General features: G+C 39.7%; 4 protein-coding genes and 1 pseudogene across 12 annotated transcripts; 2 read left to right on the plus strand and 3 right to left on the minus strand.

Annotated features, from left to right (window-relative positions):
* Positions 1-5,655: 5,655 nt before the first annotated feature.
* Positions 5,656-26,280, plus strand: LOC139462077 (glutamate receptor ionotropic, kainate 2-like). Its single transcript, XM_071243578.1, has 17 exons — positions 5,656-5,743; positions 6,357-6,509; positions 7,210-7,446; positions 10,010-10,200; positions 10,820-10,873; positions 12,299-12,395; positions 12,684-12,841; positions 14,185-14,286; positions 15,137-15,256; positions 15,634-15,801; positions 16,463-16,619; positions 19,546-19,691; positions 20,200-20,336; positions 21,282-21,365; positions 21,982-22,281; positions 23,819-24,011; positions 25,992-26,280. The coding sequence occupies exons 1-17, from the start codon at positions 5,656-5,658 to the stop codon at positions 26,094-26,096; spliced, it is 2,490 nt and encodes an 829-aa protein (XP_071099679.1). The 3' UTR covers positions 26,097-26,280.
* Positions 26,281-30,667: 4,387 nt separating this feature from the next.
* Positions 30,668-76,312, minus strand: LOC139462539 (serine/arginine-rich splicing factor 7-like). Of its 5 annotated transcripts, none has more exons than XM_071244337.1 (6): positions 76,284-76,312; positions 67,776-67,860; positions 45,088-45,384; positions 42,882-43,049; positions 37,215-37,316; positions 30,668-35,699 (listed from the first exon to the last, which is right to left on the minus strand). In XM_071244337.1, exons 3-6 carry the CDS (start codon positions 45,354-45,356, stop codon positions 35,120-35,122), a joined length of 1,119 nt encoding a protein of 372 aa, XP_071100438.1. In that variant the 5' UTR covers positions 45,357-45,384; positions 67,776-67,860; positions 76,284-76,312; the 3' UTR covers positions 30,668-35,119. The 5 variants fall into 5 exon arrangements, with proteins under 5 accessions (XP_071100438.1, XP_071100439.1, XP_071100441.1 ...); XM_071244338.1 differs by lacking the exon at positions 76,284-76,312 and adding an exon at positions 71,434-71,509; XM_071244340.1 differs by lacking the exon at positions 76,284-76,312 and adding an exon at positions 71,290-71,337.
* On the plus strand, positions 47,394-84,117 carry LOC139462540 (probable splicing factor, arginine/serine-rich 6). 5 transcript variants are annotated; one of them, XR_011653034.1, is made up of 5 exons: positions 47,394-47,526; positions 80,224-80,438; positions 80,619-80,873; positions 81,732-82,121; positions 82,615-82,701. XR_011653034.1 is itself a non-coding variant. In XM_071244342.1 (5 exons), the coding sequence occupies exons 1-5, from the start codon at positions 47,410-47,412 to the stop codon at positions 83,640-83,642; spliced, it is 765 nt and encodes a 254-aa protein (XP_071100443.1). In that variant the 5' UTR covers positions 47,394-47,409; the 3' UTR covers positions 83,643-84,117. The 5 variants fall into 5 exon arrangements, 4 of the variants coding, with proteins under 4 accessions (XP_071100443.1, XP_071100444.1, XP_071100445.1 ...); XM_071244342.1 differs by lacking the exon at positions 81,732-82,121 and adding an exon at positions 83,579-84,117 and having other exon boundaries at positions 82,615-82,728; XM_071244344.1 differs by lacking the exons at positions 47,394-47,526; positions 81,732-82,121 and adding exons at positions 78,142-78,239; positions 83,579-84,117 and having other exon boundaries at positions 82,615-82,728.
* A 2,380-nt stretch (positions 84,118-86,497) lies between these two features.
* Positions 86,498-105,569, minus strand: LOC139462070 (uncharacterized; annotated as a pseudogene).
* An 8,455-nt stretch (positions 105,570-114,024) lies between these two features.
* Positions 114,025-117,911, minus strand: LOC139462071 (galactose-specific lectin nattectin-like). The gene is made up of 4 exons (XM_071243571.1): positions 117,677-117,911; positions 116,993-117,072; positions 115,703-115,775; positions 114,025-114,244 (listed from the first exon to the last, which is right to left on the minus strand). The coding sequence occupies exons 1-4, from the start codon at positions 117,909-117,911 to the stop codon at positions 114,033-114,035; spliced, it is 600 nt and encodes a 199-aa protein (XP_071099672.1). The 3' UTR covers positions 114,025-114,032.
* Positions 117,912-121,180: the final 3,269 nt, after the last annotated feature.

Raw genomic sequence — 121,180 nt, forward strand, 5'->3', positions numbered from 1 at the left:
AGCACTAAATTGACCGATACCCCAAGAATGGGCTTCTCAAACTCTCAAAACCGTAAAGATTAGGCTACCCCACTTCCCCGCAACGTTTAGGGTTTCTGGGCTGTAATTATTCACTATGTATAAAATGTATAATGTATAAAACTTAGATGAATCAGCGTAAACAAATAACAAAAAACTTTTTCCATAAAGTGCGCCATCGACTCCCAATGTCCTGGATCATTACTCACACTGTAACTTCCGGTTAGAGTTCTCCAGACCTGCTTACTCGTCGTAAATCTCTTTGGTCTGATTGTTTCCATTTCTTGCTAGTTTTCATAGAGACTAGTTGTTGCCTTTTCTTCACTATTATGTAAATTATATCGAAAGCTGGACCGTCTCCGTGGTCTTGTGGTAGAGCGTCCGCCCGGTGAGCTGAAGTTCCGGGGTTCAATCCCCGGCCGCGTCATACCAAAAGACATTAAAAGATTGTACGTGTTGTTGTCCTGTCTGGCGCTTGGCATTAAGGCTAAAACAAGGACTGGTCGGCTCGGAGTCAGTATACTGTGTCTGAGTGGGGTATTCATGTTAAACTGCGGCATGGTATCTCAGTGAGCTAGCACTATAAATCGGCATCAGTCTGGACTAGTACAAGCAGCCACACACACACACACACACACGCACACACACACACACACACACACACACACACACACACACACGTACATGCACGTCGCTCTATAAGTGCAATAATCTTGGACTCGACGTTAAAGCCCAGTTCACCTCACCTCGAAAGCTGATATTTTTTCTTACCTTTTATCTGCAGAAAATTAATTACCTCTCACACTAATTGTTGTACCGGTAGAATGCGCCAATGGAAATAGCTCATATCAGTCTAAACATAAAGACATTATATTCCTTGGAGTAAACAGATGAACTGTGCATGGTTATTTGCTGTGAGTTTCAATAGAACATGTCTCAGTCCATTAACACGTGCTAAAATAAAGGAGACCATTAAGTTTCCTTATGGCTTCCTTACGGTTTCCTTACGACTCAAACGTTGTTTGATCACGGTTACAACATTCAAGTCCTCATTAAATGTTTCAAAAGGTTTCATGGTAGACATGTGGAGGACATTACCAAATGTCATGCATCAGTGACCAAAATGATGTCCAATGCAATTCCCTATTTTGACTTCTTGTCGTGTTTCTTTTCCTTTGCATGTGTTTATGACGGGTGTCTACGGTTTGGGCAGGATCCCGTCACCTTTTCGCGAACACCTTATGTCATCACTATTTGAAAAGGATTCCTTAACATATAAGGATATAGTCGGAATAATACCATGAACGTTTAGCAGAAATTGCTCATGATTATGAAATGGTTTTGTCGCTTTTATTTTCACACGACTACATTACCATCAAGGCTTGTTTTTGTCAGACATTAAATATTTGTTTGTAACCGTTGAACATTAACCCCTAGGGGATGTTTTGCCCCCTGACAAGTAAAATATATAACGGTCAATCCAGGTCAGGATGACTGGGTCACATCCCATGGCATGACGTCAACACAGATGCCCTTTAGAGAAGATCCCAAAGTCCCCAACCCAAACAACCAACCATGAACTCATCTTTTAATGCTGAATAAGGTACTGGTATAGTCGTACAGTTAACATGATCTGCTGTCATGGTGTACGATCTTGGAAGGATTATATATATCAGAAAACAAACATAAAAAAGTATATCAAGTTTGAGATTCAATACAAGGAGGCTGCACAGGATAGTATTATCCTCCCCACACCCGAGATGCGGTAAACAAAAGATTTATTTCAAGTGATTATTATCGACCAAATTCCTCCTCTATTTGATTTGCGTGTAGGATGGAGTGATGTGTAAAGAGAGGAATATAACGCTGTACATGTTCTGGAGCGGCATTACCAACCCCAGGGCCACAGGGATTGTGTTCCATCAGTCATCATAAAGTAGAACCCTATGTTGCAACAGGTGCTTATATCGTATTCTAAATAGTTTTCGTCAGTTTTTTCAAATTGTATATTCATGGCAACCTGAAAGACCATAGACCCAACGTATTTACAGGTATGCGTGTTTCTTTTAACTAACAATGCATGATGTATGTACAATGCAACATTTTGTAATAAAATAATATTTGAGGTTGACATGGTTATGTAAAACAAATTGACATTTGGGTAAAATAACTTCTTTGGAATATAATTGTTTCTTTATTGAAGACAGAGTTTACACACAAGCAAAAATGATACTCGTTTTCTACATCATTAAGGTTAAAAGATGTACAGATATTGTTAGACTTTAAAAATATACCTTTATAGACAAGCATAAAATGATACTCATTTTCTACACCATTAAGGTTATAAGATTTACAGATATTGTTAGACTTTTGAAATATATCTTTATAGACAAGCATAAAATGGTACTCATTTTCTACATCATTAAGGTTAAAAGATGTACAGATATTGTTAGACTTTATAGACAAGCATAAAATGATACTCATTTTCCACATCATTAAGGTTACACGATTTACAGATATTGTTAGACTTTTGAAATATATCTTTATAGACAAGCATAAAATGGTACTCATTTTCTAAATCATTAAGGTTAAAAGATGTACAGATATTGTTAGACTTTAAAAATATACCTTTATAGACAAGCATAAAATGATACTCATTTTCTACACCATTAAGGTTATAAGATTTACAGATATTGTTAGACTTTTGAAATATATCTTTATAGACAAGCATAAAATGGTACTCATTTTCTACATCATTAAGGTTAAAAGATGTACAGATATTGTTAGACTTTTGAAATATATCTTTATAGACAAGCATAAAATGGTACTCATTTTCTACATCATTAAGGTTAAAAGATGTACAGATATTGTTAGACTTTTGAAATATATCTTTATAGACAAGCATAAAATGGTACTCATTTTCTACATTATTAAGGTTAAAAGATGTACAGATATTGTTAGACTTTATAGACAAGCATAAAATGATACTCATTTTCCACATCATTAAGGTTACACGATTTACAGATATTGTTAGACTTTTGAAATATGTCTTTATAGACAAGCATAAAATGGTACTCATTTTCTAAATCATTAAGGTTAAAAGATGTACAGATATTGTTAGACTTTAAAAATATACCTTTATAGACAAGCATAAAATGATACTCATTTTCTACACCATTAAGGTTATAAGATTTACAGATATTGTTAGACTTTTGAAATATATCTTTATAGACAAGCATAAAATGGTACTCATTTTCTACATCATTAAGGTTAAAAGATGTACAGATATTGTTAGACTTTATAGACAAGCATAAAATGATACTCATTTTCCACATCATTAAGGTTACACGATTTACAGATATTGTTAGACTTTTGAAATATATCTTTATAGACAAGCATAAAATGGTACTCATTTTCTACATCATTAAGGTTAAAAGATGTACAGATATTGTTAGACTTTATAGACAAGCATAAAATGATACTCATTTTCCACATCATTAAGGTTACACGATTTACAGATATTGTTAGACTTTTGAAATATATCTTTATAGACAAGCATAAAATGGTACTCATTTTCTAAATCATTAAGGTTAAAAGATGTACAGATATTGTTAGACTTCCAAAATATACCTTTATAGACAAGCATAAAATGATACTCATTTTCCACATCATTAAAGTTATACGATTTACAGATATTGTTAGACTTTTGAAAAATATCTTTATAGACAAGCATAAAATGGTACTCATTTTCTAAATCATTAAGGTTAAAAGATGTACAGATATTGTTAGACTTTAAAAATATACCTTTATAGACAAACATAAAATGATACTCATTTTCTACACCATTAAGGTTATAAGATTTACAGATATTGTTAGACTTTTGAAATATATCTTTATAGACAAGCATAATATGGTACTCATTTTCTAAATCATTAAGGTTAAAAGATGTACAGATATTGTTAGACTTCCAAAATATACCTTTATAGACAAGCATAAAATGATACTCATTTTCCACATCATTAAGGTTACACGATTTACAGATATTGTTAGACTTTTGAAATATATCTTTATAGACAAGCATAAAATGGTACTCATTTTCTACATCATTAAGGTTAAAAGATGTACAGATATTGTTAGACTTCCAAAATATACCTTTATAGACAAGCATAAAATGATACTCATTTTCTAAATCATTAAGGTTACACGATTTACAGATATTGTTAGACTTTTGAAATATACCTTTATAGACAAACATAAAATGATATTCATTTTCTAAATCATTAAGGTTACAAGATTTACAGATATTGTTAGACTTTTGAAATATACCTTTATAGACAAACATAAAATGATAATCATTTTTTTTTACATCACTAAAGTTACACGATTTACAGATATTGTTAGACTTTTGAAATATACCTTTATAGACAAACATAAAATGATAATCATTTTTTTTACATCACTAAAGTTACAAGATTTACAGATATTGTTAATAGATATACCTTTATAGATATTTAAAATATAATACCCTGTTCTGAACTGCGCTATTTCTCAGTTTTTCTATCCACAATTGCTGAAACCAATCTTTATCTCTTTAGAGTAATAATCACATAAACATCTTGACATCCCCCCCCCCACCCCCGATCCATCGATTGTATCCAAGGCCTAAACTGAAAAGGGTGATTTTGATATTTGTTGCCCAATTATTTGATTGTGTGTTGAGATTGTATGTTTTCAAATTGATTTCAGTTTGAAGTTTGAAGTAATTATTGATCATCAGCGGAACAAAAACATTGCAAAGGTGTGAGCTGTAGTCCATCTGACCATTCTCGTCTTTATCTTATAAATAAAAGCGACAAAACCATTTCGTAACCATAAGAAATATCTCATATCTCCATTGTGCGTTTCCGACCAAACTGATTGGCCAAAGAAAGTATACCGAGTTTGTTGCTTATGTAATTGAAAATTGAAGTTGTAATGTTGTAAAATTTGATCATTTCTATTTAAGCATCACTCGTTCCTGCAATAGATTGTAAAATTTATGCTGTGGCTGGGTAATTTTGTTTTGTGTAAAATAAATTGGTTCAATGAAGACTGGGATAAGAAATGAATTTGCAACCATATGGCCCCAAACTTGTTTGAAAAAAGCAAATTTATTGATTTTCAAAGATAAGATGTCTAAGATACACATGTGCAGTTGGGCTTTACGAGAAATATCATTCTTTAATATGTAAAAGTCTTAAACCAAAATATATGTCGAAAAGTAAAAACATGTAGAAGTCTTCTTTGACTAAGCGCCAGTATAGTTCAAGTTTTTGGTATAATATCGCTCACTTAGGATATATTCAATTGAAAATCAAACACGTGATAAAATCCATTGAGGGGTATCCTTTGCTCCACAGTTTTCAGCATAAGGATGTGTTTATGAATCACTATAGGGTTTTAAGATCTTTACCAAAACCTCCGGTGCAATAATTGTATAACTACGCACGTATGTTAGTTCTATGAAATGAAACCGACTCAGCGACTTATCACCTATAACTTACGAAGAATAGGTTTCATAAAAACTATGTCCTGCTTAATGTGAAACGAAATTTCATTAAAACCGTTGATTTCCCAGGCTCTATCTAGGGAGTAAACATGGAGCTTCAAACATGGATTCCTGTTGCAATGACGCTTGGTGTGTTGATACAGGAGGTGTCTGGACTCAAGTACATGATCAATGCAAGTATGTATCATGGTTTAATGATTGAAATGACTCACGACATTTTATCATGTGAAGTTGTACACATTAATATATTTACTGTAAACTTCGTCTATAACGAACACGCTTATAAGGAACTGTTTTTGTACAGACCATTTGCTGTATATATGCTTATTACGAACTCCGGTCTTAACGAACTGATATTAGTGGTACCTTTGAGTTCGTTATAACCGTAGTTAACTGTATATTGTTCGTTATGCAGTAGGAAATGACAGGTTTAATTATAATTGCGATTTACCCGTAGCCAAGTTTGAAACAAGTTAACCTTCTGATCGTGGATAACAGTTACCCAATCAATGATGGTATTTACCATTCCCATCGTAGACGACAAATGTCCGTAAAATACAATGTCCATTGGAACATGTAGTCCTTCTCGTGGATATTTCCAAAATTAAATTAATTGTTTCTATCATAAATTTCTAGTCTTAAAGTTTGACACTTCTGGTACATACTAGTATTACTAACCTCACATAAAAAAACAATGAAATAAACCGTGTTAGTGTGGTAAACCTCAATGGATGTTTCTGATATATGCATTTGTCCAGAGACAAGTAAAGCACCATTAGTGTCTGTGTAGGTGTAATGGGGTACCCTGACTCCGAGGACGCCGATATGTACAGAGAGATCGCTGACATGCTACTTGACGGGGATGACTTCTGCACCATCAACTTCAAGAAGCTGTCGTACGACACCACCAACGGTAGCACGATCTACAACAGTCTGACAGCAGGTAGGATGAAGAGCTGACTTTTGGCTGTTACATGTATTCCATCTGATAGTTGCTTTTAACTCCGAGGGAGTGTTCTATGGTTTATATGTGTCTCCGGTAGTACACGAACTTTTAGCTTTCAAAATCACGCTCACCTCGCAAATGAGAATATAACGAATTTATCAACTCCGATTCAAGCCGAAAACATATTCCATGAAATAGTAACTTGTGACCATAATCATGTTTACCATCCTCTATTGCCGGATAGTTCACAATGAGGCCACAGTTCGAAAAAGATGACTTCCCTTTATGTATCTACGAATATATAATATTTTATCAACATTGATAAACGTGATGAAGTTTAAGCAGATGCTCATGCACTTATGGAGGCAATGTGAAAACTATTCAACAAGTGATGTTTTTTATGAAAACGTTATAACAGGGGTGGGGGTGGGATTTGTCCCCGAATATTCTTGAAAAAATAATTCACGGCAAAAATATTTTGGCACATGGTTTTTATTCAATAAAATAGATGGTTTTGCAGCAGTTGCTGAAAAATATCTGGTCTCAATATAAAATGCCAGGAGCCCCCTTATATGACACCTGCAACTTCTAACCATAGGTCATAAACTCAGCTTGCCTTTTGGGGAATCATTTTCCGACAATTTTTTGAGAACTTGACTCTCTAGTTTCACTATTGCTCTTGCTGTTATGTTTTCAGCCAGAAGGAATTCTGACAACCAATTCACAACCGTGACAATTGGCCCTTATATAGACATGTTTACCTCAAAGTACGTCATCATAAATCAACGTCACATACTGACGTCATCAGTCGGGCAGAGAGCGAAAGATTCTGACAGCGTTGTTTCTATACTTCCGGAACAACATAGTCTATCCGTGGCTGTGGCGACCATTGCGAAAAGGTTGAAATGGAATAACGTCGCCCTTCTGTCTCAAGGTTAGTGCTTGCTGACACAATTGTGACATGTCCTTGTGACACCTGGTGTCATTGCAATTTCAGTGCCTATTTTTTTTATAAAACGTTTGTTTCCAGCTATATTTACATTTTTTTGCTTCCCAATGTACAGTCATTTTAACTTCGATGTTCTTACGTAATTCTTTTTCAAATTCTTGGCCACACATCTTTGAACGATCAACACAATCAATCATTAATAAAACCAGCAAAATGGATTATAAGAAGTATTGACATCTACTCCTTCTGTGCGAAGTTATCAATTCACACAGTAATTGGCATTGATCGTTAAGTTCATGTTACGCTATTGCTATTGTCAAAATCAACCTCTGTAGATTTCTGTGTGGTGTTGCCCTTCAAACCACCCTCATGGGGAATACTTGTGCAATTATGACTGTTATGTGAGTTGTAACAAACAAACAACCATAAAAATTCATATCAAACGCCAACGACAACAGAAGAAATGGAAATGCTGATTTAGAAGCACCAAAGGTAAGCGGATATTTGTGAAAAGAACAATCATAATAATACATCAGAAAGGTTGAGGTTTACTGAATCATATGTGACAATGGAACCATGACTTAATGTTCCTCGCGATGACGCCTCGGTATTGGTTTAGTTAGCACAGATTGACAATACACATATCTCTAGAGAGAGGGTTGATATTTGCCAAGCAGAATAACATTATGGTAAGCGTCCCTGTGTCTATTAGCAGTATTTGATTAGATGATGAAGCAGACATTTTAGTAGTAAATTAACACAAATAAAATCTAGTGTTGGTCTCATTCCTGCATTCAACGCGTATTAAAAGTACATTTACTATTGTGACGTGCAATATGAATTCAATTCTTTTATTTCAGTACCCAATAGGCTTTAGGCATATAGCACATTTCTTGATGGCCGCTCGTGGGTACAACTCTATGTGAACATGCAGAATATTTTTCAACATTATTAACATCTTTCAGCAGGGGCGGATCAAGAATTTTAAAAAAGGGAGGAGAAGGGAGAGGGGTGTAGGAGGGGTAGACTTAACGCTTAATTTACTGTTACAACCAAATAAACAGGTTATCATGTAAGGTAATATTTTGGGTTTATTATTTACATTTAAAAAGTTGCCTCGCCCTCTGGATCCGCCACTGATGTCTTCTTAATACAAGTACATGATGTTTACGCATATTATTGTTTTATATTTTCTAAGTATCTAAAAGCAATCCAAACTAATAGGTCAGATAGTTCAAATGAATTCACGTACAGCGCCACAGTTTACCCTATTGCTCCTCAGCAGCTCGTCCAATAAGTGTCAAACTTGGCATGACTATGCAGCATCAGATGCCGGAAACATTATGTCGTTAGAGGTAATACGTATTGTTCTTTGGCAGTTATATTTGATTGAAAGATTTATTATATGAAAGATATTTAGGGTGCATGTCTTCTTTGTGAAAATACTTCCTAACTCTCTACAAATGGTCTCGGTACATCTCACTTTAAAAATATCGTTTAACATGTCTTTTTAGGGCGGCCATATCAGATTCGGTTTCTCATCTCTCGTTCTAAGATTTCTTTCGTTCGATTGCCGCGAAAACGAAACTTGACTTTGAAAGGAGTTGATTTTAACCCCATGTGTAGACAATATCAGTGGGATGATCAGCAGATTCAACATTACACAGCAATGTACGTGTGGGTGTCGAAGGATTAACCGTTCTCATTTAACATGCCAGTGAACAGTGTTCCTTTGGTCTGAAATTATTCTTCAGATTATCCTTGCTCCGGTTCAGTATGGCGGTCATGAAAAACGACGGCCTCACTGGACTTCTGAGAGGCACCCTATCTGAAACTAAACTGAATACCATAATCTCCTTATTTTTAAAGTGTGATGCTTTGAAACCGAGTGCCAAAGTTAGAAAAGGAACAATTGAGTTATATCACACCAAGGTTTTCCATGAAGCCTAAAAGAAACAACAATTTTGTTCAGAACAGTTGTTGAAACTTGACTTGTGCTACGTTAAGGAGAACACAGAAGTAACTTTGGAGTCTTATCCGGGATTCGAACCCACACTGCCAGACTGAGGCACCCAATCGCCAGCACACAAAGCATGGTGTGTTCATAGCTTTCACTGTCTGGACTGATATCCTTCGCAATTTTGGTATTGCCGTAGTTGTACAGGTGGTTGTAGTGGTTCTGTCACGTATGTGCCCAAGTAGTGATACGTGGTCGGCCGGATCTGGGAAGGTCCCGTGTTGTCCCGTGTGTCTGACAACGGTTCCACAGTCTTGTAATGGTGCTTGGTGCTACGTGGAAAAACCGGACTGCAGCCGAGGATGGTTCTCCTGTTTGCAGTCGGCCGACGGCGTTGTTGCGTTTGGCTTCCGTCAATCATGGCATGTTTCCGCTGTTTACTTGCTATAAGATAGTGATATCATGCAAATAAAACACAACATTTTTATAGCCAACGAGTGATGTTGCACCGATTGCCAGTGACAGTCAGTTCCAGATCGCAAAGTGTATGCCACTTGCAATGGGCACTTTGAACAATGCTGCGTCTTTCAGATGACTTTTCAACAGTGTTGACTTTGGGGATTTACGGCATTGATGTGTCCCCGATCCGGCTTCCTTCTCGGATCACGTCGGATGAGGATGCGGAGCTCGTGCACAACCTGATGGGTCTCCGGGCTTCCCAGAAAGAACGCATCATCCTCCATTCGGCGAAGCGAGACACCGTCACACATGTCATGAGAGCCGTGAGTAGACAGCTGTCAAGGTGTGTGTGTGTGTGTGTGTGTGTGTGTGTGTGTGTGTGTGTTTGTGCTTAGGTGTGTGTTTGGTGGTATGTGTGTTTTTGTTTAGGTGTGTGTTTGCGTGTATGTGTTTTTGTCTTTAGGTTTTCTTGTGTTTGTGTTTTTGTGTTTGTTTGTGTGTGTTTTGTGTGTGTTTGTGTGTGTGTTTTAGGTGTGTTTGTGTTTAGGTGTGTGTTTTCTTGTTTAGGTGTGTGTGTTTGCGTGTGTATGTGTGTTTAGGTGTGTGTGTGTTTTAGGTATGTTTGTGTGTGTCGGCGTGTATGTGTGTGTGTGTGTGTGTTGATGTCTGCGTCTGTGTGTGTGTGTGTGTGTCGGCGTGTATGTGTGTGTTGATGTCTGCGTCTGTGTGTGTGTATGTGCATTAACGAAGTGGAGATAACGCTAATGAGTATCAGCAGTTCACAGATAACGGTTGTGTGTGAGTGTAAACATGTGTGTGTATGTGTGTGTGTGTGCGTGTGTGTGAGTAGGCGGTGTGTATCACGGCGAATGAGCACCAATCTCAAACACATTGATTCCGTGTTTCAAGTGACAAGAATACTGAACTACTTTGATGTTTCAGGCCAAACGACTGCACCTTCTGCACCACTCAATTGAATGGCTGGTCGACTACCCGGTGAGAATAGTTGTCTCTTAATGGACACAAACTATACTTTAGACAGCTTTATTAGCGCTGATATACTAATCCTCAAATACCTTTCTAACTAAACGCTACCTTTTCCATAATCATAAGACACCTCTGCTGAAATCAGAGTCCGTTGTACTATTCCGACTATATCATGAGCATGTGTTTATGAATCACTACCAAATAGTGATGACACCAGGTGTTAGCGAAAAGTGACCGTATCCCTTCACACCGGTTGCACCTGTTATAAACACATACTGAGGCAAGTCAATTATACGCCTGAAAAAAAACCCCGGGAAAATATGGTACACGTCAAAATAGGGAATGATATTAGATATATTGTGTGTCACTGATGTGTCAAATTTGAAAATGTCCTCCCAACAAATTATTTTGAAACCATTCTAAATTACTCATTGCTCTCTTAGGATTTTAAAATAGGGACATTGCAGATGGTGTTAATATCAACATTCGTTTGTTACAGAAAAGGGGTATCGGCTTACATTTACATACAAACCCTTAAGATAAAGAGCTACTATTCCAAACAGTAGCTTACTGAACACCACCCCGTACATGGCCATGGGTGGGTCAATGTTCTTAGGCGCCGTAATGCGATGTGAATATTGATGTCCACTGTGTGTGCCAGGATCCGCTGATCGATGATTCGAATTCAATTACTCTTCGATTTGCGTCGGTTGAGCTCACTCTACACCCCAGATGATACATCATGACATCGCTGCATGCAGTAAAATCGGCACTGACGCATCTCGCATCTCAATAAATATTAAATAAAAGCGACAAAACTCCCCCAATATTCATAAGAATCTCTGCCAAAAGGAGGATCGAATGTACGATTCCGACTATATCATGAGCATGTGTTTTTGAATTACTATCAAATAGTGATGACACCAGGTGTTCGCGAAAAGATGAGGGAAAAGGTGCCCTTTCGGTGGCACCCGTCACAAACGCATGCAAAGGCAAGTCAAGTTTTCACCTGAAAAAGCACGGATTATGGTACAAGTCAAAATATGGAATTGCATATGACATCATTTTTGTCACTGATGCTTCAAATTTTGAAATGTCCTCTGCGTGTCTACCATAAAAAAATTCAAAGCTGTAGTGAGGCCTGGAATGTTGTTACTTGACCAAACAACCTCTGAGCAAGAATCGTATGACGCTCTTGGTAGAAAGAGCACGCTCCCTCAAAAGTTGTTGAATTTAGACACCAAGGGCTTGGGTTGCAGGAATCTTGCCAAGGGCTGGGGCTGCAGGAATCTTGCTGGACATGAGGGAATGGTGACTATTGGAAGTTAAAGTCGTCTCTTTTCCATAGAGTCTTGTGAGGAGTGTTTTGCCACTTTGATCTTGATATAAAACAGACCACGGTCAGTGTTACTTACATCACTGTTCATCTTTCAGGATTTTGAAGACATTATCAATGACGAGAAATCATGGCCCGGCACCATATTTGGACTGCAACTACTACGGGAGAAGAAGGTCCCAGCAAATGTGTCACGTGAGCGACCTTTGGGATTTAATAAACATATTGCAGTTTAAAACTAAAAATAGTGAAATCAATGAGAGTACGTGTGACTAAAGCGATATATCGGACTCACGATACGAAACTTTGTTCTAATACAGTATTCGTCGATAAAAACTGCGTAAATATATTTCAATTCTCATAACTCATGCATAATAATATCAGTCTTATTCAAAATTAAAATAATCATTCGAAGCTACATCGATGCACTACCAACTGTATTTCAATATCTGTACCCAATGATTTCACTTCCCTTGGGGACAGAGGTCGCCAGGAGGAGGCGCAAGACGAGGCTTGAGATGGGTCTGGCAGTGGATGTCGTCGGCCTTCTACGCCATGTCCTTCACACAAAGGACTGTAGCCAGCAACCTCCAGCTGACGATGTCATGATCGCAAGAGAATTCAATCATACTTTGTCAAAGGTTGGTATAAGACACTTCGTATCTTCCAATTTCATTGACTTAAGCGGTCTCACATTGTATTTTAAAGTCAACTCTGGTTGTGACCTTGACATTGACTCACAACGAGTACCCTCGAATTTCAATGACATAGATCGTAGATTGTTTTCGAAGGTTAACTCTGCGACCTTGACATTGACCCACAACGATTCTGGCAGTGCATGACTTGCTCCAATTTCCCGAGGCAAGGGAGTTTACTGACTATAAAAAGTCCAGTTTCCAGCCTTGCCGAACTAGGCTGCTATTTCTGGGCTCGATCGTAGCGCCAACAGTGGCTATTACGATTTATGTCCCTTCTATGCTCCAACTGATCAATCAGATTCCCCCTCTCACATCAGTTGCATTTGCTTCAGACAAAATGGCCTCACTCAGTCAAGGCGATCTGGTCTATAACCAATATCTATATTGTGATAAAACGTCTCTTATTCGTGTATCAAATCAGGTGAGCATCTTCTTAAAAACATGAAAAGATTTGGGAAATATCTGTTGATGCCGAGTTGGCGGTACACGTGCCTTGCAAATCCTGCAATCGATCACAATCTGCACGGCAGTATACGAACCAGGTGACGATTTCGTTCCGCGATTTTGATTGGACTCGTTAGTTCCATAATTCCAGCCTAGTTCGGCAAGGGTGGAAACTGGACTTGTACAGTCAGTTAACTCCCTTGCCTCGGGAAGATGGACGTGATCAACCTTTTCACACATGGATGTCCAAATTGTACAATGACTCGTGGTTTATGAGTAAAATGTTGAATGTGTCGATTGCATTGTTAGGGCTGCTCTGCATACTAATAAGTTCTTGGTGCTTTTACTTAAGGTACGTACTGTACATCGTTATGTGAGGTTTGTTAGCCGAGTGGTTAAAGCGTTCGTCGTCAGGATGCTGATCCGATTTCGATCCGTAAAAGGCTATATCGTGTGAAACCATTTCTTTGTGTCTCTTGACACTTGCAATGTTGTCCAATGTAATCTTTCCCCTCAAATCAGCGCCTCTAACATGTAACTCCGTGGTCTAGTGGATAGAGGGTGTGCCTAGAGATGATACTTGTTGTTGCCCTGCCGCTCAGCATTAACGGAATAAAACAAAGACTGGTCGGCTCAGATATGATGTGAGTGGGGTATCAAGGTTTAATTGCAGCATGGTACCTCAGTGTGGAAGCACTAACAGACCGGTCTAGCCCAAGCAGCTACATACACACGTGCGTGCACGTATGCGTCAAATAACGTTGAACGCGACGTTAAACCCCATTTCAGCTGATCTCACCTCCAACGCTTGATAATATAAGCCTTCGATTGTTTTTCAACAGGTCTCGCCTTACCAAGGGGCACTGGGGCAGTACATGTGGCACAACCGTGACCGCAGCAACTACTCCGTCGACATCCTCTGCTACAGACAGAGCCTGAAAACGGTATCTGGTAAACGTTGTACATTAACATTATATGTACTACTACTACTACTACTACTACTACTACTACTACTACTACTACTACTACTACTACTACTTCTACTACTACTATTACTACTACTACGACTACTATTACTAATTGTCGTAAGAGGCGACTAGCGGGAACGGGCATGTCATCGTATCTCAATTGCGTAGATCGATGCTCATTATGTCAATCACTGGATTGTCTGGTCCAGATTCGATTATATACAGACCACCGTCATAGAACTGGAATATTGCTGGATGCGGCGTTAAACAACAAACAAACAAACAAACAAACTAACAAACGAAACTACTACTACTACTACTACTACTACTACTACTACTACTACTACTATCAATAAGTACATTATCATGCTCTATCTTCCACAAACCAGGGGGCAGTCGGGTAGCCTAGTGGTTAAAGCGTTTGCTCGTCACGACAAAGACCCGGGTTAGATTCCCGACGTTGGTACAATGCGTGAAGCTCATTTCTGGTGTCCCCCGCCGTGATATCACTGGAATATTGCTAAAAGCGGCGTAAAACTATACTCACTCACACACTCCACACTCCAGTGTATACTCAAAGCGCTACACCTTATTGCCCCGGTCAATGCCATTCTCGACTCCATTGGGAGTATACACCCTAAACTGATTAGGCACAAGAAGGAAACGAAGTTATCATACTTGTGGCCAGTGGGTCCGACGTGTGTATCGTAATGGGAGGATGGTGGATATTTGAACTCGAAGATGCATGAACTCTTTTCCTGAGCGACACGTCATGCTGACAATAACGATAAATTCAACTTACTCATTAATGTGGTTGGCATTGCAGGTCGGTAAGTGCACTTTCATGAATGGCACGGCGAAGATTCGGATGAAGAACGTGGCCGTATATGACAGCGCCAGAGGGGGCAGTCAGTGGGTGGAGAAGCTGAGGGTCGTGGCACGCTTAGTAAGCAGTTTCAGATCATCTGAGTGAGTGAGTGAGTGAGTGAGTGACAAGGAATTATCTGCGGAGTAACAGTTGAAGACATGGTTCGAAATTATTTGATAAAAGGGACACAACTCCGTAGAGCCACATAAAACATGGTTCGTTCTGATTGTTTAAAATTCTGTGATAACCTGATAATGATTGTGTATGAAATTAGATACATCCGACATTATTTGATAAAAGGCTTGGATTGAAACATTAAAAGAAGGAAGGTAACATATCATCTGCAATATGTTCACCTTTATGTAACACATTAAAAATATTGTTGTCGTGTTGCTGGGCATGGACCAGATCGGTGTTGTTTTCATGTGTAGACAATGTAACTGTTGTGTCTGCAGCGCGAGCCCTTTGTGATGAGGAACTTCGAGGGGAAGTACGAAGGTTTCAACGTCGACCTTCTGGAGATGATCTCGAGGAAGGTGAACTTCACCTATGAGATATACGACGTGGAAGAAAGCGCCCACTTTAACAAGTCTGACGCTATGGTTGTGGAGCTTCTCACGGGGGTACGTCAGCCACGCCATAACGCTACCAGTACCTTCGTAAACAGCCATATTCGGGAATAATGATATTCATATGATTTAGTTCATTGTAGATGAGAACAGTAAGCCTACATGTACGCGAGTTTACTTGCGTTATGATAATGTAGAATGCACTCTTATCATTTGGAAACAGCATGGCCGTTTGCCACAACTAAATACAAACAAAATATCAATGACAGTCACAACGCTATGTCATTTAATTTGATTACAAACAGGTACATAGGTACACAGCAACATAGGAACATGTTTGTAAGAAGCGACAATATGGATCGGGTGGTCAGTGACTTGGTTGATTGCATGTCATCGTATCCCAATTGTGTGAATCGATTTTCATGTCAATCACTGGATTGCCTGGTCCAAACTCCTATACTTACAGACCATCTTCATATAGCTGAAATATTGCTGAGTGCGGCGTTAAAATAGGAACAAAAAAAGGAAACAAATATTGATCCGTTTACTGCATGTCCTAAAAAATGTGGTGTGAAAACCATATTGTTCAGCTCCTCCTTACATAGGTAAAGAATAAAGCAGTTACCCAAAACATATTCTGTTTCCACCAAAAACATCAGCCCCCTCGCCCAGATTATTGAATGGTCGTTCCTAACTGACCGTGATCCATTTTCAGAATGCTTCCATGGCTATTGGGGACCTGGAGGTGACGGCGGAGACTGAGGAGGTCATCGCCTTCTCCCACACAATCCTCTCCACCACCGCCAGCATCCTGTCAAGGAGGGCCACCAACTCCAAGACCTACTTTCTCTTCCTCGGACCCTTCTCCATGGGTACAACCCCTTTTACTTTCTGTATTGGTGAAGTAGAGGTCTTTACTTTCTGTATTGGTGAAGTAGAGGTCCCTACTTTCTGTATTGGTGAAGTAGAGAGCCTTTAACTTTCTGTATTGGTGAAGTAGAGGTCCTTACTTTCTGTATTGGTGAAGTAGAGGTCCTTTAACTTTCTGTATTGGTGAAGTAGAGGTCCTTACTTTCTGTATTGGTGAAGTAGAGGTCCTTACTTTCTGTATTGGTGAAGTAGAGGTCCTTACTTTCTGTATTGGTGAAGTAGAGGTCCTTACATTCTGTATTGGTGAAGTAGAGGTCCTTACATTCTGTATTGGTGAAGTAGAGGTCCTTTAATTTTCTGTATTTGTGAAGTAGAGAGCCTTTAATTTTCTGCATTTGTGAAGTGGAGGTCCTTTAACTTTCTGTATTGGTGAAGTAGAGAGCCTTTAATTTTCTGCATTTGTGAAGTGGAAGTCCTTTAACTATCTGCATTTCTGAAGTAGAGGTCCTTTAACTTTCTGTATTGGTGCAGTAGAGAACCTTCAACCTCTGTATTGTGAAGTAGAGGTCCTTTAATTTTCTGCATTTGTGAAGTAGAGGTCCTTTAACTTTTTTGTATTGGTGCGGTAGAGAGCCTTTAACTTTCTGTAATGGTGAAGTAAAGGTCCTTTAACTTTCTGTATTAGTGAAGTAGAGGTCATTTAACTTTCTGTATTGGTGAAGTAGAGGTCATTTAACTTTCTGTTATGTGCAGTAGAGGTCCTTTAACTTTCTGTAATGTGAAGTAGAGGTCCTTTAACTTTCTGTAATGGTGAAGAAGAGGTCCTTTAACTATTTGCATTTCTGAAGTAGAGGTCCTTTAACTTTCTGTATTGGTGAAGTAGAGAACCTTCAACCTCTGTATTGTGAAGTAGAGGTCCTTTAATTTTCTCCATTTGTGAAGTAGAGGTCCTTTAACTTTTTTGTATTGGTGCGGTAGAGAGCCTTTAACTTTCTGTAATGGTGAAGTAAAGGTCCTTTAACTTTCTGCATTGGTGAAGTAGAGGTCCTTTAACCTTCTGTAATGTGCAGTAGAGGTCTTTTAACTTTCTGTAATGTGCAGTAGAGGTCATTTAACTTTCTGTAATGTGCAGTAGAGGTCCTTTAACTTTCTGTAATGTGCAGTAGAGGTCCTTTAACTTTCTGTAATGTGAAGTAGAGGTCCTTTAACTTTCTGTAATGTGCAGTAGAGGTCTTTTAACTTTCTGTAATGTGCAGTAGAGGTCATTTAACTTTCTGTAATGTGCAGTAGAGGTCCTTTAACTTTCTGTAATGTGCAGTAGAGGTCCTTTAACTTTCTGTAATGGTGAAGTAGAGGTCCTTTAACTTTCTGTAATGTGCAGTAGAGGTCCTTTAACTTTCTGTAATGTGCAGTAGAGGTCCTTTAACTTTCTGTAATGTGCAGTAGAGGCCCTTTAACTTTCTGTAATGGTGAAGTAGAGGTCCTTTAACTTTCTGTAATGTGCAGTAGAGGTCTTTTAACTTTCTGTAATGTGCAGTAGAGGTCCTTTAACTTTCTGTAATGGTGAAGTAGAGGTCCTTTAACTTTCTGTAATGTGCAGTAGAGGTCCTTTAACTTTCTGTAATGTGAAGTAGAGGTCCTTTAACTTTCCGTAATGTGAAGTAGAGGTCCTTTAACTTTCTGTTATGTGAAGTAGAGGTCCTTTAACCTTCTGTAATGGTGAAGTAGAGGTCCTTTAACTTTCTGTAATGGTGAAGTAGAGGTCCTTTAACTTTCTGTAATGTGAAGTAGTGAGTGAGTGAGTGAGTTGGGTTTAACGCCGCTTTTAACAGTATTCCAGTTTTTTCACGGCGTGTCAGCTTAATGTGGGAGGAAAGCCCGAAGTGATGCAGGTCTCAGACGTTTACCATTTCGTTGAAACCCACGAGCACGGGTATGGTGCTGACAAACCTAGAAACATAATTGGGGCGAACCAGGATTCGAACCCACAATCAAAGGTTTCTGGCATGCCCAAGGGACGCAACTCTGCACAGCGAATCGCGGCACCTTAGACGACTGGGCCACCCGTGCCCCCTAATGTGAAGTAGAGGTCCTTTAACTTTCTGTAATGGTGAAGTAGAGGTCCTTTAACTTTCTGTAATGTGAAGTACAGGTCCTTTAACTTTCTGTAATGGTGAAGTATAGGTCCTTTAACTTTCTGCAATGGTGAAGTTAGGTCTCTTGGACATTCTTTATTGGTGAAGCATAAGTCCTTTACTTTTCTTATTGGTGAGAGATCCTTCAACAGTTTCATTTCAGTTTGGCTCCTTTGGCCTTATTGAGACCCTGTTACCTCCTTCGCCGTCCTCGGTTTATTAACAGTTGGCTCTAACAATAATGTGCACCTAACAGTCTACATTTTAGTCCCAGCTCCCTTCGGAGTATACAAGCTGTCACAAGCTGAGCACATTAATCTTCTTCATTGCTTTGTGCTTTCTGATTTATTTCAAACAGTGTACACTACATGACTGCTTACATGTATTTCCTGACGCACGCACGCACGCACGCACGCACGCACACACACACACACGCACACCAGGTTAGGTTTAGGGCACATCTCTGATAGGAAAAAACTGGACATTCGTTATGCCTTGTGTGGAGGACATACAACGTGATCAACATATTTCGATTTTCAATTTACGAATTTGTTTGAATTAAACTATGTTTTCTTCAGTTTTAACTAAAACCACTTAGGTCAAATTAAATATCATTGCACATTAAGTCTTCAAAAGATCAAGAATATTTTGGTATTTGTAAAAATACATACATGATCGCAGACAATTTGTCCTTGAAGAAAATAATACGGAAAAGATCAGCCACAACTCATATGCATCTTCACTCGTTGTCTGTGTCGCCACTATTCTATACTATCATTTCGTGTTGGTCCAGGTTTATGGTTCATGATCCTGGGGTTTATACTAGTAGCAGGGACTGCCCTGTACACCATGAGCCGGTTCGACTACACCCAGGAGAACAGCGAGCAGAGGTTCGACCTTAAGGAGAGTCTGTGGTATTCCGTTAATGTCCTACTGCAGGTACGTATTGGTGGTTATTTGATGACATAACTCAACGATGCTATTCCCTATTTTGTCCACATACCATTAAAGATCAGAATTGGTCTTAAAAAACCCCCTAGCATCCCATGCAGAGTGGCGTCTGACAGGGGATCGGGTGGTCAGGCGCGTTGACTTTGTTGATGCATGTCATCGTATCCCAATTACATAGATTGATGCTCATGATGTTAAGCATTGTATTGTCTGGTCCAGACTCGTCTATTTGTAGACCAGTGTTAAACAACAAACAGACCCGTGAAGATCCGGGGTCTTCAGTAACCCATGCTTGCCGTAGGAGGCGACTATGCTTGTCGTAAGAGGCGACTAACGGGTCAGGCTCACTGACTTGGTTGATGCATGTCATTGTATCCCAATTACGTGGATCGATGCTCATGATTGTCAGATCACTAAATTGTATAGCTGTGTGTAGCTCTGTCTGTAACAGGTTTTTGTGTAGGTCACACAAATCACAGAATTTCCATAATTCCAGGGCACCACCGAGTATTCCCCCCAGACGACGTCCATGAGGACCATCATCGCCTTCTTCTGGTTCTGCGTCCTCATCATCGACGCAGCCTACACCGCCAACCTGGCCGCCTACCTCACTCTACAACAGATAGATAACAGGTAGAGGTCTGCTTCCACAAATCTTAAACATACAAATTCCCCATTTACTTGGCATCAGCTTACACGGATCCCATTCATAATACATCTTGTATGCTCGGGATCAGACATCGCTTCTCAGGTCCAGACAGAAAGTGAAAACGATATGGAACATGACAGGGCTGCGTTTCAGAAGGCGACCATATCGCTAAGACAATTGCAAATCTATGTCAGAGGAAGGGAGTTACGACAGCCATCGTAGATCTACGATGGCTTTGAGAAATCAGTTGCAGACTTACCACTGACTAAAACGGTAAACAAGGTTCTACAACCAGAAGTTGAAGATGTGTGTTGCTCTGTCATCTGCCTCAGATAGTGGCTTTGTTTCCATAAACGTCTACTGAAGCCATTATATATCATTGTCAGTTCCTCCAAGCTTTCCCGTGTTTTGGGAACAATATATACACGTATAGATGCAGGACAAGAGCATTTCCGTCATCTTCTTTAGTGTGTAGCATTTGAGGTTATAAATAAAGGAAATCTGGTACAGGTGCTCTACTGCCCATCCATTTCAGACAATGCAGCAGTACCACCTTCCCACACCCGTCATGAAAAGGCATGCAATGTCCATAAAACTAAATGGAATCAACGGATTGATCTTTGGCATTTTATGAATTTCGGTAAAAATTCTGAATGGATTGGTGTGTTGGCGTAATGACATGGAACACCCTCAGGCCGACCATGAGATATGCTACATATATTCCTACTCGACAAAAACATATGGATCATGTCAACAACTGAGAATTCTACTGTTAAAAAACTATCAAAGTTCATTTTCATGCTATATTAATTAAAATATGAACTGTTAAACGTATTTGCAACCACTCCCGAAAATAGAATTGTACAATGGCCCTGTGGCCTTTCAGTGTGGAACTAAACTGATCCTTCACAATACATGTATTATTCCAGAATCCGAACAGTGTACGACCTAGCCGGCCAGACGGAGTTGTTGTATGGCGTGAGGATGAACAGCAATCTGATGACCTTCTTCGAGTAGGTAACCAGATGTCATTGAGACCATTGTAGTTAAGGGGTAGCTGTGGTTACACCAGGGAGGGGGCTCGGAATTGAGCAGAGTTGCATCCCTTAGCCATGCCAGTATCCACTGGTATGAATTTAGAAATGGTGTTTTCCTGCCTCAGGTTATTTTTAGACACAATTAAAGAATATTAGTTAATTGCTACATTGGAAAGTAACTGTGTCTGTAATGTAAACGCCAAAACTTTAAGAGTTTTTTTTCCGGTTAAAAAAAGGATAAATCGCTGGATGGAAAAGAAACCTTTTCCTTTTGGATGCTTAATCGTAAGACTTAAACATTCCGGCATTTTCCCCACCTTTTGATTATGTTATTTTGCAAAATAAATGAATAAGTTGTCAGTTTGAGAAAACATCACTTTGTGCCTTATTCTACATAAAAAATAATAATGAAGGAATGGTATTGATTGTTTGTCACGCCGGAGACCTGGGTTCGATTCTCACATTGGTACAATGTGTGAAGCCCATCTGTGGTGTTCCCCGCCGTGATAACGCTGGAATATTGCCGAAAGTGGCGTATAACCCTACTCACTCACTATAGGACATGGTCTAACTTAACTACCTTTGGTTGCAGAAATGCCAAGGAGGACCCGTATGAGCGTATGTGGGCATTTATGAAAGTGGAAGGTACGTTGTGGTCTGACACCAACATGATAATTGAGTCGGTGAAGGAAGGGACATACGTGTTCATAGCTGAAAAAGTCGTCAACGACTACTACGCATTGCGGCATTGCGAACTGGAGTCCATTGAGCAGAACTTTGGTCAGAAGGATTTCAGCCTGGGCTTCCCACGCGGGGCTCCTTACAAGGACGATGTCAACAGAGCGCTGCTCTCTCTGAAGGAAGAAGGGAAGCTGGATACTCTCATTAAAAGGTAAGTCTACTATGGCGTTATGGTGGGAGACACATGCCAACTATTTAATTCAGGCCCGTGGTTGCCCCGCCCGGCGCCCTACTTTTTCCCACCGATTTTATTTAAAACAAAAAAAAATCACAAGGAGAATTTTTGCTCAACTCCTCCACCCACTGTCCCCCATCTACATACATGTTGCTGACATGGGCCATGAGCGTGGACATATTTTTTCTGAGAAACGCTCCTACGGGTCTGTGATTGAAGGTTGTTTCATTGTCAACAGCCAGTCGAAAATATTGCAGCTGTATCAAAATGGCCCGTGTAAAAGTGATAGAGGTTTCTTAAGAATATGGAAAGGTCTTTGAAAGGCATTTAGAAGTGATACACATAAGGAAGAGAATTTATGGATGTCAACTTCTTTATTATGAAACGTTGTGTTTCTAATTAAAAAGAAGTTAAAATCCATAAATTATCTACCTTAATAAGGAAAGGGTTTGTAGCTTTTATTATATTCACAGCGTTGGGGAGTGGTCTACATGAAAACTACAGTTCAGTAGACTGAGGCTGTTATTACAGTTGTGAATGGTGGTTTCTCTGAAGTAGTTGTGATGTGATTTCATATACGATTCCAGAAAAAATGTTGGATTTGCCAATATCGAGGTATTGTAAAAGTTGTTCTGCAACAAGTTTGTTTCCTCTTAGATGGGAAATGCTGGGACTACATAGGTTTTGTGCTCAGACAAACAAAGTCAAGCCAAAGTGAAGTCAAACCAATCATGTTTCACCCACAATCATCCTCGATTGTCCAGGGTATATATTCTCCTTTCAAATATGACAAATACACTGGACCAAAGCACACCCTACATATTTTTTCCCATGAATGTGTAAATTGATTGGATGGCTATTTTAGTGACGTGCGATTCAAATTTGACTCAACGCGCAAATATGGTTACGTGAGGGTCCAGGGTACTTATGACAATACATGGGGGATATAACATACTGGATAACGGGATGGATAACCCGCATACAATATCCGAGAATTTTTGCCAATAATATTATTGAAGGTGGGATGAGGTAAAATTGGGTTTAAGGTAGCGTTCAAGATCTTTGCACTGATAAAGCAACGCGCGCGCGCGCGCGTGTGTGTGTGTGTGTATGTGTGTGTTTGTTTGTTTGTTTGTTTGTTCTGAGTGTGTGTTTGTATGTATGTGTTTGTTTGTTTGTTTGTGTTTGTTTGTTCGTTCGTTGGGACTAATTGCCGGTTTTAGCCCTCTGAGATCTCAGGACGCAGTTTCACATAGATACCCCATTCAGACACATTACACTCACTCCGAGCCGACCAGTCCTGGTTTTATCCCCTGAATGCCGAGAGCCAGGCAGGTAAACAACAAGTACCATCTTTTAGTATGACATGGCTGGGGATCGAATCACCGACCTACCACTCCCCGGGCAGACACGCTATACACTAACCCTGGGAGGAGCGTATTGTCAAAGTGTATGTTTGAAGTGTATGCATGTGTTTGTACATGAGTATTACTCTAAGACCATCTGTGTTCAGGTGGTGGACGTCCCGTACCAATTGTACGACAGACACGGACACACGGTCAGTCACCAACAAGGCCACTAAGGAGCTGGAGGTCACCCACATGTACGGCGTCTTCATGGTCCTCGGGGCCTTCGTCGTCCTCGCCGTCGTCGTGGAGGTCATTGAGAGGATTAACACATGTGTCGAGGACAGGAAAAGAAAAAAGGTGAAGAAATAGCTGGTCTGCGTTATATGGGAAATACCCTTTGTCGGTGTTTCGTGGGGAAAGATTCATAGTCGGTGTCATATGGGGAAAGATCCACGGTCGATGTTATGTTGGCAAGTAACTAATCGGTTCGATGCTCAGTTCTAGGGATGCGTTGCATTAAAATCACGTGTTCGTGTGTTTATTCGTGTAAACACGGGTAAGGGTAGGCAATGGAAATATAGGGTGATTACAATACGGGTATTCGGGACTTGGAGTCTAGGTGCAGTCCACGTTGTACGACGTGCCACGTGTGAGTTCTCACTATTTCTTTATCAGGATAATCATCGGCAGACAAACAAAGTTGTTTTTTTTAACAACTTGATCTAAAATGCTAGGACTGCAAAAAAAGCTTGAGTCCAATTAGGAGTAAGTGAGTGAGAGTGTGCGCCGCTTTTAGCAATATTCCAGCAATATCACGGCGACACCAGAAATGTATAATCGTATAATGTACCCATGTGGGGAATCGAACCCGGATCTTCGGCGTGACGAGCGAACGCTTAACCACTAGGCTACCCCATCGCCCCCCAATTAGGAGATAAGCAAATATTGTGTATTGGAGGTAGGCATATCTAAACAATTGAATTAAATTTATCATTTGGAATCTCACATCTTTATCACAATTCTGCAAATATACTCAACGCCAAAAGAAACGCGAATACCATACATGTTGGTTAAAATAGGAAGACGTACTCATGCTCAAGAGATATTAGATTGGTTCGATGCACATACGAACATAGTGGTATGTTGTGTGAACCGACGCTCATGAACGCATCATATGTGACGTCATAGATCCATTACTCGAGATGCACCATTTGTCTCGTGCAGGATTAGCGTGTAAAGTTTGGAAATCACGTGCAGTATATCGTGATAAGAATAAAAATTTAAGTTACTCTGTGGTAACACTTGACTGATCATGATTGTTAGTTTTGTCATTAATTGGTACACATTGGAAATAAATCTCTTCTTAACGTACATACTTCTCTACATGTTTCTATGGTTCGTTTTTTTGGGCGGTGAGTATATAAAACACGAACTCTGTGGTGTTGGCAGTGATAGTGGGAACAGTAGCGTGGATTACATCAAATGTTTTGAGTAGATTTGTCACAATATCAGCTTTTGTACAAAATAGATATAACATTGTTTTATTAAATCAATATGTTTGACGCGCATGTGAGATAGGCATTAAATGTGTGTAGTAGAACAGCTTCGTATCATTAAGCGGGCACTCCTACCTGTCTGTCTGTCTGTCTGTCTATATAGCTAAACAAAGATCTGAGAACACCCCATTACGGGTCACGTCAGACCTACCTTTGAACTTTGATCGACCAATGGAATGACTGACAAGAAGTCGACATTAGCCAATCAGAAGGCAGCTTTCTCGTGCTTTACGGCACTAATTTCAAATTGGCGAGTACGCTCCGAAACATATTTTGACAAATTCTCGATTACAAATTTGAAACCTAACAAAAGAACATTCTAGAATGGCTAACAGATGGTCTAGATTGTATGGATTCGGTCGTTAAGCCCGTAACTATCGTTCGAAATACCACATGTTAAGATTTTCGTGGTTGCATGATTAGAAATCACATTCCAACTGTCACTTTCATAATTTGGTAAGCGACGCTCTGATTGGTCGGATGAAAGGTCCTTCTGACGTGACCCCTTATTGGATGTCCTCAGATCTTTGTTTAGCAGCAGCGAGAACTAAGATATGATTTTAAAAGGTTGGCTATATTTGTCAATGCCATTATTTGAATAGCTCTCCGGTCATGACAGAGTAAGAAGTTACATTCCTACAAGTAATAACTTCCATGGTTATGCGGTCGCCATCAGTGGTTGTTATTGAAATTTTAACATTTTGACTGACCAACCGGAATCGTGTTTTTTTTCAAATTCATGGCAGAATTATACTTCCTTTTTTCCAACTTTGACTTCCAGGAAAAAGACGTGAAGGAGGACCTCCAGAGGCCCACGACGTTGAGCGAGGGGTTCCTCCCGCAGGCTGTGGAGGCCGCCGCCGATATAGACAAGAAGCAATATTGATTAATTTTGATGTATTGATCACTCCACAAATGACACATGCTAACATTTTCTTTAATATAATATTTTACGGATAGTAGATATTAGTTTTTCACAAGTCTTTACAGAGTGTATGGTTTGTAACTGCAAGAGTCATTTCTCGATGCAGTCAAATATACTGAACAACAAAAGTTCCTGTGACATTGAATAAGATTTAATGCAAAGTTATGTTTTTTACCAAATCTGAAACAATTCCGGTTTGCAACAGATAAAATACTCTTGTAAGTGTTCAAATGGTTTGATTTGCCATACTGACTTCAGAAAATGCGTGATTTCATAAAAAAAAAACATGAACATGCCAAAATGTCAATTTACAAATCAATACCTTGTGTGTCCACCTCTGGTTGCGATGCAAGCAACACATCTTCGTCTCATGGAATGGACCAGGCGTCGCACAAAGTCCTGTGGGATATCTGTCCATATCTGCTGTAGCATGTTTCAGACAGACAGACAGACAAACAGACAGACAAATGTATTCGGTACTCCAGGCCACCGGCCCATACTACAATGGAAATATACTGTATATATATTGGCATGCTGAGTAGATTTAATAATGATTCGCCGTTCAACACTGTGTTTTCGTTTGAATGTTCATGACTTGGAGTGTCCCCCGCCGTGATATTGCTGGAATATTGCTAAAAGCGGCGTAAAACCATACTCACTCACTCACTCATGACTTGGAAGAGAAATTTACCTAAGCTTTTAATAATTTGTTCATTTTCAGCTGACATAAGTCTTATAAAATTCTTAATAGCGGGAGGGGTAACGAGACGCTTGGGAAAAGAGTTCTTCTTGCTCTAGAATACTGGTCACAAATCATAAGAACATGGAATTCATCTTCAACGTGGTTATGTCCCTTCGAAAAACAGAGAGTGAAGACACGTTCATCATATGGGATGTTGTTGTGACGCCCCAATTCAACAGCAAGTCTGAAATTATTACACCGGAACATGGCTATAAGTCTACGTTGGTAAGAAGACATATCACAAGTAATATTTGATTCCACATTTAGTAATGACTTGAACTGTGAGTATAATTGCATTTCGTTGATGATGTCAGGGAAAAAGTGCCAATATTGAGTGAGTCAGTCGTAAAATCTTCGTTTAAAATCTGTCATGAAATGTTGAATATTACCAATGTCTTGGCTTAGCCAAACAAAACCAAATCCAGACTGGAATAAAATCATTATAATATGTGATGCCCATGTAATTTTACCATTATCATCAAGAGATTTTAGTACATAATAAGCTTGGATGGGTAGTCTGTGTAGCATGTTTGGAAGTTCCTGGAGTGTCTGTGGAACACGTGGTTGACGTCGAAGGCGCCGATCCCACATGTGCTCGATTGTTGAGAGATCAGGGGAGCAAGCCGGCCAGGGGATGACATTCACGTTGTTTTGTTGAAGAGAATCCTGAACAAGTCGAGCAAAAACGGTAGAACAACAGGGCCGACGATCTCGTCGCGGTAGTGCTGTCCATTGAGATTTCCCTCTTCTTCAATGACACAATGGTCGACGTAACGTTCACCTCGACGTCGGTACACTCGAATCCGTCCATCGCTGTGGCTCATGTGAAAACGAGACTCGTCAGTGAAAAGAACTTGTCCCCACTGCATGGCCGTCCAGTGTAGACATTGTCTGCACCACTGTAGATGTGCTTGACGGTGGTTTCCTGTCAAAATGGGACGTCTGGTGGGTCTTCTGACGACAATCCCTGTACATCTGAGGCGACGACGTACGGTTTGTGAAGATATTCGTCAAAGGCCAGGAATGCTTCTTGCAGTCACTGTTGCTGTCTGGAATCGATTTCGTAGGTGTGTTGTCTTGTCGATTATTGGTTACGCGTGGCCTGCCACTCCGAGGATGGTCTCTGACTGCATTCGTCTGTTGCCAACGTTGCCATAAACACCAAATGGTGTTTCTGTGGACGTTAAATTGTCTTGCAACATCACTCGATCCTGCTTCAAGCATACCAATGGATCGCAGACGCTCATTTTCGGCATTTCGTAATGTTGAATAATTGCGTAATTTTGTTGTTTTTCTGAGTGGTTGTTAAACAATGCATGTGGAATCCGGTTAATGCACGTTTTTATACCCATTCTTGGGTTGTGAAATGCATGGGGCTTGCATAAAAGTCAACTTTTGCATGGAATGCATGCTTTTCTGTAGCAGTTGCATTTTTGTGACTTGATTCCATACATGTACATTATTGAAAACCAACTTTACTTGTTTGCAAAATACACTAAAATATTGGTGTCACGGGAACTTTTGTTGTTGAGTATACATGCTAAATATGCGATGTTGTGATATTTGTAATTTTATTACAAGTAGCTGTTGCGGTCAATATAAACTGAAGCGGAGGACATTCTGACGTAATAACTGAAAAAGATCCTCAAAACTCATCCCTGAAGTAATTTATCTAATTATCCCACAAATATATAGTACTGATTGACCATTCACTTTTATAATTAATTAGAATTTATTATAATCAGTTTATAGTATAAAAACGTCTCGAAATAGACGAAGGTAGATGTTTGAGTATATGATTAGTGTAGATTGTAGTATATATGATTAGTCAAGTCTTTGAAAGGCATTTAGAAGTGATACACAAAAGGAAGAGAATTTATGGATCTACATTCTTTATTATGAGGAACACGAAGTTTCGGAGTATATACTTACTCCTTCATTCACCTGATGAAGGAGTAAGTATATACTCCGAAACTTTGTGTTTCTGGTATGTCCAGCCAACAATTTCTTGTTTGAAGCAAAACCAGAAGACAAAAAAAAATTCAGGTGAGGAATCGAAACCAGGCCTTTAGTGTGACAAAAGAAACGCTTTAACAACTTAGCTACCCCACAATAATGTTTAACAAGGCTGCCAAAGAGTTTGACAAACTGCAACAAATGAATGGTTTTGGAGGACAGGTATAATATACTACCATTAATACTGGGCAGTTTTGATTGTATACTCCCCTGGGAGCTGAGAATAAAAATTCAGTGCACACTGATCCATTGACCAGGGTAATAATGAGTTATGATTGTTATTAACAATGCACAATTGACCAAGCCACTTTAATCCCATGTCATCAATGAGTCAAAAAGTAAACGAAAATAACACTGTAATTTTGATTTCAAATATGCTGATATTAAACCCCTCCATTCTTTATTGAAGATTTTATTCTTCCAGCACATATTGATTTCAATTCCATGAATAAAAAAAAGGAAAAGTGAGTTAGTGAGTGAGTTGGGTTTATGCCGCTTTTAACAGTATTCCAGTTATATCCCGGGGTGTCAGCTTGATGTGGGAGGAAAGCCCGAAGTGATGCAGGCCTCAGACGTTTACCACTTTGGTGAAACCCAGGAGCATGGGTATGGTGGTGACAAACCTAGAAACATAATCAGGGCGAACCAGGATTTGAACCTACGATCATAGGTTTATGACGTGCCCAGGGGACGCAACTCTGCACAGCTAATCGCGGCGCCTAAGACGACTGGGCCACCCGTGCTCACCCCAAAAAAGAAAACGTATGGCCCCCACATTTCACAGGATGCCAGCTGGAGGTAATACCTCAGTCATGTGTACCCAAGTCAAGCTTTGATTGTGTGAGCATGTATTGTCTGACGTCCAAGAATTTCACATTTGTAGAATAATACTTTTGCTGATTTCAAAAAGACTTACAGAGCCTAGTGACTGAGTAAGTAAATGTTGAAAACCTGTCATCAATATTTCTGCTGCTTCTCATGCCCTTTACATAAATGTTTAGAATAGGCTCTTTACATAAGTGTTTAGAATAGGCTCTTTACATGTGTTTAGAATAGGCTCTTTACATAAGTGTTTAGAATAGGCTCTTTACATAAGTGTTTAGAATAGGCTCTTTACATAAGTGTTTAGAATAGGCTCTTTACATGTGTTTAGAATAGGCTACTGTACATAACTGTTTAGAATAGGCTCTTTACATGTGTTTAGAATAGGCTATTTACATGAGTGTTTAGAATAGGCCCTTTACATAAGTGTTTAGAATAGGCTCTTCACGTAAGTGTTAAGAATAGGCTACTGTACATAACTGGTTAGAATAGGCTCTTAAAATGTGTTTAGAATAGGCTCTTTACATGAGTGTTTAGAATAGGCCCTTTACATAGAATAGGCTATTGTACATAACTGTTTAGATCAGTTTCTTTACACAACTGTTTAGGATAGGCTCTTTACATAACTGTTTAGAATAGTCTCTTTACATAAGTGTTTAGAATAGGCTACTTTACATAACTGTTTAGAATAGGCTCTTTACATGTGTTTAGAATAGGCTACTTTACATAAAAAAATATATATGATAAAATAAAATATGATTTCTGCCGGATTTCATCCTTTTACAAAATAGCTGTTGTTTAGGAAAAGTGTTTTTTTCAAACATGTATGTGTATTTTGTAAAGAAAATCCTTTAGAAACGAGAATAACTATCAGTTGTTGTTCAGCAATTTATATGAGGTTTATAGGGTTGGAACAAAATAACTAGATTCAGTCAGTTATACTATACCACAGTTTTTATTCAAGTATCATAGAAAAATCACAATCATACCAGGGACTAGGGCTCCCACACTGAGCCCAATGGGAAGTGAACCCACATCCATCTGCATGGCAAGCTAACACTTGCCATTCACCCTATTCAACAACAACTTAACAAATACAAATAATCTTGTAAGGATAAGGTTACAGTTACAGACTAGAAAGCAATTATGTCAATGAGTTGAAGCTGCAGATATAAAGACATATGGTTCTCCGCACCACCTTAAATAGAATCACATGACACTGTAGCTCACACTTTTACTGGCAGGGCTTGATTTAAGGAACTTTATTTAACCTGCACCAGGTGCATGATGACATGAAAACCAAGTAGCACCAAACAAAACCAGGTTGCACACTGGTCCAATACAGATATCAAAGTTGAAACAGCCCGGTCTGCTGCCAGTGTCCCATAAATTAGTGATGCATTGCTGTAAAATGTAATAGGAACATGTGCACATAATCTTGATTTACCCACAATTTCAAGACATCAAGCACAAGAAAGTATGACAAATTACACGTAACACAGGGATTAGTTACGTAGTGTAGCAAATAAACTTAAGTGGTTTTGAGTGTGTCTTGAGACCGATGTGTGTGGTCCAGTAGGAGTTAGACACAAATGTTTGACATGCACTTGGGGCATGTAAACATAAATATTAGGTTGCGTTTTTCAAAAATAGGTTGCAAATAGGTTGGTGTATGTTTTATATAGCTAAACCAAGCCCTCACTGGAATAAGGCAAATAAGTAACAGGACCTTTGAACGACCAAAACAATATGAATATTTCATAACGATACATGCAGAAACGGCTCAGTAAACTTCGATGTGGGCAACATGATATTTATGTCTTGAATTGGATGTGAATTATGTGAGCACCTTTGATGCATCATTGATGGGATATATATACACCAAACTTCAGCCCTAAATATAGAGGTTTCAGGGAAAATAAAAAAATGGGTTAATCCGGATACTAATGTGTATCACATCTCACAATTATACATGAAATGATGAAGTAAATGACCAAAATGATATTCCTCCATGAAAACAAGGACTATTCAGCACTTCATTGACACCGATCTTGTAAAGATCTGGGTAAGAATTTGTCTTCAGCTACAGTTATAACCCATGCTTGTTGTAAGTGGGCGACTAAGGAGATCAGACTAAGGTCAGACTCACTGAGTTGGTTGATGCATGTCAATGAAACCCAGTTGTGTAGATCAATGCTCAAGATGTTAATCACTGGATTGTCTGGTCCAGACTCCATTATTTACAGGCTGCCATCATTTTGCTGGAATATTGCCAAATGTGGCGTTAAACAACAAACACATCATAGACGCCATTGGTTGGGTCATCCTTGAAAAGTTTCAGTTTCAAGGCGATGGTTTCAGGAGTCATTAAAGATCTAAAACATTATAAGGGAGGGATGTGCGATAAGTACAGTTGAACTGACAGATAAGATAAGCTAAAAAGGGGGGAAATGTATGCAAGCTTTTGGTGCAAGAAGGTTCATTTCTTGTCATGAAGCAGAACAGCCTGCATCATATAATCCTGGAGAAAGAGGTGCAAGAGAACCATATGTCCTATTAGAAGCCCAATACAAATAAATAATCTGAATTCCATTTGTACATTTTATAAGTTTGAACACAATAAATGAGAAATACATGAACACAACCATAACAAACGGTTCTTTTCATAAAATGACCATGATCTATAAAAATTCCATACTTTCATCACGCAGAAAATTTGTACAGAATATTACAAATTTACAATGACAAAACAATAAGGCTCTCAAACATCGTCCAGAATAACATCAGGGATAAAGGTTAGGGAGCAGTTCAAAAGTTGAGAGAAAGGCTGGACTTACTTTTATAAAAGCTCTCACCATCATAAAACCATTGCAAAGTTGGTTCAATTGACAACAGAACATATTTGAGGAGGTCAACAATTTCACCATTCAGATCCTTAGGGTAATACTCAAAAATTGAGTAATTGTTTTAAAAAATCCTTTTATCAACTTTTGAAGTGCTCCCTGAAACGGTTCTCTTAACAATCTGAGTAACATGATTTGGTAAAGTAAACCAGTACACAGTTCTGGACACTACACATGGGCAGACAGTGCGAACAGACAACTGTGGAACTGACCTACAGGAACAAGTGGAAACACACATTGGCACAAGTCTGTAACAGGAATACTCTGGTGCTCTCATACACGTACTATGCGGTTCATTAGGGGTGAAACGATACAGCGAGGTCACGATACGATACGCATCACGATACATGGGTCAGGATATGATACGCATTGCGATATGTATATTTACGTAAAACCTCTTGATAAATAAATATTTCAGAGCAGGTTCAAACAGGAGAGATAGTTGTAGACACGTTTGTAGCGCCTATTTTTAGTAGTGAACTTAAAATGCTAATTTCAACATGATGCAATATTAGAGTGAGAAAAACACTGAGGGTCTTTAAGAGAGTAGTGATTTATTTAAGCAAGTGTATCGTCTTGTATCGATACAGAAAAAACAGTATCGCATATCGTATCGTCACATAAAAACTCACAATGCACCGATGTACTGTTGCACCCCTAGGTACAATGTGTGTCAAGATACTTGCATCGCTCTGTGCTACATACTATGATGTAGAAATCCTGGGTAAATTTCTGTGATCAAACTATTAGGCAAGAAAAACTCTAAAATGGCACAAAAAGAACTATTTTCTCTACTCTGCCAATTTCAAACTTTTTCACCATGAAACAAGATCGAGCATTCAATAGATTAAACTTACAACAGGTTAACTGATGAAGTAAACATACCAAACACTGCACATACGGCAACATATACTACTCAAAAGAAGTTAAAGACCACATGATTACCCATGGCCAATGAAAATATTGGGTGTTCTTTAACTTCTTTTGAGTATTATTTCAAGAAAATGTTTGCAGAAAAAAACGAATTTTTCATAAAAAAATCTGGTAACTGAGAACTAAAACAAAATCTGGCCTGAAGCTCTGGTTATTTATGCAATGAAAGGGCATGGAGTGTAATGAAAAAAAGGGTGCAGGGTCGGAAGATGTTTTGACGGGTTGTTCCGTTGTAAATGAAGGGAAACCCACTAAGATGGTTATAGTATTGCCAGATCAAGGATTATAATCAGCGCAAAACTGTGACTTGAACCACTGAATATCGGATCCTGGTTTGACTAAGGGACACAACTCTGCACATCACATTGCAGCTACCAGGTACTTAGACCATTGGACCAAATGTGAGCTTGTATTAACAAGCAAAACATTCTAAAACTATACAAGGAAACAATGTGTAATCATAACACGGATGCAAGTACCTTGATGCATCCATCCATTGCACAATAGGTGACGCCGACAACCAACCACATTTGACATTCTTCAACTTTTACAGTAAATGTACTAATTATAAACAAGAAATTGATCTTGACTCCAAATGATTTTACCTTGATGGTTAGGGATTGGTATTGCAATTTGTGTTGAAAATTATGCATTGAGAGTTACCTCCCTTCCTTAATATTCCATGATATGATAAAAGAATGATATTCAATCATAGAAACCAAAAATACTTCATAATACTGCAATATTAAATGACCATTGAACAAAACATTACATCTGTTGGTCTAAGAAACGGTGTTTTGGGGAAAATACCAGCATTAGAAACTAACAGTTTTAGTCCACTAGTCCTAATAATGATAACACATAGCAAAACCCTTAAAAAGGGCAAATGTCTTCTAGTCCTTGAGATACCTTAACTATTGGGAAGTTTGGCAAGGACTATATGACTAGTGCCAATTTCTATCACTGAATACTTAGTTGATTTACAGTATACAATTGTCTTGAGGCATTTCTTTCACTAAATACTGGATGCGTAATGTGGTGTGAGTAATGATATCCTTTGATATATCCCACGTCCCCTTTCAAGAAAACAATGCACTCCGGTTTTGTCTTAGTTAAAATACTGTGTCATTTACAAGCAAATCACGATGAGAGCATAAAGTATTTGTTAAAAGATGGACTCATATCCACTGATTTGAGTACAAAATAAAATTCAATCAGTTCAACCCATTGTACCATGCGGCAGCTATAGTCACTAGTCAAAAGTCTAGCTTAACGCAGGGAAAATATAGCCATTGATAGTTCATAGTCTAAAATGTACTGACAATGTATGGGCTGGTACACCTTGACCCGACTGAGCACCATACCTTGGAGATGAGGCCATCATCTTCGAACAACCAATTCTTCATTCTCTTAATGTGGCTTCTGATGTAGGCAACATCACCAAATGACAGTCTGGAGTATATGATAAAATTATATTTTTGAATCTCTTTCAAATGGAATGATATCATTAGTATAAAATAGCCACCATTTTTCACTAACTATTATGCCCACTCGCGTATTGCCAACTCTCACTCACCCCCATCAGAACTGTCCCCACCACCCCTGTCCCTCCTGTTGTCCTCAGAAGGGGAGGGGGTGTCAGCCCATCGACCCTCAATAGGGTTAGTGCATTTCCGTGGGGGAGAGTTGGCCAGTCGATCTTCAACTTGAGTGGTTTCATTCGGGGAATTATCAGCCCATCGGCCTTCCATATTCTCCTTAACTGGAGGACTAGTATCTGCCCATCGACCCTCAATAGGATCGGGTAATTTAGTGGGTAGAGTTGCCTCCCTTTTATCTACAACTGAATTCACTTCTCCATTCGTTTCTCTCACTGGTGATAGTTCTTGCGAAATAGGCCTTTTCATAGGCGATTTTGATTTCTCTTTTCTATCACCATTGTCTCTAGTTTTCTTTTCCTTCTCAGTTTTACGGTCTTCATGATCAGAAAGGTGGTTCTTTGAGCTTTTTCTGTCACCTTTTCCATCTTTGGATTTTGATTTTTTGGGGGACTTTGAGCGTGGCGATGGAGACGATCGGGAGTGTTTGCGATTGCGTTTGCTGTCTGAGGAACTCTTCTTCTTTGAAGACTTGGATCTAGAGTTACTCCTGCGAAAGGTTGAAATACATGGATTAAAACAAAATGGAAAATCTTTGGGTAAAGGCTTGGTTTTAGAATCAGCAATATTAAGTTGTTGTTTTCTGTGACAAAGATCTTTGGGATATAAAATTAAAAAGTGTTTAACGTCGCATTCAAAATTATTGCCCTAATATAGCGACTTGCATGCGTGTGTCTGTCTGCTTGTGCTAGTCTGGACAAATGCTGGTTCTATATTGCTAGCCCACTAAGATACCATGCAGCTGCTTAACATGAATATCCCACTCAGACACAGCATACTGACTCCGAGCTGACCAGTCCTTGTTTTATCTCCTTAATATTGGGCAGGGTAACAGCAAGTACCCATCTATTAACATCTTTTGATACGACGCGGCGGATCAAACTGCCGACCTGCAGCTCTCTGGGCAGGAGCTCTATCCACTAAAACATGGATGCCATCTTTGGTCTCCTGCTAAATGTAACGCAGAATTTGAGTGAGCAGTATTTCAGTGATAGAAGTGGCAGCACAACAACTGATTGTTGGGGGAAATGCCCAAAGTGATACAGGGTCCCATTCCACAAAGTGATCTTAGCGTTATAATGATTGTAACTCCCCTCTGTTAGCAGAGTCTTATAACAGTCATAGTTCTTTGATGAACTGGGCCCAATCAACAACTGCGACAAGCATGAATATGGTCATGACAGACCAACGGTTGATCTGATTGTCTGACAAACAGAAGAAGCACTAATCCCTCACATTGTAACCTGCAGCATGTGTGATGGACTGACACCTGCAGAGTTTTGTTTGCTCGTTTGCGGTTTAACACGACTCTCAGCAATATTCCAGCTATATGACGGAGGTTTGCAAATAATCTGGACCAGAAAATCCAGCAATTGACATCATGAGCATCGATACATGCATTTGAGATATGATGACATACATCAACCAAGTCAGCGAGCCTGACCACCAGATCCAATTAGTCACCTCTTACGACAAGCATAGTGTTTCCTATGGCAAGCATGGGTTGCTGAAGACCTATTCTAACCCAGATTCTTCATGGGTTGACACTTGCAACGGCCACAGGGTACAGTTTTTGTCCCGGGCAAAACTGCATGGACGAATGTACTTTCTTTCTTTTGCACATCACCACCAAGCCACAACACAAGGGCAGGTAGGTTACATGTAATGACATTGGATTGGACACTCACAAATGAGGCCCAGTCAACTGATCAGTAATGACATTCACCAATAGTGCGCACCACCCTGCCAAGCCCCACTCCTTCTATTTCTTCAGTGAGTGAGTGAGTTGGGTTTCATGCCAGTTATATCACGGCATGCCATTCCTTCAGATAATAGGGAGTGAGTGAGTATGGTTTTACGTCGCTTTCAGAAATATCATGGCTGGCGACGCCAGAAATGGTCTTCACACATCGTATCCATGCATGGAATCTAACCAGGGTCTTCGGCATGACACCTACAGATAATAACCGTATGAGGATGTCGCAAAAATACAATATTTGCCTACCGACTACGACTCTTGGAACGGCTTTCGCTGCGACTGTAGGATCGACGGCTGCGTCGTTGATCACGTCTGCTGCGGGATCGGGAGCGTGACCTCGACCTAGTCCTGAAACGGTTTTAAAACCCATAAAACAATTCTTACATAAACATGAGTTGTGATGGAGTGAAGATATGTTTGGCATGCTCTGCAATGATAATACACAAACAATTCCTTACATTTAATTATTAATTATCTTGTTACATAATTGTGTATCATTGTAAGCAGCATTGCCATGACAACCTTGGTAATGACCTTATTTATTATAAAGAAGGAAACTAGTACATCTTGTCAAAAATCTAAAAATTAGAAAATATAATTAAGTAGAAGGTTGCATCATTTACTGAAATGGTACTATGATTATTAACATCATTCAAAACTAAACAATTGATCTTAAGGTAATGAATCTGATAATATCAGATAATATAATCATTATCTTGTACACAGTGTTGTTACCATAGTTACAGACAATACAGTACTCAGTTGATCTACATTCACACAATTTTAGTATTCAACTTGTAGTGATATAAATGTTATATAATTGTGCAGTTTACTGCCCAAAATATGTCTGTGGTGCAAATTTTCTCATCTTGGATGGTTAATCTCTTGTAAACAATTGAGGACCAAACATTGTTATTTTCTAGCTACTTTTAATGTATGCATGCAGTCAGAGTGAGAACAGAGTTGTCAGATTATCATTCATGATAAGGGCCTTTATTTTTGTCAATGGGGGCCCTGAGTGTGAGATGGCATCATAAATGCTTTTCTATACAATATCAACAGCACTCACATACATATATGTGCCATCCTCTTTATGTCTATTTATCGAAGTGAAAGCACACACAAAATTCATGTAATAATAAAAACAACTGAACTGGGACTCTCTTTGACTCAGTAAACCGCCACAACACAAAGCAGAATAGGTCTCACTGAATGATAAGGTGCCTTGTGAATGGATGTGAGAAGGATTTTATTCAATGATGGAAATGTCCAGTGATGTGGGGATGGATTTTATAGAATGGAACAGTGATGTGCGAATAGATTTTATGTGGGGATGGATTTTATAGAATGGGATAGTGATGTTGGAATGAATTTTATAGAATGGGATAGTGATGTTGGAATGGATTTTATAGAATGGGATAGTGATGTAGGAATGGATTTTATAGAATTGTACAGTGATGTTGGAATGGATTATTAGAATGGTCCGATGATGTGGGGAAGGATTCTAAAGAAAGAAACAGTGATGTGGGAATGTATTTAATCAAATGGTACAGTGACGGGGAACGGATTTTGTAGAATGGTCCGGTGATGAGGAAATGAGTTTCACAGAATGGTCCGGTGACCATGGAAATGAGTGAGTGAGCGAAAGTATGGTTTTACGCCACTTTTAGCAATATTCCAGCAAAATCATGGCGGGGGACACCAGAAATGGGCTTCACACACTGTACCCATGTCGGGTATTGAACCCGGGTCTTCCGTATGACACGTGAACGCTTTAACCACTAGGCTACCCGACCGCCCTGAGTTTTACAGAATGATCAGGTACCATGTGAATGTCTTACTTGATAAAAGTACCTTTGAGATAGATTTCACTGAAGGATTTGTTTTGTTGCTTAATGCTGGGAGCAATATTCCTATAAAATGGCAACCTGCAAATAATTGAATCAGGACCAGACAAGCAAGCCAGTGATTGATACTATGAGTAATGTCCCACGCTGTCAGGATACCATGACAAGCAATCAACCAAGTCACAGAGCCTGGCTCACTCACCCAGACCCAGAATCAAACAGGGACACTGAATGACCTGGAATCAAACAGGGTCACTGAATGACCTGGAATCAAACAGGGACACTGAATGACCTGGAATCAAACAGGGTCACTGAATGACCTGGAATCAAACAGGGTCACTGAATGACCTGGAATCAAACAGGGTCACTGAATGACCTGGAATTAAACAGGGTCACTGAATGACCTGGAATCAAACAGGGTCACTGAATGACCTGGAATCAAACAGGGTCACTGAATGACCTGGAATCAAACAGGGTCACTGAATGACCTGGAATCAAACAGGGTCACTGAATGACCTGGAATCAAACAGGGACACTGAATGACCTGGAATCAAACAGGGTCACTGAATGACCTGGAATCAAACAGGGTCACTGAATGACCTGGAATCAAAGAGGGTCACTGAATGACCTGGAATTAAAGAGGGTCACTGAATGACCTGGAATCAAACAGGGTCACTGAATGACCTGGAATCAAACAGGGTCACTGAATGACCTGGAATTAAAGAGGGTCACTGAATGACCTGGAATCAAACAGGGTCACTGAATGACCTGGAATCAGACAGGGTCACTGAATGACCTGGAATCAAACAGGGTCAATGAATGACCTGGAATCAGACAGCGACACTGAAAGAAAAGGCACCGTGGGAATGGATTTCTTGAATGACAAGCACCTTTGAGAATGGCTTTCACAAAAATCTTCTGAAGTAAATGAATACATAATGCATTATGCCATTTCTGTTGGACTCTTGGATAGAAAGCAGGTGGATGGTTGTCAAACGAAGCTCTCCATTATAAGGCTTCAAAGGGCTTTGCAAGAAGCAATTTGAAAACTCCCATCATAACAAAATAATACATGTCGCATGAATTTTGTGTGTGCTTTTTCTGCTTTCAAATGCGTGCTTGTTTCAAGATCAGTATTCAGTGAGAATAAAGTCATCTATGTAATGCACAGAGACAAGTCTGTCACTCATGTAAGTCTTAAATTATACATGTATTAAAATGGTTACAACGGCAGCCATGGCAACAAGCTGTTACCATGGCAGCAAATGATACGTACCTTTCAAACCTCAAAATCATGCTGAGCCAGACCAACCAAATTACACTGATGAATTTCACAACCTGCCAAGGTCAGTCACCTTGACTCTTAAGGTCATCAAAGGTCACAACCAAGGTCATCACCATCTCTCTACTGTCCACCATTACATGATTTCCATGGGGTTCACCCACACACACCAAGGAAGTCCACCATTGATTGATGAACAATCAATCACGAGGCCCCATCTTACACACGATTGCCACAACACCCATCACCTTTACATTGCCGACCTCAAACCATAACCATTCTACCTGACCAAGGAAAATGGTGGAACAAATCAACCACTAGGTAATAACCAGCATGTGATGCTTGGACATAATTATATGATAGGTAACATATCATAGTTATCACACAAATAATAACATCATTACAAGGTACAAGTGTTCTCCCTGTGCAATATCCGACCCTCTAACCACTAGGCACCCACATCCCTCCCAGGGTGACAGGAAACCAGTGCTATTGTCTCTCTTAGTATTTTATCACAGACAGTATATATCTAATATCCGGCCCTCTAACCACGAGGGACCCTCTAACCACTAGGCACCCACTTCCCTCCCAGGGTGACAGGAAACCAGTGCTATTGTCTCTCTTAGTATTTTATCACAGACAGTATATATCTAATATCCGGCCCTCTAACCACGAGGGACCCTCTAACCACTAGGCACCCACTTCCCTCCCAGGGTGACAGGAAACCAGTGCTATTGTCTCTCTTAGTATTTTATCACAGACAGTATATAACATGTATAATATCCGATCCTCTAACCACGAGGCACCCACATCCCTCCCAGGGTGACAGGAAACCAGTGCTATTGTCTCTCTTAGTATTTTGTCACAGACAGTATATAACATGTATAATATCCGACCCTCTAACCACGAGGGACCCTCTAGCCACGAGGCACCCACATCCCTCCCAGGGTGACAGGAAACCAGTGCTATTGTCTCTCTTAGTATTTTATCACAGACAGTATATAACATGTATAATATCCGATCCTCTAACCACGAGGCACCCACATCCCTCCCAGGGTGACAGGAAACCAGTGCTATTGTCTCTCTTAGTATTTTATCACAGACAGTATATAACATGTATAATATCCGGCCCTCTAACCACGAGGCACCCACATCCCTCCCAGGGTGACAGGAAACCAGTGCTATTGTCTCCCTTAGTATTTTATCACAGAGAGTATATAACATGTTTAATATCCGGCCCTCTAACCACGAGGGATCCTCTAACCAATAGGCACCCACTTCCCTCCCAGGGTGACAGGAAACCAGTGCTATTGTCTCCCTTAGTATTTTATCACAGAGAGTATATAACATGTATAATATCCGGCCCTCTAACCACGAGGCACCCACATCCCTCCCAGGTTGACAGGAAACCAGTGCTATTGTCTCTCTTAGTATTTTATCACAGACTGTATATAACATATAAAATCCTTTGCATATTTCTGTATGAGAATTCAGTTGCACTTACAGACAGAATGCTAAGTATTATTTCTTGTTATAATCTTATTTTGCTCAGGACTTCATGGTTCCTGCTGTCCTAGAATGCAAGTAACACAAAGCACATATTTCATACTTGACATTTGTCTTCGACCATAATCCTATCCTTTTGGACTGTGTTATCAATGTAAACAGAAAAATATAATCTCAACAAATATTCAGAACTACTTTAAATGAATAGCTGCCAGTCGTAGGTTGATCCTATTATTGATAATGCGATAACATCTCATTTCCTGACAACATTTATGGCATAGTTCAAGGAAAAACATCTGAGCGTTTACAAAAAATAAATCTGAGGTAAAATATTTCAGTTAACTTCAAATTCAAACAATATGTGAGATTATTTATAAATGGCAGGAAAAGAGTTATTTACATAATACCGGCAATAATGGATGATACATAGCAACCAAAATATTTCCTCATAATTACACTGGTTATACGAACACTACACAAATACAACAGATTGTACAACACACCAGGGAAAACACTTGTACAGCAACACAGAGTGCAGATATTATCATCTGAACTGGTTGCTTGGCAATAAGATAATTCAATTGAATAATCACGATAAATTGTTACATATATTAACTTATTAGTCAGAAAAATATTCTAATCTGTGCATATATATTTCAAGCCTCAATTACAAAATATATATTCCCTTATAGACATAATGATCTGTTATAAAAACTTAATTACTGAGATAGCTTTTTTCAAGCTACAATGTTACTGGATTTAGTGCATAAAGGTATCCTTAAATGCATTCATGGAACTTAATGCTTTAAGTGCAGTAAAGCAAAAAGCAGAAACTATTACAGATACAAATGTAAATAGTTGAAAATAGTTCTACACCAGAACATATGTATAGGCATATCAAAAGGTAGAGAATTCCCCCAAAATGGAAAAATAAAGAAAGGAGTATAAATACATGGTAAGTACAGTTCATTAAATTGTCTTTACACTGATGAGCAAATTCAGCATAAATATTTGCACAATCAGCAGGAACAGCCATGCAAAGAAATGTTTTACTTAGAAGTGCTGAAAAATTGCAGTGTCAGCAATCTTTTGTATGATGTCCAACCCGACATTACACAATACAAATTGTTAAAAATTTGCAATGGAAGTTATTTTGGGAGGGGTATTTCTTGCAACTTATATTCCTTTCTTTACAAATCATCCAGAAATGTACATACCATACTACGTCTGAAAAACACTAATGTCATCAAATGATGACAAGGGTGTATGAAATCCTACCTGCTACGATCACGTCTGCGATTGCGCCAAACTTCCGCACAGTCTCGTGAGAAGTGGCCCTTCTCTCCACACTGGTAGCATCTCAGGTTGGGGTCAAAACCCCGCCGCCTCCTCCCTCGCGTCCTGGGACGCGCCATTGACACTCTCACCCTCCCTCCACACAAACCCCTGCAGGCAGAGATAGGATCATAAGCAGAGCTTGATTTAGCTATATAGAACATGCCCAAGTACAACTGACATGAATTATTGAAAAATGCAATCTCATATTTATGTCTACATGCACTAAATGCAACCTATTATTGAAAAATGCAACCTCATATTTATGTCTACATGCACTAAATTCAACCTATTATTGAAAAATGCAACCTCATATTTATGTCTACATGCACTAAATGCAACCTATTATTGAAAAATGCAACCTCATATTTATGTCTACATGCACTAAATTCAACCTATTATTGAAAAATGCAACCTCATATTTATGTCTACATGCACTAAATGCAACCTATTATTGAAAAATGCAACCTCATATTTATGTCTACATGCACTAAATTCAACCTATTATTGAAAAATGCAACCTCATATTTATGTCTACATGCACTAAATTCAACCTATTATTGAAAAATGCCACCTCATATTTATGTCTACATGCAATTTTTTAAAATTTGTCTCTAACCCTTCCTTGCCCTACAACATTTTAACACACTCAGTACTTTACCATACTACATCACTAATTCCTGGGTTACGTGTAACTTAGGTTTGATGTCTTTCTAACTTCAAGGTTATGTGTACATATTCCTATTATGTTCTACACCGCCTCCGTGGTCTAGTGGTAGAGCATCCGCCCGGGGAGGGCCGAAGGTCCGGGGTTCGATCCCCGGCCGCGTCGTACCAAAAGACATTAAAAATTGGTACTTATTGTTACCCTGTCTGGCGATCGGCATTAAGGGGCTAAAACAAGGACTAGTCGGCTCGGAGTCAGTATACTGTGTCTGAGTGGGGTATTCATGTTAAACTGCGGCATGGCATCTCAGTGATACATTGATCAGTCCGGACTGGTACAAGCAGCCACACAAACACACACACGTACATGCACGTTGTTATAGGAGTGCAATAATCTTGGACGCAACGTTAAGCCCCATTTCACCTATTATGTTTTACAGCAATGTGCCATTAATTTCTGTGACACTGGCAGCAGACTGATAAATGTATGGGACAAGTGTGCAACCTGCTTTTGTCTGGCGCAACAAGGTTTACAAGTCAACATACACCTGGTGGAAGTTAAATCAAGAACCTGGAATCGAGTCCTGATAATGATTGTTAGTGGGTCATGTTGCATCTGTTTAAAAGGGACAGAATATTTGTGTATGTCACTCAGTAGACAGACAGTCACCACCTGCTGCAGGTGTTTATTGTTCCAAACACCAGGCTAATGCTACTTGTTAAAAGCTGAACTCAGCAATATTCCAGCTATATGATGGCGCCCTATAAATAATCGAAAATCCAGGGTCAGGTTTGGGGATCGGTAAACCCAGTTTGCATGTTCCCAATGAATTCAGTCTTTCAACTATTCAAATTCTTTGTTTGTTGTTTAAGACCACACTCAGTAATATTCCAGCCATATGACAGCCTAAAATTAAAAACATTCTTGACCAGACAACCCAGTAATTGATGTGAACAATGATCCATACCATCCATGAGGTATGATGACATGTATTCGGCGTGACGAGCGAACGCTTTAACCACTAGGCTATCCCACTACTCCTCAACATTAAGAGTGAGTGAGTGAGGGAGTATGGTTTTACGCCGCTTTTAGCAATATTCCAGCAATATCACGGCGGGGGACACCAGAAATGGGCTTCACACATTGTACCCATGTCGGGAATCGAACCCGGGTCTTCGGCGTGACGAGCGAACGCTTTAACCACTAGGATATCCCACTACTCCTCAACATTAAGAAAAGCAAGGCCTTATTCCAAAATAGTCCTTAAGACACACAACAAACTCAACATGCTCATGTTTATATCTACTTGACGTGGGACGTTTATGTCTCTCTGCCCGGACACAAGGCCTGTGACAACCTATACCAATGTAACTATTAGCTTGTTGAACATTATAGGGGTTCTACAATTTTACAGGTAACACACATATGAACTATAATCAATAATACCGTGCTTCTGTAATATAGATACCATGGTCTACTTACTTCCCGTCCATTTCTTTGATGGCCTTCTCGGCCTCGTCACGATACCTGTACACAATGAATGCAAAGCAGGGAGGGTTGCGAGCCAACCACATGTCGACAATCCGCCCATACTTCTCGAAAGACCTTACAATTTCATTCTTGGAAGGATCAATGCCAAGGTCAGCTACGTGTATGCGTGACCCATCCTCGGGGCTAGGACTTCGACTGTAACTTCGACTGTAGCTCCGTCGTCTGTCACGACTACGTGAACGGCTCCTCGAACGCCCCATGGTGTGGCTTTGCCTTCCTCTCTCAAACCTGTAATACAAGAACAATTGTTACAGTGCTGGACGCTCATTGTATTTGTCACTGCATCCTGCCTGTTATTTGAGGTGATTCTTTCACCAACTTCCTTATTGTGTGTCATTGTACAGCTAGTATTACACGCAGCACAAATCAGTGAAACAAAGATAGGCGTACATGTTTGTGCACAAGCCATGTCATCTTCAGTTTGACCTCTGATTAATTAATTCATTTTCCTTTCATACATTAACACGATTAGAATTTCCTTTTCATGTAGCCATTAACTATAATTGGGACCTTTTTGGAATTGTATCTCAACAAGAAAACCAGTGATTGACATGAACAACAATGACTTTATGCTTCCATGACAACCAAGTCACCGAGCCAGACACCTGATCCATTGAGCTGCTTCAAAGGGCAAATATACGTTTCTGGGGACCCTGATCCTAGATAGGGGGGGATGAAGGAAGAGGGGGAGGAGGAAAGAGAAGGGGGAGGGGTGGGGGGAAAGTATAAAACTTGCAAGGACAGATAATTTATTTTCCCTGAGTCTAGTGCTCCAAAAGGCATGTTTGTGTGGCATGGCAAACCGAATAATGATTTAATTGAGACAGTCACCCTTTTACAATTTCAACAGCGATGATGTGAAGCATATTCACAAATCACAAAATTTACATAATAACAGCAGCAAGCTTGTGTACTTGCCGCACAGACAAACAGTTGCAACGTTTCAGGAAGTAGACCAATGTGAATCAGACCCCGATCATACTGAGCAGGTGATATGTTCTCACAACATATTATGTCAGAGTACCACAACTAAACCATAGAAATATTTTCCTTTGTGAAATGAGACCCTTCAAAATACCATTAGCATTGTGGTACAAGCTGCCTGTGCTGAATAGTTTGACATTAGTCTCACAGGCCTATCCTGTACAACTTAGACTGGCAATTATCATACATGTCAGCCGGAATGGAAGTGCAGATTTTCATTTGGCAACATTTTCTTTCGATGGCCATTCTGTTTGTTTTTGAATACCGCATTCAGCAATATTCCAGCTATAAGAACATGACCCATTGATGGCTCTCAAGACAAGCAAATTTTGTTTGTTTATTGTTTAACGCCGCACTCAGCAATATTCCAGCTATATGACGGCGGTCTGTAAATAGTCGAGAATGGACAAGACAATGCAGTGATTGACATCATAAGCATCGATCCACACAATTGGGATATGATGATATGCATCAAACCAAGTCAGCGAGCCTGACCACCCGAAGTGAGTGAGTGAGTGAGCAAGAACATGACCCATCGATGGCTCTCAAGACAAGCAAATTTTGTTTGTTTGTTGTTTAACGCCGCACTCAGCAATATTCCAGCCACATAATAGTGACTTGTAAAGAATCAAATCTGGACCTGACAATCCAGTGAACAATCCAGTGAACAATATTGTGAACAACAATCTACACGGTCAGGGTATGATAAGACGCCATCAACCAAGTCACCGAGTCTGACCACCCGATTCATTATGTCACGTCTCATGACCAATGTGGGTTGCAGGGGACCTATTCTAACCCAGAATCCCCAAGGGGGCGAGAAGCAAGTGGTACTTGGGACCTACTCTGGCCCTGAATTCACGAAGGGGAGAAGTATCAGCTCTAGAGCTGAAACATGTTGCATACCTTTAGAAAGTGAACTCTATTCACGTGTACCATATGCACACGGCATGAACTGACAATACTGTAAACTTAACAAAAGAAAAGAAATGATGAAATACCCATATTCTCAAATTGTGCTATGGAACTAATCAACTCCACCACATGGTGCTATTGTTCAGCAGAATCAATATCTATCTTCATCCAGTTACAAATGTTTAGGGCTTTCAAAGAAATAATTTCAGCATTCTGCAGATGCAAAGACCTGTGATAAAGTTTCCCCACCTGATACCTGTCAACATGTGACCATTATAATATAAAGCAACTTTTATTTTCAAAGGTTTTGACCATTTCCATTTGATCTCGGTATCTGACTACAGCGATACAGAGATGTCATGTTTAAGATTTCAGCCCTATCGTAAGTTGTCCGTGACTTCTTGTGACATTGACCTACGAGGAGGATCTTCTCGCCACAGTAACATTCTCGATGAAAGGCCATGTACTAAGGTAAGTGCTACTTTCTGCACCACTACATTCAAGATGTGCACTGAGAAGAATACTCGTTTCTACAACCATGCAGGTTAGAACAGATCTCTTTATGTTTGTTTGTTGTTTAATGCCACATGCAGCAACATTTCAACTATATGATGGCAGTCTGTAAATAATCAAGTGTGGATCAGACTATCTCAATAACAAATTGTATACTGAGAGAAGCACTAGTTCCCATAACTCCATCTTGATGTCAGATAATTTAATTAGAAAAGTGTTAGTTACCATGCCACAATATTGATCCCAGATCATTTAATGAGAAAAAGTGTTAGTTTCCACACAACTATCTTGATGACATAGGGTGTACTCATCGAAGTGCTAGTTTCCACACAACTATCTTTATAACAGATCACGTACTAAGCATGCTATGAGAAGAGTTGTTTCCATACAACTGTGTTCATAGCAGACAACAAAAAGAAAGAATTGCTAGTTTCCCCACAACTTTCTCCAGAACAGCTCAAGAAAAGAATGAACAAATGAATGAATGTATGTATGTACAGTCCTCACTATTCCAACCCACTGTCAAGGCAAAGTACCAAGAGAAATGCTATTTTCAACACAACAATTTTCATGAAAAACCATGCAATTTAGTTAAGCAGTATTTTCTACTGACAGACATAAGATTACAAAGATGAACTAATTTCTACACGACTATTTTCACAACGTGGCAATCTGGAATTATTATTTTACCATGAAAGTTCTTTTTTGATACACTAGTAATCAACTTAGTAACAAGCAAGTATTTCAGATTATAATTATTGAGAGCTTGGATCAAGCAAACCAGTGCTTGATAGTGAAAACATCAATAACAAATGATTATTCAGGTCAGGTGCTGTTGTGATCTAACATCACAAATGAGTCCATGAGTTGGGCATAATGTTTGGAAAAGCTCTAAGCATGCTAACTGGATCAGGTTTAGTGGTGTAAAGCCACGGGTCTTAATCAGGACAAACTCCTGAACAGCACATCCTAGCACAACTGGAGAGTGAGTTTGATTTCATGCCAATTTTAGCAATATTCAAAACCAGGAATACCAGTATGGGTTTCACATGTTGTTACGCATGAAGGGATTCGAACTCATATCTGCGGCATGACGGGAGAGCGCCTCACCAGGCTACCCCCCCACCCCCCCTCTTATTTTCCACAACAAACTGCAATGACTTTGACCACTTCGCCATATGCCCTCCCCACAACAACTGCATGTTGTGCAAACTCGTATCTCCTTGATAATTACTTCTCAACACATTTGCTACATGATACTGACCCCATTATCTCTTAACTTAAGGGTTATACACTGACACCTTCCAGATAGCCGACAATCCTTGAACCTATATGTATAACTTATAAGCAAGTGGCTATAGAAGTACCTTATCCTGAAAACAAGTGGACAATTTTAGAATTTCCTATTGGTATCTTCCTTCCTTATATTAAAACATCACATGTATCTCACTGCATAGGACAACAATGACATCTAAGGCTTGTTCACAATCTAATAGATGCAAAACAAAATTGTTCAGGCAGCACTGTTTTGACGATGATAATTATTATTATTTGTTCTCAATAATTCAATTAACAAAATTGCAGTGTTCATTCGAGTGAGTGAGTGAGTGAGTGAGTGAGTGAGTGAGTGAGTGAGTGAGTGAGTGAGTGTGAGTGAGTGAGTGAGTGAGTGAGAGCGAGTGGGCAAGTGAGCAATATCATGATGGAGGGCAGCAGACATGGGCTTCACACATTGTATACATGGGGAAAGCATCTTCCTGAGGCAAGGGAGTTAACTGACATAAAAATCCAGTTTCCGTCCTTGCCGAACAAGACTGTAATTTCTAGGCTCGATCGTAGCGCCACCAGTGGTTATACGAGTTATGTCCCTTCTATGTCCCTCTTATTGACCAATCAGATTCCACCTCTCATATCACTTGCATTTGCTTCAAACAAAATGGTGGCACCCAGTCAAGACGATATGATCAAGATCGATATTATAATAAAACGGGTCCTTTTTCGCGAAGTGCGTCAGATCACGTGGGCATCTTGATTAAAAACAGGAACAGACTTGGAAAACATCTGTTGACCCTAAGGTACACATGCTTTGTAAATCCTGCAATCGACCGAAAACAACACGGCAGTTTACGAACCTGATGTCGATTTCGTAGCACGATTATGATTGGACTATGCCTAGACTCGTTAGTCCAGCCAAATTGTAACTCCATAATTCCGGCTGAGTTCGGCAAGGGGGGAAACTGGACTTTTATAGTCAGTCAACGCCTTGAGAAGATGTGGGAATAGAGCACAAGGCACTCAGCATAACTTGCAAATGCTTGGACTACAAGGCTACACCGCCAACCTCTAGTTGCAGAAAATGTTGTGACAGTGGCGTGGAGTCAATGAAACAAAGACAACAAATTTTCTTGAATTAGAGTCACTCTGTCCTCAACTGCTACCTCTTGTTTACCTTGATCGATTCCACGGATGCATCATCGATCTCATACTTTTTACTCAACAGTGCTGTCAACCTTTTGCCACGACCAATTAACAGGCATGAGGATAGGGAACTTTACCCATGTTACCATAAGAGCCAATCAGAGAGCCTGTACCACATGATACTGCAATAGGCACATCCACTTCAAAGCTTTGCAACAAAAACATTACTTAGTTCCTTATCTTATCTGGTATGGTGATAAAGGTGTCATGCATTAGGATGGAGCTTGCTTCGTAACATGTTGGATACACACTGTTCCTCTCTGATGCAAGTGTTCACGCAGGTTGAGCAGGCCATGTGTGCAACTGCTCCACTTATCTGATAATTCTTGTATCATTATTGAAAGAGTGAGTGAGTGAGTGAGTGAGTGAGTGAGTGAGTGAGTGAGTATTTAAAATCGGCTATAGTTCAGCCATATCGTGACTTTATCAAATTATACAATACATAAACTTTGAATAAAAAATATGTTGACAAAGTACAATAAAAGAACTAGATTATCACAGACATAGGTTTAAAACTTGTAAATAACCATAAACTTTGACCATTCATAACAATACAAAATAAAATTGGGCTATATGTCACCAGGAACCAAAGTTAGGCCACCATACTGGGGACCATGGGGACTTACAGTACCTCTGCTACCTGCATGGGCCCCAGTAGGATTTACACTTTCCCTTTAGTCACTAGTCATTATGGAGAAGGTTAGCCAAAGATTAAAACAAACAAATATTCTTCAATTAAAACACATGAAATACTTTGAATGACGTGGGCTTACATACCCTCTCAGGGTTATTGAAACAGACACGTGCTAGAATGAACACTGAACTTGAACCATATTTGAACATGCCACTTGAACTGATCCTGATAAATCTCACAGGCAGAAATGAAACATGGCCCTCACAATGATATTGAAACAATTAAATTGACTGGCAGATGTTGCCGGAGCACTATCTAGATCAGCCCAGAAACTTAACTCCAGTCTTCTCAAGCATATGTAGATACATTCATTCAGGGGACAGTGTTCTAATCACTGGAACATATTCTAGTCACATACACAGGTGAGGTCAGGTGAAATTGGGTTCAACGTCGCGTCAAAGATTATTGCACTTGCGTGCATGTATGTGTGTGTGTGTTTGTGAGGCTGCTTGTACTAGTCCAGACTGATGCTGATTTATAGTGCTAGCTCACTGAGATACCATGCCGCAGTTTTACATGAATGAGCCGACCAGTCCTTGTTTTAGCCCCTCAATGCCGAGTGCCAGACAGGGTAACAACAAGTACCATCTTTTAACATCTTTTGGTATGACACGGTTGGGGATTGAACCCCGGACCTTCCGCTCTCCGGGTGGACGCCCTACCACTAGACCATGGAGGTGGTCCGTCACATACACAGAGATCTGATAGGCCACACTTTCTTAATTTTATTGTTCATGAATTTATTCCAGCTTTTCCATACATGGTCGGTCGAAATAAATATAAAAATAAATGGCTATGTCAATCATTTATTTATTGATATGAAAGTCAATGTGCTCTTGAGTCAAAACTGCAGCTGGACTCCTGAATCACTGATTGTGATGTAGACATGAAACATATACATAACATTTAATATTGTATAAGAGGGTCTATATTAATAGGAGGAGGCATAATAAAAATAAATATTTTAAAGTCTAATTTATTAGTTAACCAGTTGCTTTTCAGCATGTTCAGTAGGGAGGTGGGCCCGTAAAGTGAAAAAAAAAGAAATTTGTGGCCTTAATGTCAATTGAATTTGAATTTGTGGATTGAGGTGAAATGAGGTCACTTTTAAGATTATTTCACTCAAATGTTTGTTTGTTCTTTAACAAAGCACTTAGCAATATTCAAGCTATAGGATGGCAACATTTCCCTCAAACCTGACCACCACATCCATTTAGTCACCTAACCTGACCACCACATCCATTAAGTCACCTAACCTGACCACCACATCCATTTAGTCACCTAACCTGACCATAACATCCATTTAGTCACCTAACCTGACCACCACATCCATTTAGTCATCCAACCTGACTACCACGTCCATTTAGTCACCTAACCTGACCACCACATCCATTTAGTCACCTAACCTGACCACCACATCCATTTAGTCACCTAACCTGACCACCACATCCATTTAGTCACCTAACCTGACCACCACATCCATTTAGTCACCTAACCTGACCACCACATCCATTTAGTCACCTAACCTGACCACCACATCCATTTAGTCACCTAACTGACCACCACATCCATTTAGTCACCTAACCTGACCACCACATCCATTTAGTCACCTAACCTGACCACCACATCCATTTAGTCACCTAACCTGACCACCACATCCATTTAGTCACCTAACCTGACCACCACATCCATTTAGTCGCCTAACTGACCACCACATCCACTTAGTCACCTAACCTGACTACCACATCCATTTAGTCACCTAACTGACCACCACATCCATTTAGTCACCTAACTGACCACCACATCCATTTAGTCACCTAACCTGACCACCACATCCATTTAGTCACCTAACCTGACCACCACATCTATTTAGTCACCTAACTGACCACCACATCCACTTAGTCACCTAACCTGACCACCACATCCATTTAGTCACCTAACTGACCACCACATCCATTTAGTCACCTAACTGACCACCACATCCATTTAGTCACCTAACCTGACCACCACATCCATTTAGTCACCTAACCTGACCACCACATCTATTTAGTCACCTAACTGACCACCACATCCATAAAGTCACCTAACCTGACTACCACATCCATTTAGTCACCTAACCTGACCACCACATCCATTTACTCACCTAACCTGACTACCATATCCATTTAGTCACCTGACTACCACATCCATTTAGTCACCTAACCTGACTACCACATTCATTTAGTCACCTAACCTGACTACCACATCCATTTAGTCACCTAACATGACCACCACATCCATTTAGTCACCTAACCTGACCACCACATCCATTTAGTCACCTAACCTGACTACCCAAACCATTTAGTCACCTGACCTGACCACCACATCCATTAAGTCACCTAACCTGACCACCACATCCATTTAGTCACCTAACCTGACCACCACATTCATTTAGTCACCTAACCTGACTACCACATCCATTTAGTCACCTAACCTGACCAGCACATCCATTTAGTCACCTAACCTGACCACCACATCCATTTAGTCACCTAACCTGACTACCACATCCATTTAGTCACCTAACCTGACCACCACATCCATTTAGTCACCTAACCTGACCACCACATCCATTTAGTCACCTAACTGACCACCATCACCAATTTAGTCACCTAACTGACCACCACATCCATTTAGTCACCTGACATGACCACCACATCCATTTAGTCACCTAACTGACCACCATCATCAATTTAGTCACCTAACTGACCACCACAGGGGTCCGGAAACCGTCATATGCGCCGGACATGTCCGATTGGGAATCTCAAATGTCCGGTCTAAAATATTGCTTACCGGACATTTAAAGTTTTCTGTCCGGACATTTTAAAAAGTATTGTCCGGACATTCTTAAATTTTGACCGGACATGATCAACCGTTAGGACTGAGCAATTTCTGTCTGCAGTTGTAACACAATGAAGATTATCTACACTGACAAGCTTTGTTTGTTTTGATTGCTGTAAATACATCGTACCTAGAATGATAGTCCAATCGGTCAATCACTGTAATAGGCAATAAACTGAGTTGACACTGATTAATCGAGGATTTATTACTGAGAACATCTTGTTAATTTGAGTAAAACGTATTTACAACTGTACATAAATACCTTGCATCATCGATGTACCTCATTATCCTCACAATGCTACGATACTTAACCTCAGTCAAGAAGCGAAAGCTTGACGACAGCCAGTCGACCGATGCAGATCAGTCGAGCGGATCTGCCAAACCCTCAAAGTCTGAATGATCATTTTGTAAGTCGTGGCTAACGACTTTCACTTGGTTGACATACAACGAGGATTTGCAGATTTTATTTGTTTTCAGTAGCTAGTCGTATATTGAATCTTGATTGACCGCCATTTTGCTTTCTGTGACGATCGATAACAAAAAATTTTATGGTCAATAATTAAGTACAGATGAAAAAGTATTCAAATAACTACTGCTATCAACGATAGTTTAGGATTTATGATTATATTATCTGTCTTGTTTTAAATAATCTTTAGTTTAAAAAAAAAACTTTTCCCGTGAGGTCACGTGATAACCAAATATGGGATAATAGTCTCGATCCAAATGTTACAACGCGTACACTCTAGCAGACTCATGAATATTAATTAGACCGTTCACAACGTTGACAGATCGTTATTATAACAGAAACAAACGAATGTTTTCCATATATATCTAAAATGATATTATTTGTTATTAATTGTCCGGTGAATTAAACAATTTAAATTGAAACAATTCGTAATTCATCATATTATGAATACGTAACAACATGTAATTTGTGTGTAAAAAGTCGTACTAAAACACGCTGTTTGAAGGGGGCGTGGCATAAATGTAAATGTCCGATTGGGATTTTAAATTTTCCGGACCCCTGGACCACCATCATCAATTTAGTCACCTAACTGACCACCATCATCAATTTAGTCACCTAACTGACCACCACATCCATTTAGTCACCTAACCTGACCACCACATCCATTTAGTCACCTAACCTGACCACCACATCCATTTAGTCACCTAACCTGACCACCACATCCATTTAGTCACCTAACCTGACCACCACATCCATTTAGTCACCTAGCCTGACTACCACATCCATTTAGTCACCTAACCTGACCACCACATCCATTTAGTCACCTAACCTGACCACCACATCCATTTAGTCACCTAACTGACCACCATCATCAATTTAGTCACCTAACTGACCACCACATCCATTTAGTCACCTGACATGGCCACCACATCCATTTAGTCACCTAACTGACCACCATCATCAATTTAGTCACCTAACTGACCACCATCATCAATTTAGTCACCTAACTGACCACCATCATCAATTTAGTCACCTAACTGACCACCACATCCATTTAGTCACCTAACCTGACCACCACATCCATTTAGTCACCTAACCTGACCACCACATCCATTTAGTCGCCTAACTGACCACCACATCCATTTAGTCACCTAACTGACTACCCAAACCATTTAGTAACATCTTACAACCAGCATAGGTTGCTGTGCACCAAATCTAACCTGTAACCCCAATGGGAAGGTTCCCATGCTCAATGAACACCTTGATAATACCTGTGCAAAATGCAAAATATAACAAAACAACTATCAGACAAGAATCTAACTCTATAAGTTATTACGTAAATAAATTTTGATGCACATACAAAATGTTTTAATATTTGTTCCTTCTAAATAAGAGATAAATCACCAGGCAACTGAGAATTCTGTTCGATCACTGATGTAAGTGTACACCTTGAACATGAGGAAAAATCCATAAACGGGCATGATAACACGAACCAATTACAAGGTTCTACACCAAATGTTGCAAGCAGATCAATATTATCATATTGACAAAAGAGTCATATATTTTTCAAGTGAGTGAATGAGTGAGTGAGTGAGTAAGTTGTGTTAAACGCTCCTTTAAACAGTACTCAAGGCTTATCATGGCATGTCAGTGGAAAGAAAGCCCCAAGTGAAGGCAGGTCTTAGACATTTACCACTTCGGTGAAACCCACAAGCATGGGTATGGTGCTGACAAACCTAGAAGAACTTTGGTTAGTACCAGAACATATTTGGGTTGTTTTATTCATATCGAATGGCAACAAATTGCAACTATAACTATTGTTTTGCATACTATCAACAATCCAACTGGCATTTTAAAATGTCTGTCTAATACTATTAACAAACTATGATACACCTTAGGTGTTTAATGCGGCACTCATCAATATTTCAGCTATATCATAAAGACCTGTAAATTATCGTGTCTGGATCAGAAAATCCAGTGATTCACATCAAATAGAGTACCTATCTATGGAATTAGATACAATGGCATGCATCAACTACGTCAATCACTTCTAGTGAGTGAGTGAGTGAGTGAGAATCTAACACTGTTGTTGGTGGCCCCAGGGGGCTACGTCTTCCGTTTAGTCTGCTATACAATTTCAAGAATAAATTCTGGGGATTCTGGGTAAGAACTGGTTTTGTTTGTTTCTTGTTAAATGCCGCACTCAGCAACATTCCAGCTATATCATAATATATGACAGCGGTCTGTAAATAATCAAGTCTGGACCAAACAATCCAGTGATTGACATCATGTGCATCAATCCCGTTAGTTGCCTCTTACGACAAGCATAGTTGCCTCTTATGGTAAGCATGGGTTGCTGAAGACCTATTCTACCCGGGATCTTCACGGGTTGGGTAAGAATTGGTTCTCAGCAACCTTTGCTGGTCATTAGAGGTGAGTTAATGGATCAGATGGTCAGGCTCGGAGACTTTATTGATCACATGTCATTGTACACATATAGTGTGGATTGTGGCCTTTTGCCAGACATTCTGTAATATAGCTGGAATATTGCTGAGCGCAGCTGTCAACAACAAACAAAATTTCTAATTGAAAAGACAAATTCACTGAGAACATCTCATTCTCCCAGTTTTTGTTTCATTACTTGTTACAGATCCTCAAACCAAACATTTCACAAAGTGGAATAAATGTATAATTTGTCTTTCTTGATGCTGGGTCTGTTAACATGGCTAACTAATTACTGTCATTGAAAGTTACCTATTACTTCAGTTCTCTAAAAACACAATATCTAAACTCGTATTACTTCCTTCACCCGATTTAACATTACTTTCTAAACACAGCTTCCAAAGAAAGCTACTGAAACACCCTTATTTCAAACCTTACAATTTTGAAAAATAGAGCCCCAAACCAAATATTCAAAAGAGGCCAAATGTTCCTCGTCCCATATCTGAGAAGCATTGTACCTGATTATCGTCATACACAGTCAGTGACGTCTGTTCACTTTGCGTTGGCCTAGGGAAACAACATCTGCTTCATAACCGAAGAATACCTAAAGACTATTGCTAAATACTTCACCAATTCTTCTCAAGCTGTTACTCTGGAAATGCATCTAAAGTCCACCTTGAGAAGCAACAGCTTGTGGCTTAAGTACAATGAATGGACACAACAATAGACATGCAGGAATATGTGTAGGGTCACACATAAGAATTGAAGTTATGCTCTGATGAATACGTATAGCTAGTTCATACAAGTGCATGACAATTGTATGGGGTGGTTTCATTGTATGTTCGGCTTTGTTGTCTTTAAATACATGCCTGGAATTGCCTGAAATCACATCAACGAAGTATCTTGGCAATTGTATTGTACATTGCATAGTCAAGAAATGTCAACCATTCTTTAGGAATGTTATCTTTTTACACCTGACTTCGAAATAAATTCAAAATCAATTGATTATAGGGCAAGCTGTTTCAAAAACTGGTGGGTTCAAGCTGTTTCAAAAACTGGTGGGTTCAAGCTGTCTCCTTGTTTTAAGTGTGAAATCAAGGTTTAAGAATCTATATTTTGAATCTTGATATTGTAAGGTATGTCTGGGTGATCCAGCAGAATGCCTGTGATACATATAGCCATTTTGACTTTGTTCTCTGTGTTATTTGAGTGGCATGACATTGAATATCAATATATTCGAACAAGGAATTATCCCCAAATCATCGAGTCCTTTCATTACAATCAGGATATAATTGTATTACATGACCGAAATTACAAACTCCCATTGAATCGAGACTTCAACCGTACTCCAATCACACTTCTACATGAATCTCCCTGTTCCATGTTTGACATGTACACTAGTGGTGCAACTATATGGCGATACAGTATTATATCCCGATACAAGGCCCACGCTACAATACATCTATTTACAACCCCTGTATCGTGAAACATTACAAGTTATATTGGTGTAAAAATGTGAAGAATAACAGAAATGGTTCAACAACCAGCCATATTCAGTTTCTCTGGCATTTCCCTGTTGGTTATGTAGAGCATAACATTCACAGTACCAGCTAGCCTACAATTCCTGTCCTACAATATCCCATCATCGATCTCTGAAATTTAAAAACAAACGACTCAGTGTTGTGATTCACGAAGAAGGAATATAAATTTATGAAATAAAACTCCTGTGTCTTGATATCACACCGATAGTATGAGAATAAGTATGGCACTGCGACCCCAGCATATTTTTACACCTCTTCTGTAGACACTATTCTGCACTACTCCACATCAATCCAAACTGATAGTTCATAGGACTTGTGATAATAGCAGTCTCAGCCATACAATGAAGCCATATAATATACCAAAATATCAACATGGCATCCAACCAATCACAAAGACAATGACTTACCCATATAATGAAAACATGCTGCTTCAAAGACACCCCCTTTAAACACAGACGAAGTCCCGACCTAGACTAGATCAGCTACTATCCTAATTACTTGTCCTGATGTCGCCGAACCTGCTGTCTCATTTGAATATTTTCTGTAATATATGCTACTAAATTCTAAACGCTATTAATGATTGTGTTCAGCTCTACATCCTCCATACACTAAATCCAGATTGTGCTTTATGTTTCTGTTAATAACAGTACAAACTGAATTCCACAGCCGATCTCAATAGCCTGAGCAGAACACAGAGACGGTCGCATCGAGCCAAACATTTCAGTCTACTTATCAATGTCGTTTTAACTGGTAGAGACACATGAATAATTAAAAACTACAGCATGAAATATTCAACATTTGAAATACCATCAGGGGTATCATTACTCAAGTCTATGGAATATTTCTAAATCACCATGGGGCTGAGAGAGAATTATGCACACATACATCACAAGTTTGTTTCAACATATATCAAGATCTCTGGTTCAAAGGTTAACACTGACGCTATCCTTGATCAACATTAATCAACAAAAATGTTTTGTCGATCAACATTAATCAACACAATTATTCGTTCATCAACATTAATCAACAGAAAATGCCATCACAACAATTAGTGTCTGTTTTCCACATAATATATGCCAGGTGACACATTCACAAATAAGGTCATGAATGACATCAGATATTAACAGACTGCTGTGACATGGATAGCAAATTGCTGACTGCGGCATTAAACAACAAGAACACCAGATGCATCAGAAAATCTACAACGTTCAAAAACCTTTTGCTGACACATACTGTAAGGTAGAATACTGTTCATTTCTGCATTACTCTAAACTCTCGCCCACCTTATGAATGTTAATACTGTATTCGATGTAATAAGCGCCCACAGCGATATTTGCTTATATATTGGCTAGTGAACAATCCCAATTAGCACCCCTTCCGATTGATCAATGTACACAAGACTTATTTATTTGTGTATAATACACACTCGTGTTTTATAATATGCACCCTTAATTATGGGCAATTAAATTCTGGAAAAATATATGTCGTATGTAAACATTTCAGGCTGTCAGTATAAACCACGAAATTTACGATCTTTCAACTCTGTTTTTTTTCACCAAAATAATATTCTAATATGAGCCCCTTATTTCTAATTTTGAGAGCGCCCTAGGCGCTTATTAGGTTGACTACGGTAGTAGATTTCAATCCATGAAGTTCAGGTTGCCATTGTACGAAACAACCATAGCCCTACGACTGCCGTAATTCTATGTTGAGGTAAGGGAGTAAAGATCCCCTTTGCGCTAAGATCGCCTTGTACAACGACACCCTGAAGATCAAAACAAGCTTAAAATATTTTGGAAACAATGCCCATAGTTTGATCACAAAATGCCTATACTGAGTCTTCCCACTGGAGTCCACAACTTAACTTAGCACCATTTTCAATAGATTTAAGTGTTATGACATGAACTACTATTAGCTGAGCTCACTAGACCATGTAGACAGAACAGAATTTTACTAGGACAAGTGGCTGAAGTCACAGACTGATATCATTACATTTGAGTCTTACAAAACACTGATTTGAATCGTAGAGACTTGTTTAAAAATAATCAGCTCTGATAACCATTTGCCACATTCCGCGCAAACAGCATTTCAACAATGGTAATTTGATACTAATTTGTTCAAATAGTCGAAAATATATATTTATCTGAAACAACATTTTTACCTGACAGACTTCAAAAATTCTGCTCTCATCGCTAACAGTTGAGCTTGCTCGTACTAACACCAAACTATCTCAGGCAAGGCTGGCAGCATAATGATATTGAAAGACAAAATCATAATGTGCCAATATCCGATAACAGACTGCATAATCACAAAGCCAATTCAAGTCATTCACACGTTCATTTTAGCTGGAGATCAATACAATCATATACCATAGATCATGATACATTCTGGGCAACATGTGTAATGTAGGACTTATCAAATATTATTCTGAATCGGGAACAGAGCAAATTAAACAGAAATTGCAGATAAAAAGCCTTGATAGTCCTGCCACTAATTACGTATCAACAAAACCTTCCTGTCCCATCCAATCCAATATTTGTAGGGAATCAGTAGGTCTCTGCACGCTAATTGCCAAGGTTATATTGAAATGATATATTGTCCTGAGTCGGCCTGGAAGAAATTTGATACGGATAGTATAGAGAAAGTACAGCTGCTTCGGATTACAAATTTAGGTGGGTCCATGATCAGTAGAAATGGTTTGGTATGTCAGGGGTTTAGATTGGTCTGTCGTGGGGACTCTATGGGACTCTAGAAACTATCACTGATGAATTTGGGGGTCAAAACCATGAACAAAAGGGTCTGAGGCTGGGGTCATGTTCCACACCTCACCTGATTTCCTAGAATTTGACATCCTGACGTATGCTCAGAAGCCTAACCCTATTGTAGCTGGGTTCAATGTTGGATTGAAGAAAATCAACTGCTGCCACTATGAACTTTGATTTCATAATTCTTACAGAATAGAAATGTCAGTTATATGCAACATGCAATCAATAGTGTGGCTATAATTCACAATTCAGACAGAAAAATGTATCAATCAACAAGAAGCATTTGAAAACACGCTTTTTTGAACACCCTTTTCTTGGTCTTATTGTGAGAAGTTAACCACAAGGGAACATGATCTTCCATGGCATGCTCCTGTTGACCAATGCATAGCTTCAGGAATATACAACATTGTTTAAACCTGACAATATATTTTTGCTATTGATATATCAGCGCCGTAGCCAGCCGGGTTTTTTTTATTATAGAAAACAGTTTTAATTGAATCAAGTTGGGGACAAATGATACTTGTACAAATATTTGCCCCCTCTGTCATAAAAAGTTAACTACGTCCTTGTATATTGTTCATTTTGCCTACATATGCTCATATTGACCTTGGAAATCCATACAAATAGTATATAAAAAAATTGATCTGACCTTGAGGAAAACAATGGAGTACTTTGGTCATCGGTGAAGTCCTGAGCTGATATCCTGAATACTCTATCAAATTGTGCCATGCAAAATAAGTATCCGACAATACACATACCGTATTTGACGTAATAAGCACCCACGGCAATATTTGGTGATATATTGGCTTGTGAACAATCCCAATTAGCACCCTTCCGATTGATCCATGTACACAAGACTTATTTATTTGTGTATAATACGCACTCGTGTGTTATATGCAACCTTAATTACGGGCAGTTAAATTCTTGAAAAATATATGTTGTGTACAATACGCACATACTTTTCTTTTGTATCATTTCTGGCTGTCAGCATAAACCACAAACATTTTCAACTCTTTCACCAAAATTCTATTCTAATAAGAGCCCCCTATTTCTAATTTTGAGAGAGCCCTGGGCGCTTATTACGTCGAATACGGTAAGTGCTACCTGGTTATGGGAATCATTACTTTGAAAATATAGAGAGTAAAACCTGCAATCAAAATAACTTCATATCAAAATATATTATTCAGGGTAAAAAGTAGTATTTTTTTATTGGGTATGTTTTAACGTAATCAGTGGTAGATTGAATGAAAACGTGTGTACAGCTATATCCGGCTTGGATTACGAGACAATACACAGGGTAATCTTTATCCCTCATATAAAACAATGCCCAGCATAACAAGAAATACAATCAAAATGGTAAATCATCATGTCTAGTGATGTTTTCATTTTCATTGAAAAGTTTGTTAAAGCTTGATTCATTCACCTGAAGCGATACAATGTCATTTTTGTTTTGGCTAAAGAAAAGAGTTTGATGAAAGTGTAACCCATACATAAGTCAAACCCTTCTTACAGAATCTTTCTTCTGGTCCTCAAAATTTGGCTTATCTACAGTCATATACGGTACCATGTGTATAATTTTGACTGTCAACCATAAATCTTTTGTATTGCCTGGGTTTTATCGGATGCAAACTATTGATCCTATGTTAAAATAAATTGAGATTGTATGCAAATAATATCCACTGTAAGTCCCAAAACACATGACCGATGCAAGAGCATGGATGCTGAAACGGTTACCACACTGAGTGCCCTACATTGATCATCTTCCCAAGGCAAGAGAGTTAACTGACTCTAAAAGTCCAGTTTCCATCCTTGCCGAACTAGGCTGGAATTACTGGGCTCGATCGAAGCGCCACCAGTGGCTATTACCAGTTATGTCCCTTCTCAGCCTCTCCTATGGACCAATCAGATTCCACCTCTCGTATCACCTGCGTTTGCTTCACACAAAATGGTTGCGCCCGGTCAGGACGATCTGATCAATAATCAAGATCAATATTGTGATAAACGGGTCTTACATTGCGAAATGCATCAAATCATGTGAGCGCCTTGATTAAAAACATGAAAAGATTTGGAAAACGAGTTGGCGGTGCACATGCTTTGCAAATCCTGCAATCGACTGAAATGTGCACGACAGTTAACGAACCGGATTTCGATTTCGGTGTGCGATTTTGATTGGACTATGCATTGACTCGTTAGTCCAGCCAAAATGTAACTCCATAATACCAGCCTAGTTCTGCAAGGGTGGAAACTAGACTTTTATAGTCAGTTCACTCTCTTGCCTCGGGAAGATGTACATTGATAAAATAACAGGCAGAAGACTGAAGAACAATAGTTGGTTTCCTTATAGTCAGTTTCTGGTGAGCGGTACTCAACCTATGTCGCATGCGCTAATTAGTGACTTGAAATCAAAATCCTGTGAAAATTGTACATGTAAAAATTGCAGGACATTTAATAAATAGGCTTTACATAGGTAGGCATATAAGAGTTTGTCACAGATGAACCGTTACCATGTTACCATGGCTGGCGAACAGGTTAATATCTTGTACATCGCTAAAGCATAAAGTAGGCAAAAATAAAGTCCTATTTTAGTTTCTATTTTACTGTATGCTTAAGTATGTTTTATTAATGTACATTTTTACACTATTTGTGTTTGTTTTCTGTGTCAATCCACAACATTTTAATGTTTTAAATATGTTTTAGTAGAAGTATGTCAGTTAGTATGCTTACTGTATGCTCCTGTGACAATCCATCCAGCTAAGGTTAATACAGACAATACCCTAATCTGTTAATCCTCTATATCCAAAGTTGGGAAGTGGGGGTGGATTGTTGGAACGATTGAAGCTTCTCAATTTGAAACAAGCTTTATCTCATATTTCTGTTTCGATACAAACAATGTTTGGTGAGGTGAGGTGAGGTGAGGTGAAATTTGGTTTAACGTCGCGTCCAAGATTATTGCACTGACATCGCGATGTGCGTGCGTGCATGCGCTTGTACTAGTCTGGACTGATGCCGATTTATAGTGCTAGCTCACTGAGATACCATGCCCCAATTTAACAGAATATCCCACTCAGACACAGTATACTGACTCTGGGCCGACCAGTCCTTGTTTAGCCCCTTAAGGCCGAGCGCCAGACAGGGTAACAACAAGTACCATCTTTTAATGTATTTTGGTATGAGGCGGCCGAGGATCGAACCCCGGACCTTCCGCTCTCCGGGCGGATGCTCTACCACTAGACCACAGAGGCGGTCTAAACAATGTTTGGACAGTCCATGTCAAATGTTTTCACTCATTCACAAAGTTTCGATTTAAAGAAGGACATCCCCATCAATAATACACAGCAGACATCACATGTATCTTATTTCTTGTTGGTACAGGGGTTACCCTAGACCCACATTTTAACACTTAGGACCCCAAAGTTCCTGGAGTTTGCACATATACCAGAGATCTTCATAGCACTTGAAACTAAGTGCCCATTGGCATGCAAATTGGGAATCGTTATTTTGTTCAAAATTGGGATTTTTATAAGTCGTTGTTTTCTTTAATTCCTTGAAATTAACATTCTATATTGACATTAAATTTGATGCAGAAATGTGAACCTAAACATTGAAACCTCTTTTTCATTATTGAACTGTTATTAGTGAAATACAAGTCAACTGTACAAAGCCATCAGATCAGTTGTAACTATACTGTATACAGTGTGCATAAACAGGAAATTGGAACTTCATAGATCTTAATAGGGGAACTTCTAATGACATTTGCTGCAGACTAGGGGAAGAATGTTATCATCGAAGCATGTCACATTCTACAAAGCAGTCATAGCACTGTGGGGATCCTAACGGACCCATGCTTTAAAATAGACTTACGACTATTGTGGCCCTACAATCGCTTTGTGGAATGGGAAAATCTCAAGGCTAGTCTAACAGTCCCTGAACCATATCATTTTCTCTTCCCAGCTCTAACTGTAATGCTGTAACACTAAATGAAGCAAATCTAGATTTTCCACATCTCACTTGGGCTCCTCTTAATTATTTTTGTTTCTATCAGATTATATATTTTCAGAGATGATATATTACCATATTCGATGTAATAAGCGCCCTGCTCTAATAAGCGTCCACGGTGATATTTGCTAATATATTGGGTCCCCTTCCGATTGATCAAGGTACACAAGACTTATTTATTTGGGTATAAGACGCACTTGTGTGTTATATGCACCCTTAATAATAGGCAATTACATTCTTATACACACATACTTTTCTTTTATATCATTTCAGGCTGTCAGCATTAACCACAAAATTAGATCTTTCAACTTGGTTCTTTTTCTCACCAAAATTATATTCTATAAAGAGCCCCCTATTTCTAATTTTTAGAGCGCCCCAGACGCTTATTACATCTAAAACGGTAGTCTAAGACAGAGGTAAATCCTAGTTTTGCCCCAGTGTAACATGGTCTGAAACTGATAAACAGGAACTAAAACAGCCTGGATTAAGTATGCGAACATGCATATATACACAGGCTATATATATATATATAAGGGATTTACCTTGGATTCCAAATGAAGTGCCCTAAAGCAAATTGGGAAAGAATTGTGATATTGTTCATAATTGGATTTTGTTTTACTGTTCTTATTTTCGTAAATTCTGAGGTATTAGGGCATTTTTAATTCAAATTGGGAATTTTGACTGAAATAAGCTGCCGACTTGGGGGCAAATATTGGCCTCTCAGCAGGTCCCTGTATATATGCTTTGCGTGGAGTAAGAGGTTAGATTGCTTGTTGGCTGGTGACATGATATATTGGCCCTGATAAGCTTCAGCACAGATTAAGTGTATGTCAAACATCATTAATTATTAACTTTATTGATAAAGGTAGTCATGGCTTTGGACAGTACAGTCAGGCTGGGTTTATTTCTGGCTTAAAATATATATATCGCTTCTTCATTACTCACAGAAATGATCATGGAGTGAAACCTCGTAAGTCAGGAACCTGATAATCTAAAAAATCCCACCTTCTGGACAATTATTGCTTTGAACATGTACATAATCAGAAAGCGAAATACTCTGTAACCATAGTAACTATCATTTGTTGATCCTGAAATCTGTAAAAGATGACCAACAGGAAACGCTATCTTCCAGATTCACAGGGTTGCACTGTCTATATGGTCCCACAGTGAGTGAGTGAGTTGTGTTTAACACCGCTTTTAACAGTCATAATTATCACGGTGTGTCAGCTTAATGTGGGAAGAAAGCCGCAATTGAGGCAGGTCTTAGGCGTTTACCACTTCGGTGAAACCCACGAGCACGGGTATGGTGCAGACAAACCTAGAAACATAATCGGGGTGAAACTGGGATTCGAACCCACAATCATAGGTTTCTGGCATGCCTAAGGGACGCAACTCTGCACAGTGAATTGTGGCGCAAAAGACTGGGCCACCCGTGCCCCATGAGTGAGTGAGTGAGTGAGTGAGTGAGTGAGTGAGTGAGGGTGTGGTTGGTAGGGTGAGTGAAAGAGTGAGTGAGTGAGTGAGTGAGTGAGTGAGGGTGTGGTTGGTAGCGTGAGTGAAAGAGAGAGTGAGAGTGGGTGAGGAAGTGAGTGAACTAGTGTGTGGTTGGTAGGGTGAGTGAGTGAGTGTGGGTGTGGTTGGTAGGGTGAGTGAGTGAGTGAGTGAGTGAGTGAGTGAGTGAGTGAGTGAGTGAGCGTGGGTGTGGTTGGTAGGGTGAGTGAGTGAATGATCAAATAAATCAAATAAACCAAAATGTCCAAAATGAACCCTGCTAAACTGGATTTGACTTCTCATGCTACAGTGTTCAAATCTGAAGTCATGGGGTCCTTGTATAAATTATAATGTTAAAACAAAAAATGTAAGGAGTCCTAAGATCTCAAGATATATTTTTTAAATCATAAAATAGTGACTTCTGGTCCTTCAGGGAGGTATTTTAACAGTTCTTTGACTCCACGACCAACAGTACTCTGTACAAGACTGACACAGTTTCAAAACAATATGTTTTTCACAATGTTTTAATATGTATATTATACTCTAAGTAAGTACATTAAATGTAATCTCAGGGGAAGACACCCTGACTAGTCCCCAGCTCAAGAAGGGTTAGGTAGAGAGTAACCAGTCCAGCAACCACATTTTTTATTAGTCAGGTTTTCAATAGACTAACCAACTACAGGGATGTATCTTAAATTACAATTTCCCAATTCTTGTTAAAATGTTATGGTTGGTTGGTTTGTTGTTTTACGCCACACTCAGCAATATTCCAGCTATATGGCAGCGGTCTGTAAATAATCGGGTCTGGACCAGACAATCCAGTGTGTAATATCATGAGCATCGATCCATGCAATTGTGATCGATGACATGTATCAACCAAGTCAGCGAGCCGGACAACCTGATCCCGTCAGTTGCCTTTTATGACAAGCATAGTCAGCTTTTACGGCCAGCTCTGGGTTGCTGAAGACCTATTCTACCCCAGAATCTTCATGGGTCTAAAATGTTATGGCTTAGTAGGGTTAACTTGAACATCAGTGACAACGGGGCCAATTTAGTCGAAGAGGCATTATTGCCTAGTTTTAAATTACTGCAATGAATGCAATGTTAAAATATCTCTGAATTTAAGAAAATATGTGGTTATTTTAAATCCCAATTTTGAACAAAATAATGATTTCCCCCCCATGATAAGTAACATTTTTCCTTGCCATGAGCACTAACTTTAGAATCGCAGTTGAACCTGCTGCGCCTTATGAAAAAATAATGTCAATGTGTGCAGTGGTGTGAGGGAACGTAGGGAAACAGATGGGGTTTGCACAAAACATCAATGATATTCACGGTATGGATAAAGACAACAGCTTGTCTTACAGGGCAGAAATAATGTGGTTTAAAAAAGCCAAAATATCATGAACAATGTACAACATCTAAACCATGTTAAACCAAGATAAAGTTATACTCACAAGTCTTGATCACTATTTATCAGATGTTACGATATGAATACCCATCAGATCATAAGCATGTGGCTTGAAAGCACATTGTGTTTGGCTGAAAAGTAGAATCAATTGGTTTTCAGGCCACTGCTTTGGAAACATGGAGACGAGTGATGGAATGATGGAACAAAGAAACAACGTAACAACCTCTCTACCTGTCCAGGCATCGCAACTGGACACAGCTAGGTTTAACACCACTCTGAACTGTATTCCATTTACATCACAAGGTGTCATCTTAATGTGAGAGAAAAGATCTCGGATCTTTACCCTTCAGTGAAACCCACGAGTCTATTTCGCAGTTTAGCAAGGACTATCTGACTAGTGCCGATATAATATCGCAGCCATCATGTCTAACCTAGGACGAAGACCTAAGAGTAACATGCAGAGCTCCAGATAAGCTGCGTATCTGCGTAAAATACGCATTAGAAATGCAGAAATATGCAGTAAAATAAAATCAAAGCGTATCAAATACGCAACGAACATTACAGATACGCTACAAAAATAAAACTTGTGCGTATCATCAAAATATTGTGAAGTAACCCTGCATATTCGATTAGCAAATCAGCAACTTATTTTGAAATTATAAACGGGCATTCTGACAACCTTGCCAAACTCCACGATGACAGTTACATCATGATCATTTGCCATCACACTTTCTTGTGGAAGTATCGTGGTACTTTTGAGTCCTACAAAGCTCTCGAACCCACACGACACGAGTTTGCAGGGTCTAGATGAATAGTGTTTGTTGTTGCATTAGGTGTTTAAGAGGTCGCCTTCTGCCTAGGCAATTTCGGCTGACCTGTCCCTCTTTGGGACTCCTGTGTGTCAGAAGGGTACACATATCTATTGTGATTTCGGTGTTCACATAATTTCTGTTTTTGCATTGATATGATTTCTATCTTCTTATATTGATATGATTTCATTTTTATCCTTGGCTGCTCTGTTTATATACGTTCGAGCAGCTGTCCATCTCTCAGAAATAGAGTTAGTTTGGGCTTCGCTATTGCATCTCTTGGCTTTAGGAGATCTATGACAGATAGCGGATCTAACTGCAATTCTTGTTTTAACCTAGCCCGGGCTGGGGCATGGTCGAATAGTGTTTTTAAATATTTAACTTAAATACCCACATGTGTAAAAACTAGTGGGTAACAGAAATTTGAATACCCACATAGAATTACTGATACCCAATGATTTTTAAATGCATGGGTAAAATACCCACAACACCAAAAGCTTATCTGGAGCTCTGAACATGTGGATCATATATGACACAGGGGAAAAATGGAATTCTCTTCCTGCAATGTCAACAGCATATCTTGCAGAATAACCATGAACTGAGTAAACACATTGTACTACTATCAGAGCCCTGTTTCAGATACACAAAGCATATATATAACACTGAAGCCATTTGTCAACTGGCTGCCCCTAATAGCTGCCCAACCTTTTTCAGTGTTAGAGATTGGCACTAGTCCGGTAGTCCTTGCCAACCTGCCCACTAGTTAAGGTATCATAAAGACTAGTAGAAATTTCCCATTCCTAAGGGTTTTGATATATGTTATCATTATAAAGACTAGAGGACTAAAAATGTTAGTTTCTACCCCTGAATCATTTTACATCAATTTACTCTACTCATTGTACCAAATGATGTAATAAAGTTTGAATAAGAACATGCACATAATTTTAATTCAGTCTGAATTGATCCAAAACATACCTCGCTGTAACATCTGGAAGAGACAGATGGAAAGCCATTCAGATAGTATTGATAAGAAATATAAATATCAGTATATATAACTCTGATGAACATAGGATTTGGCGAAAGTGTTAGGTTATTCACATTGAATAATGCAAGGTGGTCAGGCGTGAAATGGGGTTGTAATGTCGCGTTCAGGAGTATTGTACAGTAGAACACGGATATAACGAACATGGATAGAGCGAACAAACGGATACAACGAACTGTGACGAAATCCCGGATTTATCTCCTTTGTATTATCATATAAATTTACGATTATAAGAAAATCTCCACAGCAAACTAATGTATATAGCGAACTGGTATCTGATCCCCGACACGCCCAAATACCACTAATTAGTGACGTATATAGCGAACTGAGAAATCTCACTTAGTGTCAAGTGTCACTGACAACTGGCAATATGCAATCATCAGCGAATCAACACAATAGCGACACAGTTACATGTGTTTTGTCATAACGCATATTACGAACAACATATATAACCAAACAAACTTGTGTGTGTGTGTGTGCGTGTGGTGTGTGAGACTGTGTTGTGTGTTGAACAAAGCGATCTTAGTGTTAAGTTGGTCGTAACTCCCATACTTTATCAAAGGCTTACGATCAACATTGCACTAAGATCGCTTTGTGGAACGGGGCCCTGATTATCAGGATGTTAAGTCTGAAGTTTTGATGGCTTATGAATTGGTTCCTGAAGCTGAAGCAGGCAAACGTTTAGGTCTGCTAAGAAAAAGGGATGGTTCTTACTTTTGTTGAGTTTACAAGGGACAAGGAAACTGTTGGATAGGTGGTGTACTTCAAAGGAGGTCAGTGGTGATTTTGATAGTTTGAGGCAGTTATTTATGCTGGAGAACTTTAAGCATAAAGTGTCAAAGGACCTTCAGACATATCTTGATGAGCAGAAAGCAGATCAGTTACACAAGGCTGCTACTTTGGCTGATGATTATTGGCTAACTCAGTGTTAGTTATAAGCAGTCAGGGTTTACAGGCAGGAGCTCGCAGGGTTACATATCAGGAAAGGGTAGTTCATCCCCTCCTAGATCTGGTTCTAACAAGTCTGGTTCTGAGTTTTGTTGACAAAAAGTCAAGTTCTACTCAAGTTGGCTCTAAAGATACTCCTGGATTTTCGTCAGAGCCTACTTGTAGATATTGCTGTAAGCCAGGGCATATCATTTCTGAGTGTAGAAAGCTAACTTCAAGAGCAGTCATTCTTCCCCGAATGCTTTTGTGAACGTCAGGTCACAGCCTTTTTTGTGGTTCGGCTAATTGGGAGTTAGCTGTTGTAGACCAGTCATCAAAGTCTGGGGTTGTGAGAGAGGTTGTGTCAGCTTAAGGTGACAGTGCCAATGTTAAGCCCATTACCATTTTTAGGGATACTGGTGCTCTCAAACTCTGATTTTGGATGATATTTTCACTATTTTGCCACTTTCTGAAGAGTCATCAGCGAACTCTTAGGTTAATGTGGTTTACCAGTGCACCTCTCCATGTTATGAATTTGAAGACAGATTTTGTGTCTGGGTTGGTCAAGGTGGGGGTTGTAGAAACGTTTTAATGGTGCAGACTTGCTCATTGGGAATGATTTCGCAGGGGGAACATGTTTGGCTGATCCTGTTGTTTGTCTTGAGCCTAACACTTTGGAAAGTACTAAAAATCTTGAAAAAGAAATTTGAGGTGTTTTTCTTTCATGTGTTGTTAATCGTGCTATGGCTAAGCAAAGTTCTTCAGAGAATGATTCCACTTACAATTTCGCTGGCTCTTTTATGGATCATTCTCTTGACACGTCTAAATTTTCAACGGAGAGAACTCAAAATTTGGCTGTTGAGAAACCAGTTCTGGGTAGGGAGCAGCAGTTAGTTAAGTTACAGGGGGTAAGACCCAGAACTCACAGCTCTTGCCAACAGGGCACTCTCTTTAGAAGAAGCTGACAAGGTTCCAGTTTTGTTGAGGAAACAGAGGCCACAGATGTACTGCAATGAATGCAAAGTTTTCTATCAATTTCTTCTCCCAAATTCATATTGAAAGCATGTTTTGAGTTTGGCACATGAAGCTCCTTTGACAGGTCATTTGGAAAAAACAGACTATAGTGACACAAAAGGTGCAGATATGCCATTTCTCATCAGTTCTGAAATTATCCATTAATCATTCAAACATGCAATAAGAGCCTGGCATATATAGAATACAGTGTAATATTAACTGATATTGCAAGGTTACAATGGCAACACTATCTCCTTCTATTGGGAAGAGCTCGAGATAAGCTTTTGGTTATTTGGGTATTTTACCAAGGGGTTTGATTTTGATTTGGGTATCCCCAACTTCTGGAGGGTATTCAAATTTGTTTCATGCAGCTGTTTCTTGACATTTAGGTATTTTAACTTGAAAACTTGTTTCGTAACAATCCCTGTAAATCATTTAGAACTATATGAAGAAGAGATAATTCCGTCTGCACGCGGCTCCCTCTCAGGGAAACTGTTTTTGTTTGCAAAACCTAGCCTTGTTAGAAAGGTGTTATTTTTTTTTATCACCAATCAGCAACTGTTTAAGATACAACATGTACACTGACTAGGCACAATGTGCTTTTCAATTGGCATCTATCAGTATGTTCGTTGCACAAGCTTTTCCGACTAACTGTCGGTAAGTAAATTTCGTGATCAGTTGACACACAATAATTTTATCTAACAGTTGTAGTATACGCAATCGTTCTATCAAATAGCTGTAATATTTGCACAAATTTTATTTCAATAGCATATTTATAGTTTTTCTTGCGTATTTGATACTCTAGGACTTGATTTGTCTGCCTATTTCAGTTTATTTAATGCGTATTTTATGCAAATACGAAGCTTATCTCGAGGACTGATTGAGTGCCAGTTAACCTTACCAGCAGGATCTTAATAATAACTATACGTTATTATCGTGATTGTTATTAAAGAAAATCAAGATGCTTTTTTTCAGTAGTTTATCAGTGTTTGAGAAAACCTTTGATCCTTCAGAAGCTTACCTTTATCAATTTGTTTATTTGTTTATTAGTGAAAATTTGATGGGTGAGTATGTGCCAAACTAGTCATTTTGTGTAAAATACATACTAGTCAACACTGCTTAGTGTAAGTTCTCTGAAGTTTTCTTATCATATTTTGATGCCTATGCTGACAAAAGAATAACAATGACTAAAGGGTACCCCATACATGTGTTGTATTGATGCCTGAATAGGACATGGTTCGGCTAGGTTCAAGATGTTTCTGCTTCAAGTGCCTTATCATTTTTTACCCCCTTGGAGACCCGAGGTAAAAAGCGTCCCGAGGACCCAAATTGCATGTATAAGAGATGGGCTGAATTGGGCAGCCTGTGAAGAACTAGATTAGGCTTGATCTTCAGCAACTCATGCTTGTAACAGATGATGAGATTGGGTGGTCAGGCACGCTGACGTGGATGATGCATGTTATCATCCCAATTGCATAGATCTATGCTCATTATGTCAATCACTGTCTTGTCCAGACTCAATTATTTACAGACTGCTGTCAAATAGCTGGGACATTGTTGAGTGTGGCATTAAATAACAAACAAAAATCCTTTTTACAATCAAAACATGAAAATAAACCAATTTTGTTTTGAAAATGGTCTAAAATATGAGCAATAAGGCCAGGGTTCCATCAGGCATTTAAAGCAACTGTTGCATGCCTTACTTAATCTATATAGATTCTACGTCGTAACAATCATTTTGACCACATAGCAAACGTTTTGCAGCAAAACCAAAAAACTAAAAATAATTCTGTCTGTAATGAATTTTCCTTGTGACTTCAGATGTGAATCTGTTCATGTGCCTCCCCAAGTGTGTTACAGGTCACAAATCTCATAAGGTTCTAGGGCTGTTACGATTCACTCGTGTATTTGGTGAATCGAACCTATCCATTCATGAATTGAATTTGTTATTTGTGGCTACTAGAATCAAATATTTATGAATATGCAAGCATGTGCATTTACATAAAAATACCCATAAGAACATATTATATGCATAGATTTCTTCAAAAGACAACACTCTTATACTACTTAATTTGACAATATAGTGGTCACTGGTCATTGTCGCATTTGAGCAGATACTAGTACCTGGATAAGTGCAGTATATAAATGTATAATACATTAATAATTAACAAACTATGTCAAATAATTTATGTTGTTATTGCTTCACTGAATATAACAAATAAAACATCAGCTGCTGACTTGTTATTGTATTCCCGAATTAATATTCGTATTCATTACCCTATATTCATGATATGGATCATAATCGCCTCATCAGCTCATAGTGTATTCGTTGCAGCCCTACAATGTTCAGCTATACTATTTAAGTTACAATAGTAGGTGTGACCTTGTATCTTTGTGAATTATTCACTGATGTAGAGTCCATGCACATGTGGTGCCTGCAATTGACCTAAGCAAGCTGAAAGGCTACATTGGGTAATTATGCTGTGTTTTTATACCATTGTGTTCTTAAATTTTTTCATGCATATTTGCAGTAGTGGGATGATACACTGATGCATCGCGATTTTTAACTTCTTGATACGCGTATTAATCACAGTCTCAAACTAAGTAAAAAATATTGATTTTTATCTTAAATGTTTGCTTTAATGCCTGTTACACACAAAAATGAAAACAAAATGTAATTCGTAGTCAAAACGAAAATATTTTAATCCATTGTGCCTCACTTCACATTGCCAACTGTAAATTGCCAGAGTGCCAAATATTTGGCCATTCTGTCTTTGAAAAAGATGGCTTAAGCACTACAGGTAAAAGCACATGCAAGTCTCGTGAGCATGATATCACGATATGTATCAGATCGCACAGTTGGTGCATCGCCCCAGCCCTATTTATTTGTGTGCAAGCAACTCAAAGGTAATCGGGTTATGGTGATCTATTTTGAGTGTTTTAAGCAAATACTCAACTAATATGCTCATCTTGAGTTCTGTAATACCTATGTTAACATGAACTGGCAAATCAGAAAATCCCATTTGGGAATACAGCATTAGAAACTAACTGTTTTCGTCAACTAGTCCTTATAAAGATAACATATAGCAAAACCCTTAAAAAAGGCAATTTTCTACTAGTCCTTATGATACCTTTACCATTGGGCAGTTTGGCAAGGACTATAGGACTAGTGCCAATTTCTAACCATGAAATATTTACTGACATTTGCAGCAGACACGGAACCAAATATCTGACCCTGAGCAGGTCCTGTCTGTGAGTTAGTGCTTTTGTTAATAAGTTATTTACTACAGAAGAGTTGTGTACTTCATGAACATGCAATGCCTCAATTTGATCTGAAATAAAGGTGAAGATTTAGTGACTTGTGGTGAAACCATAGGGTTTTATTGTTATTGTCATTAAACAAAATATCACAGGACTAACCATGGGTCCCGTCTGTCCTACGTGCGACCCACTTGCTATTCTAGGAAGTAACTTGATCTGTGGCCTTGTGATACAGATCTCAATGGACCTAACCAATATTCAAATCAAAGTATTCAAAGTACCATTATATGGGAACTAGGCTTTGTCCATAACAATTGGCAGTTCTATTTTATTCAAGTAATTAATTACCAAAGTTATGTGAAATTAAGGGGGTTCCTTGCATGACCTTAATGTTTGCTGCTATATTTTAACATATGCATGGCCCATAAAAACCTTTAACTTTTAAAACTGGGGTCATAACAATGGCACCTTGACATTCAAGCTTAATTTCTGACAATGATGACTGTAAGCTCAAAGTTTATTGTGCATATCAACCTCTCAGTATGCTCAGCCTCATTACACAGAAAGAATGTCTCAGTTTGACATTAGTCACCAATTACAACACCCAGACCTAAACTTTACATATACTCCAAACTGTTGAGTATGATGCTGCCTCTCTTAAAGATATCACAACAATGTCCAAAGATTGTATTGTTTCATTGATGTATTATTAATTTCTTCATTACAATTTGGAACACAATCTGTCAACAAAAGACAATTACCAAAAATATTAATCATTCTGAAACCAATGGGGTAAACGTCCGCTCATATCCCCCCTTAAAAATATATATGATTAAAAGGATTGAGCAGCAATATGTACATATATAACATTTAGATGGGGATATGGGTGGCACCAATGCCAATTCCACCAATGGTCCCATAATCTTCTATTTGGCTGGCTACGCTTCAAGGTTTGATGAATTAATTTGTGACAGAACAGTAACTCATCCTAAATCATTGGACAAAGTTCTCATCTACAAGAGCAAATACTACATGTGCTGGTGTCACAAATAATTTCTTGAATTATCAATTTTTATTTTTACTAACTTTTGGCACTTCTAAGTCCTTTTCCAAATAATATTTGCATCCTCGTGTCATTGCAAAAAAAATCAAAGCGAAAGGAGGCATAGCATGCTCACAAACATACATATTGCCAACAATGCAGGATGTCATTTAAGCATGACCTATTTAAAAGATAATATAAGCTTATCAGAATTAGACACGGTTTCCGACTCCAACGAATCACAAACTTGAAACTTGCTTTTCAGATCATGCGTCTGCTTTTTTGCATGGGACATTAAATATACCATAGATCTAAAGACTGACAACTTCAAATGTTCATTGCAAAATGAAATAAAATCAATAGTGGTATCATGGCACATCCTATGTATGCATGAACATTACAAACATATAATTAATCGGTAAACATCCTTTTCACATGTACGTATACATCACATCTCACCACAACAGCTTGTGCCCGTCCCACTATAAATAGCGACATCTGGCGTCAGTCGAATCAAGGAAGATAACTTTGCTTGACAAACTTCGAGGCTATATTCTAGATAACTTATAATTGTGTGATATGATTTTTTTTACCGTGCGTATAATGATTCAAGCCGTAGTAAGAGGCATATTACCTGAAATATATCCTATAAAACGAATAATTTCCAGAAAATTAGCAGCACATGTGTTTACACATATTTCATGAAGGCACACTTCGTTTACATTTTGGCATTACCATAAGAAAACATAAAAAGAATGGGTGAAGGGACAAACAGTTCAGTTATTGATCATCGTCCCAGCACTAAACATTTCAATAAAATTATTTTTTCAAACTGGGAACCGATAATTCATCATATGACTGATGGCTTGCTTATTTTTTTTTTATCTATGAGTGGACATATTTATAAACTCTTCGATTTTTAACGCTATATCACAAAATACTTGCCCACTTTAGCTATTCCTGCCTTGGCGCCGGGTGAATGTTAAATCCTTACAGATCCACTGAAAACAAAACACCTAATTAATGCCAGTTATCTTGCACCAATAAATACACATTGTCACTCACCCAATTACGACACAGTCCAATTAAGTACATTGAAGTGTTATTGCGCGTTCAATCAAAGGTCGTGTCATTAATTTGGTATTGTTTGCATATTTGAGTTAGAGCTGTGTATAAAACGTACTTCGTATGTTGGTCTGTTTGTCAAAGTGTGAGTACCTAACTTCGGTGTTTGGCTGTTTGCAGTCAGACTTGATGCACACGTAAGTCTCTCTACTCTGCTCGTGAATTTCTCAGTTAGCTGTTATTTGTGCCAACCAGGACAGTACAGCCCCGAACGATAGTGAGCCCCCAACAAACACAAGGTAGTGCTACAGACGAGGGTAGAGTTTAATAACTATCAAAATAGTTGGACATTAGCTGCCTGCGGTAACCGTATCTTTGTGCTGCAAACGATTGACTTGTCTCCACACGTAGCGTTGTGCTGCTCCCTATAAACGATTTTGATATTGACGTGGCAATATAAAAATCGTTTATAAAGGAGCGGCAGGGAAACGATTACCGAAGATATTTGCATACACGAAATTGATTGAATCCAGATGTCACCATGCCGTCATATATTGCTGTCAGTGACGTTCCGAAAACAAACTAGCAATGTTATTTTTTAACATTTGTTTGCATTTTCATGTTTTAAATGTCGATTGGTAAAATGCAGAATAAGCTAGTCGACTCTCCAGCTCAAGAATATCCATCACACTAGCATAGACGCTTTTTCGTCTCGCGCAAATAGGGTGGACTCGGCGAGAAATACAAGGTGTTCGTAGCTGCTTAGTTATTCTCCAATACTCGCAAAAATCTGCCACAGTGGAGTGAATCTGTTCATGTCGATAATATATTATCTAAAACACTGAGTAAAAGTAATTAATGTTAATCAATCCAGTAAAACACACGATTATACAATCACAAATAATGCCGAATCGTTGAAGTATTGTTATGGATTAAAATATTGGGTATTAATATTTCGGTGTTTAGGATTAAAATATTATTTGATATTAAGATTTAGGAGTTTTCGATCAACTTGCTTCATGTGCTTTAAACGTCAATAATTCATCTTATATCTAGATAATTGTGAAAAATAACAAGCAGTTGAAAATGAATCAAGAAACAGACTGATGTGAAATGTTATTAGTTGAAGGGGAATGTTACATTGATATTTTCCTTGCTTGCGAAAGAAGTCATTTTTTTGTTATGTTTTTCTCTTTTTCAGTTGTAAATTAGCGCAACATATATTAAATTTAGGATTTGCAACGTTGATTCTGTCAAAATATGTGATTGACATGTTTCATTGAATTGTGGTGCACTGTGGGTAACACGCGTGTAGTCGCCATTTTCTTCTTATTCAAGTTCGAACAGGAGGTGAGAGAGAATGTTTCAGTGTTATTAGAGCTCGGTTTAAGTGATAAGTTGCCACATTACTATATTGTAAGGCCTTAATTTAAGTGGAAGTCTAATTTCCCTTGCTGCAAATAGCGTAATAATTTTCTGGCATTAGTTAAAAAGAAGTCTTGTTTTCGATAATTTTGAGTGGTAGGCCCAGGTAAGGCGATCATCTGAACGTTTCATCAACGTTGCGATTATTTTGTTTACTTTGTATGCATCCTAAAACCTAAAGAGCAATCGATCGAAATGTATGTATTATTATTCCGACATTTGTATCTTTTAAGAGGAAGCGCATGATTATGCGATTCACCAATGGGCGTAATGCCACCGAAGCTGTAAACCCTTCGTTGTTTCTAGATTACTCTTATTAAAATGGGGGCGATGGGGGTAGCCTAGTAGTTAAAAAGCATTCGCTCGTCACGCCGAAGACCCGTTCGATTCCCCGCATGAGTACAATATGTGTTATGCCCATTTCTGGTGTTGTATTGGCTTCAATAATAAGAGTTAATTGAATAAGAATAATCGGACCAGATCACAGACCCCTGAAGCAAGATAGTGATATTACTGAACCACTGGACCCATATATATATAAATAGACAAGGTACGTCACTCGCCATCTTGGCCGAAATTAAAATCGGCGGTATTGTTAAAATTAAATTGAAATGTATGCATGTCATGTTAACAGTATCTCCCTCTACATACAACCTGCATGCCACAAACCTTAATTTTTTGGCAATTTATTACCTATATCGGGTGATTTATCGAAATATTGGTTCAGTCACAGCTATGGGCTGCGGAAGTAAACCAAAAATCTCTGCGCTCAATGGCGTCTAGTGCTGTGATTGCTCCAACCATAACAAACGCACATGGGGATATTTACCATTCGGAGTGCTCGAGGCCATTGAGTGAAGAGATTTTTGTATACTTCCGTGACCCACAGCTGCCAACTGAGCCAATATTTCGATAACATCACCTGATATAGGTAATGAATTGCAAAAAATGAAGGATTGTGGCATGCAGGTTGTATGTGGAGGGAGTTGTGAACATGACATGCATACATTTCCATGTAATGTAAACGATACAGCCGATTTCAACTTTAGCCAAGATGGCGAGTGACATACCTAGTCTATTTACATATATGGGTCCAGTGTTTCAATAATATCACTATCCTGCTTCGGGGGCCTGTGGACCAGATTTGCTTCGGTCATTTGATGTAAGTTACACAACGATTATTTATATTTGCCTCATGTACCAGGATCATGCATTGTTCTTGTTCATGTCATAAGGATTGTTTTGCTCCATGCTTGTTACACATTTAAAGAGTTATAGTTAGTATGACTATATTATCGTGGTATATAGGCAGTAGCATGTTGAATGCAGGTTGTCCAAGTCAAAATAAACATTCTTACCAATTTGTTCTGAACTTATGTTTTAGTTTGTGTATCTTCAACATGTTCAATATTGTTTGCTTATTTATGTTATCAGGACCAGCGTCAGAAATTGGCACTAGTCCTGTAGTCCTTGCCAAACTTCTCAATGGTAAAGGTATCATAAGGACCAGTAGAAATTGGTCATTTTTAGGGGTTTAGGGGCTATATGTTATCTTTATAAGGATGAGTGGACTGAAACTGTTAGTTTCTACCGGGGAAGACCTGTGAAGATTCGGGATAGAATATGTCTTTAGCAACCCATGCTTGTCGTAAAAGGCGACTAACGGGATCGGGTGGTCAGACTCGCTGACTTGGTTGATGCATGTCCCTGTTGCGTGGATTGATGCACATGTCAATCACTGGATTGTCTGGTCCAGGCTTGATTATTTACAGACCGTCATCATATCGCTGGAATATTGCTGAGTGTGGCTAACAAACAAAACTTTTAATGCTGCATACTTTGCAAGTCATTCAGAATGAGAATATTAGTCTGGTGGTAAATATTGAACATGGTAAATTTACTATTTCAGCATATCATGTCAAGATACAGGGATCAAGGCACAGACACAAAGATTTATGTGGGAGACCTACCCAAAGATGCATCTGAGAAAGAAATAGATCGCCACTTCAGTTATTACGGTCGTTTACGAAATGTGTGGGTTGCAAGAAATCCCCCAGGTTTTGCTTTTGTTGAGTTTGAAGATCCACGGGATGCTGAGGATGCAGTGAGAGCACTTGATGGAACGTGAGTAGTTAACTGTTGAAATATTGTTCTTTAATGCTTGTGTGACTGTGATACACTATCAATTAGCATGTCTAGTAGCAACATGTCTGTATGCTATATAATAATGGACTTTGTCAATTTGTCATTGCCATTGATTGCTGCATACCATCCCTGCTAACCAGTGAGGTGATTTGGTTACAGAACTGTCTGTGGCGCAAGAGTTCGTGTCGAACACTCCACTGGAAAAGTGCGCCCCAAACCATGGCTGAGGGGCAGTGGAGGTAGCGGAGGTGGTGGGGGCGGCGGAGGCGGGGGCGGCGGTGGTGGTGGTGGTAGAGGCCCTCCACGTCCCCGGAAACAGTTCCACCCTGAAGACCGATGCTATGAGTGTGGAGACCGAGGACACTATGCCTATGACTGCTACAAGTATAGCCGCAGAAGGTCAAAGAGATCAAGGTGGGTTTTGTGCAGTCTTAAACACCTGCTTATAACTTTGGTTAGAAATTGGGTACATTTTGAATCTTGACTCACCACAGTGCTTGCTTGTTATTTATCTGTCCATATACATGTGTTGTCGATCATGATGTTAAAGAGTTGCTTTGAAGTGTGTTTTGATGGGCTGTCAATTCAGATTTCCTACCTAAAAATTAATGTTGATGGATCAACCTTGTTTTGAGGAAAACATTTTCAACTTTTAATATTATTGTATTGGCAATAAAACTGTCACACGTTTCTATTGTTGACGCCTTCAAAGGTATTGGTGTTTGACAGAAAGGTCCTTGAGTTTTGTGTTCAAGTTCGTAAGCTGCTGATGCATGGATTTTCTAAAATAGTGACAGCTTGGTACTGTCATGGTGGCAAATGGAGACACATGCTTATTGGTTCATCTCTTTTGTGTACTTAATTGCTTGTCAGATTTCTTTTGTCATATGTGGGATCGCTATGTGTGTTTACATGCTTATTTCTCATTTCAGCAAAAATATTCTGAAGGCTAAGATATGTTAGGTTGAGGTACTGAGGTACAAAAGAAAAGAAAATTCTATTATGCTTGAAACACTTTTAGACTTCACGACTCTGAATATCACAATTTCCGTTTTCCTGAGAAAAAGATATTTGAAAATGCTTTTTATGTTTAAATGGTCTATTTTTAAGATATATTCTACTAATTACTGTTACATGTTATGGTATTCTTTAGTGTTGCAGAACTTTTGAACATGTTGTTAAACATTGGTGAATGGGATATGAAATATAGGATTAATTTTAAGTCCTGATATATGATGTTATAGTGAACTTATTTCTGTCACTGCATTGCAGACTTTCCCTTCTTCCACTTACGATTCTGATGAGAATCATCGCTCATTCCACCAGACTAAGATATCAACCTTCATCCCCGACTTCTAGACTTCACATATCTCTCACGTGATCAGCCATCGCTGAAATTACGACCCCATCCCCCCGTGGTGACTTCACTCAGAGAGAAACTCGATCTGCAACAATTTCAGCCCAAAATTCGACCATCTCCTTCAGTTCACCTGAGACAAGCGTCAAATAGATCTCGAAACAACAAGCACAATCGATGATCATCCTTCTATCATACACAGTAGAATGGGTCAACACATCATTTCTGCTGCGTTCCAATGATTGAATGAGATGATCGATTGAACATACACGACCATTATCTAGAAATTCATGACTGCTGTAAGCGTAAGTCTAAAACTGCCGAGAATGAATCTGATATTAAGACAAAATATGGTTGCTTTCCATACTGGCAAAGACTTTCAATCACCCAATGTTTTTGTTATCATGAAATTGTATTCAAAGTTTCACCTTTTGGCTATTTTCCATCAAAGAATTAGTTAAAGTAAAACATTTTAAAATTATTTTTTTTCTTATTTTTGTCAGTTAAATCTGGTGCTACATGTATTTTTGTATTTCAGCTTACTTGTTTCTATAAAAAGTACCTAAAATATTACAAAGTCCCATATATTATTTTTGGTAGAATTATTTTCAGGCAACCTTTGGTCTGTGGTAAGTGAAGGTAGGAGTAAACTTTTGAAGTAAATTGCTTCCCCAGTTTTGTTTTTACACATTACTAATGTTCCATTCAGATATTCTAATATGTAATGTATCCCAACAGGCCATTTAGGTGTGTTTACTCTATTACAATGTGTAAAGTGAGAGGCTGATATACTTTCAGGTCTAGATCGCATTCTAGATCAAGGAGTATGTCTCGCAGCCGGAGCCGTAGCAGGAGCCGCAGCCGCAGTCGTGGTGGGAGATATTCCCGCAGTCGGAGCCACAGTCGGAGCAGGTACCTATTCAAACATGCTTGACACCGTCTTTTACTTTGACATCATGCTGATGTAGACACCATTAGTCATGCAACTAGTCTGCAACTCGGATAAGTGGTGATTTAAAATAACTCGATTTTAGGATAAAATAACTTATCGCTCTCATTTCTCGGAAAAAGAAACTAGTGTCTGTGTATCCATCAATGGCGAACAAGGTGTGAGGCAGGGATTAAGTGAGGTGTATTATTTGGTGATAGTGCATGAGGTTCCTCACCTATGGGAGATACCTGTGTAGATCATGGGTAGAATAGGTCTCCTGCAATCCATGCTTGCCGTAAAAGGCGGCTAAATTGATCGTGTGGTCATGCTTGCTGACATGATTGATGCATGTAGCTGGAATATTGCGGAGTGAGGTTTTAAACAAACAAACTTAAGGGATAGGGAGAATGTGAAGCCTGTACATGCGGTCCCCAGCCGTTTAAGTACTGGAATATCACTAACAGTGGTAAAAAACTGAACCCAATCATTCACCCACAAACCTGCTGGGTTTCTGTAAATGTATAGTGAATTGGGTTTAAGGTCACTTTGAACAGTGTTCCTGTTATTTCACATCATGCCAGCTTTATCTGGGAGGAGTGACCAAAGTGATGCAGGTCTCGGATATGATGTGTGTGAACAGTGATTTGAACCCACATATTTTGGTTTCTGATGTGCCCAAGGGGCACAACTCTGCTCAGCAAATTGTAGTGGCTTAGACAACTTGGCCTCCTGTGCCCCTGTGTAAATGCATTAGAGGTTTCATGAACAGTATGACCAAGTAGTGCATTTACCCTTGAATGAACTGATCAGCTTCTGTCTTTTCTTACACAGGTCCCCACGCGACCGCTCCCGATCTCGATCACGCTCCCGTGACCATGAAGATGACCGAGAATAAGAAGGATATACCGAGTGCTACAAAATTGTCCTTCAATGAGAACAACTACGTTGACTCTGTTCCATCATGTATGTCATTGCTACTGTCCTGTAACGGAAACTAGGTGTAAGTAATCAACATGTAGATATTGGAACAGCCTGTTGGTCAATGCCAGAAAAGGTATGGAAAAACAGTTCGATCAGGATTGCTGCAAAGGTGGACAACTTGTAGGATGCTGAACAGTTTCTTGGTATATATGACTCCTGTTACCGGAACAAATGCTGAACAGAACATTACACGTTCTGTTGAATTCCAACAGTTTGGATTGATGATACTCCTGTAATTGAAAAGTGTATGTTGAACAGTTTGACTTACTTTTTAATGTCTCATCCCTGTCATTGTCTTAAGTTCATTGTCATTTCTTTTGTCATTTTATGAGAGTTTCATACAGTGTACCATCTGATGTATTGAATTCCATTTAATAAAGGTTCCTCTGTGTACTTACATAATTGTTTTGTCATATTTTCATGATGCAAACATGGTGGGAGATTTTGTGGCTGAAACCTGATGCTAGGTATACTGTCATATTGACCAAGGGCACAGATGGTTTAGTGGCCTTTGCCCCAGCCACAGGCATTTATGGCTGTTATCTCCTGGCCTTGTGAATTCCTGGTCTCCAGCTGTGCTGGTTGTAAGAGGTGACTTTTGGGGTTTTGTCGTAGGACTGTGTTCATTATGTCTCCCCCAGAATGGAGGGAGACATATTGTTTTTGGCACGGTTCCCGTCGGCGTCAGCGTTCCCACCGTTTCCGGACCATAACTCAGAAACCGTTTAATATTTTTTTGCGAAACTTTGTATACACATTAACCCAGCACTGAAGTGATGCCTTTTGGTATTTAGAGATTTTTGACATTTTTATTTTTTCTCGTTTCCATGGAGATAAGTTGAACATAGACTCTGAATGGGGGTAAGCTTGGTTTCCGGACCATAACTCGGAAACCGTTTACTATTTTTTGCGAAACTTTGTATACACATTAACCCAGCACTGAAGTGGTGCCTTTTGCTATTTAGAGATTTTTGACATTTTTATTTTTTCTTGTTTCCATGGAGATAAGTTGAACATAGGCTCTGAATGGGGGTAAGCTTTGTTTCCTGACCATAACTCAGAAACCGTTTAATATTTTTTCGCGAAACTTTGTATACACATTAACCCAGCACTGAAGTGGTGCCCATTAGTTGTTTGAAATTTCTAGGAGTTCTATTTTTTTCTCTGTTATTTAGTAATGGAGGGTGGGAATGAAGAGATGGGGTTTAACGTGAAGTAAACGAATGAATGGGGGTGGGGGGAGACCTATGTTTTTACGAGTAAAAACACTTTCTAGTTGTGTGTTGTCATAAGCTGACTGCCTGGATCCTTGCTGATATAATAACAGTCACTTGATTTCTGGTCGAGGCTCAGTTTCAGGGCAGTCTTCATATGGCTGGAATTTTGCCATGCTATGCAAATTTTGGCTCTCTTCACAACCAAACCTTGATTGGAAATTAGAAGTTTCCACCTTACAAGAGGTTGGCTGTGGGCTGAAACACTTCACTTTCTTGCAACCAAGATGCACAATGAGAGGATAAGGTGATGCTCACAGGGGGGAACCAACTAACAGTTATCACCTGAAATGATTCTCATCGGAAGCATGAGGTTCCTGGGTATGGCTTTCAAAAAGTAACTATAAAACATTCACACTTTCCAGAGGATGCCTTATGTCCTGTTGATATTTGGTAGGGCTTTGTCATAAGGAACCAAAAACTAGTTCAGAGAGCAGTTTCCATTACACATCTCCATACTCTTGAAATGGAATGTCAGTTGGATATTATGAATGAAATTTTATTACAGCACCACCACCACCACCACTAACTGAATTTCATACAAATGGTGCATATATTATCACTGTCAAAGTGTAACGAACAAAATGGAGTATATAGGAACTCTGCTTTTCAATGAGGAGTAGGAAGTGAAATTTTGCACTCTGATGCATATACTGGTCATGTTCCTAAATGAGCTCGAAAACAGGTGCCTTAAATTCATTTTTTGGCCCAGGATTCATGCTTTTCAACTTACTGCATACTGCGTGAAATAGAGTTAACTCAGAAACTGCTGAAGTTACATGAATGAAAGCTTGCATGCTTATCTTAGAGATACCAGACTGAGTTAGATAAAATAGATGCCATAAATTATGTTTCTTTTCCAGAGTTACATCCCTTGCTTCACGTTTAAGATTTTGTGCTGACACAATTACGGCCCTTGATCCATGTTATTTTATTTTATTTAGTGCACAGTGTCTACAATGGGGAAATTGTACATGACATAAAGCCATCCCAGTGCCCCTCTTTTCTTAAGGACATATAGGCAATAGGACTCTCTTTTTTTATCGATGACATTAATTTCCATATTCACTACTATATGAATAAACAAAATTCTATAGTGTCCCATGGCGGGGGTAGTGATAACACCGTTTTTAAGTTGGTTATTACAAGATCACTATGCTTGCATTGAATTATATCTGAGTCAATTGATGCATCTATCATCAATACTGTCGTCGACGAACCTGGGGGATGTTGCAGTCGTTGCCCATGGGATACTGCTAGATCATAGATTCTGCGAGCCAATGGGACACTACAGTCAAACTGCCGCATGAGCTTGCGATTAGCTGTGTAATCGGTACAACTACAAAAGACGATCAAGGATAAAACCCGAAAGTTCAGATTTGTAATTGCATTAATGGACGATACGAATCTTCATTTCGATATGTTTAATGTGTAATATGTTGTTACATAATGTAATCTAATGTATTCAAATGTAATTGTAACAGAAAGAGTGTTGTCTCACTATTTTGGAGCTCGTTGGACACCTTTGCTCCAGTGAAAGTTTATGATGTGCTTATAGTTGATACCACGGTTGGGTAGCCCATTAGTTAAAGGTACAATGTGTGAAGCCCATTTCTGGTGTCCCCCGCCTTGACTTTGCTGGAATATTGCTAAAATGCGGCGTGAAAGCATGCCAATCGACTTATTGATACCACTGATGCTTGTCGTAGTGAGTTAAAATTTAACGTCGCATCAGCATTATTTCAGCCCTTAAAACAACGATGATGCTGGTCGTAAGAGGCGACTATACTTGTCGTAAGAGGTGACTAACGGGATTGGTGGTTAGGCTTGCTTACTGGGTTGATGCATGTCATCGTATCCAAATTGCGTAGATCGATGCTCATGATGTCGATCACTGGATTGTCTGGTCCGGACATCTTGCCATCCAGCTTGAATATTGCTGACTGTGGCGTTAAAGAACAAACAAAGAATTAATCATTGATACCACTGGCCATCCCTTCTGGAAGTATCCGAGGCCATGACATGGTGGTATTTTCACAAGCAAATGCACACATTTGGTGTGCCTCAAATGTCAGATATGTTCACTCATCCCCGAAACCGTAAATGCCATTTCCCAGTTTCTTGACTTCTTTTCCACATTCAGTACCAAGTGTACTGAATCCATGGATGTTGCCATGTTCCCCCCAAGGTTTAGCTTTGGGTTTGATTTGGGTTTTCTTTGTGGTCTTCGTTTCTTTAGCGTCTCCTGTATGTCCTCCACCAGCTTCTGCACCTGTACCCAATTCCTCGTGACCCTCCTTCAACAAGATCCTCTTCAGCTCTTCTTTACTGTATTTCTTTGGCTTTTCATCTGCCTTATTTTCTTTCCTTTGCTCCTGTTTGGGCTCCTTTCCGGACTTATGGTGAACTTCCCTCCTGACAATTGAAGCTACTGTACTTTGATAATCGTCTTCTGGATTCTTCCCAATTCCATCCCCTCTTTTATACACCCCTGATCCAAGAGCATTACCATCTCCTTTCACTCCATCTATTTTACTCAAAGGTTTGTAATTGCTGTCCTTATTTTGGGAAAAGGGGTTGTCAGCTGATTCGTCCAGCAAGGAGTTTGAAGAGGACATTGAAACGGATGTTTTTCCAGGTTGTCCACGTCTATGTGTCTGCGAATCATTTCCAATTCCATTGCCAGAGCTGTACATATTTGAAGCTGTGCTTTTACTTGGATTTGATTCTTGCGTGTTGCTATTGCCAAACCATTTCCTGGTACCTCCACCACTGGCTCCAGTGGTGCCCTCCCCTCTGCCTTCAGAGCCAGGTCCAGGCCCTCTCTTCTTGCTAGAACCTGAACATTCAACGCCTTCCCCGCTGACTTTAGAACCAGGCCCAGGCCCAGATCCTGACCCTTCCTCCTTGTTAGAACCTGAATGTTCAACGCCTTCCCCGCTGACTTTAGAGCCAGGCCCACGCTCAGATCCAGACCCTTCCTCCTTGTTTGAACCTGAACGTTCAACGCCTTCCCTGCTGACTTTAGAGTCAGGCCCAAGCTCAGATCCAGACCCTTTCTCCTTGTTAGAACCTGAACGTTCAACGCCTTCCCTGCTGACTTTAGAGCCAGTCCCAGGCTCAGATCCAGACCCTTCCTCCTTGTTAGAACCTGAACGTTCAACGCCTTCCCCTCTGAATTTAGAGCAAGTACCAGGACCTTGTCCAGACCCACCCTCCTTGTTAGAACCTGAACGTTCAACACCTGTTCCAACGACCTTATGTTGAGGAAGCCTGTCACCGAACTCTACTGTATCCCTTGCTAATCCATAGGTAGATTCTCCAGCGGTTTCCATTGACATCCCACTTCCCTTCTCACCATCAGATTTCCCACCTGCCTCCCCTGCTCCTCCACCCAGGAATGGTATTGTGATGTTTGCAATTCCGTGTCCAGGCCTTAACTGGTTCAGAAAATTGGACACAGAAGGTTTCCCAATAGTTAAATCAATGTTACCAGCAGAAAACTGCGGACCAGCTTTAATATTGGTACCTGTGCTTCTTCTCACACCAATAGCTACGTTGCCTGCACTGAAACTTGGTTGAGCTGTTGTATGCCTGTGAGTCCCTTTTCGTCCAAGTCCAAAGGCCTCAACATTGCCAAGATTGACTTCAGCTGCAGAAGCTCCAACAACAACAGAATCAACTTCTCTGTCATCCACCAATGTTGCTCGTATATTACATACATTTGTGTTTGCACCTTTCAGATAAGCTAAATTCCTTTTGATCTTCCCCTCTCGCATCACAGCTACGTCAACATTAGCAGCCTTCACGTCAACAGCAGTCGCTTCAATGTGTCCGCTTCTTGAATTATCGGTAACCTTGCCAGCTGCAGAGAAATTGCCTGCTGTCACTTTGGCTCCTGAGACGACCGTTGAGGACTTTGTCTTCACTTCAGAACTCATAGCAAAGTTTACATTCCCAACTTTGACATCAGCAGCTCGAATAGTTCCATTCTTTAGGGCTTCTTTCATTAACTCCATGTCAAGACCAAGAACACCTTCTATCACTGATACAATTTTGCCCAGGAAAGCAAATACTTTGTTAAACAGACCATTGAAGTTTTGGAGAAATTTGGTAATCTTTTCTTTTATGAAGGCAATTATCGTCAGAACCCTCTTCAAAAGTTTGCAAATTTCATTTCCCGCCTCTTTGATGAAACTGAATAGCCCACTGTCTTCTCCTGCTTTGATAATCATGTCAGAGAAACTTGTGATACTCTTCTGTAACTCAGTTGTCTTATCATCAACAAGAGTGTTGAATGTAGTGCTGAGGTGTTCGGCCGTTCCTGACATGTCCCTTATCATGACAGACACTTCAGAGATGTCAGCCACGCGGTTCAACGTTGGGTTCTCGACCACCGAAGTTGCAGATTTTGCTAGTTCCTGTGCTTGATCATTGAGATTTCGAGAGAATCCAGTTACTTCTCCAGTTTTGTCCTTGATCACATTGTTGAGAGCTTCCGTTGCTCCTTTGATATTTTGAGTCATATCACTCCACGTCTCAATGGTGTCCAATCCTGTCTGCACCATGCTGTTGCCAGCATCGATGTAGGACAGAGTCTTCTTGGTAACTTCATTGATTTTCCTCTGTACGAGTAATAAAGGTTCTGATATGCTCTTCCAAAGGCTGTCAACATCCAAACTGAAACGATACACGCCATCCTCCACGTCTTTGGAGAATTTCCAAATTTGATGCGCATCTTCCTTCATCTGCGGACTAACACCCGCAATCTTCTTGTTCAATTCTGTTTCTTCTGCCTCATCCCTTATAGAAGATCGACGTCTTCTAGCTGCTTGTTTGCTACTGCAGGCTGGTGTTGGTTTGTTTGATTGGTTGCTTCGGGTGTATCACGTCCAGAACTGTCATCTGGGCGTGGAGATGTCGGCGTTCTTGATTCAAAGGCAGATTTCAGCTTTCGTCCCAATCCTTTGAATGTGTCACCCTTTGTAGAATTTGTCTCTCTTGCATCGGAATCTGGAAACACCAATACAGTGCGTTAACCTGTATATTTATCTATATTAATGAAACAAACTTATGGTAAATATATATTTTGACCAATATGTCCACTTTCTTTCGTAAATGGTCACAATGGACATTATTGGCATACGTTGGGTTCAGCATTTATGTTAAACCTTCTGTACGAGCTGAGTCACGAGTTGTGGCAACATCTTACTTGTAACCTTTACACTATGAAGTGAATGAAATAACACAGCCAAAAGCAGAACATCATCATTTTCATTTAACAGTATACCCGCAGTTCCTTCCTTCAGACCCAGCTCCTTGAGGATACTCTTTGCATCATATTTAGCCAGTTCCTGTTCGGCCTCTTTTCCATCAAGCAAAGTGCCGTCTGCTTTCACAAATCGTGTTTTGTCTGAAAATATTCATTTCTCGTCAACATATGTCAGTGAGTGAGTGGTGTGTTCCGCCTGAACGGTTACCTGAAATGTACATACACCGGTAACGAATAAGGGAACAGTGATGAATATAGGGAAAATAACGTTTACTGTCAGTACATTTGAAATCGCCCATACAAATTCAACACGTCAGAATCAAATGTTGAGGTGTGTTTGTGTGCATTGTTTCCAACGCGTTCTGGATTAATGCTGGGAACCCATGACAACATATAATATGACTGTGTCTAAAACTAAGTGTCCCCTTATTCGTTTCCATCAGTACATTAACGACCTGTGGTACGGGGTAATTTCTCTTTCGGTATACATGTGAAGAGCTTAGAGCTAAAAGGGGCCAAAATGCACTTTGGCCCTTTTTGCATATTATTGCATAAATAACATCTATGAGTTCTTGTCAACCTGTAGAAAGAATATTGTATGTTTTCATTGATGCTTTTTTAAATATAGCAACTTAAAATTCTATAAAAGGGCCAAAGTTAAGTTTCAAAAAGGGCCAAAGTCACTTTGTTAGATTTTGGGCGTTTTAGCTCTCATTTCCGTGTGTGGTTGAGACTGGTTGTCTGAGAGAGATTTTGAAAGTTTGGAACCTTATTATCATATTTCAACTATTTCAACAAAGTTGGCTTTAGTTTTAAATCATTTAAAAGTACTTCAATAGCATGTGTTTGTACTTTTAGTAGTAGACTATCAATCTCACGTGTTAAATCTCATGCAAATGCCTGAGGGTCAAAAAGAGCCAAAATACAGACACTGGCCCTTTCCACCCTCACACAAATTAAAAACATAAGTTTATTTCCTTTTTTGAATGTTTTTTATAACAACATTTATATCTCTGCTGTCAGAATGCGTTAATGTCTAGGAATTTATCGGTAAAAAAAAGTTAATTAACATGCATAATATTATGTGTTTTCATCACTTTTCTCAAAACTCCACATGACATTGGCCCTTATGGCTCTAAGCTCTTCATGTATACAATGTATTAGTGTTTTAACAAGATCGTCCGGACTAAGGGTGTCCGGAGTAACGAGGTGTCACTGTACATGTGCCTATAAATGTATAACTAGTTGTTTGGGCATTATTTATGATGCAATTCGTTGTTCATGCACGTAACACGAGTAGATATTCTTGATGTTCTGCGTTTAGAGAGGTGTTAAACACCTGATACCATCAGACAGTTCAATTTGAACTTAAAAGAACCCCAAAGTCACTCATTGAAACATTTTAATAAACGTTTTTAAATTAATGTGTAATTTGCAGGTATTTCAGCATGCATGAATTAACGTTTTAAAAATCTGACATCTGATAGAAAGCGTTCCGTGAAATTTGACACGATGAATCCGAAATACGTGAATGAAAACCGTTCCTTGTGGCAATAGGCAGTTTGTGTTTGTTTGTTGTTTAAAGCCGCACTGTGCATATATGCGAGCTGTGTAAGGGCGGCTAATAAATAATTGTACACTAGACATACGATTAAGTCATTTTCAAGTAGTATTAAACGGTAGTAACTCCTTAACTATTAGATATCCAAACACACTTGAACGTACAGAGGAACACGTAGAACTCTCTCTCTCTCTCTCTCTCTCTCTCTCACACACACAAATCACAAACACAAAAACAAACACAAACTCAAAACACGCACACACAAACAAGCAAACAAACACACACACACATACATCACTAACACAAAAACAAACACAAACTCAAAACACACACACAAACACACACACAGACAAAAAAACAAGCAAACACACACACATAAATCACTAACACAAAAACAACCACAAACTCAAAACACACACACACACATAGGTCACTAGCACAAAAACAAACAGAAACTCAAAACACGCACACACAAAAACACACGCAGACAAGCAAACAAACAAACAAACACACACACACACACAAACAAATAAATCACTAACACAAAAACAAACACAAACTCAAAACACGCACACACAAACACACACACAAACAAGCAAACACACACACACACACACACACACACACACACACACACACACACACACACACACACACTTAAATCACTAACACAAAAACAAACACAAACTCAAAACACACACACTCAGACACAAACAAGCAAACACGCACACACTAACACAAAAACAAACACAAACTCAAAACACACACACACACACAAACACACACATAAATCACTAACACAAAAACACAAACTCAAAACACGCACACACAAAAACACACGCAAAAAAGCAAACACACACACACAAAAAAAACAACCCCAACAACAAACAAACAACAACAAACAAACAAAACAAACAAACACACACACAAAAACAAACACAAACTCAAAACACACCCACACAAAGACCCACCCACACACAAACAAGTAAACACACGTATACCTTGCCCGTGGTACGCGACACTTTATATCCCTCTTCAGACTGCTTCACAACACACCTACTCGGGAACATCGCCAGTCGTTGGAAGAATATGGTATTGTAACGACCATTGCAATGATATGAATAAATACTGCGTAGGTTCAAATATGATGCAATATATTTAAAAAACTAATCACTTAAAGTGTTTTGTACGACCTTACATCAATACTAATCTCTGTTTTATAAGTTATCATTTGTTTTATAATATATATGAAGTCAAACATTGTACATACGCAAACTTGGCAAGTCTCCAAACACTTGGCCGATTGCCGGTTGAACTAATCTGCCTTAACTGACAGCGACATAAAAAAGTTGTGGTGTCATGTGACCTGCTATATCAACTGAATATGGTTGCATAAAGCCACCATTTACAACTGACTGACTGAGTGACACACACACACAAACACTCACACAGGCAAACACACAAACAGACATACCCAGACAAGCAGACAGGCAGAACGGCAGGCACACACAAAGACAGACACACACACATGCACGCACGCACGCACACATTACGTCCATCTTTCCTTCATTAGAAAAAAACAACCTTATCACAGGAAAATCATCCAAACTATCAAGTACTGAATACTGAAGTGATTTATTTCGTTTGTTAATTGTTTCCTTATTTTGATGGTACAAAGTTAATGCGCATAAAATTAATACGACCTCCCGTCACTCGCATTTTTCGCATTAATATTCTGCTCCCATTAATTTCCTGTTTTACAGTATCTTACACAATATGCTCTCATCAACTACTATTGATCAATCTACACAAAAAGCAGTTGTGTCATGTGACCTGTTACATCTACCAACATAGCCTACATCTACAAGTGACGTTTGAGGAATGAAAACAACAACTGTTCGAGACATACAGCATTAGCAATACTTCGCCATTTTTGTTTATATGAAAGACACGGTACCAATACTTTAAACTGGAAATATGATGTTGATATTGTTCGGAACTGAGGCTCTCTGGTACGAACCAATTTCTTTAAATGCCTACCTGACATTTTGAAACAGTGGTGCACATCACAAATTGACCATTGGCGATATCATCAACTTTGTGATACAAGGATCACACTTTCGTCCATTTGGGAAGATACACCCAACCTATTCTTAGACCTGAGGTAACAAACTATCACGTGACTGGGGTCGATCTGACTACGCTGGCCGCAATGGAAAACGAAAGTAGATCTTGAATTAAGCCGCTCGGATACTTCCTCATTCTGTGTGCGTGACACGGAACCATTTATAGGATTGAAGAGATTTAAACTTCAATTTTTAAACTGACAGGACAGACAGACAGACAGACAGACTAAGACACACGCCAATCTTTCCTTCATTAAAAACAAACTTCTCTCGAGACATCTTCATTAAAAGAGGAAATAAAGTGAGTGAGTGAGTGCGTGATTAGGGTTTTACGCTTCTTTTAGCAGAAAATCTGAAAAAACGGTGACATCATCGTACATTTAATCAAATGTCTACGCTGCACCCCCTAATATACTTTGGCTTATATCATTAAGGATTTAAATGTCTTTAGGTTGCTGTAGAAAGAAAAATAAACATTCTGATAACGCACATGGGAATTGTTTTATGACTAAAACTACAGACATATTGTGTGTTCAATAAATAGATAAGGTACCTGCAGATTTAACCGCACTAAATTGAAATTGGAACCGAACGCGCAGTCATGAGATTTTGAAATCCTTAAACGTACATTTTTTTAGTGAAGCGGCATGGGTTGAGTCCACTGTTTTGAGTGGGTTGTCGGCCTGAATTAGACAGGGTGCTTTGTATATATGATGTTGTTCACACTTTATTAGCATATATGACAGAAATTTAGTATTTCGCACAGCCCTTCCTCAACTAACATACGAAAACCCCCAAACCAATTCCACCATGGATTTGGGAAATACTCGATTCTGATTGGTTAATCAGATGATTCAATTAAGAATAGTGAGTATGGTTTTACGCCGCTTTTAGCAATATTCCGGCAATATCACGGCAGGGGACACCAGAAATGGGCTTCACACGTTGTACCCATGTCGGGAATCGAACCCGGGTATTCGGCGAGACGAGCGAACGCTTTAACCACTAGGCTACCCGACCGCGCCTCACTTAAAAATAACCACCTCTAATTGAAACAGCTGATTTGACGGTTGAATCACCGCGGAAGCTAATGGTTATGGAAAAACACTTCTTTCTCAATGATTGTCGGTAAGCAATTCTAAATAATGATTTGTACACTAATAGGTCTCAAAAATAATTGAAGTGTTGACAAAATAGATCCACAGCTCAAGTACATTTCATGCTGTTGAATAATGCAACGACAGGGTGTAAAATACCGATAACATTGACGAGTCAATGCATGTCTATTATTCTTAGTTCTTAATGGTCCTCCTGAATTTTTCATGAACCATAAGATCCTAGAAGATCAATGTAATTACCCCGTGACAGAGTGGTAATGTTTTGAAAACATGGCTCTTTGAAATCTACACCGACTAAAGAGCAACGCTTTGATGCTTCCAGTAACAGTGAGTGAGTGAGTGGGTTATAACGCCGCTTTTAACAGTATTCCAGTTATATCGCGGCGTGTCAGCTTAATGTGGGAGGAAAGTCCGAAGGGAGGCAGGTCACAGGCGTTTACCACTTCGGTGAAACCCACGAGCACGGGTATGGTGCTGACAAACCTAGAAACAATCGGGGCGAACCGGGATTCGAACCCACAATTATAGGTTTCTGGCGTGCCCAAGGCCACGCAACTCTGCAGGGCGAATCGCGGCGCCTCAGACGACTGGGCCACCCGTGCCCCCGCTTCCAATGATAAAGAAGTGGAGGTAACAAGTGCTTTACACTATGCTAGACACAAACGTCTTTCCAACAATCAATTGAACATGTGTTGTGTAATTTTCCTATAATTACAATATAAGTACGTGAGGTAGGCTTAAAGTTTTGATGAAATGCAACGGATTTCATGACCAGCGTCTTCTTTTCACAACACATACACCCACTCGCAGGAATGAGTGAGTGAGTATGGTTTTACGCCGCTTTTGGCAATATTCCAGCAATATCACGGCGGGGGACACCAGAAATTGGCTTCACACATTGGACCTATGTGGGGAATCGAACTCGGGTCTTCAGCGTGACGAGCGAACGCTTCCACCACTGAACAACCCCACCGCCAGGAAGATCGATAATGGTGTAGAGTATCTGAAGTCGATAATGCTGCCTGACAATGAAACAGTTGGGCGAGTTTTAGAATATTTACTCTAAAAGATCGGGTGGTCCTGATAGGCAGGGTGTGTGACGCAGGGTTCGATAGTATTGGCATCCAACCTTTTGTGTCAAAAGCACAAGTTATGAACTGGTAAACATGGTCCACGACAATAAGCTTTTATTTAGTATTCAATAGAACCAATTCCCAGTGCGAATCCAAACTATTGATAATTATTGAATATGATCGTATTTCATAAACTAAAGCATAAAACAACGCGAAAGTCAAATAGTTTCTTAGAATCGTATTTATTTAAAATTCGAGTGCATATCGTAAATGGGTTAGAATATTCAAATTACACACGAAAGAAATAATAACTGTATGAACATTAGAGGTTGAATCACACATGAATAGCAAAATACGTTTAGTGTTAATTTAACCCAGAAACTAAGTCTAGGAAATGATAAAACGTCTGTATTGATAAAAAAAACACACAATCATACTGACAAAGAAACCTATGCCTGTCGGACAACAAGCAAATACACTGGTCAAGAACTCCATAACGCCGCTTTAGTAGGTGCACGAAACAGTACAAACGTCGCTCTGAATGTCTACAAGACTTTGCCATCCGCAAGTCAACCCTGTCTTCATTGATACCACGGCATTGTCACTTCAATCAATCAATATTTGGCTTTCTGTACTGAGGAGGCCACAGACCTATACATTATGCATTAATTGTTTGTGAGTAGATGAAGGCATTGTTTCTCATATAATGAAACTGCTTTTGGTGTTTCGGCAATTTATGTCGGAGTTAACACAAATTGAAAACGAACCATTAGATCCAAAATAACGATGGAAAAACGAACATCGTGCCACAGGTACAGAAGCTCACCTTTACTCAAAGTTTAAAAGTAGGGTTGTGAGGATGTGCAAAATGGCCGTGCTGTGTTGAAAACAAAATGAAATGTTTTTTTGCAGCACCATGGTACAATATGTTTTTGTTATGTAGTAGGTTAAACGATATTTTGATTTTCAGTACTTACGTTCACACAGCAAGACATATGGACGACAGAGAATGAGGTGGGTTGAAATGGGGTTTAACGTCGCGTCCAAGATTATTGCACTTATATTGCGAAGTACATGTACGTGTGTGTGTTTGTGTGACTGCTTGTACTAGTCCGGACTGATGCCGATTTATAGTGCTAGCTCACTGAGATACCATGCCGCAGTTTAACACGAATACACCACTCAGACACAGTATACTGACTCCGAGCCGACCAGGCCTTGTTTTAGCTCCTTAATGCCGAGCGCCAGACAGGGTAACAACAAGTACCATCTTTTAACGTCTTTTCGTATGACGCGGCCGGGGATATCTAGATAGACCTTAGTTATATATTTAGATATTTCATTTTGAGTTAACATTGTTAAGTTGGGTATTAAACTGATTACAAACATGCTAGCTCTTTCAAACTTAGTTCCATTCATAACAGTTTTTCAAAATGAAAATCTAAAAATAATGTCTAATGAGTTAAATGCTGTATATTTTCATCCCCCAAAATAAAATAAACTGCAGTGGCGGTCATTTTGATTTAAAATAAAGGAAAGTATACGTTTTTGAAGACAGACATGTAAACCATATTCTGTGAAAATAATACTGTTTTGTTCAGTGCTTTATGAGAAACCGGAGCAAGGTGAGCTAAACAGGTTGTGGTCTTTTTTAAACAGTGGATTTCCCTCACATCCTATGGTCATAGAAGACAGGGAGACTCCAATGACAAGGCAATGTACGTACAGGAAGATAATACCTTAACTCTGCTTACATTTCCACTTGACATCACGTGACGTTTGACTTTTGATGAACCAATTTGGTCTATCGGTTCTCGGTTGCCAAATCTGTTAGCGATCGTTCAAATGCGGGGGCGGTCGGGTTGTCTAGTGGTTAAAGTGTTCGCTCGTCACGCCGAAGATCCGGGTTCGATCCGCGACATGGGTACAATGTGTGGAGCCCATTCCTGGTGTCCCCCGCCGTGATATTACTGGAATATTGCTAAAAGCGGCGTAAAACCATACTCACTCACTCAACTGCGACCGAGTGAAGCGCGACGGAAGACCGTCGTCGGATGATTGGAAGCAGGGAAATCGACGTCGGCTGCAGAGAGAAGTGTCTCAGAGCATCTATACACTTTAGTATCGGTACCAATAGCATGGTACGCTACGTTACCCAAGTCACTTCATACGACTACGTCATCTGCCACACTTTAACATCTCAACAGCAGCAGTAATTCTAGGATAGTGAAGGATAGTGAAGACAGCTTGCAACTTCCTTCGTGAGGCAGGTTTCAGAGCCAGACCGCTTGTCAAGGGTATTGACAAAGACAGTGTTAAGTGCGGCGTCAGTAATGTCAAGCAAGCAGAGTGTGGTCTAACCAGCGATGGAGAACTGTTCAGATACGAGTGAATGAGTGAGTATGGTTTTACGCCGCTTTTAGCAATATTCCAGCAATATCACGGCGGGGGACACCAGAAATGGGCTTCACACATTGTACCCATGTCGGGAATCGAACCCGGGTCTTCGGCGTGACGAGCGAACGCTTTAACCACTAGGCTACCCGACCACCCCTTGTTCAGATACGAGATTTGATGCTGCATCCAGCTGGAAAGCCAGTGTGCACAAACGTCACCATGAACGTCTCGCCGCCAAGAACATTCTGAAGGCCGACACATCTGGCACTGGTAGGATATTGGCGGAAATCACCCACACTGGTAAAACAAAACTGGATAAAACCCCACACCTTCCCTTCTATCACAACCCATGCTAACGTCATGTTTAAGCACGACAAAACATACATCACACGTGATAGCACTATTCCTACAGAACCACAATGTGCACGACCTCCCGTGGCCCGCTAATTGGCCAGATTTGAACCCGATAAGACATCTATAGGACGAGTTGGACAACGCCATCTTGAACGACAGTCACTACATGCACCATGGGCCGAATGGGGCAGTGTGAAATCCGTACTCTCATTTCGTCCAGGGGAAGTTGGCGGCAGACATTGCTTAACGCTAATGGTCTAAACACGAGATAATTTAATTCTCATGACCTTGACCACGGCCATTTTGCGTGTAATGTCTTCATGTTGTCCTCTTTACAATTCGTCATCGCTCATCAAGTGTTCAGATGTGTATTAAATGTGTTTTACTTTCCACACTTTATCACGGCAATAATATCCCAAACTGTTTAAAACACAGGCCGTTAACCACTAGCAATCCAAGTCAGGTCATCTTACGTCACACGTTTTCAAATTTATTTATTCATTCATTCATTCATTCATTCATTCATTCATTCATTCATTCATTCATTCATTCATTCATTCATTCATTTATTTATTTATTTATTTATTTTTTTATTTATTTATTTATTTATTTGAAAGTCATTTTGCCATGGAGTTAAATATGCAGCTGACTTCTTGAATCACTGATAGTGATGTATCATGGAATTTAGATATAACATGTCATATTGTATAGGAGGGTCTATATTACTAACGGGATATCTAATGAAAATAAATATTTTTATGTTTAATAATTTCTATTCAATGTGCTTTTCAGAAGTGGCGGCAGGCCCGTGATACGAAAAATAAAAAATGTGTGGCCTTACTGTGGGTCATGGGGACTTCTAACACTACCTAAGCACCATGCCCACTTCTCCTGTTATTTGTGCTTATCTGTTGTGGTGTTAATGTAGCCGACATGCATGGATGCTAGTACGTAATCATTTTCTGATAACAACTTGACCCTTGTATCATGTTATTACGCGGAGTGAGTGAGTGAGTGTGGTTTTACCCGGTTTTCTCGCAATATTCCCTCAATATCACGGCGGCGGGCACCGGAAATGGGTTTCACGAATTCTACCCATGTGGGTAATCGATCCCGGACCTTAGGCATGTCGAGCGAACTCTTTCACCACTAGGCTACCAAACAACCAGTGGTATACATGAAGATTTATATAAATACTTCTGTCGAAGACTCAGTAAATGGGACAGGTGGCGTGGTGAGTATGGTTTTTCGCCGCTTTTAACATAATAGCAGCCATATCACAGCGGAGACAAAAAAGGGCTTTAAATATGAGGATCGACACAAGGCGAGACACATGGATCTGATGAACCCAGCGGAAATGCATTGTTGTAACGCAATATGTGGATTAAATACAAATAGACTTGCAATAGATTTACATAAAAAGAATGAATTATTATCTCTTTACGGTTTGTTAGATAAAACACCCATTTTAATGCGTCTTTAAAGTTATTTTTCACACAGGAAGAATGTCGGGTACCAACACGGTCCATCGTTCCACCCCTCCATAGTTCCCCATTGTTCCATACATTGGTCGTCGGTTCCGTTGTCCGGTTGACCTGCAGCCCAAAGGTTCAAAGTGACCGGCTGACCATCTGGCCAGATCCACTTCCCTTCCTCAACGTCATCACTTCCTCCGATCCAAAATCCTGACCCAAACTCTGCAATAAAAAAACAAAAACATAGCAAAAAACAAAGTGGTCACAGAAATGTACCATTATATACTTGTGAGTTAGTGAGTGAGTGAGTATGGTTTTACACGGCTTGTAACAATATTCCAGCAATATTACGGCAGGGGGCACCAGAAATGAGCTTCACACTGACTAAATGAACGGGACCAAAAGGTAAGGTGTTACAAATAAAGTCACATAATTACCGAAAACTAAAATAGACTAGTCAAATGAATATCAAAATTAGTATTCGTTCACTCTCTTTGATTGTTGTTGTCGCACTCGGCAATATTCCTGCTTTATGGCGGCGGGTTAAATAATAGAGTCTGATATTATGAGCAACGACCAACTCATTCGAGTAAGTGAGTGAGCCAGTTGGGTTGAACAGTTCCAGTTTATTCTAGTTATATCTCGGCGTGTCAGCTTAATGTTGGAGAAAAGCCCGAAGTGATGCAGGTCTCAGACGTTTACCACTTCGGTGAAACTCACGAGCCCGGGTATGGTGCTGACAAACCTAGAAACATAAACCGGGATTCGATCCTGCGCCCCCAAGGGACGTAGCTCTATTCAGCAAATTGCGGTGCCTCAAACGACTGGTCCACGCTTCGAGTTACGATGACAAACATTCAACGAAGTCACTGAGCCTGACCACTCGATCTATTTCGTCGCCCGTTACGGCAAGTATAGGTTGCCGGAGTCCTCCTTTAACCGGGGTGTACTCGTTCAAGTAACAGTTGATGGAGTTATATTGAACTATGTCATACTTAGCTTGATGAGCCTGTCTTCATTCGCAGTGTTGGTTGACGCCAGAGCTCCTCCCTTGTCCTTGCATCTGATCTAGATCAGTAGATGTATGGGTGATTAATCCCATGCTCCAAGTGAGTGTGATGAGGTATGATAGTGGTGAGGTAAGGTGAAATGGGGTTTAACGTCGCGTCCAAGATTATTGCACTTATATAGCGACGTGCATGTACGTGTGTGTGTGTGTGTGTGTGTGTGTGTGTGTGTGTGGCTGCTTGTACTAGTCCGGACTGATGCCGATTTATAGTCATTTGGTATGACGCGGCCCGGGATCGAACCCCGGACCTTCCGCTCTCCTGGCGGACGCTCTACCACTAGACCACGGAGGCGGTCAGGTATGATTGTGAGTGAGTTTGGTTTAAAAGTATTTCAGTCATATGATGGCGTGTCCGATTGGTGTGGGGGAAAAGCTGGAAGATATGTCGACATTTACCACTTGGATGTACTGACAAACCTAGAAACATAATCACGGGGAATCTACAATTCGTAGCCACGATCATCGGTTTCTGGCACGCATAAGGGACGCAACTCTGCTCACCGAATTGCGGAGCCTTTGACGCACTTGGCCACACATGCCCCTAGCATTAGTATGATAGATTACTCGTGGTGTCGTCATTAGAAAAGTTTGTGCTTATTGTATTATATTATTTCAGGTTGTTCAATAGAATAATCGGAAACAAATCCCATGGTCGTGGGGTTGTTATGGCGGAAATTTAAATAATCGAATCAAATGAGTTGTTTTATAAGTTGTTACACGCCACACTTAACAGTATTCCAGCGACGACGGCCCATGAATAGTCCACTCTGGACCAGACAGTGATCAATCTCATGAGCAACGTCCCCGTCGGGATACCATTACACGTGATCCTGACCACCCGATCGGCTTCGTTGCCTTATACGAAAAGCATAGGTTGCTGGGGCGAATTCTGTCCCAGAATCCTCACGGAGAGATGAGTAAAAGATGGCGTCACCGCGCTGGTGTTATGTAGTAGACTATAGTTATATAGTTTCGCTGATTGCGGTGTAAAGCAACATTCACACAATCTAATAAGAGGTAAGGTGAAAATGGGTTTAACGTCGAGTCCAAGATTATTGCACTTATATAGCGATGTGCATGCACGTATGTGTGTGTGAGTGTGTGTGTGTGTGTGTGTGTGTGTGTGTGTGTGTGTGTGTGTGACCGCTTGTACTAGTCCGGACTGATGCCGATTTATAGTGCTAGCTCACTGAGATACCATGCCGCAGTTTAACATGACACAGTATACTGAATCGACCAGTCCTTGTTTTAGCCCCTTAATGTCGAGCGCCAGACAGGGTAACAACAAGTACCATCTTTTAACGTCTTTTGGTATGACGCGGCCGGGGATGGAACCCCGGACCTTCCGCTCTCCGCGCGGATGCTCTACCACTAGACCACGGAGGTGGTCCAATTCAATGAGACGCATTAATTAATACAGATAAAAAAACACACACTAAATTATTACTTGTGCATCAGCCACGTTTTTCTTATCTGGGCTCTTCCAGTAACAGGACATCCCGAGAACCGTCCATTCGGAGCTGCAGTCTGAAATTAATAATGAGATACTTGTAGTTCTGTAAGCAATAAAGTAGCTTAGAGGACACCCAAAACGGCTCCTGTAAAATCCCTGTCAATGAACGAATGTGTAAACTCTGCGACATGAGCGATGCTTTTCTTTGTCCATTTTCTAAACACCAACCGAAAATATATGTCCCACTTTCATATGCTAAAACCCCAAATATGTTTAAAATTAAGAAAACGTCTCAATTGTAAATCCCGAGTACCCAGGCCAGAGTGTAAATACAGTTCTGTTCTGTTCTGTAGTGATGATGAAGGGAGGACTTCGAACATTCAGATGAATGTTCACAACATTGGGTGAAGCTTTTTCGTGATGTCCCTCCCTGATATTGATTGAACAAGCACTTTCCGACCTTGCATTTAAAGAGCTTCCGATCATAATTTACCGTTTATCAGTACATCAATAGAGGGTCTAATGTTTTGAAATAAAGTTCATCCCTTTTAACTTTTAAGAGAATGAATTATCAATACGGATGTCTCGTTACTAAACAATTAGATAACGTCTTACTCTGGCGCCACTAAAACAATAAGCTGATTAGGTATGTGAAGTTTCCAAATTTCTTAGTCAAGTGAGTGTATTGAGAAAGAGTGGGTATTCTGTTGAAACCAAACTGTTCTGATGTCGAAACATCTGTCCATGGAATTGCTTAAAAGTGAAATAAAAGAAATATTAAGCAGAAAATTGCACAGTTCACCAAATGTTAGGTATATGGATTAGATGGCACGACGGATTGGGAAACAGTGTCCCAGTTCTGCTCAAGCAAATAAATGCGACAAAGCCTGACTATAATCACCATAAATCTCTACTGGCGACAAAACTCACGTGCATGCACATCGCTATATAATCTTTATCACTCTGAATCTGTATACACAAATCGAAATATGAATCAGAGGAGATGCATTCACTGGCCCTTATATTCTAGAATAGGTACGTGATTCAGTTGAAGGGAATTAGCTTTTTAACCATCACTGAACGATATATTGAACAGATATAAATTCCCTCAACCAATGACAACATTGCCCACTGACTTAACCCATCTTGAAAGACATTCAACAGGTTCATCTACAAGACCCATTTTTGGGCATACACTTTGCCAGAAGAAACCTCTCCTTAACTGAACTTTTTCATGTCCCAAACTGAGTTGAAGTCTTGTTTCCCTAAAATGCGTAACTGTGGTGCACATTCTCTTGATGGAAAGAGGCAACAGTTCAACATCTGAACTGGAAACTGCGTTGATAAGCTGAGGGTATGCCTGTTCCGTGGGATTGGAACAGAGCAATCAAAAGCCCTCAGCACAAAACGTCAGTCCTTGACGAGATCACACACACGTTCTCAGGTGCCAAACTATTCTTAATGCAAGACAATGCTTCTGGTTTACAATCCCAGACAAGGAAACTACCTTCAACAGTCTATTTGGCAGTTGCTCAGTCAGAGTCAAGACGTATAATAATTCATACAAGAACAATATCCTGGCTCATTTAACCAACTTAAAGAGGAGCTCACACGACCAAATACAATGCATCAATATACGATAGTAAGAACCCCTTTAACACATTCTGGTCAAATTGTCACTCATTGTTTAGTTAGTAACTTTATTCTTGTCGCGTCTATGTATAGAATCATGATTTGTTTATTTGTAACATGCAACAGGAAACAAATAAAATATCGATAAAAAAATAAAGAATAATATCCCTCCATTGTAGACATCACTGACGATATTGCAATATTTGGGGAAAATGAACAAATGAATAATATGAACCTCAAAAACCTTAGCACGCCGACAGATAGAACGGACTCGTATTCAACCCTAGAAAGTGGGTAATCAAGATCAAATGCTCTTGGGAATTGTGTTTGTCTCAGAAGTCGTTTACCAAGACCCAGAAAAGGTCAAGGCTTTTCGGGAAATATAAAGCAGTTCCAAAAGATTCTGGCCAAGATTTAACTTAAGCTTTGATTATAGCGATGATCTAATATCGTTCAATAATTGTCATATAGCCAATGCCCTTCCACAGATTTACCCACCTGAACTAGAAATAAAGGAGACCCCTGAGACTGTTTCATATTCAGATCTATGCATAAAGATTCAGAGTGACAAAATACCCTCCACAAGACTGTATGACAACAGGGATGACTTCATCCTTCCAGTAGTCAACTTTCCCTTCATGTCGAGCAATATTCCAGCAGCTCCAGACTTTGGTGTTTACATTTCACAAATTTTGAGATACATTCGATCATGCTCTTTCTACCAAGATTTCAAAGAGCGTTATACGACTGTTGCTTGGTCAATGTTACAAGATTCAAGCCCTCACTCACTAAAGTCACTCACCTGAGCGTGCCATGTAATAATCGTATCCCTTTACTGTTATCAGCCCAGCACTTGTGAGGTGACGCTGGAGAGTGATGAGACATGACCTGCTGCCAGGGTTGTAGAAGAAGGAAGCACATTCATCTACACCAGTGCAAGCTACGGCACAGTCAAACTGATTCATCACTTCAAAGATGTTTCCATCCGGTTCGATGAAATTACTGAACATAAGGATGAACATTTGATCCAGCATCATGTTTGAGCAGTTCTGTGTGGACAAACCGTTATACCAGTCTTGGATGGCAAAGACAGAACAACGTGTCACCTCCTCTGTTGTTTAGACTCGTCTGTGGCGTGTGTTGGAGAACTTGTTACATTATTGCCAACTGCTAGTGACGGAACTAAGTCACCAGTCTCTAACCGTTATCATAAAATATGCATGATTGTTTTTCTGAATCAGCCTATTGTGTCATATGTCAGACATTGATGCATGGTTGACTGTTTGCACTCAAATGTTAACCTTGTGTTAAAAACAAGTGCCTGAGTATAAGCCTGTTTGTTTCACCAGGTACACGTCTTAACGTATAGTCAGCATGTGTTAAAGAAACATCAATGACTTCTGTTCGTGCATTTATTCTGCATAGAATAAACTGTACCTAGGATTTAGGGTACATTTAGCCGATGTTCTTTCTCTGGCGTTGATGCTTTGTGTTTGAAACGCCATGTAGATGATTTAGTGTACCAAAAGTCCGCGCCATTGTATCACACTTCTTTGTTATATCTAACTACGAAACCTTACCATAGCAACGTAGCACCTTACCTGTGCCAAGGGGTTTCACCAAAGATCTAAACGTCTACAACACCTAAAACAACGTCTAAAACAGTTGTCATGAGGAATGTAACTGAAACACGCACTTTTCTGACATTTAACAGCGAGTCTTGCGCCATAATCAGTCATGCCACTGTAGCGGCCATACAATTTCCGAGACCCGTGATGGGATTCGAACCACGGGCCTTCTGATCAGAGGTCGGATGCCTTGTCCACATGACCAAAGAGGTTGGACGCCTTGTCCACATGACCAAAGAGGTTAACCCCGTCAGCAAGCTGACAAGGTAAGGATGTCATCTGTGGGATGACTCCACGTCCTCCTACACAACGAAGGATTAACTTAAGTAATATTAAAGAATCGAGTGGTCCTTAACCTTTTTGAGTAGTGTTGGTTTAGGTTGGGTCTATTATTGGGTTTATAATGCAAGTCGATTATTTACAGGCCGTCGCGATAAACACTTTCTTTCTCACATAACCGATTCCACTGGGGACTCCGTGTATTGTTTGGGATGTTTCGGGTATGTTTATAATTAAGGAAGTTGATTATGATTATACATAATCATTCTCGTTTGTTTTTGTAAACTTCATACTGATATGGGCCTTGTCTGTTGTAATGCCTGATTGAATGTAGCCATCCAACTACTGGAACCAAAAATACTTCTACTACTACAACAACAACAACAACAACAACAACAACAACAACAACAACAACAACTACTACTACTACTACTACTACTACTACTACTACTACTGCTCCTGCTCCTGCTACTTCTACTACTACAACTACTACAACTACTACTACTACCAGTACCACTACTACAACTACTACTACCACTGCCACTACTCCTACTTTTATTACTACTACTACTACTACTACTACTACTACTACCACTGCCACTACTCCTACTTTTATTATTACTACTACTACTACTACTACTACTACTACTACTACTACTACTACTACTACTACTACTACTACTACTATTACTACTACCACTAGTACTACTACTACTACAACTACCATTACTACTACTACTACTACTGCTACTACTGCTACTACTACAACTACTACTTCCAATACTACAACTACCACTTCCACCACTACTACTACTACTACTACTACTACTACTACTATTACTACAACCACTACCACTACCACTACCACTACTTCAACTACTGCTGGTACCACTATTACTACAACTACTACTACTGCTGCTACCACTGCCATTACTACTACCACTACTTTTGCTACTACTACTACTACGACAACGACGACAACTATCACTGCGGAGACGTTAGGTAGGCGGTCTCCATCATTATGTTGCTTGTCGTAAACTTGAAAAAGATCAAATGTTCCAAAAAATACTTGAAAGTCCATTTGCCTCAGGTTTTACAATACACACTGCTTAAACCAGTGAGTGAGTGAGTTATGATTTATAGAGATGACGATAGAGAACATATTATCAATTGAAAAAGGCTCTGTAGCTCACGTGAAATAAGAATAAATAATGCGGCCATGTTTAGAATCGGATCAGAATTATGTGAGTACGTTTGGGAGTTCTTTTGGAGCCAGGTAGTTGCAGGGCAGATGTCGCCATTGTAAAGGTTTACAAACAGCGGACGGACAACCTGACGAACTACGGACAATGCGCCACGACATATACTCACCTGACTTTTAGTGAGGTGAGCTAAAAGATGTAACCAATACATCAACACTTACTAGGAATTGAAAACGTCAAACACTAAAGAATAGCGAAATAGCACTTCATAATAACAATGTGGCCATGTTTAGAATCGGATCAGAATTCTGTGAGTACGTTTTAGAGACACCATAGCTGGAATACCTCCTTCCAAAGTTTCGGGGGGCACGGGGGGCCCAGTCGTCTAAGGCGTCGCGATTCGCTGTGCAGAGTTGACGACAATGGGCACGCCAGAAACCTATGATTGTGGGTTCGAATCCCGGTTCGCCCCGATTATGTTTCTAGGTTTGTCAGCACCATACCCGTGCTCGTGGGTTTCACCGAAGTGGTAAACGTCTGAGACCTGCATTACTCCAGGATTTCCTCCCACATTAAGCTGACACGCCGCGATATAACTATAATACTGTTAAAAGCGGCGTTAAACCCAACTCACTCACTCCAAAGTTTCATCTTAAGTGTCAGAGGAGATTTCGCAATTGTAAAAAGTAACAACGGACGGACAACCAGACGGACGATGAATAATGCGCCATGACATAAGCTCACCTGATTTTCAGTCAGGTGAACTAAAATATGTTACAAATTACTAAAGGATTCAAAACGCCAAACGCCAAAGAATAAGCCGTCTCAAATACCTGTCTTACATATTCCTTAAGGCGTAGAAACAAATATTAGATGACCTGTACATGAATGGATCACTGAAAATCTGTGATGGCACCACGTGCAGGGTAAGCATGTCCTGCTCTATCGGTAGCAACGGCCACTCACACGCTTGTTATTTGATATGAATTTTGTTTGTCCAAATAATGAGTACATTTTCTGTGATAACAGATTGTTTACATTTTCCACCTTAAGATTGTTTGCGCTTTTCAAGAAGACGGTATATGCTGTGTTTGTATTTTTGGTCAATGTATTTACAGATCTTATTCTGCAGAGAATCAGATTGATGACGATATTATGAATGGAACACTGAAAACCACCGATAACGCCAGGTGTTCGCGAAAAGGGTAAGTATGTCTTGGTCTGACAGATGCACTCGCCACTCACACAAATTTTATTTAACACACATGTGCCAGTAAGGTCCGTGTTATAGCATTGGGCAACATCAGCATTATGTTGTCAAGCGAAGTGTAATCCAAAGCAAATCTCTCTGAATGTCAACCAACCCATTCTGGAATGATTTGAAGAGGCCTTTGGTGGCGAAACCTTGACTGAAAACCTCAATTGTAAGCAAAATGTAACCTTCCGTGAAATTTTAATATAATGTACATGTTCTAAAGTTCCTAAGCAGTTGAGAAATGTAGCGGAGGTGATTGTTTATTGCCAGAGTGCTATTATGCCAAAGACATACTATATTGTCAACGTTTCAGTCAAAGTTAAGTATGTGCGCTCTGTCAGCAAACTGATTTGGTTTTTGTTTGTGTGTTGTTTAACGCTTCACTCTGCGATATTATAGCTATATGATGGCGGTCTGTAAATAAGCGAGTCTGGACCAGACAATCCAGTGATTTATATCATAAGCATCGATCCACGCAATTGGGATCGATGACATGAATCAACCCGAGCGATCCCGTTTGTCGCCGCTTACGACAAGCATGGGTGACTGAAGACCTATTCTAACCAAGATCTTCACGGGTTCAGCAATATGAAGGTAGCCATATCTGGACAGGTCAAAAGCCCCCTGAACAAGCAAAGAAACTACCATTCTGAACATCTAAAGCTTGCAGGCATAAAAGTAATCAACCAACGAGTCAAGTAATAATAACAGCTCATCTTAAAATCAACTTCAAACATTTGTAAACATGCGTAGTTCTTTGATTGGGATTCACTTTGACAGTACACGTTAGTTTTCGTGGATTATTATGACATGTATACATAACTTTCAGTCATTTCGTGTTCATCTGAAATTTAAAAAAATACCTCTTCAGAATTAACGTTTGCATAAAACTCGCATAAGAAAGGGGGCAGTACCGCACACCATGTGTCTCCAAGCTGCTAAAAATAGTTGTGTTGTGTTTTATTTTATTTATCTGCTAATTTCTATTATCAATGCTATATTTTCGTGGAATTATTATATAAAACTTCAATACAAGAACATATAAAATTCTTGATTAACCGAAACAGATTCTATTTGGCGTAAAGGGCAAAATAGAAGGGCTTAGAATATTGGTTGCTGCCATGTCATGGTATCCCAACTACGTAGATCGATACTCACGATGTGAATCACTGGATTGTCTGTTCCAGACTCGGTTACAGACGTATAGCTGGAATATTACTGAGTGCAGAGTTAAACAACAAACAAACAATGAATAAATTTGAAAGCAGTGAAACCATTACCATTATTTTCTGCTTTTCTTTTTGTTGTCTCTGTTCAATATCTAAAGTTTGGTCTTTTTATTGACCGTGACTTAAACGGATGAAATACTCCAGTGATCTGGGCATAGACTGATTACCCGACTTAAGTCGCGAATGACCATTCGTACCCACTCGTATGATTCCGTAACCTATTCGGCTTGTCCCGGAATGGCAAGCGTTGGTCACGAATGGCGTAAGACGTACGAGCAAGCACCCAAGGGCAGGCCAACCAGTCTGTGGCGGTTGCGTTTAAAAATGCAACCGAAATAGAATGTAGTCAGCGTAATAAATTGGTGCACGTTGTTACTTAGCCAATATCAGTACTTATCTAAGTTCAATGTTTGCAAATTCTGTCTAAATGTGATATTGATTTCAGTATTTACAATTGGAGCAAACGACGTGAAATGTTTCGCGTCGTTGCCTTTGCTTCTTATTTGAATGAAACCAAAATGTCGCCAACCATTCTACAAATTTTAGTGAGTGAGTGAGTACGTATGGTTTTACGCCGCTTCTGGCAATATTCCAACAATATCACGGCGGGAGACACCAGATATGGGCTTCACACATTTTAAGCATGTCGGGAATCGAACCCGGGTCTTCGGCGTGACGAGCGAACGTTTTAACCACTAGGCTACCCGACCGCCCCTGCAAATTTAAACGAACCACAGTATATTGTACTTTACTGCCTCCAAAGCGTGGAAGAAGACACTTCAGAGCAGACATCAACACATTTCTTCACATTGACTGTGGATCAATGCAATTGTGATGGAAATAGAAAAACACGATGCTGTATAGATTATATGGGAACCGTGACGTGCAAACTTACTGAATATCTTACCATTTCCCTTGAGACATTTTTCTATGGTGATGTCAAAAAATAATCCTTCATTTTAAATTAGGGTTTTTGGCGAGAGAACAAAATCGAAGATCTGGTTTGTCTTCGTGGTTGAAGCCTTCGTTCTTCTGTTATATGGTAGACTTATTTAAGTATATTCTATTGTTGAACAGTAATTGTAACTGTGCTACATTGTTTCTGCTGAGATCCGGAAGACGCGCATTGCATTGTGTTTGGGAGTGATTAGTCGTCAGGAACGTACTACTTAATGTAAGCAGTCGTCAGGAAATTACTATATTTAGATGCTAGTGAGTGAGTTGGATTCAACGCCGCTTTCAACAGTATTCCAGGCATATCACGGCGTCTCAGCTTAATGTGGGAGGAAAGCCCGAAGTGATGCAGGTCTCGGACGTTTACCACTTCGGTGAAGCCCACGTGCACGGGTATGGTGCTGACAAACCTAGAAATAAAATCGGGTTGGACCGGTATTTGAACCCACAATCATAGGTTTCTGGCGTGCCCAAGGGACGCAACTCTGCACAGCGAATCGCGACGCCTTAGACGACTGGGCCACCCGTGGCCCCTTTAAATGCTAGTGTAAACTTCCGGTAGGATGTGGACTCCTGCAGAATATTCTGTAATGTTCTAGTGCCGCTATACTGTTGAAGGCACTCTGAAGACATTTCCAGTAGCATGCTAGGCTGTATATATAGTGGGACAAGAAGGTGCCTCTCTCATCTCTCACACATTTCATCTGAGAACACATCAAGACCAGCTTTCGTATGAAGATCACCCCGGAATCCCTGCTAAACCTGGTTAATTTTGTAACGCAAATAGTTAATTGATACCATTTGCTGCTTGTTTGTTGATTTCACACCAAGTTATTTTACGTACAGATTTCTGGGTTAACATATTGTTTCAGTTTGGAAAATCGACACGTAAAACTTCACGCGGAGGACCTAAAGTTCTGTTGAAAATAGAAACAACTGAGTTCTGGCCCTCACTTATTATCTCTCTTTATTGAAAGAGAGAATGATCTGTTGCAGATAACAAAATAAGAACTTTCTGGCATTTTTATTTACTAATTGAGCCAAACATCTGACACAGAATAGTATTAACACGTGTACGACCCAGTGACACGAAAAATGAAACAGATCATAATGTGTTGTGACAGATCACTGTACATTGTGTGACGCTCTGTAACGCTCTTTTTGAATTACCCCGACAGGTGTGAACATGCCTCAAAATACAATAGAATTCATGGATAAATTGTTGCAATTGATAACACTATATTATTATGTTCCTCATGGTTTTCTCTTTCCATCATCTAATTAACTATGTTATACCTTGTTTCAGTATCTTCTTTTGGCCTTTAGGATCAATACTCTCTCTCTGTGTCTGTCTCTCTGTCTGTCTCTTTCTCTGTCTGTCTGTCTCTCTCTCTCTATCTCTCTCTCTCTCTCAACGCTAAGAAACAAAAGCGAAACAGTACGTGTTCATTGCCAATTTTTATTTTAAGCTTCAGTAGATATGATACAAATTTCCAATTTCATAGATTAAATTATTTGAAATTTTAACCCCAAATATAATATCATAGTCCTAAATAGAAAGGTGCAAACTATAAAGTAAAACTACGTTTTAAACAAAGAACTTGATTGAAAATACACGTTGTTGAAACTGCAAAGAGGTGATTGTCTCAAAAAATATATAAAATAGAAGAGAGTGGCGGAAGAGAGTGATTGATAACAACTGAATAACACATTGATTCATTAAAATTTAATACTTTTAGATGTAAGACCCTCGCATCGCAACAATAAAACACGGGTATGGATTAACGTGTTCAGATCCGGCGAATAAGAAAATGACAACAGTTATATGAATATAAGCTTTTGACTGTAAACCCAAGTCATGTCTTGCAAGTATGTGAGTGATTACGGTTGATTTTGATTTAAACATATTTTATTCAGATTGAAATGGATTGGGAACAAGTTATCCAACTTAGGACTCCCTCTCCATGGTATTTACAAAGCTTGTACAGTAAATCATATACAAGGAAAACAGTAAAGAAGATGAGTGTAAAGATAACAAGAAATGTACAAAGAGAGACTAGTATATGTATATTAAAGTGTTACCTAAATCACTTTGTATGACTTACAAACATTTGCACTGCTTTAAAGATATGTTGATTTTCGATAATGGACAAACATTCATTTTGCGGTTTTGCACCGCTTTCCAACACTGTTCGAGCAATATCACGAAGGGGGACGCCATAAATGGGCTTCTCATATTGTACGCATGAGGAGAATCAAACCCGGGTCTTAAGCGTGACGAGCGAACGCTTCAACCACAAGGCTACCACACCGCCCCACACCATGCAAGTACCCTTACTGCTTCGATATAGTAACGTTACAACTATTATACGACTTTATCTTCCATTTGACGTACTTCTACACTGAAAAGGAAAATCAACGCGGCCGATCCCTAGGTTATATAATGTTAATATATGCTCATTTTGAATATATTTTTCACGTAGTAATGAAAGAGGAAACCATCATTATCCATCGTTCCATTCCTCTTAATATTATATCCAAAGATGTTGTTTATCCCACTCGAGGCCGACATTGGTTGATGACGATTAGCATGCGTCACCACTCGCCCTTTTCCGTAACTTGTCCCGGAATAACACGAGTTGGTCACGAATGCGTTCATTAGCAGACGACAGAAGACAAACTTAGAGTTATTCCCCCCCTAGATCTTTTTCATTCGGAAAATATCGTTAATATCCGGAGAATAGCGTCTTACATCAATTATTTGAGAAACAAGTGCGCGGTTGGTATGTTTCAAATGTAATGCCGTGCGTTCGGCAATTCGGGCGGGTAATTACAAATGAATTTTACATGTAACTGGGGTACATTGAAAATAATAGAATTGCTCTCAACCAATCAGAGTCCTGCATTCAACGGTAAGGTATGATTAAAATGTTATGCTACTTTATGCTGTAAATTATTTTTCACATAGAAACGGCAGAGGAAACCAACAGGGTCCATCATTCCACCCCTCCTTATGTCCCCATTGTTCCATACAGTGGTCGCTGGATCCGTTGTCCGGTTGACCCTCGGCCCAATAGTTCAGAGTGACCGGCTGACCATCTGGCCAGATCCACTTCCCTTCCTCAACTTCATCACTACCTCCGATCCAAAATCCTGATCCAAATTCTGCGAGAAATTAAGTGACGTTACAGAATGTAACAATTATTTGTTGATATATAGCGATTTTGTTTAACGCTGCACTCAGCAGTATTTCAGCAATATGACGGCGGGCTGTAAATCTTGTTTGTTTGTTTGTTGTTTAACGCCGCACTCAGCAATATTCCAACTATATGACGGCGGTCTGTAAACACTCGAGTCTGGACCAGACAACCCAGTGATCGACACATGAGCATCGATCCCTGTAATTGGGACCGATGACATGTATCAACCAAGTCAGCGAGCCTGACCACCCGGCCCCGTTGGTCGTCTCTTACGACAAGCATAGTCGCCTGTTAATAATGAAGTCTGGACCAGACAATCCAGGTATTGGGCTCATACGATCCAGGCAATCAGGGTACGAAGACAGGCAATCAACTGTGACATCGAATGCAAACGAAGTCACTTATAACAACGGAAGCCCTGAAAGAAAGGTGACATGTTGAAATTTCAAGTCAAGGTTTTCTTTGTTGTTTAACGCCGTACTTAGCACTGTTCCAGTTATATGACGGCGGTTTGTAAATAATCTAGTCTGGACCAGACAATCCAGTGATTGACATCATGAGCATCGATCTACGCAATTGGGATACCATGACATGCAGCAACTAAGTCAGCGAGCCTAACCACCCACTCCCGTTAGTCGCCTCTTATGACAAGCATGGTCGACTTTTAAGGTGAGGTGAGGTGAAATTGGGTTTAACGTCGCGTCCAAGATTATTGCACTTATATAGCGACGTTCATGCACGTGTGTGTGTGTGTGGCTGCTTGTACTAGTCCGGACTGATGCTGATTTATAGTGCTAGCACACTGAGATACCATGCCGCAGTTTAACATGAATACCCCACTCAGACACAGTATACTCCGAGCCGACCAGTCCTTGTTTTAGCCCCTTAATGCCGAGCGCCAGACAGAGTAACAACAAGTACCACATTTTAACGTCTTTTGGTATGACGCGGCCGGGGATCGAACTCCGGGCAGACGCTCTACCATTAGACCACGGAGGCGGTCTTACACGTTTACGGCACGCATTTAAGGTACTATGTTCCAATTTCAAATGCAATAACAGCGTTGCCACAAGTTATTGTTCTCACTGGGGACCAAATCCACCATGATCATGACGCTGAAGATATAAGTTTGAGTCTTCTTTCATGGCGACACACGTAGAGATGACGTCATCACATATGACATGGTACACATTACAGATATTGTTACAGCATTGAATGTATTGTCTTGAAAATTCAACTTAATGTAACGGAACTTGTCGACATAGTATCTTGAATTTTCAACAGAGGGTAGTAAAGGTTCAACAACACATCGAGAGTATCTTGAAATTTCAAACTAATATTTATGTTTTTAAAATAATATCTTGAATTTTCAAGAAAGGAAAAAAATGATATGACTGTAGTGGGTTTCCGTAGGCAGACTTACCTTTCTTGATGAGTCTGTTTTCATTTGGTGTATTGGTCGATGCCATGAGTCCGCCCTTATTAATACATGTCACCTGGAGAAATGAAAATATGTCAGTTGGGATCTACTTAAACTGAGTTCCATCTTTTGATTATATTGCCAATCTTCGCAAAACTGCCATATAAACGTCTGAATATGCACGATCCATGTCTAGATAAAGAGGTCCCGATACGATTGGTGAATCGAATCTTCACGGGTCCCAACAGTGAATGAATGCACGCCCAACTTATATAATTCAGTAGATATGAGATACTTACTTTAAATTCCGGCGTAAAAGAGTAGCTTACAATAAATGTCATACAAATTTATATGTCACCATCAGATACTGCTCAAGATAGAAAACTCATACCCGAGTTTAACATTGTTTACATGAGGGCCTTTACACACATTTACTGTCAGTGTTCAAAGAATTCATTCAATATTACAACATGAGAAATGTCAGCACGCTTCTCCTGTCAGGGCGAACTGAGAGTCACCAGCATCTTCGTGCCAGTAGCGTTGTTTCTCTGAGCCTAGACAGGATTTCATTTCTTCATCTTCATCAAGGGAGGCCCAGTCGTCTAAGGCGCCGCGATTCGCTGTGCAGAGTTGCGTCCCTTGGGCACGCCAGAAACCTATGATTGTGGGTTCGAATCCCGGTTCGCCCCGATTATGTTTCTAGGTTTGTCAGCACCATACCCGTGTTTGTGGGTTTTACCGAAGTGGTAAACGTCTGAGACCTGCATCACTTCGGGCTTTCCTCCCACATTATGCTGACACGCCGTGATATGACTGGAATAGTGTTAAAAGCGGCGTTAAACCCAACTCACTCACTCACTCACTCTTGAGGTACATTTAATCATGCTCTTTCTAGGACAGATTAAGTTGTATTTTGGAAAGGGTTTTGTCGCATGTATTCACGTTCTCTTCGGGTATGTGATAAAAAAATTGTGTGAGATTCATGTGAGTTTCGGGTTATTTTTGTTTTTATTTTTGTATTTATGGTTTTGTTTTTGCGTTCTGACATGAAAGCGGTTTTTATTCGCGTGGTAATTTAAACCAGTTCGTGTGCCACCCCCCCCCCCCCCCCCCCCCACACACACACACACACACACAACAATATGCACACTGTGAAATCATCACTGAATCACGTACTCTGAATCAACTACGCGTTTCAATTTTTGAGTAGTGTACACACTGTAGGGTTTTACTGCATCGTGGCACATATAATCGTTCAGTGTATGGTTACAAGGTGAAAAACGAGCATATTACCCTTGCTTGTCCAACATTATGTCCTACTGGACTCTTCCAGTAGCAGGACATCCCGAATACAGCCCATTCTTCGTCGCAGTCTGAAAAAAAAACAGCCGGAGGTTCATTATCTGATGTCCTTCACTGATCCAACACACTTTCACAGTATCGCGTTTATTGCATAGCGGTAACATTAGTTGCTATTGAAGCAAAATACTTTGAAGAAACATGAAAAAAATAATGTAAAGTCCTTTTTACTGAACCATGACTTCAAAATGCGGCGTGAACAAATAAGGAATTTCATTGGCTCCTAAAGTCACAGAACATGCATATATGTTGCTGCAGTGAGTTAGTGAGTGAGTGAATGTGGTTTTACGCCACTTTTAGAAATATTCCAGACATATCAAGGCGGGGACACCAGAAATGGGTTTCACACATTGTACCCATGTCGGGAATCGAACCCGGGTCTTCGGTGTGACGAGCGAACGCTTTAACCACTAGTTAGAGGTTGATCCAGCGCAGCAATTTTCACACAGCGTTCGTTTTTCAGAACCTATATAAATGTGCGTAAGGACAATAACGGTATCCACGGGCTTAGGTATCAAACAAACCAAGCTCTTGTTTTATGGTATTAGAAGTTTCAACCCAAAGTTGGTGTCTTAGGGTATGTATTCTTACAAATCTGTCACGAGACTGAAAACTGACCTGAGCGTGCCATGTAGTACTTGTAGCCAGCTGTTGCAACCAACCCGGCACTGGTGTAGTGTCGCTGGCGGGTGATGAGACATGACCTGCTGTCGGGGTTGTAGAAGAAGGAAGAACAGTCCTCCACAGCAGTGCAAGCCGCAGCACAGCTTAACTGACTCCTGACCTGAACAATGTTCCCAATTGGTTCCAGAAAATTAGAGAACATAAGCGCGAACATCTGTTCCACTAACATGTTTAATCAGTGGTTAGCATAACATGAACCACCAGCAATGAGCGGTCAGGAGCACTGCTGCATCTTCCTCGTCTATACTGACGGTGAATGTTGTATTAATTAATCAGGAGACCTTTATCTAAACGTCAGTGGCGCGTAACACCGCGTGTTAATTTGATCCCATGTTATATTTTCTGATCCCACTGAAGGTACTTACCAATGATCGATTTGTTTGTTAAATGTGACTACAAAGGCTGCTTAATAATGCACCTCTCACGCCAAACATTCGTGTGATCTATGAAGAGATGAACCGTTGCGAAGAAACAAGTAATTAGCCGCGTCTCATGTTTTATGTATCATGTTAAAAGTTGTTTACAAAATACTTACTGCAATGAAAACATGGAAAATGGCAGTCTAGGTGAATGTTCATGCTTTATGAACCATTTGCCCTTGGGTTGATAATTACCTTGATGAATGAGTATGTTTTTACGCCGCTTTTAGCAATATTCGAACAATATCCCGGCGGGGGACACCAGAAATGGGCTTCACACATTGTATCCATGTGGCGGAATCGGACCCGGGTCTTCGGCGTGACGAGCGAACGCTTTAACCACTAGGCTACCCGACCGCCCCTCGAGTGTCATGAACATCGGGGTTTTTGCCGCTTCCCCGGTGGAAGCTGTTACAGCATATGATCGAGACTGGGTGTTCTCTGGCATTGACATTTTATGCTTCCTCTCTAATTTAACGTGATCAAAATTTTCAGGTGAGTGGCTGCTCTCGACAGTTCTTAAAATAGTAAATATGAACGACAAAACTATTTCCGAAATCATAAGAAATATTGCTGAAAGCCCATTGTACAATTACGACTACTACGTAAGGATGTGTTCATTAATCACTATCAAAACGTGATGATACCAGGTGAGCGTATCCTGTCCGATGGCACCCGTCACAAACACAGGCAAGGGCAAGTCAATTTTTCACTCGAAAAAATACAGGTACCTCATGGATACTAGTACATACGGCAAGTAGGGGTTGCTGAAGACCTATTCTACCCCGGAATCTTCACGGGTCTTCAATAAAAGGCGACTATGCTTGTCGTAAGAGGGGACTAACGGGATCGGGTGGTCAGGCTCCCTGACTTGGATGAAGCATGTTATCATATCCCAATTGCGTGGATCGATGCTCATGATATCAATCACTAGTTTGTTGGTCCATACTCGATTATTTACAGACCGCCGTCATATAGCTGGAATATTGCCGTGTGCGGCGTAAAACAGCAAAGAAACATATCACTCCCTGTTAGAATCCCTGTCTCCAAGCATTACTAGTGACGGTTAGTCGCTTATCATATCACCAATGGTATCGGGACCTCTCTATCTGGACCTGTATCGTGTGTATTCAGACGTTATTGATATGGCAGTTTGCGACGATTGGCAATATAATCCAAACATGGAACTCAGTTTAAGTGGATCCCATCAGCCATATCGCGTTTCCATCTTCCTCTAAGGGTCACGCGGAGGCCAGATGGCAGCGTCCCAATGAGATGGGAAGTGTTGCGTCCCTCTGTGATCTGGGTCTCGAATCCCGGTTCGCCGTGATTATGTTTCTAGGTTTGTCAGCGCCTTACTGACACAGAAGACACAAAAGTGGTAAACGATTAAAATCGGCTTTGGTCTTTCCTCTCACATCAAGCTGGCACTTTCTTGGTGAAATTACTCTTATTTACGGTGGCCCATAAGGGACATGGCGTCTGTTTTTCCATATTTTAATATTTCACTTACTTTTATCGTTACCTTTTGCAAATTAACACGTTTTGTCTTACAAATATGTGATAAATCATGTGTAAAGAAGATATTGAATCGCTGAAAAGTGAAACGAAAATGTCAAAAACTAAAATGAAAATGTCAAAAAACAAAAACGAAAATGTCAAAAACTAAAATGAAAATACAGAAAACTATTTCCACCGCGGTGACAATATTACCACCGCGGTGATAATATTTCTCCCGCGGTAATAATATTTACACCGCGGTGAAAACTATTTCTACCGCGGTGATAATATTTCTACCACGGTGATAATATTTACACCGCGGTGAAAACTATTTCTACCGCGGTGATAATATTTCTACCGCGGTGTTAATATTTCTAACGCGGTGATAATATTTCTACCGCGGTGATAATACTTACACCGCGGTGAAAACCATTTACACCGTGGTGATAATATTTCTACCGCGGTGTTAATATTTCTAACGCGGTGATAATATTTCTACCGCGGTGATAATATTTACACCGCGGTGATAATATTTACACCGCGGTGAAAACCATTTACACCGTGGTGATAATATTTCTACCGCGGTGTTAATATTTCTACCGCGGTGATAATATTTCTACCGAGGTGAAAACTATTTCTACCGCGGTGATAATATTTACACCGCGGTGAAAACTATTTCTACCGCGGTGATAATATTTCTACCGCGGTGTTGATATTTCTACCGCGGTGATAATATTTCTACCGCGGTGAAAACTATTTCTACCGCGGTGATAATATTTCTACCACGGTGATAATATTTACACCGCGGTGAAAACTATTTCTACCGCGGTGATAATATTTCTAACGCGGTGTTAATATTTCTAACGCGGTGATAATATTTCTACCGCGGTGATAATATTTACACCGCGGTGATAATATTTACACCGCGGTGAAAACCATTTACACCGTGGTGATAATATTTCTACCGCGGTGTTAATATTTCTACCGCGGTGATAATATTTCTACCGAGGTGAAAACTATTTCTACCGCGGTGAAAACTATTTCTACCGCGATGATAATATTTACACCGCGGTGATAATATTTCTACCGCGGTGTTAATATTTCTACCGCGGTGATAATATTTCTACCGAGGTGAAAACTATTTCTACCGCGGTGAAAACTATTTACACCGCGGTGGAAATAGTTTTCTGTATTTTCATTTTAGTTTTTGACATTTTCGCTTTTGTTTTTGACATTTTCGTTTTGGTTTTTGACATTTCCATTTTAGTTTTTGACATTTTCGCTTCACATTTCAGCGACTCAATAGCTACTTGAAAGTACATTTTCCATGTTTTCAGTTGTTTTTATACATGATTTATCACATATTGGTATGACAAATCGTGTTAATTTGCAAAAGGTTACGATAACAGTACGTGAAATATCAAAATATGGATAAACAGACTCCATGTCCCTTATGGGCCACCGTACTTATTATTATTTGTTTGTATTAAAATCAGTACTTAAAAGTGACAAATCGAAA

This window comes from Haliotis cracherodii, unplaced genomic scaffold (assembly GCF_022045235.1).
Source record: "Haliotis cracherodii isolate W230 unplaced genomic scaffold, xgHalCrac1.p SCAF_15, whole genome shotgun sequence".
In the NCBI taxonomy this organism is placed as follows: domain Eukaryota; kingdom Metazoa; phylum Mollusca; class Gastropoda; order Lepetellida; family Haliotidae; genus Haliotis; species Haliotis cracherodii.

Excerpts from the sequence above, each read along its gene's own strand:
- LOC139462077 (XM_071243578.1), top strand. The coding sequence starts at position 5,656 with ATGGAGCTTCAAACATGGATTCCTGTTGCAATGACGCTTGGTGTGTTG. Across the intron at positions 10,201-10,819 it reads TCACACATGTCATGAGAGCC|GCCAAACGACTGCACCTTCT; the intron begins GTGAGTAGACAG and ends TTGATGTTTCAG. Across the intron at positions 12,842-14,184 it reads TCAATCATACTTTGTCAAAG|GTCTCGCCTTACCAAGGGGC; the intron begins GTTGGTATAAGA and ends GTTTTTCAACAG.
- LOC139462540 (XM_071244342.1), top strand. The coding sequence starts at position 47,410 with ATGTCATGTTTAAGATTTCAGCCCTATCGTAAGTTGTCCGTGACTTCT. Across the intron at positions 47,527-80,223 it reads ATGAAAGGCCATGTACTAAG|CATATCATGTCAAGATACAG; the intron begins GTAAGTGCTACT and ends TTACTATTTCAG. Across the intron at positions 82,729-83,578 it reads CGGAGCCACAGTCGGAGCAG|GTCCCCACGCGACCGCTCCC; the intron begins GTACCTATTCAA and ends TTTCTTACACAG.
- LOC139462539 (XM_071244336.1), bottom strand. The coding sequence starts at position 60,256 with ATGAGAGCAGAATTTTTGAAGTCTGTCAG. Across the intron at positions 43,050-45,087 it reads ATCAAAGAAATGGACGGGAA|GGGTTTGTGTGGAGGGAGGG; the intron begins GTAAGTAGACCA and ends CTCTGCCTGCAG. Across the intron at positions 37,317-42,881 it reads CGCAGACGTGATCGTAGCAG|GACTAGGTCGAGGTCACGCT; the intron begins GTAGGATTTCAT and ends AAACCGTTTCAG.
- LOC139462071 (XM_071243571.1), bottom strand. The coding sequence starts at position 117,911 with ATGTTAGTGGAACAGATGTTCGCGCTTATGTTCTCTAATTTTCTGGAA. Across the intron at positions 115,776-116,992 it reads ATAATGTTGGACAAGCAAGG|GTGACATGTATTAATAAGGG; the intron begins GTAATATGCTCG and ends TCATTTCTCCAG. Across the intron at positions 114,245-115,702 it reads AAACAGACTCATCAAGAAAG|AATTTGGATCAGGATTTTGG; the intron begins GTAAGTCTGCCT and ends AATTTCTCGCAG.